The 142,249-nt window shown below is 36.9% G+C and overlaps 1 protein-coding gene and 1 long non-coding RNA gene across 2 annotated transcripts; one reads left to right on the forward strand and one right to left on the reverse strand.

Moving 5' to 3' along the window:
- The first annotated feature begins 17,726 nt into the window (after nucleotides 1-17,726).
- Nucleotides 17,727-95,569, forward strand: LOC138324151 (uncharacterized). Its single transcript, XM_069269236.1, has 6 exons — nucleotides 17,727-17,799; nucleotides 54,164-54,249; nucleotides 60,694-60,833; nucleotides 84,548-84,746; nucleotides 88,984-89,102; nucleotides 94,376-95,569. The coding sequence occupies exons 2-6, from the start codon at nucleotides 54,171-54,173 to the stop codon at nucleotides 94,598-94,600; spliced, it is 762 nt and encodes a 253-aa protein (XP_069125337.1). The 5' UTR covers nucleotides 17,727-17,799; nucleotides 54,164-54,170; the 3' UTR covers nucleotides 94,601-95,569.
- Nucleotides 95,570-99,265: 3,696 nt separating this feature from the next.
- Nucleotides 99,266-101,699, reverse strand: LOC138324152 (uncharacterized). The gene is made up of 4 exons (XR_011208630.1): nucleotides 101,206-101,699; nucleotides 100,440-100,519; nucleotides 99,774-99,894; nucleotides 99,266-99,475 (listed from the first exon to the last, which is right to left on the reverse strand). It is a non-coding gene; the product is annotated as an uncharacterized lncRNA (long non-coding RNA).
- Between the last annotated feature and the right edge of the window lie 40,550 nt (nucleotides 101,700-142,249).

Consider the following 142,249-nt stretch of genomic DNA (forward strand, 5'->3'; position numbering starts at 1 on the left):
CCGGGCGGATTATCGATAGTTTAACCTCCAATTTCACAAACACCGTTCTCTAGCGAAGATTCTCAAAATATCTCCTAAACGGTTAACCCCGAAACTCAACACAGGAGGCTCCCACTCTTTTCCAGCCTACCAACGGCTCTCAACACAAGAGTGAAGACTTTTACTTACTATCGAAACCCGTCTAAAAGCGAGACATGCCAAGTCCGACATTGCACAATTTCACAAGTATATCAAACTCAAAAATATCGACTGACAGCGAAAAATACACACACAGTAATGTTAATGCATTTCCATACTATACGATAACAGCAAATTAGGGAAAGGTTGGGCGACATATATATAAAAATTACATAGGTTTCAAAAACACAACCCTCACCTCTCAAGGCCCGGTAGAAAAACTGAAAGCCTCGGCGCAGTCCCGAGATCTCGTGCACAGCAAATTCCCGCCAAAGTCTCGGTTAATATAATTTCCGGAATATATAGCAACGAAGCGCACCGCAGCTTCGTTACAAAAACAAGTCACGTGCTTATACCTCATTCATGCCATTGGCCGAAATTAATATGGCATTGTATTATGGGTAACTAGTGATCACATGAGTGTGTGTTTACTTCCAAATAGGGTGATTTCTCTGACCACGGTTACACCTATTGAATTGGTCAATTCGCGTTATATCATTTATTTACAAAACGTGGAAATGGCAGTTTTATAGCTCATTTCAGTTCATTATTTATAGTAAAATAGTACATATGTGCAAGTCAAAATGATATGCATGCAATATAAATAACATTTTAGAGTCTAAATAATTTCAAATAAATCGTTTTTCCGAAGAAATGGCAAGCAATCTATCACCATATTTGGAAGTAAACACACTATCACGTGATCACTAGTTACCCATAATACAATTGTATATTCCGACCAATGGCATGAATGAGGCATATGCACGTGACGTTTTTTACTACGTTTTACTACAAAAAAATTGATGCAGATATATTCCGAGTTTGGAGCTAAAACCGCGTCCCGGGAGGATTTTTAGCCCAAAGGTTGAATCTGGCCATTAAGACCGTAACAAAAATTCCTTGTGCCTTTACATAAGTGTATCGAGGGATGTAAATATTTATGTATGTATATATATGGACAGGGCAAGCTAACAAGTAAAGCTGATTTCCCAATGTGAATTGTGTACCTGTACTGTGACCTTTATGGCTTTTAAATTACGTAACTGGTATTTTTCGTGATTCGCAAGAAAATAAAACATGAAAAAAAATCATTGTTATATAGTATAGTACGGTATGTACCACATTGACTTGGTACGAATGCTAATCCACAAAACACACACACAGCTTTTAAACGAATTTTCAACCCACGGTTATATATATTAATAAATGATTATGGCCAAGAGGATGGAAATTCGTTGTACAAAGCAGAGTCCTTTTGCACTCTAACTTCCATAGCTCGGACTAACAGCTACGTATACGTATACACAGACTACAGCTGCATGGCCGGGATGTGCAGGATCACAATTTTTAACTTTGAAATCAAATAAATAAAAACCCGAATTAACAAAATCAACGTCGATCTCTGCTGTATGGTGCCTTGGTGCATATACACAGTGCTTTATGAAAGGCTGGTCTTTGATTTCCACTTTCAAGACCAGATGTCGACATCTTTTAGTTTAGATGTCGACATCAATAACTGAAAAGTTGCCCGGTGTCACACCCGAGCATCAGCACGATTAATCGCCGAGTTACCGACTTTCTACATAATTATCTATTGAATCAATATGTGGGCATGTACATGTGGTAAGTCGACATCTTCCTATATGATGTCGACATAATGCCTTCATTATGTCGACATCATTAAGTCGTAAGTCGGCAACTCGATGGCAGAAATATGCCACCATATGATTGTATTACTGATAGCTTATTATAAAATTAAAAGTGTTTCAAAAGCACAATAGGGATGGTTTTTGCTGCAATTGAAACTTGTTTTTGACTTGTGAAATGCTTGTATATATGATATATATATTTAATGCGATCTATCCATAAAACATTGACTTTTGAAAACGTAATATATTCTAGATATGAAATGGAAACTAATGATATAAAATTAAATAGACATATACTCAATGAATATAAATTAATCTTTGTTACTTTTGCAGTGAAAAGGTCTTATATATGTATTTACTTAGACAAATATCTGTAGTTATATATACTGTACACTAAATTGTAGATGTCATTAGAAAAATAAAACTAAAAAAATATATAATTATGTATTATTTCTAAGTGAAGAATGTTTTCCTCCCCCGATCTCCAGCTGTAACACATCACCTTGTCTGTCTAGATCTGAATGTACATGGACACGATATGTCTACACACGTAGTGTACTCCGTGTCTACCTGTAGTCTAAATCTTGTGCACTCCGTGTCTACCTGTAGTCTAAACGTAGTGCACTCCGTGTCTATCTGTAGTCTAAACGTATCCGTGTGCACAAGGGTGTAACCTTTGTCTACTTTTAACTGTAATTTTCTCATAGACATAGATAATTAAATAAACTACTAATGTGTACATAAATATTTTAACAGTTTACACAGCTGTATAACGTTATACATTAAAACCAGAAACATATATACATAGAGATTGGCAACTCCGCCATTTTTACGATAGGCAGATGTACCTCTGCATGTGCTTAAGGGTTTTTAGATAAACTTTTAAATAGTTAGATACAGAAAAATAACTTTGATATGTTATAAAAGTTAAATAATTTTCAGATGGTTTGAATACAATTTTTGATAGAAAAAATATACTTTAACTTATACATTAATAAAATTAAATGCACTTCCGGTTTTGTAAGTCTGATTTTCGAAAAACCAGGTAAAATTGCTGATTTTCATGCTTTCAAAAATAATATTAAATAACATCAACCGGGAAAATTGGTCACATCAAACCATGATGTAATGTGTAAACTTTGTATTGATGTAAAAATATCATGTTTAAAAGAATACACTTAAAAGTAGTTGGCCAAGGGAAAATGCTTATAAACCTGAGGTCCCGCTGCCTGTCAACATAGACAAAGAAGGAGTTTCCAATCTCTATGTATATATGTTTCTGTTAAAACTAAACGTGTTTACACAGCTAATTCTTTTGAAGCATATGTAAAGGTTATATCACTTTATGGTGATTGCCTGGAAATTTTAAAGTGGACGGGGACCGAGTGGCATCAAACAGCTGAGCTGTCCCTCACTGGGACCGGGGCTGACTGGGACCGGCGCTGGTGGGGCCCGTAAAGATAGATAACTCGTCTATACTTAGAACAAACTATATGTGCTACAGTACTTAATGCGTCTAACATTCCCTCAAACGCGTTTTAGATTCGTTTGCGTTTCTTTCGTTTAGTTTCGTTTGCGTTTTGTTTCGTCGAGCGTTTTTCGTTTGCGTTTCGCGTTTTCGTTTCGTTTGCGTTTCGATTCGATTTCGTTTGCGTTCTTTTGCGTTTTGATTCGTTTTGGATTTCGTTCGTTTGCGTTTGCGTGCGTTTGCGTTCCAATTCGTTTACCGGATGTTATTCATTGATATTTGATTAGGAATGGTTGACTGCGCATGTGTTGGCTAAACTTAAAGTGGAGTCAAACGACGGTGTAGGCCGATAAATTTACGTGTTCTGGACAATGTACATGTAGAAAAACATACACAAATAAATTAAAAAAAAAATCCATTGTTCATGGGTGACTGCACTTGACCAGGTGTGATACAAGTTGACACAAAATCAAAATATGCCGCTGTCAAATAACAAATGGTATAAATGAAAGCAGGTAAATCGAGAGGGGGAGTGGGGATGGAGAGGGGTAGAGTGTTGTACATGTGTTGTCCGTGAATTATAAAGCAAATTTATATAAGACCTCCAAATGAGTCGGGTAAATGCTACAGGTGAGTGTCCACATTGATATCTATATAACGGCCGGTACGGGGACCTCCTCTGGAGTCATATATATATACATGTAAAATATAACTACCTAACCGCTAGACCTAGGGTTTATACTTGCAGTAGTCAAACGTACATGTTCACAATACCTACACTAAAATAAGAAGTTCTTCTGAAGTGTTTTCTTTTCTGAAACTGATAATTTCTATAAAACAGTACTAGTATGTGTGACAAATTCAGAGCAGACTTATAAATACTAGCATTGATTGAAGACTATTTATACACATGCATGTTTTATAATTATTTTTAAAATCTCGCTTTATAAGTTAAAAAAAAATGTATTAATGCTTGGATATATATACGTAATCACATACTTATTGGTAATATATTTATAACAATTGCATATTTTCTAAGACAAGATATATTTTTCATAATGATAAATCGTACTAAATCAAAATTGCGAACGTAAAATAGACATCGCTTTCAGAATCCGGATCACTATAAGCTACCGAAGTCCCGATCGACATTTATGATTGCATTCTGGTCTTCCGGTCACGCTTTCACTTCGTTTACGTTTTTCGTTTTTCGATTGCGTTTTTCGTTTTGCGTTTAGCGCTTGACGAAACGCGTTTTTCGTTTTACGCTATTCGTTTTTCGTTTGCGTTTTTCGTTTTTCGTTTGCGTTTTCGTTCGTTTTCGTTTAAGATTTCGTTTGCGTTTTGCGTTTCGCGTTCGTTTCGAGGGAATGTTAGACGCATTAAGTACTGTATATACATATATTATATCCATGTGCTAAAATATATCGAGGTAAACTTGATATTTAAAATAATAATTTAGTGTATATTGATATTATGTATTTTATATTTTGTAGCTTTATCTAAATGTTTCTGATAGTTGTTTCTATTCTCTTGCATTTTCATCCACGATCCCGCTGACTGATATACCAAGGTATGTTTTCAAATGAATTAGCAATTGACTCCATCCTTTTGTGTTCTTGTTGTTTTTAACGCTAAAGAGAAAAGGGAAAATGTTTTTTTTTAAACTGTGGCAAAACTGTTTTAAAATAAAGAAATCGTTTTAAACTTATGAAAATATTTAACACTTTAAAAAAAATGCTGACAAAGTCTCAGCTCTAACATTTCAATTTTTTTTATTTAATTCTGATATGGTATATCGCATTTGTAATGTTCAAGTACTCTAAAATAATATTTCTTTTTTCAAAGCTTGTGTCAATTCACTGTAAGGTTCACATAATATTGTATCACTTAAAATTGATATTTGGTTCATCGTTTTATTGCTACGTTTACAAGTATATATCCACTTCACTTTTTGTAAATGTAAAAATGTAAAATTGCTTATACATGTATATATATATAGAAAGTTCAAAAAATGTTCTTTGTACATATATCATATATTTCTTCAAGAAAATAACTTTCATGACAAAGGTATTTTTTTGTTTACGTTTCTGTTAAATTTTGTTCATTCTATGGAACTCTTCTATTTGGGGGAATAAAGAGGAATGTTTATTATCAATAATAAATATAAACATTTTCTTATATATTTATCCCATTACTGTGAATTCCATATAGAAGCTGATTATTTCAAACCCAAGTCTGTACATCTACGCGTACGGAGACTCTCCAACGTTTCTTGATTACGATTGTCTTTCAACTGAGGACTATTTTTTTCATTTTCCATGGCGCATTTTCTTTTAAAGATGCTTCACCGCTGACAAAAAGTATTTTTTTCTCTTTCAAAAACAGGAACAGACAAATTAGTATTCTTCTTCAGTTACAAAAGTTATTTCTTTACACCATTACCACCATTGAAAAGTTTGAGTTTCTCATTTTACTTCAAGACAAAAATATTGAAAAATAGTTAATTGCATCCCGAAAAAAAAATCGTGGTACTCTATCCCATATGGAATGAAGTACGGGTTGCGCATGCACCAATAGCAAAACAAATTATATTATATGATTTTTTTGGGGTGTAATTTAGACATACTGTATATAAATACGATTAAACACCAATTATTGTTCAAATGATGAGTATCATTTTTTCTCTGTCCGTGGTGGAGCATCTTTAAATAGCATGCATATGTTCAAATTATTAAACAAAAGTACTAAACTAAAGAAAATATGTCTTCAATACCAGATAATCTTAAAAAAATCGTATACAAACACAGACCCAACTCATATTAAACGCATGACATTTTTCCTAAATACCGAGATTTTTCCAAAAAAAAACCCACCCTGTATACAAAGACGGACCCAGTTGGCAACAATTTGAGTCATGAAATGTGATGCGATGCAATATTATAATATCTTCGGTATACACACAGAATTAATATCAAACGGATAACAAGATATTAAGATATCGCAATTTTCCCCAAAACGACCCGGATACGAAGACTGACCTAGTCGGGTACATTTTGAATCAGGATATGTGATGCGATACAGTATTGATAACATCCGCATTATTAATGCATATATACTTAATACCAAATATTTTATAGTGAAGAATTCATATTAAACACATAACATTATTTTTTTTTTAAATATCGCCATTTTCCCAATAAACCCTGTATACTAAAATGGACCCAGTGGGGGACATATTGAAGCAAGACGCGAGATGCGATGCATTATTGATTACATCTGCATTATGGATGCATATAAACTTATAACAAATATTTTAGGGTAAAGAATTTATAATATTTTCAAATACCGCAAAGTTTCCAAAATAAAAACCCGCCCATATAATTAAACGAAGCCAGTGAGGGACAACTTAAATCAGGAATGTGATGCGATGCAATATTATAATATCTACAATATACACACACATATACATATACAACATGTGTGTTAGAGTATAGAATTGATATAAAACGGAAAATAATATATGAGAATACCGCAATTATCCCATAAACGACCCCTATACTAAGACGGACCCAGTGGGGGACAACTTGAATAAGGAAATGTGATGCGATGCAATATTGATAATATTTACATTATACACACACATATACATATACAACATGTGTGTTAGAGTAAAGAATTGATATAAAACGGATAACAATATATTAAGATATCATAATTGTCCCAAAAAACGACCCGTATACTAAGACGGACCCAGTGGGGGACAACTTCAGTCAGGAAATGTGATGCGATACAATATTGATAACATCTGCATTATGAATGCATATCAAATTGATAACAAATATTTTACAGTGAAGAATTCATACTAATCACCTGACAATATTTTTAAATTCCGCGATTTTTCCAAAAAATACCCTGTATACTTAGACGGACCCAGTGGAGGACAAGTTGAATTAGGAAATGTGATGCGATGCATTATTATAATATCTACAATACACACACACTCATACATATACAACATGTGTGTTAGAGTAAAGAATTGATATAAAACGGAAAATATTATATAAGAAAACCGCAATTATCCCATAAACGACCCCTATACTAAGACGGACCCAGAGGGGGACAACTTAGAGGGGTACAACTTAAATCAGGAAATGTGAAGCTATGCATTATTATAATAGCTACAATATACACACACATATACATATACAACATGTGTGTTAGAGTAAAGAATTGATATAAAACGGATAACAATATATATTGAATACCGCAATTGTCCCCAACCTATACTAAGTCGGACCCTTAGTATACGGGTCGTTTATGGGATAACTTCAGTCAGGATATGTGATGCAATACAATATTGATAACAATATTAATTTAAACTTGTATATTTATTTGTTCTCATAATTTGAGATGCTGTTTTTTTTCTTCGGTTATCTATGGAAAACCATAGGGTTTAATGAATTAATCTGTGAAAGCCAATGAAAGGGTCAGACAAACGTGTATGATGATTTGTAAACTTTGATTACAAACATTTATGCACCAAGCAATTTCTTGTTTGCATGCTTTGTGCCGTTTAGATGATATCTTACTTGCAGAAGTCACCTTACAATAACACTAGAAATGTATGATAATTTGTAAATTAAAAACGGACTTTATAGTTTGGCCGTTAGTATACATTTCACTGCACTCTAGACGTAAATGTGATGATTTTGGCAATACAGTGTACTACCAAAATTCATTTTGTGCTCTTATTTGTACAAAAAATTAAAAGCTTTGTATTGTAAGCATTGTAATTCTCAAAATGTTGTTTACATTTAGTCGTGAATAACATATTAAAAGTTTTTCTTCATATAACTTAAATGATCTTCACTGCTGAGAAACCAAAACATTAATATGACTAACTTTTTCTCTAAAATAGAAATACAGATTTTTGGAAAAAGAAGTGTTTGAAAATGGAAGAAAAAATATATATTTGTTTCATTAAAAATATCTAGTTGGTATTAAAATCAAAGCCCGTTCCCACGAAATAAAACTATTAAGTAACCTTGCCAATATAGTTTATATACAATTACTTAAATAAAAGAAATTTTCAAATTTCAAGAGGTGATGGGACAAAGCGAGAAGGTAAGTGCTATATTCAAAGTAATGTTTTTAGTTAACTGTTTTATCTTTGAACAATCTCTAAATTAGCGATATATTTGTTTAGGGGGATAGATCATGTTACAGGAAGAACGAGGGGGAGTAGAAGGATCAGAAAACCATTTCAATTAATTAGTTTGATAAGAGCCGGTGTCAGTCGCTGTCATCTGACTGTAACTGGAGTGAGGTGGTATAGTGTGTCCAGTTAGTACGATGAATGGTTACTGTTTTATGATAAAAGAGAGAGTTCATTTGGAAGAAATGCGAGTTGATTTCACGGATGTTGACAATTAATTAAAAGGTAATGATTGAGACTAAACAGGGTCCGTTTAGGTAAGGTATGATAAAACAAGTACGATTGGATCTTGGTGGGAGCTGTGTCCTTTGTGTGACTATATAAAAACTTGTAAATAGAACTCCATGGATAACGTCATCCTTACATCAGGTAGAAATAAATGACAAAGTTGGGACTCTGTCAAAAATCCCCCCAATTAAGATGGCAGAAGCTAATGCTAAACAACTTTTCAAACCTTTCTACTTATTATTTTTTCATATAATCCTGTCTTCTCCATGTCACTCGAGTACGATGATTTCAGCTTTTGTGTTGCATAGGAGAAACAATTGATTAATTACATCTATAGATATGTTGTTAAGCTCGAGTTGAAAAGATTTCGGTGGCAGTAACATGATTGATTAGGAAAAAACAACTTTGTCTGTTACTATTTATAGACACTACACATACTCAAATTCAAATTCTTTATTTGCATTAAGTTTTCCAACTTATTTGCTTTTTACAAAGAATAATAATAATATCAAAATACAATTAGCATACATACAGTATAAGTGGAGAATGGACAAAACATTACATTAATGACTTTCTCAAAATAGTTGCATTGTAAATATATTTACTAAGTAGATTTAATTCTTTTATATTTGCAGTACTCAAAAGTTTGGTTAATTTAAATACAGATGGTTTTTCCCAATAATGTCTTCTTATAAATTTCTTTCTAATATCTTGGTAAATTGTACAAATAAGGATACATGTAATATGATATTCGTCCTTAATATCACGATAAGGGTCACAAAACTTACAAACACGCTCGCTTCTATCTAAATTTGAAAAACGTCCAGATTCAATACACAAGTTATGTGCAGATGACCTTATTTTTGTCAATACAATACGATTTTTGTTTGGGATATACTTTGTCAAATAAGTTTGTAAAACAACTTGATTACCAGAGGTGACGATATAAATAGCACTTAGAAGAGTTTTCTGATAAAGATGACAAATCTTGAAAAGCTATATCATTAATTCTTTGTTTGATTATTGGTAAAATATTTGAAGGACAACTTTATGCTGGTTCACCCAAACATTACCAAAACCATGAGTGTACAATATATCTTCTACCCAATTAAATACATTGTTCGATTTTCATACATGTATACACTCATCAGTGTATAAGCCCTATGAACGTAAAGTTTATATTTCGTCAACGATTTCAGTTTTTGTGATGCATGCAGGATACAAATGATTAAATATACGTCAAAAGATGATATGCTAAGCTCGAATCGAAAATATTCTGATAACATTACCTGGATTCAATAGCGAGTAATAAGGAAAACTTAAATTTGTGGTACTAGGCTATAAATAGACCCTATTAATTACGATAGCCGATAGCGGAATGTACAAAAAATGCAATCACTCTTTGTTTTTGGTACCTATGTTCAGTGTTGTTTCTGTAAGACAAAAATTGCTGTCAATAACTATTTTTGTCGAAAAAAATAAAGTTCTGTTTCAAGTACAAAAAAGCCATGAGTAACAATTTTTTGTACATTAAGGAAAAAAACTCGAGTTACATGTACATATAGGTCACTGTCAACAAGTGAATTTAAAAATAATTGCATTTGATAATCTAGTTATCAGTAGACGGTCGCGCGTCCGCAATATGTTTTCATTCAGTATTCAGATAATAACACGGATAGAAGGAAGCACGTTAACAAATAAGTTGTTAATTTTCTATGCTTCGGAAATCAGAAACAATTACTTTTATTCACAGTTTTGCATGCTAATAATCATAATTGATTTGAAGTAATTATGAAAAGGTTACTTTTTAAAAATCACTACTATCTTTTATATAAGAATCTTAGTTTAATAGCATTACTGTAAATATTATTATCTATTTGCTGTTTTGTTGATTGTTTTCATGTTACACGTCATTCTTTATGTAATCTTCAGTTTGGAGGAAAAAAGATAATAATAGTTTAATGGCATTACTGTAAATATTAGTTTATGATTTTTGTTCCATCCGTAATACTTAAATAAAGCATATTGCGGCTACGCGACCTCTGTATTCCTTTGCGGGGTGATTCACCTGCAATCATATTTAAACGTACTTGTTAGTAACATGACCTTGAAGGAACATAAATATATACATGTCACTTAAGTTAAGTATTTTAATGTACAAAAAAAAACCAACTGTTACTCATCGCTTTATTTGTACTTAAAATACAGTTTTCCTTATCGATACAAAAAAGGATTATTACAACACTTTTTGCCGAATTGAAACAACGCTGAATACAGGTACAAAAAAATAGTTATTGCATTTTGTGTACATTCCGCTATCGGTCATCGTAATTTATAGTCTATCGTGATATTAAGCGGTACATGTACAGGTGTTAGCTATGATGGGGTTCCCCATTAATTCGTGTACACCGCACTAGACCAACTCCTTCGTACCAGGACTATAAAGACATTTCCCTCTCAACAACGATTCAGCGAAAAAATTATTTTATATGCTTACAAACGTGCTTTTACATAATGATCAGTACTGCTTATACATGTTCTCATAGTTTTTAAGGTGTAAAGTAATGATAGAGTGTTTTTAAATAAGGGTTTTCTACTTTAATTACGTAAGTATCAAAAACTTGGTGTGCTAGATTTTATAATATTGTGAATCAAAGGTAGACATTTGTCACGCTGTTGATTATACAAGAAATTTAACCTAATATCTTCCAAATTACCTGTCTGATAAATATCACTGTTTTCAGAATAGAGAAAACCCGTGTTTATACACAATCAACCCAGTCTTTTAAATGGGCCATTTAAACTATAAATGTCTAAATTTCTTAAGCCTTCTACATATGGAAGTTTGCCAAAAAATAGAGTTAGTTATTGTTTTCAAAATAACAAAAAAAATAGTTGATTGAGGTTGATAAAAGATGTCAGTAAAATGAAACGTAATTTAATTACATATATCAAGTACAAAAATTAGGTGGTCAAGTAAACTGGCGAGAAAGATGTTCAAAACGTAATCAATTGATCAAAATATGTACCAATGACTTACTACATATATACATTTTGTAATACTGTAAAACAACTTTCTTTCGCGTGCAATGTACCTTCACAAATTACGCGATCCATGCACATTCGCGAATTGTTTTCTCCGCGAATTAGCATCTTCATAATTTATATTGATATAAATTTCCATTCTAATTTTAGATTCGCGAATATTCATCTTCGCGAACTTGTTTTGAAATGGAAATCGCAAAACTTAGTAGCCGTGAAAGAAAGTTGGTTTACAGTAATAATCCAAAATGAATGTCAAGCGTTACATGTCCCTTTATAGTTTTACTAATGGTAATTAGCAGGTGTTGTGATGAAATTTGTTCATAATGAATCCTGTAATCTACAAAATATTAATGATACATTAGATGGACTTTAGAACAAATGTAAAAGACGATCTGTGGACGCATTTAGTGGAAGGTCACTTTGGGATATCTGCAAATGTAGAATCCAACAACAACAATCTATTGTTCAATAGAAAGAGCAAAATAAAATTAAAACCTGATCAGTTATCATAAGTTCATGGACTCTTGTTGTCAACAAAACCAGAACAATTGGTTCCGGTTACTTAAATGTACAATTACAATACACATAACACGTAGGAAAAATATAAGCAACAAGTAAATGTTGATCGTATGTAATATAATTTGTTGTAGATAATGAGGATGAGAGGGTACGATGAATACCTCTCAGAATGGGGGAGGGGGGGGGGGGGGGCACAAAACTGAACGATTAGTGCCACAGGCATGGATGATTAATTACTTTACGGATTAAGTGCCCGGCGATTCTCCCGTAATACCAGCTGCCAACAGATGAGATATTCTGTATGCTTAACTATATATCACTTTATAAGTTGCATTGGGACTCTCACGAAATAATATTGTTGTCTCGTAAGTTGTTGTGTTGCTTGTATGTGAAACATGAAAAAATGTACATTTTATAAATAAACAAGCTCACAAATAAGCATGCCGTTATATTAACTAGTGTCTATAGCAGGTACAAAAACGCTTGATAGACCGAAATCGACTTATTTTTTTTTAATTAACAAAAACTCATATTTTGGTTATGTACGTTTTGTCTAATTTAAACATTGAACCATAGATGAAATATGGTATAACAATCGTCTATTCTTATGCTCATAATTCAAACCAATTATTGGCAAAATATAATACATCCGCAAATAAACATAGTTCGCTGTCATCAAGGCCCACTACCTTTCCGGAGGAAAATTTAAAGGTTACTTGAAAACATGAATAACATAAGAAAATACATATCGATGGCCTAAGATGAGGTAACATTATTAAACAAATGCAGGAATTCATGCGTTATATATAAAAACAGTCGAGATTTATTTCGCTGTTTTGCCGTCTGGCGTAGTGATAGTAAAAGATTTAGTTCAATTTAATACTTAGCGTATGCATTTCTGAATTAATTGAGTCATGTTGATCTACAAATGTAGTATAGTCATATAAAATATGTTTCTTTTATCTAAGCAAAATGCTACTAATTTGTTATTTGTTTTTGTTGAACTAAACATCAAAGAAGCTCTTAGGAAAGCATACTTTTCAATTTGATGTCCCTATCATCATGTGGATATCTCTAAAATAAGGAAGAACGTTATTGTGAAAAATTAAAACAGACCCATTCCCATTGAGAAGTAAGCGGATCGTTTTGAAAAGTGTTTAGAACATTAATGTTATTTAAACTTTAAAAAAAAGTGTTACTGCACATTCAGAAAATCGCATTCGATCAGATCACAGATCTTTTTTAAAATGTGTGATTTACCAAGTAATTTGTCTAGTTAGATTATTATTAAGTATACAGTGTGTCCCAAATAGCAAGCAGTTAAATTTGTTTATGTTTGTGATATCATTTTGATAATTGACTTTTGTATATTACCAATATGTTATCTACATGCTTACATTTTCAATGGTATTTGTCTTAAGATGTAAAGTTTGTATTAAAACTTTGTTTTAACCCCCCCCCCCCTTAAATGGGTATTTGCGTTAACCAATACTCTAACTAATACATAACAAATGATAGATGTTTGTAACAGATGTTTGCCTCATTATATGAATAAAATGAGATAATGCTGTAAAACCTCATTGCAGATTTTTCATTACAATTGATTATGTTTGCAGTTTATAGCTGAAAAATTGTATTTCGAAATAAACGACAACCATGCAATACATCGAGCAAAATTCTTATGCTTTATGTTTATTTAATCATGTATAGATATAGATGTTATCGTGTCGCTCAGACTCCGTTTCTTTAAAAAAATAATGAATCCATCAGCTTTCTCCACTAGATTAATGGATAAATGTATTAATATAAAAATAATAGAAGGGCAAGCTAAACTAAAATAAAAACCAGATATATTACAAATTTAATATAACATTTATATACCCGGTATATACCCGATTTCGGTCTATATTAAGCAAACTTCTTGACCACCTATACGGGATACATCAAAAACTTTATATGTTATAAAATAACATTTCGATGTTGACTGATCAACATTTCACGGGCGCAAACATCTGAAATATTGGACTTGTTTTACTATAAAATAGTTATAGGGAATACAACGTAATTGTTATACCTTAACTTGGTAGTCCCTATACCTATTCTATAGTAAAACGAATCAATTCAGATTGAAATGTTGACTGGTAAACATCAAAACATCTTAAAATTAAGTTTAACATATATACAAAACATGTTGACCTCAAACTGAGTGTTCAAAATCATCTGCTGGACATTATAAATGACTGCACAAATCAAAATACATGACAATTTACTTCCAAAGCCAAGTTTCCAAAGGAACATATATTTGGTGAATCAGGGAGATTCCCTCACTATCAATAGATCTAGAGGTTACTTGTAAAGCAGAATAATTATGTTCTGGCACAAATTGATCACTACTGATAATCTTTCTAGCAACATCTAAATATATCATAGCTTTCTGATTGGCCAATAATTTATTTGCATACCACTATGAAAAAAATCCTAGAATGGCGCAAAATTAATTATAAGCATTGATGTCACTATGTTTTAATTTAATCAGGTTATGAAAAATTGTTTGCAAAATTTTGTGAGATTTACACAGTTTTCAACCATTCTTGTTTTCATTCCCCGATAAAATTAAAAAAAAAACCACTAGTGACGGTCATATATAAATATTAGAGAATACTTAAAATTTATCGTAAAACAAAGACAACATGATCAATTTGTATAAAAATGGTTCAGTGGTACCGAGAAATCATCAAAAGGTCATACTTATTCTATTTTAAAAGTAATTTTGAAATAAAAAAAACATATCTTATTTAAAGTCATCAGATAGACAAAGCATGCACTTACTTGTAGAAACTTGAAGATGGACTTGGACATCTGAAGTAAATATAATTTGTAATCTATGTTTTTACTGATATTGGAAACGAATACCATTATTTGTTTTAATGCAGTAATGAAATGCTGAAACGTTTAAAAAAATACATTTACACCTACTTTTATAAAAACCATACTGTTATCAAAATGAAAGGCCTATTTACTATCACATATTGTAATGCACTGTTACGCCATGTGCCCTTTATACATATGTGACTATAATAAATGTATAGTGACCTCCTGATACAAACTTACATGTTTGATAGTAAAATAAAATCTGAAATCCGGTATTTATAAACTGGCCCCAATATGACATGTGCACAATCTTACAAAACTTAAACATATGCCCGTGACTTGAATAGATCGCAACTGACACGCTTTACAAAGACATATATCTAACGCCACTTTAAAATGAAAATACTCTTCTTTCTTAGCACAACCAAAGAGCAATTGTAACAACGGTTTCAAGAAAAAAAAATCTAAATCAGAATGATATAAACACTACCTCAGTTTTATTAGTATTAAAACAAGAAGCCAAGAGGGATGTATCGCTCACCTGGTTTGTAATGCCAAGTAATGTTCTGAATACAGGTTCATTGTTTCTTTTCTGAAGGAATTTTAATATTAACCTCTAAATCCCCTATTGGGCCCCACCCCTCCTGCCCCCAGGGGATCAGAGCCAAAATTTATACAAGTTCTGTTCCCCTTCCACCAAGGGTGTTTATGCCAAATTTGGTCACAATCCAAGCAAAACTCTAGGAAAAGTAGCGATTTATAGGATTTACCTCTATTTCCCCTATTGGGCCCACCCGTCCTGCCCCCGGGGGGCCAGAGCCAAAATTTATACAAGTTCTGTTCCCTTTCCAAAAAGGATGCTTGTGGCCAAATTTGGTTACATTCCATGCAGAACTCTATGACTAGTAGCGATTTATACAATTTGCCTCTATTTCCTCTATTGGGCCCACCTCTCCTGCCCCCGGGGTGTCAGAGCCAAATTTTATACAAGTTCTGTTCCCCTTTCCCCAAGGATGTTTGTGGCCAAATTTGGTTACAATCTATGCAGAACTCTATGGCTAGTAGCGATTTAAAGGATTTACCTCTATTTCCTCTATTGGGCCCACCTCTCCTGCCCCCGGGGGATCAGAGCCAAAATGTATACAAGTTCTGTTCCCTTTCCAAAAAGGATGCTTGTGGCCAAATTTGGTTACATTCCATGCAGAACTCTAGGACAAGTAGCAATTTATAGGATTTACCTCTATTTCCTCTATTGGGCCCACCTCTCCTGCCCCCGGGGGATCAGAGCCAAAATGTATACAAGTTCTGTTCCCCCTCCCCCTTAGGATGTTTGTGGCAAAAATTGGTTACAATCCATGTAGAACTCTATGACTAGTAGCGATTTAAAGGATTTACCTCTATTTCCCCTATTGGGCCCCGCCCCTCCTGCCCCCGGGGGATCAGAGCAAAAATTTGTACAAGTTCTGTTCCCCTTCCCCCAAGGATGGTTGTGGCCAAATTTGGTTACAATCCATGCAGAACTCTAGGACAAGTAGCGATTTATACAATTTGCCTCTATTTCCCCTATTGGGCCCCCCTCCTCCTGCCCCCGGAGGGTCAGAGCCAAAATCTATACAAGTTCTGTTCCCCCTGCCCCTTAGGATGTTTGTGGCAAAAATTGGTTACAATCCATGTAGAACTCTATGACTAGTAACGATTTAAAGGATTTACCTCTATTTCCCCTATTTGGCCCCGCCCCTTCTGCCCCCGGTGGATCAGAGCCAAAATTTATACAAGTTCTGTTCCCCTTCCACCCAGGGTGTTTATGGCCAAATTTAGTCACAATCCAAGCAAAACTCTAGGACAAGTAGCGATTTATAGGATTTACCTCTATTTCCCCTATTGGGCCCCACCCGTCCTGCCCCCGGGGGGCCAGAGCCAAAATTTATACAAGTTCTGTTCCCTTTCCAAAAAGGATGTTTGTGGCCAAATTTGGTTACATTCCATGCAGAACTCTATGACTAGTAGCGATTTATACAATTTGCCTCTATTTCCTCTATTGGTTCCCCCTCCTCCTGCCCCCGGAGGGTCAGAGCCAAAATTTATACAAGTTCTGTTCCCCCTCCCCTTAGGATGTTTGTGGCAAAAATTCATTACAATCCATCTAGAACTCTATGACTAGTAGCGATTTAAAGGATTTACCTCTATTTCCCCTATTGGGCCCCGCCCCTCCTGCCCCCGAGGGGCCAGAGCCAAAATTTATACAAGTTCTGTTCCCCCTCCCCCAAGGATGTTTGTGGCCAAATTTGGTTACAATCCATGTAGAACTCTATGACTAGTAGCGATTTAAAGGATTTACCTCTATTTCCCCTATTGGGCCCCGCCCCTCCTGCCCCCGGGGGGCCAGAGCCAAAATTTATACAAGTTCTGTTCCCCCTCCCCCAAGGATGTTTGTGGCCAAATTTGGTTACAATCCATGACTAGTAGCGGGGACCTGCAGATCAAAGGCGTCGTCTCCACCAATCACGGCTGCGGAAACTGTGAACACAGAAATCTATGACGTCACAATTTTTGTCTCCGTCTTGTGTGGTAAAACTCAACATCAGTTTGATTTCAACAACCGGGCACAGTGATCATATTGAAATGTAAGTTTTTCGTAAGTGAGTTTTTACCTCGGATCATTGTTCCGTAATTTGTACTCAATTTTTGATCTGTTTGCAAGTTTTATATGCTAATTTCTTTGAGAATTTCAGTGCAAACACGTCTTTACTTTAGACTCTTCGATTCAAATCTGATTTATAGGCCTATTTCTGATCATGATTTAGGCTAGGCCTGCCATATCTATATATATATAACCAAAATCAGCCGAAAAAGTTTGTAATGCAGTACTTATCTACATCTTGTACTGTAATATTAATCGAGCTAGTTGATGTTGCATGCCTTTGCAGGATGTACCATGCAAAGCTACAGTACACAGGTGATAGGTACTCCCATAACATGAGAGTCGACTGGTCAGCCGTTTTTTTATCGGCACGACGATTTACTCAAAACCACCCAAAACTACCCAAAACTTACCCAAAACTACCCAAAACTTACCAAAACTAACCCAAAATTATTCATAACTTACCCTTTATTATCCAAAACTACCAAAAACGTGTACGGAACTTTGCTGACAGTATGACATACTAACGTTAAGTTTGTAATAGGGGTTACCTCCCTTAAGCAGGAGATGTAAACCTTTGCCGTTTTCGTAATTCAGAACAGCCACTGCGACCGTTTCTTTATTTTCAATCCTAAAGGCCTATGTTACAGACAATGTGCAATCACTAGGTCCATCTTTAATTCATAAACTATCAAAACCGCGTAACCGGCCCAAGGCCTAGTGATCAATTTGTTAAAGAATGTCCTTTTAATATGTCACGAGAGTTATTAACATGGGTTTTGTTCTCTTGGTATAAAAACTACTACGACAACTATAAACAGTTGATATTTTATTTATACACAAAAACGGAGACAGATAACCCTGAAATAAAAAGAACAATACCTGACAATATATAGGGACACATAAATGAACAGACTACTATATCTTCTATATTTATACTGTAAGGTATAAAATATAAACAGGTATCTATTTAATATATTATAATATTAAATTGTATTTTAATTTCCGAGTTACATATATTTACAAATAACATTTAATTTACAGTCACTTGACTCTATGCATTGCCCTAACCTGACCGACCACGTGCGGTCCTTTTGTTATACATAATATAAAGCTTTATTGACAAGTTATTTAAAAATGTTTTAATTATATAAAGTATATTAATTATATTGCATAGTGAAGAATAAGTTAATTACTTTATTTCTAGTTATATATTAAATAAACATACCTTTCAGTACTGTGGCCGTAAAGCACACATGTACAGGCTTCTAGTTAAAGGCCGTGTATGTCCAGTGCCTATTTTCCACGTAATGTGCGGACACGCTTCCTCAAGGGTGGGCGTGCACGTGCAAGGACAGGGTCATGCAGGGTCAATGTGACACACTCAACCAATCCATTCACTCGCCTCTCATACGTCATCATAACAACTTACACACACAGATTTACTTGTACAGGATTTTACATGACACAGGGACATGTAAATTCAGACAGACACAGCTCTGGTAACTCTAGATAAAAAAACGCCTTAGCAAAAGTTGCTAAAACCTTTCTTTTATCTTTAGCAAAAAAGAAATATTTTTAGCAGAACACACCTAGTGCCCAACAAAGTCACTTATTTGTCTTTTTAACATTACGATATCTACAATAGTGCATAGGGCAAAATTTGCAATGCTTTAAATTGCTAAAAGTAAACTAAGAAAATAGTAAAAGAACATGATATTTTCATAATCTTCCACATATCCCTCCCTTTATTCCTCAAGGCCATAACCAGGCCATTATTTTTTCAGTGTAACACTTGGAATGACAAATGTTTAGGAACTTAAATTCCATCTTGAATCATATGGATTTGATAGCTCAGGTATTTAGAATGAAAAAAATATGAAACTACAAATTTATTCTCGTTCCTCAGCCAAAAAAATGGCTTAGTAAAAAATGCTAAAATGATTATTTTTATTTTAGCAATTAGTGTCTTCTATTAGCAAAATGCCCAAAATTCTATCCATAGAGTGAGCACAGACAGGGACATGTAAATTCAGACAATACACAACACATGTAGTTAAAACACCATATATAATACATATTATATATGTGGTGAATTTAAACACCGTGACATTCTCCCCTGCAAAGGAAAATGACTCCTGGCAATTAAATCAACTAATGTTAAACATCACAGTTAAAATATCCATAGGAAAATCAATGAGCAGTACAGTATCCAATATCCAAGTGATTGGGGCAATCCCTACATGCAAGGATTAAAGGATCACTGCTCACTGAACAGAATTTTTTTTTTACCAATATTAGAAATCAATATTTACAAAATTTATCACCTTGGCCAGTGTCCCAAGGTAATATCCTGCATCTATAGCTTAACTAGAATTTCTCCTCTGCCAAGTGAAACAAAACATTCCTGATGCAAATATAATCTAACATTTATTATAATTGAATGTAAATTGCAATTATGCTACAATTCTACTTAATAAATGGTAAATCATAAGGTAATACACATTAGTAGCTGTAGAGATTAAATATAATTTTCACAATCAGGAGTGGTCTTTGCTCACTTTGACATTCTCCCACTGCTCTAAATGTCTAAACGTAGACCTCAGACCCAGAATTTGATGGCACCAAGGTTTCCATGAGCCATTCTCCATACAACTTAGGAGGTTTACAGGCCCCTGGTACCCTGTTTCGGAGAATTCCCTGTACCAACAGTATTTGGTTGCGCTGGTTGTTGCGCGCCAGCAACAGTGCACCTGGGTTTCCTCGCAGGAATGACGTACCTGGGTGATTGACTTCCATCATCATCTGAGCTATCAGAGTCAGTAGTGGAGGAGGAACTCTCATCAAACTGTACCCTGGGATTCTGATTCTGAGTTGTCTCCCTTGGTTCATCAGCACCCTGTGTTCTAGGTAGCCACATGAAAGGGAGGAGCAGGTTCCTATGCACAGTTTTTGATGCTGTGAAACAGCAATCATAGGTACGCTAAGCAAGCCTGAGCACATCAAAACAACAATAATAATCCGCGATGAAAATTAAATGCTGTTTTGTTACTTTCACACCCTAATTGAAGGTATAAAATAATAAAACACACACATATAATAATTGTCACAACGATAATCGATGTATACAATTACGCAATCAGTGATGTTTTCCGATGTTTACTTAGAACTATTTCGTTTTGATCTTGGTTCAGATCTTGTGTATTCCCGAAAATCACACACAACGCCTTCTTAATTTATTCCTCCGCAGTAGATTTTCTTAGTTTATCTATCTAGGTGAATGGTACAAAATTGATGCTATAAATGATGATTAATTATGTTTGTTTTAATGATTTATACAAAAAATAAGATTTAAATGTGGTTGCAAAAGACTTTTGTTTGGTTGACGTTGCGAACTATATCTTTAAATTACTACGCTCTCTTCCATCTAGAGATGTGAAATCTCGAGTTGCCTCACTTTAAACGTCATTGCTATTAGGCCTTTCATTGCAGGAATTAATTATTTATAGCTACCTTTTAATTATTTAACTAAGATCAATTCAAACAAATACATATAGAAATTATACATGTGGTGTCAATTTCTAGTCAACATTAATTCCATTTGATGAAATTACTACGCTCTCTTCCATCTAGAGATGTGAAAGCTCGAGTTGCCTCCCTTTAAACCTCATTACTATATTACCGTAGTGAAAGTGCACTGCATAACACTTGCTGTTCTATTTGTTCAAGCCGTGTTTAAACAAAGATACACAACATATTTGCAACAATGTTCCATAACATCAAAGGATTGTTGTAAAAGGTAACCAAATTATGACTTTTTTTTTGACAAAAGTATCTGGCCATGATTTATAAGTCAAAAGTTGGCAAAGCAAAGTGATACACTTCTCACCGAGTCGGTACTTGCTGCTGGGCAGCTTGCTGGGGATTTCGGTGAGCTCCCTTGTACTACACCATCAGGGGACAACACATTTTGCTTTGGGGGGGGGGGGGAAATTAGCTTATCTCCCCTGATGGTTGAGAGTACCAGTGTCCATGGCATGGTTAGTTAATTAACCATGAATTACCAACACAACAAAGTTCCTGGTTCCATGTTTTCTTTATTATTGGTGACTGCCAAAAGTTCCGAAATATTAAATTACAATTATTAAAGCTCCATGTTCTCAGACTCTCCACTCCTGATTGTGACCTTCACTCTCTCTGTTCTTACCCCAACTCTCTACTGTTCTACTCTCTAACTTCTATATTAATCCTATTCTTCATTATAATTAAAACTTGTCCACTATCCTAAATCTCATTGGCTAATTCCTTAATTAGGCAATAAATGGGTGTGGCCTGACAATTTCAATATGGGCGGAGCTAAACAATCATCAATGACAATTAATACTATTTACCTTGGGGGTAATCAACTGGTCCTACAAGTTCTGACCCAACAGGTGTTGACAATAATACCATAATTAACTCTATTGAGTAACATGTGACATTTGGTCAATTATAGGATTTAAGTAAAGATTAAATGGCTAAGAATAAAAGGCTAACTCTGTTAGATAAGCCTACAATAAAAGTGTCCAAGCCTACAATAAAAGTGTCCATAAGACTTCCTACTACATCAAAAGAATCTTAAACTAGATTATTCCTAGTTTTGTACTGAACTACTTAATTACTTCTAAACTTTCTAAATACAACAAATTCATAACATTTTTACTTGTGAAACTCTCCCCTACTTCACCTAGATTTGTCCCAAATCTATAAAAAAATGTTAACAAAATGAAATGATATTATACAAGTATGTACTTTCAAAAAATGTAATATATTAAAAAAAAAATGAAATTATTTTGGAATAGAGCAAAATTTTGATATTGAACTGAATTGATTGGTCAGACCAACTCAAATCCAATATGTACACATCAAATGAAGAATGACCAGTCCAACATAAGATGAGCACAGACCAAATGAATAATTTGATGAATTTTTAAATTGATATGAAAAGCATATGAGAATAGCATCAAAAACTTTATTCTATTATTGAAAAAAAAATCTTAGCAATACCTAACATATGTTGGAATATCCTCTGTGTATTTCCTTTATAAAAAAAAAATAGCTTTTTACTTTGTATTTAACCATTTATATCTCTTACAGTGAAACTATTCAAAAGAAAATCATCAAACATTTATCTTAAAAATTATATCTATTTTATGTGATAGCCTAGTAATATAAATGTAGCACATCTGTCCTGCTAACACGTAAAGGACTGGTATTGTACATTTTATAAAAATTCACACATACCGGTATTTTCTCTTTCATTCCACACTATGTTTCAAATTAACAAGGAAAATGCTAAAGGTGTTATAAAATCATTTGACATATAACATCATAGGAAATATTAGAATGGGCTTCAAAGATTTTAGTATGTGTCTCTTATTTTACACCTTGGTGTCCAAGGAATCCTCAAAAGTCCAAACTGGAAGGAACACCAGCCAAATTTATTTCTTATTGTACAAAACTACAGTAGTATTGACCTTAGAAATATATTCCTCCTATCATCAAGACCGAGCCATTTAGTACTTTCAGTACTTTGATTAAGGCTTATTATAATATTTACAACAATCAATTTAGCCATTTCCTTTGAGAAAGAAAATTTTTACGTATATCATATAATCTCTTACTATTTACAATATTTATACAACCTTTTCAAATTCAAGTGTACAACATCGATATCTTGCCATATTGGCAATATATATGATATCAGCTTGGTAAACGTGTAGATATTACTACACTCAAAGTTAATTGCTATGAATGTATATACATTAATAAATACAACAAATTCATAACATTTTTACTTGAAAATGTTATGAATCACATGCAAGCAGCCATATGCATGTTAGTCTTTCTAACAAGGAAATCGCAATATTTCTGTTGTTATTAAATGGATATTAATTAACTCATTTTCTTTTCTTTTAAAGAGACATTGATGAAATTGATAATTTCAGTAATTAGTATGTGTACTAGTATATAGATTACTTACATGTATTAAACGAAAATGGCACTCAGATTTTTACCAGATTTATTGGTTTAATTAATCTACTTATTTCAGAAATAAAAAATTTTAATATATAAAATAGATTTCAGTTATTTCAGGAAAAAAAACTATTTAACTTGTGGTGGTTGAATCAACTTTGTCTAACTCAAAAATTCAACATTGTACATTATTTTATAAATACAATGTTCTACAACATGTTAACTAAATTTAATATAAATGATAAACCAATTCTTTTATTCCTTTTTTTGAGTCTTTCAGTCACAGCATCTATGAGTGGCCTTGGCACTTTGATAATAGGTCCCTGTCCCGACTCTTTCCGGATCTTGTATACGGGCATATCAGTATTTGGTATACTAAATTATAAGGATAATGTAGGGATCCTTAGCCCATTTATCAGCTAATTCTGTTTGCCTACGTTCCTCATCAGAACCCGGTCACCTACTTCTAGAGTAGCTTCTCTAACTCCCCTATCGTACCTATCTTTGTACCTCTTACCCTTCCTATCGCTTTCAGCTGAGGCAGCTCTGTAGGCAAAGTCTAACCGACGCTTAAGCTTTTGGGCATAATTCTGGCGACTCCCTAAAGTCTCAGAATCTGTATCGAGCCTAAAAATGCATCTACACTTGAGTCTTGGGTGCTAACCAAACATTAGGTAATGAGGGGAATATCCAGTGGTCTCATGTTTTGTAGCATTATATGCATGAACAAGAGGAGCCACGTAAGATTTCCAATTGGATTTTTGTTCTTCCTCCATTGTACCTAACATTTTTAGCAAAGTTTGGTTGAACCGTTCGACCATGCCATTGCCCATAGGATGGTAAGGGGTAGTTCTTGTTTTATCCACTCCAGCTATCTTGCAAAGTTCCTTGATAACTTTGCTTTCAAAATTCCTACCCTGGTCACTGTGGATTCGGGCAGGAAAGCTGTAGTGGACAATGAACTGCTCGTACAACACCCTGGCGGTGGTTCTCGCTAACTGGTTCCTGGTTGGAATTGCCTGGGCATAGCGGGTGAAATGGTCAGTGATAACCAGCACATTTTCGTAGCCCCCCTTTGACCTTTCCAAGGTCAAATAGTCAATGCAGAGTAGTTCCATTGGTCGAGAACTTTGGATATTAACCAACTGTGCTTTTGGGACAGTAGGGGTTTTTCTACGAATACACCTACCACAGCTTTCGACCCATCTATTTAACTCGGCATCAAAGCCAGGCCAAAAAAAACGACGCTTTGCCAACCAGTTTGTCCGGTCACGTCCCTGATGACCGACATCTTCATGCACTCCCCTGAGGACCTTCTCTCTATATGCCTTAGGAATGACTAGCTGCTGAATAGGGTCATTATCAATGGTGGTGTTTCTATACAACACACCATTACGCAGTTGAAACAGCCGCCACTCCTGCATATACTGCCGCACTTCATCAGGTTCGTGTCTCAGAACACTCTTATCAGGTCGAACCCCCTCCCTGACAAAATGTATAACCCTCCTGAGATGTCTATCTAAGGACTGTTGTTTTTCCCAATGGGTTATCCACACCAAAGAGTTTTATATTACCCAGATCTAGAGTGTCATTCTCTGTATCATTCTCTGGTTCTAGGGATGATGTGTTTGAGAGTACCACAGTTTCAGCTAATGGCAATTCCTCTCTCGTATATAGTCAAACAAGCACAGGAAACTGCTCTCACCACATCTGGGAAAACTTCCTCTAGCTGATATGGTCGCCTTGATAACCCATCAGCGTCCCCATTAAGACGGCCCGCTCTATAGACTAATTTAAAGTTATAGTTTGAGAGTGAGGCTAACCACCTATGGCTTGCTGCGTCAAGCTTTGCAGTGGTCGTCACATAGGTTAGAGGGTTGTTATCTGTACGTACCTCAAAAGTGCTGCCATACAGGTAATCATGGAACTTGTCAGTGAGGGCCCATTTGAGACAAAGAAATTCCAACTTATGAGCTGGGTAGTTCTTCTCGCTAGGACGTAATCCTCGACTAGCATACGCTATTACCCGTTCATGGCCCCCTTGATCTGGTACAGTACAGCACCTAAACCTTCTATTGAGGCATCCGTGTTAACAATGAAAGGCTTAGTAAAGTCCGCATATGCTAACACTGGTGAAGATGATAGAAGACCAACAATGGTATCAAAAGTCTTCTGTTGACTATCCCCCCATACCCAGGGAATCTTTTTCTTTGGCCCCTTAACATTTTTGTGGGTACAGTGTCCAACAAGGAGATCGTTTAAAGGTTTTATGACTTTAGCATAATCCTTTATGAACCTCCTGTAGTACCCTGTAAAACCTAGAAAAGAACGCAAGGTTTTGACATTGACTGGTTCTGGCCATGTTTTTAATGCTGAAAGTTTCTCTTGGTCAGTTTGAATTCCTTTCTCAGAAACTATGTGGCCCAGATAGCGCACATGAGTTTTAAAGAACTCGCACTTAGACCCTTTCAGCTTTAAGCCGTGTTTCTCAAGCTGTCAAACACACCTTCCAGTCTTTTGAGGTGTTCCTTGTTCCTCAAAGGTGTCTGAAAATATGAGAATATCATCTAAGAAAATTAAACATTCCTTAAGATGACTCTCACCCATACAGGCTTGCATTAATCTCTGAAATGTCGCAGGCGCATTAGTTAGACCAAACGTCATGCGGTTACATTCAAAGAAACCGAGTGGTCCGACAGAAAAAGCTGTCTTAGCCTTGTCCTCCTCTTTGATTTCGACCTGCCAGTAACCAGATCTCAAGTCCATTTTACTGAAGTATCGCAAACCAATAAGGGAGTCCATGGTTTCCTCCACCCTAGGTAGGGTGTAAGCATCCTCAATGGTTTTCCCATTGAGTTTACGCAAATCAATGCAAAATCTCAGGGACCCATCTTTCTTTCGAACGAGGACCACATTCGAACAGTAGGGACTGTGAGACTCTCTGATAGCGTCAGAGTCTAACATCTCTTTAAGATGTTGTCTCACTTCCTCATACATTCCTGGTGGAATACGACGATACGGTTCCTTAAATGGAACATCGTCTGAGAGTTTAATCTCGTGCTGCACCAGGTCTGTCTTCCCTAAATCCTTTGGGGATGTGGAGAAAATATGTTGCCACTTACCCAGTACCTGATATGCTCTCTCCAACTGCTCAGGAGTGAGATTATCCCTGTTAATAGAGACCCCCAGTTTGTCCCACCATTCCCCCTCAGTCTTAGAGGATTCAGTATCCTTACTAGAGGGTTCTGGGGACCACCTGTCCATTACTTTCACATCTGTGAGATTACAGAGAGGCGATTTTGGTGATATAGTAATCAACTCCGTAGACAGATTACAGATCCGGACTGATACTCGTTTAAGTCTTCCAGGTGCACATTCAAGTGACACTACCCTTGGACATACAACAAGGTTTCCAGATTGCAGAGAACTGCCCTGTTCTGTTACAGCCGTACTAAAATCAACATGCTTGCATATTAAGCCATGGACAGTCTTTACCTGGTTTGAACCTATGGACACTGGGTATGTATTGGCAGATTTCACCACCATGGGATTGTTAACACACAAACTATCAACAGCAGACTGCCAGGCATCTGGAAATGTAGAATCAGAGCCAGTCTGTTGTATATCCCTACACCTACGAATTATATTTGTGCCAACAATCACAGGAACTTGTCTGTTATAGTTGGTCATTGGTGTTACCAGAATAGGTACATAAGTTCACAATCAGACAGAAATGGAATAGTGATATCTGCCTCAATATATGCTAAATATGGTAACTTAGACCCACCTGCTCCAAATACCTTAAGATCAAAATCTTTGATATCCATCAGAACAGGCTTAGGATTCAGAGATTTGTAACATTTCTCTGAGACACAAGTGATCATAGAGCCACTATCAATGAGAGCAGAATAATTCCCCCCCCCTTCCCCTAGTACGATATGGTCAACATTAGAACCACCAACCATTCTATCATACAGAGTACTGACTGTAGTACTGTCTGTACTATTAGTGTTATTCGGGCTTGTCCTAACTACACCATCCCCCATCTGCCCTACAACAGGGGAGGTTACTCTTTTGGCTCAGACTTTACTGCTGGGCATTACCGTATTTTCCGGAGTATAAGCCGCTACTTTTTTCCCTGAAAATCGGTAGTGCGGCTTATACATCAGTGCGGCTTATCCGTGGACGAAAACCAAAATCTGACCATGTTTTTGCATGATTACGTCGTGATTCACATGTGAAAATCGTTAGTTTTACTCGCCAGTTTTGTTAAGTTATACATCGACCAAATCACTGTAAAAAGTGTTTAAAAGATAAAATATGCAATGAAATTATATTAGAGATGAAAATAATTACGTATCAGATGCATGTTCATTCGTAAAATTGGTTAATTCACGGCAAAACGGCCGACTGAAGCGTGGTTGTTTCCAGTCATAACACAATGCCGGTTTAGTGAAGTTATACATCGAAAAAATCACTGTAACAGTGTTTAAACGATATAATATGTGATGAAAATATAATAAAGATAAAAATAATAACGGTCCAGATACATGATCAATCGTAAAATTGTTTAATTCACGGAAAATCGGCCGACTGAAGCGTGGTTGTTTACAGTCACAACGAAATGGCGGACTGATTTCACTATCGATTTAGTGCAGGATTGTTACAAAGAATATAATAATTAAAACGTCAAAAATCATCAAATATCAATCAATAAGTTAAATATATTATTTAAATATTATGTGTGTGCAAGAAATGTCCGCGGACAGCAAGAAAACGATCTTCTGAATGACTGCTATTGCTAACTTGCACACATGTTACACTCAGTCAACAGGTGTATTTCTCGGAATCCTGTCGCTGTGATTTCAATGAAATATACAGCAATCAAGTTTATTCGTGTGTTTCACATGTTATATAGATCATTATAGCAATCACCTGGCCCGAAGGGCCGGTGAGCTTATGTCATGGCGCGGCGTCCGTCGTCTGTCCGTCCGTCCGTCCGTCCGTCCGTCCGTCCGTCCGTCCGTCCGTCCGTCCGTCGTCCGTCCGTCCGTCTGTCCGTCAACATTTCCTTTAAATCGCTACTAGTCATAGAGTTCTGCATGGATTGTAACCAAATTTGGCCACAAACATCCTTGGGGGAGGGGGAACAGAACTTGTATAAATTTTGGCTCTGTCCCCCCCGGGGCAGGAGGGGCGGGGCCCAATAGGGGAAATAGAGGTAAATCCTATAAATCGCTACTTGTCCTAGAGTTCTGCATGGATTGTAACCAAATTTGACCACAAACATCCTTGGGGGAGGGGAAACAGAACTTGTATAAATTTTGGCTCTGACCCCCCGGGGCAGGAGGGGCGGGGCCCAATAGGGGTAATAAAGGTAAATCCTTTAAATCGCTTCTCGTCATAGAGCTCTGAATGGAATGTAACCAAATTTGGCCACAAACATCCTTTGGGGAAGGGGAACAGAACTTGTTTAAATTTTGGCTCTGGTCCTCCGGGGGCAGGAGGAGCGGGGCCCAATAGGGGAAATAGAGGTAAATCCTTTAAATCGCTACTAGTCATAGAGTTCTGAATGGAATGTAACCAAATTTGGCCACAAACATCCTTGGGGGAGGGGGAACAGACCTTGTATAAATTTTGGCTCTGACCCCCCGGGGGCAGGAGGGGCGGGGCCCAATAGGGGAAATAGAGGTAAATCCTTTATATCTCTACTTGTCCTAGAGTTCTGCATGGATTGTAACCAAATTTGGCCACAAACATCCTTGGGGTAAGGGGAACAGAACTTGTATAAATTTTGGCTCTGGTCCCCTGGGGCCAGGAGGGGCGGGGCCCAATAGGGGAAATAGAGGTAAATCCTTTAAATCACTACTAGTCATAGAGTTCTGCATGGATTGTAACCAAATTTGGCCACAAACATCCTTGGGGTAAGGGGAACAGAACTTGTATAAATTTTGGCTCTGGTCCCCCGGGGGCAGGAGGGGCGGGGCCCAATAGGGGAAATAGAGGTAAATCCTTTAAATCGCTACTAGTCATAGAGTTCTGCATGGATTGTAACCAAATTTGGCCACAAACATCCTTGGGGGAAGGGGAACAGAACTTGTATAAATTTTGACTCTGGCCCCCCGAGGGCAGGACGGGTGGGGCCCAATAGGGGAAATAGAGGTAAATCCTATAAATCACTTCTTGTCCTAGAGTTTTGCTTGGATTGTGACCAAATTTGGCCATAAACATCCTTGGGGGAAGGGGAACAGAACTTGTATAAATTTTGGCTCTGAACCCCTGGGGGCGGGAGGGGTGGGGCCCAATAGGGGATTTAGAGGTTAATATTAAAATTCCTTCAGAAAAGAAACAATGAACCTGTATTCAGAACATTACTTGGCATTACAAACCAGGTGAGCGATACAGGCCCTCTGGGCCTCTTGTTTTTCATTATAGCAATGTTATAAGCATCAAATAGTCTATAAAACACCATTTTATCGATCTCTGTAGCGGCAAACACCACGAGGTCATAATCCGGAAGTTTACAAAAATAAGGCTTCGGTGAATTGCATCATGGGATACCTAGTTTACAAACAGTGGAAGAACACTCTAAACGAAGTCGATTGATACAGCAACTCTTTTCACAAAGATATATTTAATACATAAAATATATATATATAAAAAAAAGATATATAATCCATTCCTATGCATAACGTTAACAAAGAAAGTATTTTATCGGCGTACTGAAATATGAGCGAGAGTAAGCATGAACTCAAACTTGCACATGTGTTTCACATATGTCGGTCAACAGGGGAATTTCCCAGAATCCTGTCGCCATGATTTTAATGAAATAATCAGCAATCAAGTTTATAAACGTAAATCACATGTAATTTAGAACATTTTACCGAGTGTAAAACACCGCACAGTCATATTAAAATCATTTAATCGATCTCTGTAGCAGCAAACACCACGAAATAATATCCGGAAGTTTACAAAAATAAGGATTCGGTGAATTGCATCATGGGATGGCAAATCGACCGAGAACACTCTAAACGAAGTCAGTTTCAGGTTAATGATGCTAGCCTTGATAATATAGTAATCCTTTACACATCAATATAATAAATACGCGAAATATTTCAAAATAGAGATAAAATAAAATCATATCCATACTTAAGAAAGTATTTTAACCGGCATGCTGAAATATGAGAGAGAGTAAGCATGGATTCGTACGGCCGCCATGTTTGTTTACACACAAGTTGGCTTACGTAATGGCAGAATAAACAACGAACAGAAACATGACCAAGTCCATTATGCTAAAGATATTTACACCATAGTGAGTTTTTATTTGTAATATGCAGCATAAGTTTACAGACAGTTTTCGTGATTATAAACATCGATAAGCATTACCGTACTTCAATAGAGATCGATCGTATCAGAAACATGAAACACATATGGTTACGTGTTGGCCTAACTTTTGGGTGCGGCTTATATTACGGTGCGTCTTATACGTGTACAAAACCTGAAAAAAATCGTAAAAAAGGCCTCTGCGGCTTATACACAGGTGCGGTTTGTTGTCCGGAAAATATGGTACCTTTATTCTGTTTCTGGTACCCATCGCTGCGTCCAGCCTTCCCTTTATTTTGGTTTGCCCCAGACTTACCATTACCCTCAAGCTTCTTTTCGAGGACCTTGATTTTGCTCATGAAGGCACTTACCTGGTTAGTGAGCTTGTCAAGTTTCGTGTCACTCTCTGAAACTTGTACAGGGTTATGCTGAAACTTGTACAGGGTTTAGCCTTTTTAGACTTATCGGGTGCCATCAGAGCTGGGTTAAGCTCCAGGTCTACCGCTCTGACTTCCCTTAACAGCAAGTCATATGACTTAATGGAGTCATACTTGTGACGCGTCTGGCCTTTCAATTTGTCACAGCATAAGCCAGTCCAAAATTTGGATCGGAGCATGTCGTCTCTGGCTGCAGAGTTTACATGTCCACTGTTACAGTGCCGTTACAACAAGCGTACGTGTGACGGCCAGTCTAGTAGGTGGTTCTGTTGATCGGTAGCTAGTCAGGTTGCATGGTATCTAGTCAGTTTGCCAATGACATTCAATAAGCTGTGTAAGCACGGCTCTCATTGGCTGTCGCTTCAATGTAGGGGCGGAGCTAAACAGTCGGAAATATCTGTCGTCGATTACTAAGATCAGAAACGTTCATTGTATCGTATACATAAAATGATCGGCATCTTAAGCTTCATAATGTAAAAAGATACATTTTAATTACCTCATGTATAGACTCTGAATCAACGCTAATCAGTGAAGTACGTATGGAAAGACTGTTGTAGCAGAAAAGTCAGTCGAAAAAGAAATCACCTGACAAATTATAACTTAACCGTAAGGTGCGGGAAACCAAATCGGGTACAATGTACGACCGACCATCGTGTCTTGTCAAAATATATTCCGATAAAACACGTCTTTGACACATACCTGGTTGTCAGTAGGGATGCTATTCCAGCTGTAGGCGTAGATTTTTTAAAACTTTGTCACCAGTATTTAATCAGAGAGATGCATTTGAATTTGAAAAAAAAAATGCACTGTACATAACCCCCTTCCCTCACGCCACTGAGCCGATCACCTCACCTAAAATCGTCAATATTGACGGATGGTGATAAACCAAAGAAGAAGAAGAAGAATCTAGTGTTGACAAATTTCTCGGCTAAAATCAAACTACCGCCGCGCATGCGCCAACCTCCGAGAACATTACCTGTGAGGGTCGCGCAAATATGAATCAAATTAAATTATAAGTATTTAGGCAATGCATCCAAACTCGACGTCTACAACTAGAATAACATCCCCTACTAACATCCAGGTATGTATCAAAACCGTGTTTGATCGGAATATATTCTGATAAGACATTTACAGCCGTGCTACCCCAACTGAGAACGGCGCGTGTATATAAACCCCTACAGCTCTACTGCTGACTTGTATCGGTGTACTGAATGAGTGTACTGTAGCCGTGTTATTTATAGACTCGAGTACTGTCGCCAAATCCACAGGTAAATTGGTACTGGATGCTACTCTCGGGCTTCTCATCCAGCTTAATGAAACTGAATGGCTAGTTAGCTTAACCGATCTATCTACGATGTATTATCAACAATGTGTGTGTATCTGTGTGTAAAAACAAAACAAATATTCTTCAAATTGCATCAACATTCACTTGACTAGTATTTCTTTATTTTAGATATTTTAACAAATCTTCATATTTCTTGTAAAATTGCATATGAAACTCCTTATAGATCTAGCAATGCTCATTACGTAGGGAACCTCCATAACATGTCCTGGCTGCGGGCCTTGTGCAAAAAGTCAAAACACACATGGGATTTATAAGACAAGTCCTAAACTGTCATATATTTAGGATTTTCAATAAGTGGTTGGTAATAATATTACAGCAAAACTGACAAGCTACAAGGTTACTATAGATCTAAACCCAACACATTAACAAACACGATGAAAAGTTTGATCCATTGGAACGTTGGTAGATTAGATACATAACGTTACGCTACAGTATGAATACTCCCCGAAGTCCAGAGAAATGGCCAATAATTTATGAACAAAACATCCTCAAAACATTCGCTTAATAAGTGAAACAAAACAATAACGAATTTTTAATACAGTGATTGAATGTATACATTGTAAAAAATTAAATAGTACACAACGTGATCAAACACATTGTACAACAGAGTCGGGTATGAACATCAAAGACCCGCTGGCTCCGCCTACTTCTCAATGTTGTCGGCGATCTTGTCAGTCAGGGGGCAATCAGTCGGGCTGCCGATGCTTCACCCAATCAATGCCTTCGTTACATGCCACCTAAAATCTAATCTACTGCATTAGTTACCAGCCTACTAGATCAGCTACCAGCCAACGTGTCTATCGAGTGAATGAATGTAAATAGGAACACTTGTTGTAACAGCGCTGTAATGGCGAGCTGTAACAGTGCCTCGAGTCTGCACCCAAAAGCGGTGACAGACTCACCTTCTTTCTGTGTAGCAGAGTAAAACTGCTGTAACACAACTTCATTAGAAGCTACGTTACCAAAGAAGGTGTCTATCGAGTGAATGAATGTAAATAGGAACACTTGTTGTAACAGCGCTGTAATGGCGAGCTGTAACAGTGCCTCGAGTCTGCACCCAAAAGCGGTGACAGACTCACCTTCTTTCTGTGTAGCAGAGTAAAACTGCTGTAACACAACTTCATTAGAAGCTACGTTACCAAAGAAGGTGTCTAGTTTCATTAAAATCTCAGACAAAGTTGCCCTAGGACCTAATGGTATAAGTGTCTGACGAGCAATACCCCTGAGTGATTTCCTGATGGCTTGGAGAATCAACTCTTCTGACAGGGTGCTGTCGGATGCTAAACACCTTACCTCATACCGCCAACCATCATAGGTGGTTTCACCACGCTGAGGTGACTCATCTCCAGAGTATGTGGAGATTTTCGGAACTTGAGGTAAAAGGTGTGTATCCCTTCTTTGAGGTGGTGGAGTGAGTGGAACTCCATATCCTCCCCCCAGCCCTGAAAATGGAGAGTCACTAGGGTCATTACCCTTTGGAGGTAAAGGAGTACTAGTATTCACTCCCTCCCCACGTCCTACAAAATCAAATTTATAACCTGGGGCACCTACCATACCTTTGTCACTATTTGACTTTACCTGTGCAGGCAATACCGAGGCTGCAGGAGTCTTGACAGAACCAGGATCATTTTGGCTCAACATACTGTCATACTCCACCTTGGTAAACAGGACATTCCGTCATTTTGGCGCAAAAGGCTAGCCATGAGATCATAGTCTGCCTGATCCACGTTGGGCGCCAATGTCACGAGAGTTATTAATATGGGTTCTCTTGGTATAAAAACTACTACGACAATTATAAACAGTTGATAGTTTATTTATACACAAAAACGGAGACAGATAACCCTGAAATAAAAAGAACAATACATGACAATATATAGGGAAACATAAATGAACAGACTACTTTATCTTCTATATTTATACTGTAAGGTATAAAATATAAACAGGTATCTATTTAATATATTATAATATTAAATTGTATTTTAATTTCCGAGTTACATATATTTACAAATAACATTTAATTTACAGTCACTTGACTCTATGCATTGCCCTAACCTGACCGACCACGTGCGGTCCTTTGTTATATATAATATAAAGCTTTATGGACAAGTTATTTAAAGAAGTTTTAATTATATAAAGTATATTAATTATATTATATAGTGAAGAATAAGTTAATTACTTTATTTCTAGTTATATATTAAATAAACATACCTTTCAGTACTGTGGCCGTAAAGCACACATGTACAGGCTTCTAGTTATAGGTCGTGTATGTCCAGTGCCTATTTTCCACGTAATGTGCGGACACGCTTCCTCAAGGGTGGGCGTGCACGTGCAAGGACAGGGTCATGCAGGGTCAATGTGACACACTCAACCAATCCATTCACTCGCCTCTCATACGTCATCATAACAACTTACAAACACAGATTTATATATGTACAGGACATTACATGACACAGGGACATGTAAATTCAGACAGACACAGGGACATGTAAATTCAGACAATACACAGCACATGTAGTTAAAACACCATATATAATACATATTAAATATATATGGTGAATTTAAACACCGCGACAAATAAATATGCATATTTTTTTTGCGAACCTGTAGAACCTTAATTTTTATTCATAATTACTAAATCTATAACTGGTTCATTTCCATAAGGGCTCCCTTTGCATATGCTGAAATATATATCAGTACAATGTTATACATATGTTTCTGATATATGACAAAACAGTTATTTGTAAATCGTCTATTTTAAACGATATGATCAAATGTATGTATACATTACACACAACGTATGGAAATACATAGATCAACTGCTATTTTTTTTTCAATTACTACTGTACATCCAAACAATTCAAAAGTAAGTATAAAATTGATGTTTTCGTATGCCTGTCGGCAAGATCGTATTGTCAAATATATTGATCAAAGATAAGTACTGACAGTTACAGGTAGACAACCGTAATCCTTTAATTACACCCAGTTAATTGTAAGGCGCGTGCCGTTAACGCATCCTGTGACTACTCCAATTAATCCTTAATTGCCCATGGCCTTGGCCCGTTAATTACCTCAAGGGTGCCGTTTTAAAATCCTTTAATTGGAGTAACGCTTGTGTTCCGCGGGAGGTTGTTGATCCACTGAAGTTTAATTTTTTTATGGTTTCAATGACAATAACGGTTTTTATTTTCATAGACATTAAAAGGACAGAGTTTGAAACAATGATATTAATTATCACAGAAAGATGTTTATGCAGTAATTCAATCCATGTCCAGTGTACTATGTTGTTTCTTTAGCTTGACCAATCGGGAATTAATTCTTATCATTTAGCCAATGATTACCATCTGATACTAATCAAACAATGACGTATTGATTGTTAATAGCCAGTCAGATATAAATGGTTTTCAAATTGTTTGAACAAATAAGTATATTAATATTTGGTTTAGCTCATAATTAATCATAACTTCGAATTGACATTACAATTCCTGTTCGCAAGAAGGTACAATGGCCTTGTGGGGTCTGTAAAAAGGAAACACACGATACATTAAGTGTTCTTTGTGAGTTTTGTGACAAGTGGCTCCATGCTAAGTGCGAAAACTTGAACATTGATCAACACAAGGCTTTCACCGCATCATCTGAAGCCTATATATGTTGTTCCTGTCGGAGCGATGGTGATGGATCCGACTATTTATTTGGACTTACTCGATTGACAAAGGTATGTTAATGTTAACTTTAAATTCCGTTCCTATTTTTAATACAACGCGACTAGCGTTTGTATTAATGCTATCCGGTTTACTATTGATGTGTAGGACTGAGTAGGACTTGCCCTACAATGACATCTAGTGGTGACCTCTTGAACCATTTCATTCATAAACTTCCATTCATAAATTCTCTATTCATTGAATAATATTTCTTTGGACCAATCAGTAGCCATGGGAAGACTGCCTTCTGGTTGGTAGAACACACAGAGTGTGTATAGAATACACAGAGTGTTATATAATACACAGCCCATCTAGGTCAACTGTTGCCTGCTGGTGACTCCTCTGTCCAACTGACATAATCTCTGTTAATGATAATTCAAATTGGACTTACTATCTAAGGCTTGTAGACATAAGAGTTTTAAAGTAAACTAATCATATGCCCTTTTTGTGTGTACTTTAAAAATAATGTTTTTAAATGAATGTTAAACACAGATCTGAGGTAAAGGCAAAATAATTTATAAGGCTGCCCTCATATGTGCATGGTTTTACCAAAATAAGTGTATGTGCAACATAAGAAACAAGAGTATATTAAGGATAAAAACTCATTTTAATGAAGACTTTTGTTTTCTTTGTAATTTTCATGTATGAACTTTAATTAAGAAAAATGTCAAACAAAACATATGTATTTTCTGCGATCAGTTGAATGTTCTTGAAATAATTGATATTAAAGTCTTTATAATATGGTTTATATATTTTGATTTTGGAAATGCATTTGATTTCATACTATTTTTCTGTTTCTGCTGCGTTGTATTTGCAGTACTTTGAGTACTTTGATTAAAGATCGATAATGAAGTGTAGATGTTAATTATGAACAAAGCTAACTTGGAACGTAAAGTACGAATTAAGTATAAAAACTCAAGCAGTCTTTCATATAAATGTACAACCAGTTATGATTAGTTTTAATATTATGTTCGTATCTATTTTTTCTGCAATTTATTTTTTTTGCAAATATTGAATATCAATTGTATGACAATATATATAAGTATATATCATTTATACTAGCAGTGTGTGAGATAAAACTTGTCCATTCGCACTTTTACACCCCCGTTCGCTTTAATCACTTTGTCTGTCCATGTTAATGCATGGGTCTGGGAGGTGGATCCACAAGGAGGGTAGTAGTCAAACTGATGTTATTAATTATTAATATAAATCATGATATAAAATAGTAGTAAGTAATAGGGTATTAAATATAAATCAAAATAGTTACTACTATATATATCGATCATAATTTTGTAATTCAATTTTGTTGTATCCATATTGCCATAATCCATAATTATTTCATATTTATAAGTAAATACCGATAGTAAATATTAATTATTAATATAAATCATAATATAATTTAGTAGTAAGTGATAGCGTAATAAATATAAATCTTATATATAAAATAATATCTACTATATATTTCGATATATGATTAATTAATTTCATTGATTTAAAGGGACAATTCACTCACGCTAATTCTTTTACATAACCAAGAAGCAAAATATGGCATAAAAATTAATGTATTGTTCTACATTTCTTATGAAACATGTAACATAAGATATTGACAAATTCCACGTCATTGTTTAGTATTTTAATTGATACCGTTCTAATTACAAATCGTTGATCAATACGATTAAGCAGGTACAATGTGTACGCTGTACAAATATCCGAGCCAAAGTCACGCACGTTAAACAAATGAACTACATAACCACTGTGGAGGTGATAAAATGATTTTTTAGGCAAGACAATTTACCTAATAAGGTAAACACGCGTCTGTCAGAGCGATTTGAGCTGTTGTAGACAAAAGTAGCATTACTCTACGAGCAAGGGACTGGGTTCGGCATACAAGATATTCGACCACAATGTGTAATGGCGGACAGCGAATGAATTTGAACATTTAACACGCATTTCACCACCATGGGATTTTTTGACATATCACAGTAAAACCGACTGATCTAATTTCCTTTAGAGCTGGGGGTTTTCCGATATATATACAAATTTTAATGTTCTTGTAGAATGAATTGTCCCTTTAACGATTTTATTATTGAATAGTAATAGGGTAATAAACATAAATCTTATGTATAAAATAGTTACTACTACATATTTTGATATATGATTAATTAATTTCACGAACGATTTATATCTGAAAATAAATCTATAATTATCAACTCATTTTCGACTGTATTCCATATATAATAGATATCGTTCTTTTTTTTTCAGGCGGCAGAGATCGGCATCGACAAACTCAGAAATGTCGTGACTAGAGAGTTAATTTTTTGTTCCTCCAATCGACTATCCATGACTTCAAGCGATTTCGTTGAACACTACACTGTAGATGCTATTTCTGAAAAACTTTTATCAAAATACACCTTTGATTACTCTGTTCTGTGACGTTCTGTTATCTTTTTGACTGAGGTAGTCCTTCATTTGTAGCGTAGTTACTACTTTTTGAATATAACATGGGTAAAGTACATTAATGTTGATAAGTCCCACTATCTGGTGATTATGACGTTCATAATTTGATGTGAATATCATAACGTCATAATTAACAGAAGGTGCTACTGATCGACGGCAAGTTGTATCCTGGTCACGTATTGGTATCTCCAGTTAAAGGGAGGTAACCGCTATTACAAACTAGTACGTTCCGGTTTGTCGTTTCTTTGATTATCAACTACGTCATAAAATCTAAATATTCTAGAGTCAGCAAATGTTACTAACTTTATGAGAAGTTATATAAATATTTTGGGTAAGTTTTGGGTAGTTTTGGGGAAGTTTTGGGGTAGTTTTGGGTAAATCGTTACGCTCTTTTTTTATCAGACGTTATTTTGCTGACTGTTGACTCTCATTTCCGAAGGGTCATTTCTTTGATGCAGCTTCCGACGTCAGATGAAGGCGGAATGAAAAGTGCAATAATATCAATATTTATAGCTCAAACAGTGATAACATCGATGTGTACTTACAGTTAAGGTATTAATTATCCCATTTATAAAGGAAAACCATAACTTAAGGCCTCATAAAATAGTATTTTAGCGGATTAGATATGATGAATCCTTTCCGTAACATTTTGACCTAGTTTTAAATATGGCGGCTGGTTACTACAAAAAATGGAATGTGAATTCAAGGGGCAGAATGCAAGTAAAAGTAAAGGCAGATCAAGCGTTTTGGGGACTTTGCAATTCGTTTTTTTCTATTTATCGGGCGGATCGCTTTCATCATGAAGTTTTGTCTGGGTCATGAAAGTTTACGTTAGGAGATGTAAATATTAGTTTTAGATGGATTTTACGGCTGATTTTGTCAAAAAACTTGTTGATTTATGAAAAAGAGGTAGGTATTTGACATTGATGACGATTAAAATATGATTTAAACCTTTTTATATTGTCATAATACAAACTTTGAAAATGTTACCCTCAGCATCGGGTAAATGGCCTATCGGAAGTTAGAGGATAGACATGACGTAATGTTCCAAAAGTGTCTCGTCGTGCTATACCTCTAATATTGTTGGAGTAAGGTGGTAGGCTACCACCTGTGCTACAGTACTGTAACAGGAAAGGAGAAAATGTAGCGGCCAGACTGGGATTCGAACCCGGGACCCTCAGAACACTAGCTCTACCGACTGAGCTACCTGGTCACCGATGATCGACCCAGTCCAATCCCGCTACACTGCTCCCTCCTTTCTCGAAGTCTTTGCCCTCAAAGACATACAAGACCCTTCCAAACACCACCACCCTGGGTTATTTAGTTGGGTACCAATTCTGTAACAGGAGAGGAATGTAGCGGCCAGACCGGGATTCGAACCCAGGACCCTCAGAACACTAGCCGAGTGATCTACCGACTGAGCTACCTGGTCACTGATGATCGACCCAGTCCAATCCCGCTACAGTACAACAAGTGAAATGGGGTGGGATATTTTCTGTTTTGGGCAGAGACGCAATCATGCAACACCAGTTTACGGTTCTGTTCTTGATATGCATGGATAAAACCCCTAAAACAATAGAAAAAACAAGCTGTATAACAACTATGAAATATGGACATCACAATTCAATATCACATTACGATGAGTTTACATAGATTTTACCAAACTCCTTGACTATATTACAATGGAAAATTACAATGTATATAATAATTCTTATAGCGTTTGTCATAATGACATTACACATTCATTTTAAGATATAACATGGTCAATTGAAAACAATGCTAGCGCTTAATCAAATTATACAATTAAAACTTACTATATCAATGGTTTTCGTAGTGGTGGGAATCGGATAGAATTTCATTATCAATTAATCGGGATAATCGGATGGCCTCTTCCGATCGATTATCGATTATAATCGGATTTGTTTGATCTAATAATAAATGTACAACATATTTATATTTATATTTATTTATTTTTAGTTTCTTATTTATAAAAAGAAGCGTAAGGAAACAATGTGCTGTTTTGTTGTTTAAATCTAGAAATAAAAGACATGTTTAAATGTTTAAAGGTTTTTGTTTTTAGCTCACCTGGCCCGAAGGGCCGGTGAGCTCATGTCATGGCGCGGCGTCCGTCGTCCATCGTCCATCCGTGGTCCGTCCGTCCGTCCATCAGCATTTCCTTTAAATCGCCACTTGTCATAGAGTTCTGCATGGATTGTACCCAAATTTGGCCACAAACATCCATGGGAGAAGGGGAACAGAACTTGTATAAATTTTGGCTCTGACCCCTCCCCGGGGGTAGGAGGGGCGGGGCCCAATAGGGAGAATAGAGACAAATCCTATAAATCGCTACTTGTCCTAGAGTTCTGCATGGATTGAAACCATATTTGGCCACAAACATCCTTGTTGGTATAAGAACAGAGTTTGTATCAATTTCAGCTCTGATCCCCAAGGTAGGAGGTCGAGGGGCCGGGTCCAATAGGGGAAATATAGGTAAATCCTATAAATCGCTACTTGTCCTAGAGTTCTGCATGGATTGTAACCAAATTTGGCCACAAACATCCTTGGGGGAAGGGGAACAGAACTTGTGTAAATTTTGGCTCTGACCCCCAAGGGGCAGGAGGGGCGGGGCCCAGACGAGAATTTGAGGTAAATTCTATGAAACGCTACTTAACCTAGAGTTGTGCATGGATTGTAACCATACTTAGCCACAAGCATCCTTGGAGGAAGGGGAACAGAACTTTTATGAATTTTGGCTCTAACCCCACAGGGGCAGGAGGGGTGGGGCCCAATAGGGGAAATAAAGGTAAATCCTATAAATCTCTACTAGTCCTAGAGTTCTGCATGGATTGTAACTAAATTTTGCCACACACATCCTTGGAGGAAGGGGAACAGAACTTGTATACATTTTGGCTCTAACCCCCTTGGGACAGGAGGGGCGGGGCCCAATAGGGGAATTAGAGGTAAATCGTATAAATCGCTACCGTATTTTCTGGAGTATAAGCCGCGACTTTTTCCCCTGAAGATCGGGTGTGCGGCTTATACACCAGTGTGGAATTATCCGTGGACGAAAACCCAAATCTGACAATGTTTTTGCATTATTACGTCGTGATTTGTGAAAATCGTAAGTTTTACTCGCCAGTTTTGTTAAGTTATACATCAAACAAATCACTGTAAAAGTGTTTAAAACATAAAATTTGCAATGAAAATATATTAAAGATGAAAATGTTTACGTATCAGATGCATGTTCATTTGTAAAATTGTTTAGTTCAAGGAAAATCCGCCGACTGATTTGTTTACAATGTATTTGTTTACAATCACAATACGATTGCGGTTTAATAAAGTAATACATAGAAAAAAATCACTGTAAAATTGTTTAAACGATATAATATGTGATAAGAATATAATAAAGATAAAAAATTTAACGTACCAGTTACATGTTCAAATATTCAAATTCCTTCAGAAAAGAAACAATGAACCTTTATTCAGAACATTACTTGGCATTTCAAACCAGATGAGTGATACAGGCCCTCTGGGCCTCTTGTTTATATTTATGACCTGACACCAGTACATCAACTTGATTTGATTGTTAGGTCATTTGACCCGAAGTGTCAGGATGACCTATAGTCGTCATGTTTCGTCCGATGTCGTCCGCCATTATCTTTTCACATTTTGAACTTCTTCTCAAGTTCTACCAGTGTGATTTGGCTGAAAATTGCATGAAATGATCCTGACATGGTCCCGAAAAAGTTTTGTTATTTTTCAGGTCGATCCGAATTCCAAGATGGCGGACACAGCCCCCATCTTGAAAACACATTTTGAACTTCTTCTCAAGTTGTACTGGTACGATTTGGCTGAAACTTGCATGAAATGATCCTAACATGGGACCGACAAAGTGTTCTTATTTTTTGGGTCGATCCGAATTCCAAGACGGCCGCCACAGTCGCCATCATGAAAACACATTTTGAACTTCTTCTCAAGTTGTACCGGTACGATTTGGCTGAAACTTGCATGAAATGATCCTAACATGGTCCCGACAAAGTGTTCTTATTTTTCGGGTCGATCTGAAATCCAAGATGGCCGCCACAGCTGCCATTTTGAAAACACATTTTGAACTTCTTCTCAAGTTCTACCAGTGTGATTTGGCTGAAACTTGCCTGAAATGATCCTGATATGGTCCCGACAAAGTGTTCTTATTTTTCGGGTTGATCAGAAATCCAAGATGGCCACCACAGCCGCCATCTTGAAAACACATTTTGATTAGGGCTGTTACGAGTACCCGAGTACCCGGTTACGGGTCGGGTTGGGGATGTAACCGGGTCAAAAAATGTGTACCCGGGTACTTGTCAAAATAGGACAATTCGTTTGGATGTACGTAAACAAGTCTAGAACTTAAATTGAAAGTATTACAAAATCCAACTCATTTGTTTTTGTTTTCACTCACCAAGGATGACACCTTATCTTTTCAATACATTTTATTTCTCATGACCGTCTTTTGATGCGAGAACAATCTACTTGACGGACATGTGCACTTAAATAGGTCACACTATGGTCATATCGGATAACACAAGAGACCGTCCGAATGTAGTACTTCCTGTTGCGCATGTGCAAAAACATTTCCTCTGCTACAGACACGCTGGTTAGACTGACACTTTACGGCAGCTCATTAGCAATGATGAATGTCAAATAGAAATGAAGTAGACAATTAACGACTGAAGCTATCTTTACTGAACTCACATATGATTTCATCAAATCTCCGTCGATCAACCAATCTTTCCTAACAGCAAACACAACGTAACCCAATTTGTTACAAAAGCAGTAGATCTGTGTCGAGTATCCGGGTACGGGTCGGGTACTAAAATTCGGGTACCCGGGGACAAAATTTACTACCCGTAACAGCCCTAATTTTGATCTTCTTCTCGAGTTCTACCGGTACGATTTGGCTGAAATTTGCATGAAATGATCCTAACACGGTCCGGACAAAGTGTTGTTATTTTTCGGGTCAATCTGAAATCCAAGATGGCGGCAAAAGCCGCCATCTTAAAAACACATTTTGAACTTCTTCTCAAGTTCTACTGGTGTGATTAGGCTGAAACTTGCATCCTGACATGGTCCCGACAAAGTTTTGTTATTTTTCGAGTCGATCCGAAATCCAAGATGGCCGCTACAGATGCCATTTTGAAAACACATTTCGAACTTCTTCTCAAGTTCTACAGGTGCGATTTGGCTGAAACTTGCATGAAGTGATCCTGACATGGTCCCGAAAAAGTTTTGTTATTTTTAGCCCACCATCATCAGATGGTGGGCTATTCAAATCGCTTTTCGTCCGTGGTCCGTCGTCCGTCCTTCCGTCCGTCCGTCCTTCCGTCCGTCCGTCCTTCCGTCCTTCCGTCCGTTAACATTTCTTGTTACCGCTAATTCTCCGAAAGGGCTGAAGGGATCTTTCTCAAATTTCGTATGTAGGTTCCTCTAGGTCCCTAGTTGTGCATATTGCATTTTGGGACCGATCAGTGAACAAGATGGCCGCCAGGCCGCCATCTTGGATTTTGATAGTTAAAGTTTGTTACCGCTATTTCTCAGAAAGTACTCAAGGGATCTCTCTCAAATTTTATATGTAGGTTCCCCTAGGGCCCTAGTTGTGCATATTGCATTTTGGGACGGATCGGTCAACAAGATGGCCGCCAGGCCGCCATCTTGGATTTTGACAATTGAAGTTTGTTACCGCTATTTCTCAGAAAGTACTGAAGGGATCTCTCTCAAATTTTATATGTAGGTTCCCCTAGGGCCCTAGTTGTGCATATTGCATTTTGGGACGGATCGGTCAACAAGATGGCCACCAGGCCGCCATCTTGGATTTTGACAATTGAAGTTTGTTACCGCTATTTCTCAGAAAGTACTGAAGGGATCTCTTTCAAATTTCATTTGTAGGTTCCCCTAGGGCCCTAGTTGTGCATATTGCATTTTGGGACGGATCGGTCAACAAGATGGCCGCCAGGCAGCCATCTTGGATTTTGACAATTGAAGTTTGTTACCGCTATTTCTCAGAAAGTACTGAAGGGATCTTTCTCAAATTTTATATGTAGGTTCCCCTAGGGCCCTAGTTGTGCATATTGCATTTTGGGACGGATCGGTCAACAAGATGGCCGCCAGGCCGCCATCTTGGATTTTGATAGTTAAAGTTTGATACCGCTATTTCTCAGAAAGAACTGAAGGGATCTCTCTCAAATTTTGTATGTAGGTTCCTCTAGGTCCCTAGTTGTGCATATTGCATTTTGGGACCGATCAGTGAACAAGATGGCCGCCAGGCCGCCATCTTGGATTTTGATAGTTAAAGTTTGTTACCGCTATTTCTCAGAAAGTACTCAAGGGATCTCTCTCAAATTTTATATGTAGGTTCCCCTAGGGCCCTAGTTGTGCATATTGCATTTTGGGACGGATCGGTCAACAAGATGGCCGCCAGGCCGCCATCTTGGATTTTGACAATTGAAGTTTGTTACCGCTATTTCTCAGAAAGTACTGAAGGGATCTCTCTCAAATTTTATATGTAGGTTCCCCTAGGGCCCTAGTTGTGCATATTGCATTTTGGGACGGATCGGTCAACAAGATGGCCACCAGGCCGCCATCTTGGATCTTGATAGTTAAAGTTTGTTACCGCTATTTCTCAGAAAGTACTGAATCGATCTCTCTCAAATTTTATATGTATGTTCCCCTAGGACCTTAGTTGTGCATATTGCATCTTAGGACCGATCGGTCAACAAGATGGCCAACAGTTAGCCATGTTGGATTTTGATAGTTGAAGTTTGTTTCTGCTATTTCTAAAAAAGTAATGAGGTGATCTGTTTCATATTTCATATATGTTGTATGTTTGAAAAAGTTTGAAAAGCAGAGAAAAGATCCCTCTTTCCATTGTCAGACGTAGATCAAACTTTGGTGGGCGCCAAGATCCCTCTGGGATCTCTTGTTACTTCTTCTCAAGTTCTACAGGTGCGATTTGGCTGAAACTTGCATGAAGTGATCCTGACATGGTCCCGAAAAAGTTTTGTTATTTTTCGGGTCGATCCAAAATCCAACATGGCCTCCACGGCCGCCATCTTGAAAACACATTTCGAACTTCTTCTCAAGTTCTACAGATGCCATTAGGCTGAAACTTGCATGAAATGATCCTGACATGGTCCCGACAAAGTGTTGTTATTTTTCGGGTTGATCCAAAATAAAAGGTGGCCGCCACAGCCGCCATTTTTAAAACACATTGGCTGAAACTTGCATGAAATGATCCTGACATGGTCCCAACAAAGTGTTGTTATTTTTCGAGTAAATCGGAAATCCAAGATGGCCGCCACAACTAGCATCTTGAAAACACATTTCGAACTTCTTCTCAAGTTCTACTGGTGCGATTTGGCTGAAACTTGCATGAAATGATCCTAAAAAGGTCCGGACAGAGTGTTCTTATTTTTCGGGTTGATCCAAAATCAAAGATGGCCGCCACAGCCGCCATTTTTGAAAACACATTGGCTGAAACTTGCATGAAATGATCCTGACATGATCCCGACAAAGTGTTGTTATTTTTCAAGTAAATCCGAAATCCAAGATGGCCGCCACAACTGCCATCTTTAAAACACATTTCGAACTTCTTCTCAAGTTCTACTGGTGTGATTAGGCTGAAACTTGCATCCTGACATGGTCCCGACAAAGTTTTGTTATTTTTTGAGTCGATCCGAAATCCAAAATGGCCGCTACAGATGCCATTTTGAAAACACATTTCAAACTTCTTCTCAAGTTCTACAGGTGCGATTTGGCTGAAACTTGCATGAAGTGATCCTGACATGGTCCCGAAAAAGTTTTGTTATTTTTCGGGTCGATCCAAAATCCAAGATGGCCTCCACGGCCGCCATCTTGAAAACACATTTCGAACTTCTTCTCAAGTTCTACAGGTGCCATTAGGCTGAAACTTGCATGAAATGATCCTGACATGGTCCCGACAAAGTGTTGTTATTTTTCGGGTTGATCCAAAATAAAAGGTGGCCGCCAAAGCCGCCATTTTGAAAACACATTGGCTGAAACTTGCATGAAATGATCCTGACATGATCCCGACAAAGTGTTGTTATTTTTCAAGTAAATCCGAAATCCAAGATGGCCGCCACAACTGCCATCTTTAAAACACATTTCGAACTTCTTCTCAAGTTCTACTGGTGTGATTAGGCTGAAACTTGCATCCTGACATGGTCCCGACAAAGTTTTGTTATTTTTTGAGTCGATCCGAAATCCAAAATGGCCGCTACAGATGCCATTTTGAAAACACATTTCAAACTTCTTCTCAAGTTCTACAGGTGCGATTTGGCTGAAACTTGCATGAAGTGATCCTGACATGGTCCCAAAAAAGTTTTGTTATTTTTCGGGTCGATCCAAAATCCAAGATGGCCTCTACGGCCGCCATCTTGAAAACACATTTCGAACTTCTTCTCAAGTTCTACAGGTGCCATTAGGCTGAAACTTGCATGAAATGATCCTGACATGGTCCCGACAAAGTGTTGTTATTTTTCGGGTTGATCCAAAATAAAAGGTGGCCGCCACAGCCGCCATTTTTAAAACACATTGGCTGAAACTTGCATGAAATGATCCTGACATGGTCCCAACAAAGTGTTGTTATTTTTCGAGTAAATCGGAAATCCAAGATGGCCGCCACAACTAGCATCTTGAAAACACATTTCGAACTTCTTCTCAAGTTCTACTGGTGCGATTTGGCTGAAACTTGCATGAAATGATCCTGAAAAGGTCCGGACAGAGTGTTCTTATTTTTCGGGTTGATCCAAAATCAAAGATGGCCGCCACAGCCGCCATTTTTGAAAACACATTGGCTGAAACTTGCATGAAATGATCCTGACATGATCCCTACAAAGTGTTGTTATTTTTCAAGTAAATCCGAAATCCAAGATGGCCGCCACAAGGCAACACATTAGCTACAGTTGAATAATAAGCATCTGGGGTGCGTAACACAATCTGTACAATACGTCCTTGCTTAGGATAACTTTTAAAATACGTTTATTATCATTATCTGATAAGAGTGTTAACATTGAATAGTTTGATATTTGAGATTTTAATGCCATACAAGTGTTCTATTCCGACTACGATACAGTTGTTACAGCATATTAGGCCTACTTCTTTTCCGGCAGTTCCAGTATCTAAGTTAACAGTAATATAATGCTGTAGACAAGTCAGAAAATTTAAGACATAGGTTTAAAGTGTACACGGAAAGGAAAATAATATTTAGATATGTTATTCTCTTTGATCTCCTGACAAGAATGTTGAAAACCACATCAAAATCGGCTGCTTCAGTACCGAGATACCGCCCTCCGAAGTGCTCGATTTTTACCTGTATATCGACTGCTAATCAGGGAATCGGCCGCTCACGCTGATTTGGGGAATAACCGGATGAGACGCCGCGGGGACAACGGCAGTGAGGTGTTTGGTAGTGGGTTTATAGCACAAAGGTGGACATATATGTATTCCTGAAATGGGGGTTACAAAAATTTTACAAATATATATACAGTATACAGTTAAGATGACGTTATAATTATATATAAAATAGGAAATATTGCTCAATACGTAAGTAGATTACCGGAAACATGTTTTAAGTTATATATGTTTCTAGTATAAGCCAGGTGTACCTTGTGTACAAATTTTTAACTAGAAATCTTATCTCTGTTTTAACAGCTTACATTAACAAACCTCGAGAATATTCAATTTTCATTATGTGATCTAAAAACAGACAAATTCAAAAAATGATGGTCATATAATTAAATTATCCATTTGAATACGTTTCTGTATAAATAAAAATTCACTAGGCCTATGGATTTCAAGAATCAGCATGACGCATAGAAAATGTGTTAAATGTATTTCATAGTTCAATACACGTAAATAGACATAAATTTTGGGGGGGGGGGGGGGTAAAAAAACCGCTTGAGAGATTGAATTTATGAAATATAATTCATATATAGCTGTAACAAGTCTCTCTTCCTTTTAAAGCTACATGTACATGTATACCGACATGTGTTATTTTAACAATCTTCAACGGTACATTTTTTGGTCATATAGATTATCATTATTGGTATACAATAATGATCGATATTGACCAAAATTCACTAAGAATTGCATATCTGAAATCAAGCAACTATTAGAAATATCAAAATTCTGACATTGTGCATTATATTTGCATTGTTCTTTCTCGACATGCCATTTGTAAATAATTTTGTAGTTTCTGTTATTAAAATACATATACATGTAACCAGAAACATATTCTGAAATATATACATTTAGTGATTGATACACTTGTTGGCTCACCTGGTCCGAAGGACCGATGTGATCTTATTCATATGGGATACCGCAGCGTCCGTCGTCCGTCGTCCTTCGTCCGTCGTCCGTCAACAATCGACTTCTTCTAAATAACTGCTGGTCGGATTTCAACAAAATTTGACTGGTAGCATCCTTATGGGCTATTAACTGAAAATTGAACAAATGATGGGGCTAATCCCCCGGGGGCCTGAGGGGCGGGGCCAAAAGGGGTCAATTTGGCTATTTCCATATAAACGACTTCTTCTCTGAAACCAAGCATAGGATAGCACCCATAATGCAATGGTAGCATCCTTATTGGGTGGGGATTCAAAATTGTACAAATGATGGGGTTGACCCCTGGGGGCCTGAGGGGCGGGGTCAAAAGTGGTCAATTTGGCTATTTCCATAAAAACGACTTCTTCTCTGAAACCAAGCATGGGATAGCACCCATAATGCAATGGTAGCATCCTTATAGTGTGGGGATTCAATGTTGTACAAATGATTGGGCCGAACTCCCGGGGGCCTGAGGGGCGGGGTCAAAAGGGGCCAATTTGGCTATTTCCATATAAACGACTTCTTTTCTGAAACTAAGCATGGTATAGCACCCATAATGCAATGGTAGCATCCTTATAGGGTGGGGATTCAAAATTGTGCAAATGATAGGGCTGACCCCCATGGGGGCTTGAGGAGCGGGTCAAAAGGGGTCAATTTGGCTTTTTCCATATAAATAACTTCTTCTCTGCAACTAAGCGTGATATAGCACCCATAATGCAATGGTAGCATCCTTATAGGGTGGGGATTCCAAATTGTGCAAATTATGGGGCTGGTCCCCTGGGGGCCTGAGGGGCGGGGTCAAAAGGGGCCAATTTGGCTATTTTCATATAAACGACTTCTTCTCTGAAACTAAGCATGGTATAGCACCCATAATGCAATGGTAGCCTCCTTATAGTGTGGGGATTCAAAATTGTGCAAATGATAGGGCTGACCCCCCGGGGGCCTGAGGGGCGGGGTCAAAAGGGGTCAATTTGGCTATTTCCAGACAAATGACTTCTTCTCTGCAACTAAGCATGGTATATCACCCATAATGCAATGGTAGCATCCTTATAGGGTGGGGATTCCAAATTGTGCAAATGATAGGGCTGACCCCCGGGGGCCTGAGGGGCGGGGTCAAAAGTGGTCAATTTCCATACAAATGCCTTTTTCTCTGCAACTTAACATGGGAATACGCTCATAATGCAATGGTTACATCCTTATAGGGTTTGGATTCAAAATTTTGCAAATGATGGGTCTAACCCCCGGGGGCCTGAAGGGTGGGGTCAAAAGGGGTTAATTTAGCTATTTCCATATAAACGCTTTTTTCTTTGCAACTAAGAATGGAAGAGCACTTATAATGCAATGGTAGCCTCCTTATAGGGTTGGGATTTGAAATTGTAGGGCTGATCCCCGGGGCCTTAGACAGCAATAGATGCGAGGTCAAAAAGGTCAATAAGGCTACTTCTTTCATATAAATTACTTTGTCTCTGAACCTATGTATTGGATAGCATATTTGTATGGTATCAATAGCATCATTGTATGATTGTGATTCAAAATTAAACTTTGGGAGTCAATTTTGCTTATTTTTATTTCGGGCCAGGTGAGCTTATGTCATGGCGCGGCGTCCGTCGTTCGTTCGTCCGTCCGTCCGTCAACATTTCCTTTAAATCGCTACTAGTCATAGAGTTCTGCATGGATTGTAACCAAATTTTGCCAGAAACATCCTTGGGGGAAGGGGAACAGAACTTGTATAGATTTTGGCTCTGACCCCCTGGGGGCAGGAGGGGCGGGGCCAAATAGGGGAAATAGAGGTAAATCCTATAAATCGCTACTTGTCCTAGAGTTCTGCATGGATTGTAACCAAATTTGGCCACAAACATCCTTGGGGAAGGGGAACAGAACTTGTATAAGTTTTGGCTCTGACCCCCCAGGGGCAGGAGGGGCAGGGCCCAGTAGGGGAAATAGAGGTAAACCCTATAAATCGCTACTAGTCATAGAGTTCTGCATGGATTGTAACCAAATTTGGCCAGAAACATCCTTGGGGGAAGGGGAACAGAACTTGTATAAGTTTTGGCTCTGACCCCCCAGGGGCAGGAGGGGCGGGGCCCAGTAGGGGAAATAGAGGTAAATCCTTTAATCGCTACTAGTCATAGAGTTCTGCATGGATTGTAACCAAATTTAGCCAGAAACATCTTTGGTGTTAACAGAATTTGTATAAGTTTTGGCTCTGACCCCCCAGGGGCAGGAGGGGCGGGGCCCAGTAGGGGAAATAGAGGTAAATCCTTTAATCGCTACTAGTCATAGAGTTCTGCATGGATTGTAACCAAATTTAGCCAGAAACATCTTTGGTGTTAACAGAATTTGTATAACTTTTGGCTTTGACCCCCTGGAGCAGAAAGAGTGGGGCCCAATAGGGGAATTAGAGGTAAATATCCAAATTCCTTCAGAAAAGAAACAAACTTATATTCAGAACATTACTTGGCATTACAAACCAGGTGAGCGATACAGGCCCTCTGGGCCTCTTGTTCTAATTGTCAGAGTCTTGTGATAATTACTAAAAAAAAACCAGGTGAGCGATACAGGCCCTCTGGGCCTCTTGTTATATGTTATGTACGGACGGTATATTTTACTGTAAACCAAGGATTTATAAGTGTAAACAAATATGACATTATACAACAATTACATGATAGTCCATCGCTAACTTACCTGTGATCTTACTTTTGACACCTGACGAGAGCTATATATAATCAACAAAGTGTGACAGGTCACTAAACACCTTTCTTACGTAATCTGGTTAGCCCCCTCATTAGTCTCGGTTGACCACACGTTTTAGTTACTGCAATATATAGGTATAGAGATTTACGCAGCACGACATTGGCAATTCGGAAGTATTTTGTTTTTGATACTAGATATTCGGATTAGACATAGACATCTTCTGTTTCATTTTTTTCGTCTGACCTGTGCATGATTTATTTTTCAAATAAAGACACTAATGATTGATCTTGAGCAAAATATCAACAAGTCGTCGGATGTACTGTATTATATGAAAGCTGAATGTATTTCGTCAAAAAACGAATAGATCAATTTCAGTTATAACGCAGTTAAAAGATGAATTTACATATATACAAAAAAATCTGTTTAGAATCATACCTTAATTCGTATTGACAGGCCTAGGTTATATGAAAAAGTCAGAAATTTATAAAGCGAGTTTGACCAGTAAACATTCAACGACACGAGACGGGTTTTGGATAACATAATCAAGAATCCTTGGTATAATAATGTTGTATATATGGTTCCTACAATGTACCTGGATTATTGTGTACATTTTATTGTGTATAATTATGCAGTAATTGCGCAGAGATGTTCATTTATCTACGAGAGGTACATCAATATATGCATTGTATAAATCCCTATTTTCAAGCGTATTCAAAACTCATATCTGTGATTGTGGATAATATTAATTAGGTATCGGACATGAACAGAGGTATTTGTGTATTTTAAATCGATATTTACCAACAGATAGTTTATATTAAATGGCAGACACCGAAAATCGCCACTCTATCTTATGCGAGTAGAGTAGGGCCTCATGACGTCACAGGTCAGGGGTCCCGAATCGGGGTCAATGGCTTTGAGCTTCAGGTGTGTTCTAGAGAATAGTCGCATTATTTCCAATACCGTAACCGCTATGAAGCTCGCACTTTCTCCATTCTAAATTTTTTCCAATAACGCATTTATTAAGCCCTATATACCAAACCATTTCGTGTACACTTTAAAACAGATACTAACATCAAGATCATTACTTGTATTGCATATTATGTCTAAATCAGCAACACTTAAGCACCGACATTGACTGCATTGTCATCTGAATATTGTTGGTTCGGATAATTTTTGTTACAGCTGGAGATCACCTAAAGTTGTCTGCAGCACGATCTAGTTAATGTTACATGTGTTTCATCTCGGAAGTGTGGTATGGAAGCACAATGTGTTGCAAACAATACAGACTGTCGTACTTTGACAATACAGTATGTAGACCAACTCCTGTAGATTAAATGAGCATAATCTTCATGAAAAAAACCCCATTCCTACCATTCCAAATATTTTTGGCATCGTTTTGAGATTAGATAATATTTTATTTGTTTAAAAAATCACCGAAAGCCAACTAACAGAAATGGTAAAAAGTGAAATACCTTTAGCTTATGTACGTGTAGTCTGGTTTCCTAATTCATACGTTTAGTCTTTTTGGGTTACAGTTCAGATTTCGATTTCTCCATGAAAATGTTTCAACTATGGCCAAAAACTATTCCACACTGATGTCCGATTTGAGGTAATTACTGTACATACCGAACGTAATCTTACGATATGTAAATTACTTCAGTAATATTGCTAGGAGTCTTGTAATGTACGATACGTTTTGTTAAAAACATGTGTAATCGTTGTCGCATGTCGCTGTAGCTATAATGAAATACCTGTGTAGGCTTACACATGTGTGTATGACGTAACAGCGCCACCTGCCAGCACCGTCGAGATAACATCCCAAACACTGTGACCAAGTTATCGAGAGTGTAGCGACAGCCTGCCAGGCAATAGCCACAGAATGCTGATGTAGTGATCAACCGAAACCGTTCACACTATTATTGCGTTGACAGTAAAACATACAAACAATTGATAATTGTATGATTAATTATCAATCAAATCTTTATTTTCTCTTTACAGATTCAACATGACACACATGGCCACTACAGGTAAAGGCGCGACTAGGTCCCGATCTAGACCAGATCAACACCGTTATGTGGTTCCAGGTACTGATACAGTAGTATGTATTTATAATGTCACATGTACTGCAAAAACGTTCCCATTTCCTTATTCTTGCTTTTTCCAGCTTAATTTAATATAAATCCTGTATAATCCATATACATGACAGACAGCTATTTTGAATTTTGATAATCTGCGTTTAATATCAAATGATTCGATTGAATAGGAAAAGCAGGAAATACAGAGGTTTTATGTGCACTAGCTGACCAGTATGAAGTGAATACCAAGATTCCTCATGGATCAATTATTTCAATGAAACTCTTATTTTGTATTTCATTAGCTCACTTGGTCTGAAGGCCGATGAGCTAAGTCATGGCGCGTCGTCCGTCAGTCATCCTTCCGTCCGTCCGTCAACATTTCCTTTAAATCGCTACTGTCATAGAGTTCTGCATGGATTGTAACCAAATTTAGCCACTAACATCCTTGGGGAAGGGGAACAGAACTTGTATGAATTATGGCTCTGACTCCCCGGGGGCAGGAGGGGCGGGGCCCAGTAGGGGAATTAGAGGTAAATCCTATAAATTGCTACTTATCCTAGAGTTCTGCTTGGAATGTAACCAAATTTGGCCACAAACATCCTTGGGGGAATCAGAACAGAGTTTGTATAAATTTTGGCTCCGACCCCCCGGGGGCAGGAGGGGCGCGGCCCAATAGGGGAAATAGAGGTAAAATCTATAAATCGCTACTTGTCCTAGAGTTCTGCATGGATTGTAACCAAATTTGGCCACAAACATCCTCGGGGGAAGGGGAACAGAATTTGTATAAATTGTGGCTCTGACCCCTGGGGGCAAGAGGGACAGGCCCAAAAGGGGAATTTGAGATAAATCCTATAAATCGCTTCTTTCCTAGAGTTCTGCATGGATTGTGACCAAAGTTGGCCACAAACAATCTTGGGGGAAAGGGAACAGAACTTGTATAAGTCTTGGCTCTCACCCCCTGGGGGTAGGAGGGGTGGGGCCAATAAGGGAATTAGAGGTAAATATTCAAATTCCTTCAGAAAAGAAACATTCACAATAGTACTTGGCATTACAAACCAGGCGAGCGATACAGGCCCTCTTAGCCTCTTGTTTTATATTTGTATTCATTTCTCTCCTTTTATAATGAAAACTGGCTAATTTGAAGTACCGGTGGTGTTTTTCTTTTCACAGAGGACTGTATAAATATATATATCTATATTGACCAGTCTGATAGTAGACTTGTATATCTACAGCCAAGTGTAACATTTAGAAGCTATATATATATCTATATTGACCAGTCTGATAGTAGACTTGTATATCTACAGCCAAGTGTAACATTGAGAAGCTATATATATATCTACATTGACCAGTCTGATAGTAGTCTTGTATATCTACAGCCAAGTGTAACATTTAGAAGCTATAAATATATCTATATTGACCAGTCTGATAGTAGACTTGTATATCTACAGCCAAGTGTAACATTGAGAAGCTATATATATATATCTATATTGACCAGTCTGATAGTAGACTTGTATATCTACAGCCAAGTATAACATTGAGAAGCTTTATATATATATATATCTATATTGACCAGTCTGATAGTAGACTTGTATATCTACAGCCAAGTGTAACATTGAGAAGCTATATATATATCTATATTGACCAGTCTGATAGTAGACTTGTATATCTACAGCCAAGTGTAACATTGAGAAGCTGTATATTTATATCTATATTGACCAGTCTGATAGTAGACTTGTATATCTACAGCCAAGTGTAACATTGAGAAGCTATATATACCGGAATATATCTATATTGACCAGTCTGATATAAGACTGGTATATCTAAAGGCAAGTGTGACATTGAGAATCTATATATATATATATATATATATATATCTATATTGACCAGTCTGATAGTAGACTTGTATATCTACAGCCAAGCGTAACATTGAGAAACTATATATATATATCTACAGTTGGTAGTAGACTAAAGGTTACACATTGTGCACACGGGTGTGAACTACGAGTGGACACGGAGTGCACGAGGTTTAGACTACAGGTAGACACGGAGTGCACGAGGTTTAGACTACAGGTAGACACGGAGTGCACAAGATTTAGACTACAGGTAGACACGGAGTGCACTACGTGTGAACACGGTGTCCACTACAGGCGGACATTGTGTCCAGGTAAAATGTCCACTACATCCAGACCACAGACAGACTAGATGCTGTGCCACAGAGATATGAGCAAATATGTTTTTATTCTGCAGTCTATATGGACTTTGACAGATAGAAATATTTATTGCGATCAGAAACATAATATTTATTGCAACATAAAAGTTGCCGTTAATTACTGGAAATCGTTCGTACTGTAATATTTATTTGAATAGATAAATAGAAAGTAAAACGTATCAATATATATTGTCATATATTTTAATTTATAAATAAGGACGTTTATTAGAAGTTATAAAAGCAAATTAACTGCGTTGCAAATTAACTGCGTACGGTAAACCACGTTCTGGTTATGTCTCATCAATGGATAGTTCAAGTCCGCCTTTTCCCAGTAAAAACTATTTTTCTTAGCTAGTGATATGTAGTTTAAAAATGAAATTCTTTTTCGAACGCATAAAGTGATGAACCTTGCGTGGAGTAAGATTTTCAGTCTAAGCATATCGTCGCCAAAGAGATATTTTGATCGGCAAAATATTTTGATTAAAAAGAATATATTGATGGGCATAATAAAAGCAAGGACATATAAACATAAACAAATTAAATTCTTCATCAATTTTAACTATGTATGTATGGAATATAGTTTTCTAAACGGCAAGGTGCGCGAAATAGTTTTAATCCTGTCAAATGTATAATACGTATACATTTGCTTCAAGGAACCTAGCGCGTTGCAAAGCATTGGAAAAATGAGAAATCGTTCATAGACGTTAAAATCGGCATTAGAAATTACATTTTATTGTGTCAACCGATTGAGGAACCTGTAAACACTGGCTTAAGAAAGCAAAAATTTAGTATCGGGCATGTGGCTGCTCGTGGGCATCAACACTGTTCAAAGGACCGTCGCTAAAGTGTAGGTCAAATGCCTAATAACAAATCAAACAGACAGAGTCAAAAATAAATCCAACTTCTACCCATTTAAACTGTAGATTCATAGTTGTTGATTATATCAAGGACCTATATCCTTGATTAGATTCTGAATTTGTCACAATTATTTTAATTCTAGAAACTTTGATAATTTGACAATATTCTATTCTGATCTTCTTTTACAAACCGCGTGAGTTACGTGATAACAATGTGTGATCCATACATGTAGTATATTGTACACTTAAAATTTGCCTGCTCGAAAGGTAGACCCCTAGGCTAGGACTGCAGTTGCCATGGTCACTTGGACTTCATACTGTTCCATCAACCACACGGATATGATAATCTAAATTACCTAACATTGGTCAGCCTGGGGCCTTCTTTGGGCACCCTTCTATGTTCAGTCAAGTGTATCACAGACTAACAACACCTGTATACATGTAGTACCTTATCCCAACCCCAGGAGATCCATTTATAGCATGCTGTACTTAGGTGGCAGCCTCTCTACATACATACATTGTACTCATCACACAAATACGTACAGTTATACAACAACAATGCTAGTCAATAGGGATATGTGTTTTTAAACTGGTAGTGCATTTAAATTTATTTGATAATGAAGCTTTATATATTGAAATTAAAAATAATCTTAATACCAAGTGTATAATTAACTAAAACATTTATTTCAAGATTATTGGAATATCATACTTCATCCAATATCTTTTCATTAATTTATTTTTTTACACTGGCTTTTTACATATATCAGAAACCTGATTATCATGACTATGTATATAAAATACCATATAACAATGTTGAATAAGTACCTTATCTAAATTAATTTTGATTATAATATATACATGTATTATTGGCAAATTCAAGGTTGTGACAGACATGCTTGATTTACGCATTGTACAGCTCCCGTCAGCTCCACTTCACGGCTGCCTGTCATTACAATAATTGAGGTGTATTCAGCATCACTTACTAGATGTTTTGCCAGCTATACTAGTTTTTACCTCATACCAATCTCCCCCCCCCCCCCCCGGAAACGGGGTGTACATGTTTACCCAGGCTCTACAACAAGCTTGTACATGTATCTAATAAGAATGGTACTTATGTGTTTCAAACTCATGAACCTATATGATTTTTAAACGGTAAAGTATATTTGTTTAGTAAGTTGTCTTAACAAACTTCCATAGAAACAATTCTAAAATCACATACATGTATTATATAAAGATAATATAATCTTTTATTGCCCCCATTCTCATAGAGCCGTGCAAACACAGAAGGCAACGATTCTGCCCTCTGGCCATCTATCGATGGTCACCTTGAGGCACCTGTATAGCTGGATACTGTGGCTTACCTGTATGCTTGACAAGTTATAATTATTGGACCATGACGCAATATACGGTCAAGATAACTTGCGGGGTTGGGATCATAAACATATTGTGTGTACCGGTAATTAAGAATCAAAACAAGCTGAATTGGGTACTTGTAGGTAGACTAGCCACCAATTAGTGGAGGACGTCATATAGTTTGAAGTGGATTTAATTCTGCATGATCAAAGAATATGTAATTAAGCTATTTTTACGTACAATACTTTTATAACTTAAAATAGCAAGAAAAATATCATAAAAGTGTATATATTTTAATGAAAGACGATCTACAAGAGTATCGCTAGAAAACTGATTGATAGGCACCAAATCTTTTTATTTAAAAGCTATGTATTACCCGGTATATGATTGTATTACTGATAGCTTATTATAAAGAAAAAGTGTCTCAAAAGCACATTAGGACTGGTTTTTGCTGCAATTCAAAGTTGTTTTTGACTTGTGAAAATGCTTGTATTTACTATTTCATGTAAATGATGTATATATATATATTTAATGCAATTTACCCATAAAACATTGACTTTTGAAAACGTAATATAGACACTTTAAGATATGAAACGGAAATTACTGATATAAAATTAAATAGACATATACTTAATGAATATAAATTAATCTTTATTACTTTTTCAGTGAAAAGGTTTTATTCATGTATACTAAAAAAATATCGTATTATATAGTTATAAATACTGTACATTAAATTGTAGATGTTGTAATTTAAGAAAAATAAACACTTAAAAATTATAATTATGTATTATTTCAAATTGAAGAACTTATTCTTCCCCGATCCCTAACTGTATCACATCACCTTGTCTGTCTAGGTCTCAATGTACCTGGACACGATGTCCACGTGTAGTGGACACCGTGTTCACACGTAGTGCACTCCGTGTCTACCTGTAGTCTAAATCTTGTGCACTCCATGTCTACCTGTAGTCTAAACCTCGTGCACTCCGTGTCTACCTGTAGTGTAAACCTCGTGCACTCCGTGTCTACCTGTAGTCTAAACGTAGTGCACTCCGTGTGCACAAGGGTGTAACCTTTAGTCTACTACCAACTGTAGGATGCAACCAGTCTGATAGTAGACTTGTATATCTACAGCCAAGCGTAACATTGAGAAGCTATATATATATATATATATATATATATATATAAGAAATAAAAACAATAACGACTGACTAGTGAGCGCTTTCGCCCCATTCAAGGGAGCTCTTCAAACAGTCTGAAGAGCTCCCTTGAATGGGGCGAAAGCGCTCACTAGTCAGTCGTTATTGTTTTTATTTCTTATAGATTTCGTCCGTAAGGATTTTTCTTTAAATTTATCATATATTTAAGGATTAACTTGAATAGATTTTTTATGTTATGGAGATATAACACAAAAATCTGAGTGTACTCTAAATAAACCGCGAAGCGGTTTATGATGAGAGTACACTCAGATTTTTGTGTTATATCTCCATAACATAAAAAATCTATTCAAATTAATCCTTATAATTCAATTTACTAAAGATAATCTCTTCAACATTTAAAATTCATTTTGGGACTCTTTTGTCTATGAAATTATTACGCCGTCATCTCAGCCAATCAGAAGCGGCGTTACAAACGGCGACGCCATTTTTTCCTTTATGGGCTGATAAAGTAAATTTTTAAGCCAATGGAAATGCTCGTAACAAGCAACATTGAATTATATATATATATATATTGACCAGTCTGATAGTAGACTTGTATATCTGCAGCCAAACGTAACATTGATAAGCTATATATATATCTATATTGACCAGTCTGATAGTAGACTTGTATATCTACATGTACAGCCAAGTGTAACATTGAGAAGCTAGTATATAAAGCGCTGAACTAGTCAGTCGTTATTGTTTTTATTTCTTATATATATATATATATATTGACCAGTCTAATAGTAGACTTGTATATCTGCAGCCAAGTGTAACATTGATAAGCTATATATATACATATATTGACCAGTCTGATAGTAGACTTGTATATCTACAGCCAAGCGTAACATTGAGAAGCTGATTAAGGATCAGCAGGTGAAGGGCATGAGTGTGAGAATCCTCAACACCAACGATAATTCACAGGTTACAGTGGACTCACCACCACCGTCTCACAGACAACGCCATGTCACCTTCAAGGTAGGTCCAATTTACATCGCTGGCATGACAATTGTGAAGTCACAATGATAATGACCTCATAATGAATGCTTGAAGTTCATAGACTATATGAATGCAAACTACGCTTGGTAATGTTACATAGTGGGACTGCAGTGAAAATGTAAATATATTTTGATACACAAAGATAAACTATTTATATACACAATCATACGGTAGGCTATTCACATTTTGGTACTCAGGATGACCTATAGTCATCATAGGTCATCGTGCTTCGTTCGTCGTCGTGTGTAAACTCTTACATTTAAAACGCTACCCCTCCTTAATCCTTGAGTGGATTACTTCCATATTTGGTGTCTAACATCATTGTGGAAAGACAATCATATTTTATATAAATGAGCCTGGTCCAACCCCAAGGGGCTGAGGGATGGGGCCCCAAAAGGGCAAATTTTCGTAATTTTAGCTTTAAAATCCTACTCCTCCTTCATCCTTGGATGGAGGATTGCATCCATATTTGGTGTGAAACATCATTGGGGATGGACAATGATATTTTTTATAAACGAGCTTGGTCCGACCCCTAGGGGTTGAGGGGTGGGGCCCCAATAGGGCAAATTTTCTTAATTGGGTCACCTGAGACGAAGTCTCAAGTGACCTATTCTAATCGCCTTTTGTCTGTCGTCGTGCGTTGTCCGTCTTGCGTTGTGCAGTGTGCGTCGTATGTTCGTAAACAATTTACATTTTCGACTTCTTCTCCAAAACTGCTGAAGCAATTTCAATGAAATTTTGCACAAACTTTCTGAGGCATAAGGCCAATCAAAATTGTAAATTATATGGTCCCCACCCCCCAGGGGGCTGTTGGAGGGGCCAAAAGGGGTAAAATTTAGTAAAATTTCAAAAATCTTCTCTACTCACAGATGTGGTAGAATCAAATACACTCCATAGATAGAAAGGTCTTAAGGTCCTTTACAAAAATTGAGAATTATATGACCCTGGGGTCTCTAGTTTCCCCGTGGGGAGGAGGTTAAGTTCACTATAGTTTATATTGGGAAAACACATTTTTGAGCATTATTTGGTCATTTGTAATAGGAAATGAGTCAAATGTTGTCAGAATTATCAGTATGAGATGGTCATTTAATCCTATTAACAAATTTTTTATGACTGACCCCAGGGGCCTGAGGGGCGGGGTCAAAAGGGGTCAAATAGGCTAAAACTTCAAAAATCTTCTTCTGAAATTCTGGAAATGGTAAAATCAAGTACTTTTCATAAATAGAAAGGTCTTAAGGTCCTTTACAAAAATTGTAAATTATATGACCCTGGGGTCTCATGTTTCCCCTTGGGGAGGGGGTCAAGTTTACTATAGTTTATATTGGGAAAACACATTTATGAGCATTTTTTGCTCAATTTTCATTGGAAAAGATTCAAACTTGGTTAGAATTATTAGCCTGAGATAGCATTTTAACATCATATCCATATTGGTCCAGGCCGACCCCCTGGGGGCAGAGGGGTGGGGCCAAAAAAGGTCAAATAGGCTAAAACTTCAAAAATCTTCTAAAATTCTGGAAATAGTAAAATCAAATAACTATAGATGGAAAGGTCTTAAGGTGTTTTATAAAACTTGTGAATTATATGACCTTGGGGTCTCACGTTACCCCCTGGGGAGGGGTCAAGTTTACTTTAGTTTATATAGGAAAAACATATTTGTGAACATTATTTGCCCAATTTTCATAGGAAATTAGTCAAACTTTATTAGAATTATAAGCCTAAGATATAGCATTTTAACATCCATATCCATCCTCGATGACCCCCTGGGGGACCAGAGGGGCAGGACCAAACAGGGTCAAAATGATCAAAATATCAAAAAATACCTCTAAGTTCACAGGTTTGATGGAAGCAAATACTCTTCATAGTCTAAAAAATCAAAGGAGAAGGTACGTTAAGACTCAAATATGGCCCCAAAATTGATTCTCCAGTAAAGAACAACATATTTTACCATAGAACAGTTGAATACATTTGCTAAAAACATTACATCCCGAAAATATCCCGCATGTGCCAATTATGTTCACTATGACGTCATCAACATGCAGTTTCCCGCCATTTTTCACAAAAATCCTTGAAAAATCATACTTTTTGAGTGGTTTTCTCAAAAAATGAATGTGGCCGCCTTCTTGGAACAGATAGAGATTTTCACACGTTGTGTATCGTGTATTTACACATATCCATGCAAAATATAAAGTTGCTCCAAGGTGGCGGCTAAATCCATTTCAAGCCTTTTCTAACCTCAAGATGATGAATTTCTAGCAAAATTTGGTGAGAAGAGGAAAATTATCAATTTGATGACGTCATAGGTGGAGCACATCGTGTGCATTGTTATAAAAAGTTATGTTTTGATGAATGGAAAGTATGAGAGTATTTGTTGATGTGAAATTGATATGGATCCGAGTTAATATTTTTCAGCCTGAAAAATTAAGGCCAAATACTGGTCCTATCATATCTACTCCTTTATATATCACTGACCAACTTCAAGGTCCAGCACATAGTGTTTATATGTCTTTAATTTGTTTCATTATATATTCTAACTCAGGTGACCGTTAAGGCCCATGGGCCTCTTGTTTTAGTTTAAAATCCTACTCCTCCTTCATCCTTGGATGGATTTCATCCATAATTTGTGTGAAACATTGGGGAAGGAAAATCATATTTTATCTAAATGAGCCTGGTCTGACCCCTAGGTGCTGATGGGTGGGGCCCCAAACGGGCAAATTTTCTTAATTTTAGCTTTATAATCCTACTCCTCCTTCATCCTTGGATGGATTTCATCCATATTTAGTGTGAAACATCATTGGGGAAGGACAATCATTTTTAGCTCATCTGGCCCGTCCGTCAACATTTCCTTTAAATTGCTACTAGTCATTGAGTTCTGCATGGATTGTAACCAAATTTGGCCACAAACATTCTTCGGAGAAGGGGAACAGAACTTGTATAAATTTTGGCGCTGACCCCACGGGGGCAGGAGGGACGGGGCCCAATAGAGGAAATAGAGGTAAATCCTATAAATCGTTACTTGACCTAGAGTTGTACATGGATTGTAACCAAATTTGGCCACAAACATCATTTGGGGAAGGGAACTGAAATTGTATAAATTTTGGCTCTGACCCTCTGGGGGCAGGAGGGGCGGGGCCAAGACGGGAAATTGAGGTAAATCCTATGAATCGCTACTTGACCTAGAGTTGTGCATGGATTGTAACCATATTTAGCCACAAGCGTCCTTGGAGGAAGGGGAACAGAACTTTTACAAATTTTGGCTCTAACCCCACAGGGGCAGGAGGGGTGGGGCCCAATAGGGGAAATAGAGGTAAATCCTATAAATCGCTACTGTATTTTCCGGAGTATAAGCCGCGACTTTTTTCCCTGAAAATTGGGTTTGCGGCATATACACCAGTGCGTCTTATCCGTGGACGAAAACCCAAATCTGACAATGTTTTTGCATTATTACGTCGTGATTTGCCAGTTTTGTTAAGTTATACATCGAACAAATCTCTTTAAAAGTGTTTAAAACATAAAATTTGCAATGAAAATACATTAAAGATGAAAATGTTTACGTATCAGATGCATGTTCATTCGTAAAATTGTTTAGTTCAAGGAAAATCTGCCGACTGAAACGTATTTGTTTACAATCACAACACGATTGCAGTTTAATAAAGTAATACATCGAAAAAAATCACTCTAAAAGTGTTTAAACGATGTAATATGTGATAAGAATTATAACGTACCAGATACATGTTCAATCGTAAAATCGTTTTATTCATGGAAAATCGGCTGAATGAAGCGTGGTTGTTTACAGTCACAACACAATGACGGACTGATTTCGCTATCGATTTGCTGCAGGATTGTTACCAAGAAAATAATAACTAAAACGTCAAAAATCATCAAATATCAAACAATAAGTTAAATATATTATTTAGATATTATGTGTGTGCAAGAAATGTCCGCAGACAGCAAGAAAACGATCTTCTGAATGACTGCTAACTTGCACACGTGCAAAACGACATCGGTGATATCTGACTGCATTTTCCACGTTCATAGTGAAATAAAGGTATGTTAATATATTATTTCGTGTTTGAAGTTGTGTTTTCCATGTCGAAAATTTATTTAAAAATCTATTGGTATTAAATATGTACATATTTATCCATGTTTGACGGAATACGGGCGACTTTTGTAGTGACAATTGTACCTCTTTCAAGCGAGCCGTTGGTTCCCTTGTCCTTTTATGTAGTATATAGTACACATGTATACACAGCAGACTTTCTCACAACCTACGTTACAAGTCCCTGTGCATGAGATTACTAGCTAACAAACAGTGAAAGAACACTCTAAACGAAGTCGATTGATACAGTAACTCTTTACACAAAGACATATTTAATGCACAAAATAAATAAAAAAAGAAATATAATCCATTCCTATGCATAACAACACTGAAGAAAGTATTTTACAGGCATACTGAAATGTGAGCGAGAGTAAGCATGAACTTAAACTTGCACATGTGCTAGTTACAGATATGTCGGTCAACAGGGGAATTTCCCAGAATCCTATCGCCGTGTTTATTTAGCTCACCGTAGTCCGTCGTCCGTCGTCCGTCCGTCCGTCGTCCGTCCGTCCGTCAACAATCGACTTCTTCTCAATAACCGCTGGTCGGATTTCAACAAAATTTGACTGGTAGCATCCATATGGGCTACTAACTGAAAATTGTACAAATGATTGGGCTGACCCCCCAGGGGCCTGAGGGGTGGGCCAAAAGGGGTCAATTTGGCAATTTCCATTTAAACGACTTCTTCTCTGAAACTAAGCATGGGATAGCACCCAAAATGCAATGGTAGCATCCTTATGGGGTGGGGATTCAAAATTGTACAAATGATGGGGTTGACCCCCTGGGGGCCTGAGGGGCGGGGTCAAAAGGGGTCAATTTGGCTATTTCCATTTAAACGACTTCTTCTCTGAAACTAAGCATGGAATAGCATCCATAATGCAATGGTAGCATCTTTATAAGGTGGGGATTCAAAATTGTACAAATGATGGGGTTGACCCCCCCAGGGGCCTGAGGGGCGGGGGCCAAAAGGGGTCAATTTGGCTATTTGCATATAAACGACTTCTTCTCTGAAACCAAGCATGGGATAGCACCCATAATGCAATGGTAGCATCCTTATAGGGTGGGGATTCAAAATTGTACAAATGATGGGGCTGACCCCCTGGGGGCCTGAGGGGCGGGGTCAAAAGTGGTCAATTTGGCTATTTCCATATAAACGACTTCTTCTCTGAAACTTAGCAAGAGATAGCACTCATAATGCATTGGTAGTATCGTTATAGGGTGGGGATTCAAAATTGTACAAATGATGGGGCTGACCCCCGGGGGGCCTAAGGGGCGGGGTCAAAAGGGGGGGTGTCAAAAGGGGTCAATTTGGCTATTTCCATATAAACGACTTCTTTTCTGAAACCAAGCATGGGATAGCACCTATAATGCAATGGTAGCATCCTTATAGGGTGGGGATTCCAAATTGTGCTAATGATGGGGCTGACCCCCTGGGGGCCTGAGGGGCAGGGTCAAAAGGGGCCAATTTGGCTATTTCTATATAAACGACTTCTTCTCTGAAACTAAGCATGGTATAGCACCCATAATACAATGGTAGCATCCTTATAGTATGGGGATTCAAAATTGTGCAAATGATAGGGCTGACCCTCCGGGGGCCTGAGGGGCGGGGTCAAAAGGGGTCAATTTGGCTATTTCCATATAAATGACTTCTTCTCTGCAACTAAGCATGGTATAGCACCCATAATGCAATGGTAGCATCCTTATAGGGTGGGGATTCCAAATTGTGCAAATGATAGGGCTGACCCCTGGGGGCCTGAAGGGTGGGGTCAAAAGGGGTTAATTTAGCTATTTCCATTTAAACCACTTCTTCTCTGCAACTAAGAATGGAAGAGCACTTATAATGCAATGGTAGCATCCTTATAGGGTTGGGATTTGAAATTGTACAAATGATAGGGCTGACCGCCGGGGCCTTAGACGGCAATAGATGTGAGGTCAAAAAGGTCAATTAGGCTACTATTTTCATATAAATTACCAGGTACTTTGTCTCTGAACCTATGTATTGGATAGCATATTTGTATGGTATCAATAGCATCATTGTATGGTTGTGATTCAAAATTAAACTTTGGGAGTCAATTTTGCTTATTTTTCCAATTGTCAGAGTCTTGTGATAATTACTAACAAAAAACCAGGTGAGCGATACAGGCCCTCTGGGCCTCTTGTTTACAATTAACCCAGCAATTCACGCTAAAAATATGTATATAACCAGAAATATAGTTCCATAAAAACACACGATACAATATAAGACGTAACGCAATAAGTCGATGGATTTTATGAATAGTAAAGAAGTTGTAAAGTGAGTTTGGCCAAAAGACATAACGGCCGAGTATAAAATAATATATATCATTACTGGGTTTGCGCTGGTGTTCCATAAATGAGGTCCTCAGATTGAATGGGGTCCTTTTTATACATCTATGACCGGATCGATTCTTGGTGTTATGGTCTTCTTTTGATTGCATGGTGATTATATATTTTTGTACTGGGGAGGAAGACACTGAGTCTGTAAATCCAGTTCTAATAGTTTTATTCTTCTTTTTGTTGGTATATCATTATTACAGTTCAGGTGTTATCTCATACTTCAACTCCATACTCGTTTGTTTACTTCCTTCATCATCACCACTACCTGGGGAATTATATCTTACTATCCATTGTCTCTGTCACTCTGTCATTCTGACCTGATGTTCTGCTCTCTTCTCCCTGACCTGTTCTCACTGACCACCTTCTCCCCCTGTCAACATGTTCTCTCTGATCACCTTCTATCTCTGTCTATCTCTTTCCTATTCATATTATATCTGTCATTAATCTATCTATCTAAATTCTCAAATTCTATTGGTTAATTACATCTTTAGGAGGTGTGGCTACATTTCACTTCACAAGTCTTTTGATGACCCTACTGTCCTGTCTCTGGACCAAGATTACATGTACACTGAATTATTCTAAATGAACCTTGCATCCTCCATAGACACCTCACAGACACTTTCTCACACTCCTGACCCCTTTGAGTCCTAATGACCCTATGTGTGGTCCTGGTCATCTAAACTGCTTTAACGATTAACTATAGCCTATATCAATTCTAATTACTCTCTCCATAGTTTCCCAATCTTTCTTTTTCAACTGTCATATATGCCTTTTCTCCCTTAAGTTTGTTCCACAAACTGAACAAATGATGTCAAATAGATAAAACCAATAATAAGATGATAATTTGCACATTTTCAAAAGTTCTTTCTGTAGCAAGTGATTGTTTGTAATTCATTATGTGCATGAGTTCGGGTGGTACTGGAGTTGGTTGGTTGTCCATATGAGGAGCCAAGAGACGGAAGGAGTCCAGCTGCAAACGAGACAGATGGTCACTTAATACATTACACCTGCCAGGGATGTGGCGCGAAGTGAACAAGATATTAAGTCTCATTGTGATAACTACTAAACGCCGGACCAGCTTCATTAGTGTCTTATCCTTACTCGTTTGTTTATTTATGATATCTACCACAGCGTGATTATCGCAGTGAAAAACGACGCAACGGTTTATCAATTGAGGGCCCCATAGTTCTAGAGCAAGTATTACAGCAAAAAATTCTTTCACTGTGATATGAATTAATGCCAATCCTTTGGCCATTCCCCAAACATCCACGATGCATAAAAAACACCACCGAAACCTATATTACTTGCATCAGTATAAAACTCTAATTGCAGCGAAGTTTCCCAACTATCTGTCAAAACATAGATGTTCCATTAAAAGAATCTAAAAATACTTTCCATGCGGCTTAATCAGCCCAGCCCTAGCCTCTTTGTTTAGCCTTCGAAGATGATGTGGCTTTGTCAAACCACAGGTGAGATCAATTAACCGACAGAGAAATGGGCGGCCCGGTAGAACTACACGACACGCAAAATTAAGCAAACCGATCAGGGATTGAAGTTCCTTCAGAGTCACTTTGCGTCGCTTGGATAGAGAGTTAATGTTGTTCCGCATTTTTAATACTTTATCCTGTGGAAGCCGTGCAACCATAGCTACACCATCCAACTCTATATGCCAAGAAATGTCAAACATGTTGTAGGGTATTCAGTTTTACTATCTTTTATCGGAATCGTCGTCTCCGAACAGAAACCCAAAAATTCGGTCCTTGAGGCATTGTTCAGTATTTGGGGGACCTACAAACAGGAAATCGTCTAGTACATGCACTACACCCACTACTTGCAATTTATGTTCTAAAATCCAGTGAATGGCTGTGCTAAACGTTTCAAATAACCGACATGAAATATAACATCCCATTGGTAAAACGCGATTGTAAAAATATTTATCCTCAATTTTGAAACTCAAAAGTTCATAATCGTTAGGATGAATTGGTATTAATCTAAATGCTGATTCAATGTCTGTTTTCGCCAACAACGCCCCTCTACCATATTTTTTGATCAATTTTATTGCATCATCGATAGACTGGTATATGTGACAGTAGAATTTTCGTGAGATATTCCGTCATTTATAGAACCTCCTGCAGGGAATGATAAGTGGTGAATTACTCTAAATTCGTTGGGCTCCTTCTTGGGGACGAGGCCTAAAGGGGATACTTGTAAATCAGGAAAAGGCGGATATGAAAAGGGGGCCCATACACCTACAGGAGTATAATTCCTTACTTATCTTATTCTTCAAAACATCAATGTTTTCTAAGGCCGACCTTAGATTGTTACAAGTTCTAAAAGTCTGTGGCCCTTCAAATTGGAGATGAAATCCGTTAGTAAACCCATTTTTTAAAAATTGAAATTTTGATCGCGGGTAATCTTGCAGATGATCGAAAAATATCTTAGTGTTTATAGGGGTTGGCAGTTCATTTTTGTGTAGATTTACGCTGTTGATTGTTTCCGGCCCCGTTTGACGACTGTTTGTCGGCATTAGCATTTGAGGCGGAAGCGGTAGCGTTGTGACATTTTTTTGAATGGTGTTTCCGCCACAGGCCCCATATCCATGGAAAAAATTACACCTGTTTCCCTTAAAACACTTTCCGTGTTTCTCAAATGCCCGACACACAGCCCGTTTGTGTGTGTTGGGTTTTTGACCGAGAAAGGGCTGCTGGGTACATAGATTTTTTAAACCTATGGCCGTTGCCTCCATGTAGAGCTCAGTATGTGGCATATGCCAAGGAATATGTGGATGAAGTTGACGCCACATACGATAATTACTATCGTAAAACATTGCAGCTCCTATACCCGACCTCTTGTTCAATGTTTGAACGATATCAGCGTACTTCATTAATTCAGAAGCAGCGTTGGGGTAAGCCTGAACATAAATAGATACAAAAATGTGGAAGGCAGAAAGCCACTGCTCGATGGATTTTATCGATGCAGTTTTGGCTGCCTGGCATAACACAAGTTGTTGCCCTTGCATTTCAAACCGCATGGGCTCTTTCTCCTGGGAGTTGCGTTTAATTAAATGACCAAATTCAACAAATTCGTTTGCGAAAATTTTTGCCTTTGTTTTGGGGTCAACAAACATATCCAGAGGTCGGCTTAAGTTAACTGCATTAAACGAGCATGCATAATTAGGAGTCTCACCTGCTACATTTATATAAATATAAAATATTAGGAAATGCCATTGGTGTTGTTGGTCTCTGATCCGCTGAACCGGAAGCTGCTCCAGGTCCCAAACTGACGGTACCGGTCATACTCATTGTGGGCGCTGATTGTTGAGATCCACTTGTTACATTGTTTAAGGTCGCTGGGCCTGGTTCAATATTTGCTGGTGTGTTTGGCAACGTAGTTGGAGTATTGACTGGCGTGTGTTCATTTAATGAGGTATTAGCGGGGGATGGATTAATGGTAAATCCCGCATCTTGAATGTATGATAAAAATTGAGCCGCCAGTTCAGGAACCAATACGGGCGTTGTGCTAGGACATGGAAGTGGCGGCGCCACGTTGGGACTTTGTCGTCTAGTAACATTGCGTGAAGGATCTCTCGATACCAAGGTATTATTGACCGCAGCCCGCCTTCGGGATCGCCGTACTGGCCCAGTAGAGCCGGAATTATCTGAAACAGAATTAACAAGGAAGTAATCCAATTCAATTTGTCATTATGCCTAAGTATTCGGACTGTCCCATAATGATAACGTTGTATTCCGGAATTTGCCCGAAAAACCGTACGCCCGGCCATTTCTCCGGCATATGGGCGTTCTCCAAGTATTTAACTACAGCAATTATAATTATGTTACCGGGCATACCCCTGGCATCGGGCATACCCCCGATATCTGGGCATTCCCCCAGAAACTAACAACATAATTATAATGATGACTGAACTTATATTTCCAGGCATACCCCCGGCATCTGGGCATTCCCCCAGGAAAAACAATTATAATTATGTTACCGGGCATACCCCCGATATCTGGGCATTCCCCCAGAAACTAACAACATAATTATAATTATGACTTAACTTATATTTCCGGGCATACCCCCGGCATCTGGGCATTCCCCCAGGAAAAACAACAATTATAATTATGTCACCGGCGCGGGCATACCCCCGGCATCGGGCATACCCCCGGCATCGGGCATACCCCCGATATCTGGGCATTCCCCCAGAAACTAAAAACATAATTATAATGATGACTTTACTTATATTTCCAGGCTTCCCCCCGGCATCTGGGCATTCCCCCAGGAAAAACAACAATTATAATTATGTTACCGGGCATACCCCCGGCATCGGGCATACCCCCGATATCTGGCCATTCACCCAGAAACTAACAACATAATTATAATGATGACTGAACTTATATTTCCGGGCATACCCCCGGCATCTGGGCATTCCCCCAGGAAAAACAACAATTATAATTATGTCACCGGGCATACCCCCGATATCTGGGCATTCCCCCAGAAACTAAAAACATAATTATAACTATGACTTTACTTATATTTCCGGGCATACCCCCGGCATCTGGGCATTCCCCCAGGAAAAACAACAACAATTATAATTAGAGGTACCTTTTCATAGTTTTTTCAAAACGAGTGGTCTCCCTTCATACGCGACATCAGTGATGAAAACATGGGATCCTAAAGGCGTAGGCCCCTATAGGTTAATTTTAAATTAAAATCGTAATAAGCCGATTTGCAGGAACGTCACGGCTGGTTATCTTAACTGTAATAGCCATATTACCTGGAATGCAATATTGCATAACTGAAGGATCAATGCGCGAGATTAACTCAGATTAACTCAGTACTGACAGTAAGTAACGACGCATCCCTGTGTCATTCAAATGAACCCCATCTCGAGAAAGATGGGGGAAAATACCATCCTTTAAGCCTTTGTGACGCCAAAAATAGCATTGATCCATTGTTTTACATCGTAATCGCAAGTTCATATTAATATTAGCTACAGCGGCGTTGTAATCCTTCACACGGACGTTTTTGGTATTACGACGATAAAACAATTGCATTAATCCAACTTTTGGCACGGATAATCCTGATACGAGCCACTCAACAATTTATAATAAATTACCAGTCAGTGATTCCTTAACCTCCGTAAAGCGTGGGCAGTCTAAATCATTACCCCGATTTGTAACAAAACCAAATCAGGATTGATCTCCAGTAGCACGTCTGTCACATCGCGTGCATAAATGTCCGGAAACTTTCCCCCATTTTTTCCGATCAAAGAAACATTGATATTCCTCGGATTTTCGTTAAACCCAAGATTTGCCCACGGTCCTTCTAATGAGCGATCAAGATGTTTAACAAAACTGTGTCCAATAATCACAATTTTCGACATTTCAAGGAGGAACACCTATATCGTAATACTATTGTGAACAATTCAAACACATGTATTAAAAGAAATTTTACACACAATAGATTATTTACAACAGGCACTGGTTACAAATGAAAGACATTAATGTACAGACCTTGTTCCTCCGTTGTTGTCCCTGTGAGACTGACCCTGTGGTCAGCGTACGCTTTCTATATGCAACGTGCTAAAATTAGCCGTAGATTAATGTCTTTCTTAACCCAGTAACCTCTTCACCGCAGTCAGCATCAGCTACAGTAATGCTATTGAAATACGACTTGTAAACAAACAACTTAATTAACTTGACACTTAATATACACATTTACTAACCGTAAATAACGTCAAAGCAATGTAACTGTAACATTCATAAAATACATTAAACAAGTTTAATTTGCATGTTTACCACTTTTTTTCCACTCATCCATGTTTTAATTGTCTCTGTTGTCTTGACACTCTAGGATTTCCAAGATACACATTGCAGTTTCCTTGTGACTTCTCAAAACAGTCACAACACATACTTGTGAATAACCATGAATTATTGAGTCACTTCTATTCAATTGTCCATTTCGTTATCTCTGTGACTACTAGCATATTGCACATGCAGTATATGTAGGTTCCATATGACACAATTAAGCAAAGTAGACTTATAATGATAAAAACAAAGACTATGTCATAAGAAAATTTTTCCTTTGACTTCCTCCTAACATGGAGGCACATGTTTATCGTCTAATGATAAGGTGTCACATGCCAGCCAATTTCAAATATTGGTCTGCTTTCCCTCAAACTTCTTTTGTAGTTTCCTACATTACAAGTATTTTAGAAAGTTACAACTTCCTATACTCAAGACTTAACTTGCCCATGAGACAATAACTGTAGTAATTTATCTTTTCTCAACTTGGTTCATGCATGAACTCTTAATTTCTCTTTGCTTATTGTTATGTACGACACTAAATACATGTAGTTATGAGATAAGGGAGATAACTCCTATAGCTTTTTAGCTCACCTGGCCCGAAGGGCCGGTGAGCTTATGTCATGGCGCGGCGTCCGTCGTCCGTCCGTCCGTCCGTCCGTCCGTCCGTCGTCCGTCCGTCCGTCAACATTTCCTTTAAATCGCTACTAGCCATAGAGTTCTGCATGGATTGTAACCAAATTTGGCCACAAACATCCTTTGGGGAAGGGGAACAGAACTTGTATAAATTTTGGCTCTGGTCCCCTGGGGGCAGGAGGGGCGGGGCCCAATAGGGGTAATAGAGGTAAATCCTTTAAATCGCTACTAGTCATAGAGTTCTGAATGGAATGTAACCAAATTTGGCCACAAACATCCTTGGGGGAGGGGGAACAGACCTTGTATAAATTTTGGCTCTGACCCCCTGGGGGCAGGAGGGGCGGGGCCCAATAGGGGAAATAGAGGTAAATCCTTTAAATCGCTACTTGTCCTAGAGTTCTGCATGGATTGTAACCAAATTTGACCACAAACATCCTTGGGGGAGGGGGAACAGAACTTGTATAAATTTTGGCTCTGGTCCCCCAGGGGCAGGAGGGGCGGGGCCCAATAGGGGAAATAGAGGTAAATCCTTTAAATCGCTACTTGTCCTAGAGTTCTACCTGAATTGTAACCAAATTCGGCCACAAACATCCTTGGGGGAAGGGGAACAGAACTTGTATAAATTTTGACTCTGGTTCCCCTGGGGGCAGGAGGGGCGGGGCCCAATAGGGGAAATAGAGGTAAATCCTTTAAATCGCTACTAGTCATAGAGTTCTGAATGGAATGTAACCAAATTTGGCCACAAACATCCTTGGGGGAAGGGGAACAGAACTTGTATAAATTTTGGCTCTGGTCCCCCGGGGGCAGGAGGGGCGGGGCCCAATAGGGGAAATAGAGGTAAATCCTTTAAATCGCTACTAGTCATAGAGTTCTGAATGGAATGTAACTAAATTTGGCCACAAACATCCTTGGGGGAAGGGGAACAGAACTTGTATAAATTTTGGCTCTGATCCCCCAGGGGCAGGAGGGGCGGGGCCCAATAGGGGAAATAGAGGTAAATCCTTTAAATCGCTACTTGTCGTAGAGTTCTGAATGGAATGTAACTAAATTTGGCCACAAACATCCTTGGGGGAAGGGGAACAGAACTTGTATAAATTTTGGCTCTGACCCCCCGGGGGCAGGAGGGGCGGGGCCCAATAGGGGTAATAGAGGTAAATCCTTTAAATCGCTACTTGTCATAGAGTTCTGAATGGAATGTAACCAAATTTGGCCACAAATATCCTTGGCCTGACCCCGGGGCAGAGGGGCGGAAGGGAATAGGGAAATCTTTAAACATAGTTCTGAACAATTTGTAGGGAACAGAACTGTATAAATTTTGGCTCTGGTCCCCCGGGGGCAGGAGGGGCGGGGCCCAATAGGGGTAATAGAGGTAAATCCTTTAAATCGCTACTAGTCATAGAGTTCTGAATGGAATGTAACCAAATTTGGCCACAAACATCCTTGGGGGAGGGGGAACAGACCTTGTATAAATTTTGGCTCTGACCCCCTGGGGGCAGGAGGGGCGGGGCCCAATAGGGGAAATAGAGGTAAATCCTTTAAATCGCTACTTGTCATAGAGTTCTGCATGGATTGTAACCAAATTTGGCCACAAACATCCTTGGGGGAAGGGGAACAGAACTTGTATAAATTTTGGCTCTGGTCCCCCGGGGGCAGGAGGGGCGGGGCCCAATAGGGGTAATAGAGGTAAATCCTTTAAATCGCTACTAGTCATAGAGTTCTGAATGGAATGTAACCAAATTTGGCCACAAACATCCTTGGGGGAGGGGGAACAGACCTTGTATAAATTTTGGCTCTGACCCCCTGGGGGCAGGAGGGGCGGGGCCCAATAGGGGAAATAGAGGTAAATCTTTTAAATTGCTTCTAGTCATAGAGTTCTGCATGGATTGTAACCAAATTTGGCCACAAACATCCTTGGGGGAAGGGGAACAGAACTCGTATAAATTTTGACTCTGGCCCCCCGAGGGCAGGACGGGTGGGGCCCAATAGGGGAAATAGAGGTAAATCCTATAAATCACTTCTTGTCCTAGAGTTTTGTTTGGATTGTGACCAAATTTGGCCATAAACATCCTTGGAAGAAGGGGAACAGAACTTGTATAAATTTTGGCTCTGACCCCCTGGGGGCGGGAGGGGTGGGGCCCAATAGGGGATTTAGAGGTTAATATTAAAATTCCTTCAGAAAAGAAACAATGAACCTGTATTCAGAACATTACTTGGCATTACAAACCAGGTGAGCGATACAGGCCCTCTGGGCCTCTTGTTTTATCAATACATCCTATAAAGGTCATATCATTAATCTAGGTTATAGAACTTTCTAGAATATAATCATGTATAAACAAATATGTTTGTAAACATGTTGATTTTAAGTAGAGATCTAGAATGATCTATTTCCAGAAAGTTATGTGTGTTTATTTGTTTACTGCTTTTAGTTAGATATTTCTAGAAGTAGAAGGTTCTCCAATATTCTTGAATTAGGGTTTAGCTATATATACTCCAGCTGCCCAAGGCTAATCAGAACTGTAATAAGACCTGTAATTAGACATATCAAGAATTGTACAGCGCCATATTAGATTCTATTGGGAGAGCTATTGTGACTTTATCTGTGGATTATTACAACACTTTGTGTGGATTTACTCATATTGCCTGGAACTTTACAAATCATCTGTGGACATTCATTTTCCTCGTGGATTTTTGATTATTGTTAATTTGAAACCTGGAAGGATCAAGGATTATACCAGGACATTCGCATACAGATAAGTAACACTTTAAATCATCGTATTACTCTTGTACCACCACCAATTACTTTAGATATTGTAAACCATCTCTGTATAATATTGTATATATAATTAAATTGTGTTTTGAATTTAGCTGCTGGTTTCTCATTTCTGTTATTCTGGGTCATAACATTATAAAAAGCTTCCCATTGCACATCAGTATGCTTATGAGAAGTAGCTATCTACCTGACAACTACCAATACCTAACCTATCCTCTAGGTTACAGTATTCCTTGAGAAAAAGATTCATATCAAGTACAGTTTTTAATACTAAATGTACCGTTCAAGGGGCTCTCATTACCATAATCTTTCCTTTATGGACCATAAACTATATTCCTAGCACATATTTACATTTTCCAAGAAAAAAAAATAATAATACCAAAGTTCCTAATAGTGCGGCCTAATTTATTATCGACTAGACTAGAGAACATAAATAATCTACCAAAAAGATAAGTTTATAATACTCAATCAGAAAAGAAAAGGACTGAAGTCTTTAGAAGCTCTGTATTATTTACTGTACATAAATGTACAACCTACATTCCTTCTCTATTCACTTACTGCATTGCCTTTTAATTTGTGTATCACTCTATATAATCATTTACATGAGTCTTTCTTTTTCTTCTTTTGTGTTCTACCTTATTCACAAAACTTTTCTAGAACTGGATTTTGTTTTCTTTTACTATTTTTTTCCACTTTTCTTGCTTACTTTTTGTTTAACTTTCCTAGCGTTTTATTTTTATCTTGCAGCCTTTTTCCTCAATAATTGGTGGTATACTCTTATTCATGATTAGGGACTAATTACTTTTGCTTTTTGAAATGACTGATGGTTTTGACCTTATTTGATTCTATCCTTTAAATATTTTTTTTTCTCCACTACTTTTACAATTAATTATGTCCTAATATTTCGTAAATTACATTTCTATCACTTTGCCTATCTAGATTTTGGATTTCTATGTTACAGGTTTTCTAAACTGGCTTTAATGTGACCCTTCTATTACTGATAACACAAAGTTTCTGAACCTACATTTTCTCGCAAAATGCCTGTACTCACCACAAAGACGATCTGGTTCCATCTCATTGTATTATCCTGGGTCTTGTCATTTTTCACAATGTTCCCTTTTTAAACATACAATTCAATTTTGTACATTTCCCGTCTGCTTCATTTTGAGCTGCCAGTTCCTGTTGTAGAGCAACTTGATGGTCACAGCTAGCATCCTCCTTTTCGTGAGTTTGGGCACTTCATGTTTTGGCCATATTGTCCCATAATTCCTATTAATTTTTAGGTCATCTGACCGAAGGTCAGGATGACCTATTGTCATCGTGTTTCGTCCGTCGTCGTGCGCCGTGCGCCGTGCGTCGTGCGTAAGACTATTTATACAAAAGCCTACTCCTCCTTAACCCTTGAGCGGATTACATCCATATTTGGTGTGAAACATCATTGGGGAAGGACAATCATATTTTATATAAATGAGCCTGGTCCGACCCCTTGGGGCTGAGGGGTGGGGCCCCAAAAGGGCAAATTTTCTTAATTTCAGCTTTAAAATCCTACTCCTCCTTCATCCTTGGATGGATTTCATCCATATTTGGTGTAAAACATCATTGGGGATGGACAATCATATTTTATATAAATGAGCCTTGTCCGACCCCTAGGGGCTGAGGGGTGGGGCCCCAAAAGGGCAAATTTTCTTAATTTAAGCTTTAAAATCCTACTCCTCTTTCATCCTTGGATGGATTTCATCCATATTTGGTGTGAAACATCATTGGGGAAGGACAATCATATTTTATATAAATGAGCCTGGTCCGACCCCTAGGGGCTGAGGGATGGGGCCCAAAAGAGGAAATTTTCTTAATTTAAGCTTTAAAATCCTACTCCTCCTTCATCCTTGAATGGATTTCATCCATATTTGGTGTGAAACATCATTGGGGAAGGACAATCATATTTTATATAAATGAGCCTGGTCTGACCCCTTGGGGCTGAGGGGTGGGGCCCCAAAAGGGCAAATTTTCTTAATTTTAGCTTTAAAATCCTACTCCTCTTTCATCCTTGGATGGATTTCATCCATATTTGGTGTGAAACATCATTGGGGATGGACAATCATATATTATATAAATGAGCCTTGTCCGACCCCTAGGGGCTGAGGGGTGGGGCCCCAAAAGGGCAAATTTTCTTAATTTTAGCTTTAAAATCCTACTCCTCCTTCATCCTTGGATGGATTTCATCCATATTTGGTGTGAAACATCATTGGGGATGGACAATCATATTTTATATAAATGAGCCTTGTCCGACCCCTAGGGGCTGAGGGGTGGGGCCCCAAAAGGGCAAATTTTCTTAATTTAAGCTTTAAAATCCTACTCCTCTTTCATCCTTGAATGGATTTCATCTATATTTGGTGTAAAATATCATTGGGGAAGGAAAATCATATTATATATAAATGAGCCTGGTCCGAACCCTAGGGGCTGAGGGGTGGGGCCCCGAAAGGGCAAATTTTCGTAATTTTAGCTTTAAAATCCTACTTCTCCTTCATCCTTGGATGGATATCATCCATATTTGGTGTGAAACATCGTTGGGGAAGGACAATCATATTTTATATAAATGAGCCTGGTGACCCCTAGGGGCAGAGGGGCGGGGCTCCAAAAGAGGAAATTTTCTTAATTTAAGCTTTAAAATCCTACTCCTCCTTCATCCTTGGATGGATTTCATCCATATTTGGTGTGAAACATCATTGGGGAAGGACAATCATATTTTATATAAATGAGCCTGGTCCGACCCCTAGGGGCAGAGGGACGGGGCCTAAAAAGGGGAAATTTTCTTAATTTAAGCTTTAAAATCCTACTAGTCCTTCATCCTTGGATGGATTTCATCCATATTTGGTGTGAAACATCATTGGGGAAGGACAATCCTATTTTATATATATGAGTCTGGTCCGACCCCTAGGGGCTGAGGTGTGGGGCCCCAAAAGGGCAAATTTTCTTAAATTTAGCTGGCCCACTTCCTGTTTTCAGATTTCGGTCTCCAATCTCAAGGAAAATTGGTCTATAGGGGTTTTAATTGATTCTGAAGGGGAACTTTAGGTGAGGACAATCATATTTTATAAAGGACCGAGCTAAGACCCATGGGGATAGTATGGCGGATGTCCAAAATGGAAGCTTTGCTGAAATTTGGCTTTAAAATTCGTAAATGGGTTACAACCATATATGGATGAAGGGCTACCAAGTTTGTTCAACGAATGACATTTACCTATTTCAGAAACTTACATATTCAACTAAGGAGTTCCTTGTATTGTTTATATTAATCGTTAACCAATACTTTATACTGTGACTTTGTTGTTTTGTGCAATGAGTCAGATGACCGTTAAGGCCCATGGGCCTCTTGTTAACATCTAGCATCCGTTTGTTAGGGTCTTCTTTACCAACATGATGTCTAGTCCATTGACATTGTCACAATTTTGAATATTACTTTTTTCCTTAATATCTCTGCAGTCCTTTTAAGTTGTATTCAAATGTTTCTCCTGTCTTCATCTTTTGTCTCTGCTGTTTTTAAACTAAGGAAAGTTTGCTTCCTCCTTGGCAGTCAATATTTCAGATACTGACATGTTCATCTTCTATCCCCTTCTTAACTTTATGACATTTTCATATTTTTGTTAACTATGTCCTGGTGTTCATCTCTTCCTTAAATTTCTCCATCACTGGTCAAATGTTTGCTATAGTACTTTTGACCATACCCGGATTCTCACATCAAATATGACCGGATCGATTCTTGGTGTTATGGTTTTCTTTTGATTGCATGGTGATTATATATTTTTGTACTGTGGAGGAAGACACAGAGTCTGTAAATCCAGTTCTAATAGTTTTATTCTTCTTTTTGTTGGTATATCATTATTACAGTTCAGGTGTTATCTCATACTTCAACTCCATACTCGTTTGTATACATGTACTTCCTTCATCATCACCACTACCTGGGGAATTATATCTTACTATCCATTGTATCTGTCACTCTGTCATCTCCCCCTGTCAACATGTTCTCTCTCTGATCTCCTTCTATCTCTGTCTATCTCTTTCCTATTCATATTATATCTGTCATTAATCTATCTATCTAAATTCTCAAATTCTATTGGTTAATTACATCTTTAGGAGGTGTGGCTACATTTCACTTCACATGTCTTTTGATGACCCTACTGTCCTGTCTCTGGACCAAGATTACATGTACACTGAATTATTCTAAATGAACCTTGCATCCTCACACTATTGTCCATAGACACCTCACAGACACTTTCTCACACTCCTGACCCCTTTGAGTCCTAGGGGCCGCGGTGGCCGAGTGGTTAAGATGTCCCGACATATTACCACAAGCCCTCCACCTCTGGGATGCGGGTTCGAATCCCATGTGGGGCAGTTGCCAGGTACTGACCGCTGACCGGTGGTTTTTCTCCGGGTACTCCGGCTTTCCTCCACCAACAAACCTGGCACGTCCTTACATGACCCTGGCTGTTAATAGGACGTAAAACTAAAAACAAAACAAAAAAAAACTTTGAGTCCTAATGACCCTATGTGTGGTCCTGGTCATCTAAACTGCTTTAACAATTAACTATAGCCTATATCAATTCTAATTACTCTCTCTATAGTTTCCCAATCTTTCTTTTTCAACTGTCATACATCCTTGATATACAAAGTTCATTTGTTTTTTTATTTCAAGTTTTATACGATCTTTGATCAATCTAAATGATTCAACCTGCGGGCCGATTATAAACAATCAGGTAAAAAGTGGTTTTAAAAGCATTTAGCGTTTCATGTAGTTCGACAAAACACATCAAATTAATGAGAATAATTAAAACAGATGACATGGATGGTTTAGCTGTACTTTTTTTGGTAGATTTACAACTTTATCCTTGCGTGTTCAATCGATACAATCCATAAATATCTTCATGCGTGCTAAAATTCCTTCCACGGTAAAAAAAATTGTGAGTCCATATTCGTCATATCTTCTAGGTCCAAAATCTGCTGCATAAAGCCCTTGAATACATTATTGTTTTTGTCAAAACTGCATACTACTTTTAAAATCACTGCTCCGTTAAATCAGTATCATTTAGTACAGTAGTTGAGTGATGACATGCTGTGAGAACACGTGGACGACATTACATCTTTTGTTTATCTGTATACAATTAATTGAAAGAAGTCTACAAATAGTCAATTAAAGAAGTCGTATCAGCTGACTGCATGGCTATAATATTTAAAATTGTCTGAAAAATGAACATTATTCTTTATGAAAAATGTCACTGTGCCTCATGGGCTATGTCATGAATACCATTACCCAATCACATAACCAGGGTATCTTGATTGGTATTAATTGACTCCGCGCCTTGTCATCACTTCTCTTACTGAATCTTGACAGCTACCTGACTTCAGTAACAAGCGGCCCTTAAATAACCTTGGGGCCCAGTTGGGAGTCGTTTTTTCTGTGGGCTTAGTTGTCTATCTTCACAATTTTGAAGGGGGACTTCTAACACGACCATGAAGATTTGTCTCATACTGTTTTAGAGCTAATATTTCGCGATGACATAGTGACCTTGATGATGCAACATATCGATTTGATATGGTCCAAAGTTAGCTTGTGGAGTGATCGCATTTGTGTTAGGTACTTGAACACAACTAGAAGTGACTGGTTAGCTTGAAAAATTTGGACGTGAATATACTAACCTAAGAATACGGATGTAACATATAGTAACTAGTACTAAGGGTCTATATTTATACAGGAGGTTTTCGTAGAGACTTGGCTATAATAATATATTTTATATCTAAGTCTTTGGTTTTCGTTATTAAAATATCTTTGCGCTATGAAACTTGTGATGTCGATCACCTCACCTTGGTACTCGCCGATGAAACATGGCCAATCCGATACCTGTCGACAGAAATGAAGTTTTACGACAAATAATATAATGAACTTTTTTATTGGTTTCAAAACGAATATAAATCTTTGGCAGTAGCAATTTCATAATGTTTTCTTCAGCTCTGATCCTACGACATCTGAAACAAGAACTTAAAAGTAGACAAAAAAATCTAGAACACTTAATGGACTACAGAGGACTCCACATAATTGAATAACGGTTATTTGAATATTTCGGTTATTTGCATAAAATTCTGCGGTCTTTATTTTTTCCTTCTTTATCTTTGTTTTTCAACTTCGTGTATTTGAATAGACTTTTCCGTGACCTCCAGTTATTTGAATAAAATATTTGTGAAATTTTGTGAAATTCTAAAAATTAAATCGAATATTTTTCAATTTTGCAATATATTTTTAGCGAAATCATCATGGTGACAGATTATCGTTATCATATGGCTTGTTTTTTTATGCATGAATCTGCAAAGGTATTCGACGCTGTTAGGATTTACATCAGCAGCGGTAGATCATTACTTTAGTGTAATCACTGACTCAAACATCTAATTAAAGCATTTGCACTTTCAAATATGTTTATTTATTAACGTAACGTAATGTAACGTACCTTAGTTCGCGATCGGTTGGAGATACCATGCTTCCTTACAACAATCGCCATCCATGAGTAGTCACGTTAAACCAGAGTCTTGTTGACTACGACAGACATGTGCGTATCAAGCATGACGTTGAGCGAGACATAAAAGCATGCAAAGTCGGCGTGCAATGACTACCGCAAGTTTCGTATGTAGGATACAAAAGATACTTGCTACGTTGTTTCATTGCTACTTCAAAATTCAGTGAATGCATGGCTTCATCACCTGCCACCATTTTCGAATTCATACACATGTGTCAAAACAACACTGCTAGGCCTAGTTGATCGGCACTTTGAAGTTTAATCACGATCGTAAGTTCATTTTGCCAGGCAAATGTGCGTAAATTTGTTTATTATTTAGGTTTGAATTGCAGACACAAATTCAATCCTGTTTAGTTATTGCATTTGATATCGATCTTTTAGCTGTTTCTCAAAGATTCACATGGCGATCTAACGTAAACAAGAATCTAATATTGAAATATTTTTTGTTATTAAACAATTAAAATCGATTTACATCTTCGAAAATAATTACTTGTTGTTCGTTATCAAGTAAACAAAACGAAATCTATTTGCCTGTTCACATATAATGTACATATGTGTGGGGTCAAACGGAGGTGCAAAATGCCATCACCGCCTATTCGAATACTCCGGTTATTTGCATATTTTCTTCTGGAAAATGACTTATTCAAATAAGCGGAATCCTCTGTATTTACTGGAAATACTTTTCATACAAAAAAATGTTGAATAGATAGAAACAGAGACATAGATAATTTAATTATTACTATCTAAATCTCTGATAGAAATGAAGAAAAACCCACCAAACCACGACCACGGATTTATAATTGAAAAGGATTCGTCACTATCCCTTTGTAAACACTACTAAACACCACGGTCGATGTCTATAAACCGAGAATAAAAACCATTTTTTCTCAACAGATAATTAAACTATTATCAAGTCAAAAGAAATACCAAAGAAAATTTCACACTGTTTAGTACTTGCTTTAAAGAAGGAAGATTCGGAAGAAATTTTTAAATTTTTCATTAAAAATAGGACAGCTCATGAATTGACAGCATGCTTCAGAAAGTAAGACGGTATAACCCTCGCACCCACAAGCTACATCAAAGGCTGTGCCGCCGGATATCAAAGGAAAATCAGTCGTCGCCCAACGTCACAGTCAGTGCACAAAGACAAAAGCTCCTGCGCCTGACTTGCCCAAAACCCAGTGTGACTTACTTGTTTTAGCTTTAAAATCCTAGTCCTCCTTAACCCTTCAGTGGATTTCATGCATATTTTGTGTAAAACATCATAGAGGAAGGATTATCATATATTATATAAACGAGTTAGAGGGGCGGGGCTCAGAAGGAGGAACTTTAGTTGAGGACAATAATATTTTATAAAGGACCGAGGTAAGACCCATGGGGATAAAACGGCGGGGATCCAAAAATGGGAGCTTTGCTGAAATTTGGCTTTCAAATCTAATTCCTCCTTAATCCTTGAATATAATTGACAGGAGCCACTGGAGGTTGTTTTAATAATTGCTGAGCCTGAAGATAGTCTTTCCCATCTAGAGAAGCACCGACGTCCCTCAGGTGATTCTGGTATTGGATCTTTAAGCCATGAGATGTGTATTGAGGACAATATCAGGTTTTCTAGTGACATAGCCTGTTATTCAGCATCCGATAGAAAACTCCTCACCAAGGCACATGCAGGTAAGTTACTCAGAAACTCATAATACTTTAGGCCTCTTTTAATTGTCAAAAGTGTGAGAAATAAAGCAAAAAGTCAAAATCATGAAGTATTGATATCCATCAAGTTATAACATAAAATGTTTGATCCAGAGTTTTAAAGAGAAAAGCATAGTAATCTTGTGTGCTTATATTATAAAAGGATTATCTAATATTTTTGCTAATTGTATCAATTTGTATAAATGTCTAGAAATAGTTTTTGACATATTAGTTAGAATTAACAGATTTTTAGCTCACCTGGCCCAAAGGGCCGGTGAGCTTATGCCATGGCGCGGCGTCCGTCGTCCGTCGTCCGTCCGTCCGTCCGTCCGTCTGTCTGTCCGTCAACATTTCCTTTAAATCGCTACTAGTCATAGAGTTCTGCATGGATTGTGACCAAATTTGGCCACAAACATCCTTGGGGGAAGGGGAACAGAACTTGTATAAATTTTGGCTCTGACCCCCCAGGGGCAGGAGGGGCGGGGCCCAATAGGGGAAATAAAGGTAAATCCTATAAATCGCTACTAGTCATAGAGTTCTGCATGGATTGTAACCAAATTTGGCCACAAGCATCCTTGGGGGAAGGGGAACTGAACTTGTATAAATTTTGGCTCTGAGCCCCGGGGGCAGGGGGGCGGGGCCCAATAGGGGAAATAAAGGTAAATCCTATAAATCGCTACTTGTCCTAGAGTTCTGCATGGATTGTGACCAAATTTGGCCACAAACATCCTTAGGAGAAGGGGAACAGAACTTGTATAAATTTTGGCTCTGACCCCCTGGGGGCAGGAGGGGCGGGGCCCAATATAGGAAATAAAGGTAAATCATATAAATCGCTACTAGTCATAGAGTTCTTCATGGATTGTAACCAAATTTGGCCACAAACATTCTTTGGGGAAGGGGAACAGAACTTGTATAAAATTTGGCTCTGACCCCCCGGGGGCAGGAGGGGCGGGGCCCAATAGGGGAAATAAAGGTAAATCCTATAAATCGCTACTAGTCATAGAGTTCTGCATGGATTGTAACCAAATTTGGCCACAAGCATCCTTGGGGAAGGGAAACAGAACTTGTATAAATTTTGGCTCTGAGCCCCCGGGGGCAGGAGGGGCGGGGCCCAATAGGGGAAATAAAGGTAAATCCTATAAATCACTACTTGTCCTAGAGTTCTGCATGGATTGTAACCAAATTTGGCCACAAGCATCCTTGGGGGAAGGGGAACTGAACTTGTATAAATTTTGGCTCTGAGCCCCGGGGGCAGGGGGGCGGGGCCCAATAGGGGAAATAAAGGTAAATCCTATAAATCGCTACTTGTCATAGAGTTCTTCATGGATTGTAACCAAATTTGGCCACAAACATTCTTTGGGGAAGGGGAACAGAACTTGTATAAAATTTGGCTCTGACCCCCCGGAGGCAGGAGGGGCGGGGCCCAATAGGGGAAATAAAGGTAAATCCTATAAATCGCTACTAGTCATAGAGTTCTGCATGGATTGTAACCAAATTTGGCCACAAGCATCCTTGGGGAAGGGAAACAGAACTTGTATAAATTTTGGCTCTGAGCCCCCGGGGGCAGGAGGGGCGGGGCCCAATAGGGGAAATAAAGGTAAATCCTATAAATCACTACTTGTCCTAGAGTTCTGCATGGATTGTGACCAAATTTGGCCACAAACATCCTTAGGAGAAGATGAACAGAACTTTTATAAATTTTGACTCTGACCCCCCAGGGGCAGGAGGGGCGGGGCCCAATATGGGAAATAAAGGTAAATCCTATAAATCGCTACTTGTCCTAGAGTTCTGCATGGATTGTGACCAAATTTGGCCACAAACATCCTTTGGAGAAGGGGAACAGAACTTGTATAAATTTTGGCTCTGACCCCCCGGGGGCAGGAGGGGCGGGGCCCAATAGGGGAAATAAAGGTAAATCCTATAAATCGCTACTAGTCATAGAATTCTGCATGGATTGTAACCAAATTTAGCCACAAACATCCTTAGGAGAAGGGGAACAGAACTTGTATAAATTTTGGCTCTGACCCCCTGGGGGCAGGAGGGGCGGGGCCCAATATAGGAAATAAAGGTAAATCATATAAATCGCTACTAGTCATAGAGTTCTTCATTGATTGTAACCAAATTTGGCCACAAACATTCTTTGGGGAAGGGGAACAGAACTTGTATAAAATTTGGCTCTGACCCCCCAGGGGCAGGAGGGGCGGGGCCCAATAGGGGAAATAAAGGTAAATCCTATAAATCGCTACTTGTCCTAGAGTTCTGCATGGATTGTGACCAAATTTGGCCACAAACATCCTTGGGAGAAGGGGAACAGAACTTGTATAAATTTTGGCTCTGACCCCCTGGGGGCAGGAGGGGCGGGGCCCAATAGGGGAAATAAAGGTAAATCCTATAAATCGCTACTAGTCATAGAGTTCTGCATGGATTATAACCAAATTTGGCCACAAACATCCTTGGGGGAAGGGGAACAGAGCTTGTATAAATTTTGGCTCTGACCCCCAGGGGGCAGGAATGGTGGGGCCCAAGAGGGGAATTAGAGGTAAATATTCAAATTTCTTCAGAAAATAAACAATGAACCTGTATCCAGAATATTACTTTGCATTACAAACCAGGTGAGCGATACAGGCCCTCTGGGCCTCTTGTTTCAATATCATGGCAATTGCATGACTGATTAGAATAAGTAATGTTTTGTAATTTGAAACATGAAGCATATGTGTCTTTTCATTACCACATGTTAAACTCATCATAAATATTAAAATTAATGATTCCCTGTTAAAAAAAATAGACGTCATATGGGAAGGAATATAAAAGAGTTAGGTCCAATCATATTTTATAAAGGACCGAGGTAAGACCCATGGGGATAGAACAGCGGGGGTCCAAAATTGAGTACAAAAAGAGTTTTGCTGATATTTGGCTTTAAAATCTGACTCCTCTTTAATCCTTGAATGGGTTACAACCATATATAGATCAAGGGCTACCAAGTTTGTTCAACAAATGACATTTACATATTTCAGAAACTTATATATTCAACTCAGGAGTTCCTTGTATTGTTTAAATTAATTGTTAAACACTACTTTATACTGTGACTTTGTTGTTTTGTGCCATGAGTCAGAAGACCGTTAAAGCCCATGGGCCTCTTGTTTTATTTTCAAACTTAGCTTTAAAATTTGTTGTAAAACCTTTACAGTTCCTTTACATTCAAACTGTTTAAAATTTGTAATTCCTTTATTTTGACAATTTACATATATATACTTTGATGTTAAAATTCATTAATTCCTTGATGTTAAAATTCATCAATTCCTTGATGTTAAAATTCATTAATTCCTTGATGTTAAAAGTCATCAATTCCTTGATTTTAAAATTCATCAATTCCTTGATTTCAAAATTAATTATTTCCTTGATGTTAAAATTAATTAATTCCTTGATGATAAAATTCATTAATTCCTTGGTGTTAAAATTCATTAATTCCTTGATGTTAAAATTCATCAATTCCTTGATTTTAAAATTCATCAATTCCTTGATGTTAAAAGTCATCAATTCCTTGATGTTAAAATTCATTAATTCCTTGATGTTAAAATTCATCAATTCCTTAATGTTAAAATTCATTAATTCCTTGATGTTAAAAGTCATCAATTCCTTGATTTTAAAATTCATCAATTCCTTGATGTCAAAATTCATTAATTCCTTAATGTTAAAATTAATTAATTCCTTGATGATAAAATTCATTAATTCCTTGGTGTTAAAATTCATTAATTCCTTGATGTTAATATTCATCAATTCCTTAATGTTAAAATTCATTAATTCCTAGATGTTAAAATTCATCAATTCCTTGATTTTAAAATTCATCAATTCCTTGATGTCAAAATTCATTAATTCCTTAATGTTAAAATTAATTAATTCCTTGATGATAAAATTCATTAATTCCTTGGTGTTAAAATTCATTAATTCCTTGATGTTAAAATTCATTAATTCCTAGATGTTAAAATTCATCAATTCCTTGATGTGAAAATTCATTAATTCCTTGATGTTAAAATTCATTAATTCCTTGATGTTAAAATTCATCAATTCCTTGATATTAAAATTCATTAATTCCTTGATGTTAAAATTCATCAATTCCTTGATGTTGAAATTCATCAATTACTTGATGTTAAAATTCATCAATTCCTTGATGTTAAGATCCATCAATTCCTTGATGTTAAAATCCATCAATACATTGATACAGATATGTGTTCGCTGAGTGAGGAAGAGAGGAGGGATGTACTGATTACACTGCTTAGTCAGGTGTGGAGTAACGAGGGACTCGAAGAAAGAACTGCCTATACATGTTCCTGTCTCATCCAGGTATGCTCATGAAAATGTGGAAAGCGACATATTACCATTTAGAGCTGATTTCGTGTCATACATTCACATTTATTTTTACCTGGTTTTTTAGCTCACCTGGCCCAAAGGGCCGGTGAGCTTATGTCATGGCGCGGCGTCCGTCCCTCCGTCCGTCCGTCCGTCTGTCAACATTAAATTTAAATCGCTACTAGTCATAGAGTTCCGCATGGATTGTGACCAAATTTGGCCATGAACATCCTTGGGTGAAGGGGAACAGAACTTGTATAAATTTTGGGCTCTGACCCCACAGGGGCAGGAGGGGCGGGGCCCAATAGGGGTAATAGAGGTAAATCCTATAAATCGCTACTTGTCCTAGAGTTCTACATGGATTGTAACCAAATTTGACCATAAACATCCATGGGGGAAGGGGAACAGAACTTGTATAAATTTCGGCTCTGACCCCCCCGGGGGCAGGAGGGGCGGGGTCCAATAGGGGAAATAGAGGTAAATCCTATAAATCGCTACTTGTCCTAGAGTTCTGCACGGAATGTAATCAAATTTGGCCACAGACATCCTTGGGGGAAGGGGAACAGAACTTGAATGAATTTAGGCTCTGACCACCCCCTCCCCCCCGGGGCAGAAGGGGCGGGGCCCAATAAGGAAATAGAGGTAAATCCTATAAATCGCTACTTGTCCTAGAGTTCTGCATGGATTGTAACCAAATTTGGCCACAAACATCCTTGGGTGAAGGGGAACAGACCTTGTATGAATTTCCGCTCTGACCCCCCGGGGGCAGGAGGGGCGGGGCCCAATAGGGGAAATAGAGGTAAATCCTATAAATCGCTACTTGTCCTAGAGTTCTGCATGGATTGTAACCAAATTTGGCCACAAACATCCATGGGGGAAGGGGAACAGAACTTGTATAATTTTTGGCTCTGACCCCCCAGGGGTAGGAGGGGCAAGGTCCAATAGGGGAAATAGAGGTAAATCCTTTAAATCGCTACTTGTCCTAGAGTTCTGCATGGAATGTAACCAAAATCGGCTACAAACATCCTTGGGGGAAGGGGAACAGAACTTGTATAAATTTTGGCTCCCCCCCCCCCCCCCCCCCCCAGGGCAGGAGGGGTGGGGCCCAATATGGGAAATAGAGGTAAATCCTATAAATCGCTACTTGTCCTAGAGTTCTGCATGGATTGTAACCAAATTTAGCCAAAAACATCCATGGGGGAAGGGGAACAGAACTTGTATAATTTTTGGCTCTGACCCCTCAGGGGTAGGAGGGGCAAGGTCCAATAGGGGAAATAGAGGTAAATCCTATAAATCGCTACTTGTCCTAGAGTTCTGCATGGAATGTAACCAAAATCGGCTACAAACATCCTTGGGGGAAGGGGAACAGAACTTGTATAAATTTTGGCTCCGATCCCCCCCAGGGCAGGAGGGGTGGGGCCCAATATGGGAAATAGAGGTAAATCCTATAAATCGCTACTTGTCCTAGAGTTCTGCATGGATTGTAACCAAATTTAGCCAAAAACGTCCATGGGGGAAGGGGAACAGAACTTGTATAAATTTCGGCTCTGACCTTTCCGGGGCAGGAGGGGCGGGGCCCAATAGGGGAAATAGAGGTAAATCCTATAAATTGCTACTTGTCCTAGAGTTCTGGATGGATTGTAACCAAATTTGGCCACAAACATCCTTGGGAGAAGGGGAACAGAACTTGTATAAATTTTGGCTCTGACCCCCCAGGGGAAGGAGGGGCGGGGCCCAATAGGGGAAGTAGAGGTAAATCCTATAAATCGCTACTTGTCCTTAAGTTCTACATGGAATGTAATCAAATTTGGCCACAAACATTCTTGAGTGAAGGGGAACAGAACTTGTATAAATTTTGGCTCTGACCCCCTGGGGGCAGGAGGGGTGGGGCCCAATAGGGAATTTAGAGGTAAATATTCAAATTCCTTCAGAAAAGAAACAATGAACCTGTATTCAGAACATTACTAGGCATTACAAACCAGGTGAGCGATACAGGCCCTCTGGGCCTCTTGTTTTGTTTGTTTTTTGAGTTTTTAGCCATTGTTAAACTTTTAGCTACCCACATTGCAAGTATTCAAGTTGAAACATGATGCTAATAACTTAGTACTAATTTTAAAATTGACTTTAATCAAGACAATACTCCAAATTATAATTAGTAGCTAGTATTTGAATTGTCCATTTTGTGTGTATCTCTCACAACAGCTGTGCATGGTTTCTGAACCTTTGGAAGTTAGATGTCTGATTTCTGTTAAAATTGGTTTTCCTGGGTCTAAGGGTTGTTGAAAGTAAAGGAAAAAATCCAGAAAGGATCAGTTGCCATGGTAATGAATTTGACATAGCTAGATCTTCGTTTCATTGGGAAGTTGAAGGTGAAAGCTGATATATTGTGAGGAATGTGACATAAGGAAGGCAAAAGTTTTAGATTTAGTCAGTTTAATAGATAATGTTATTTTTATGGATAAATAAATGTCAACTTTTGTACAGGAACAAGTAAGTATAAAAAAAGTATTCCATTAAAATTTATATGTAAAATGTATACAGGATTTTAAGTGATGTTACCATGTTTTCTGGGCAAAGAAGTTATTCTAATAGTGTGGAAAAAATATTGTTAAATTTTTGAGGCTATTTTTCTGCCCCTTTGTCAAGACACAAAAAGAACAATTAGAATTATATATTAAGGACGATAACGAATGTTCACCAAGAAAATGAACACATAAACAATGAACAGCATATAAGAAGATAACATTAACCGTAACATGTTTTCACTTGAAAAAAAAAGTTATGTAACTATAATCTAAGGTCAGTAACTGGTAAGCTTGAAATAATAAAGTTATGTATTATACAGTACTATAATCTAAGGTCAGTAACCGGTAAGCTTGAAATAATAAAGTTATGTATTATACAGTACTATAATCTAAGGTCAGTAACCGGTAAGCTTGAAATAATAAAGTTATGTATTATACAGTACTATAATCTAAGGTCAGTAACTGGTAAGCTTGAAATAATAAAGTTATGTATTATACAGTACTATAATCTAAGGTTAGTAACTGGTAAGCTTGAAATAATAAAGTTATGTATTATACAGTACTAAAATTTAGGGTCAGTAACCGGTAATCATGAAATAATGAAGTTGTGTAATATACAGTACTATAATCTAAGGTTAGTAATTGGTAAGCTTGAAAAAATAAAGTTATGTATTATACAGTACTATTATCTAAGGTCAGTACTGGTAAGCCTGAAATAATAAAGTTATGTATCATACAGTACTATAATTTAAGGTCAGTAACCGGTAAGCTTGAAATAATAAAGTTATGTATTATACAACACTATAATCTTAGGTCATTTACCAGTAAGCTTGAATAATAAAGTAATGTATTAAACAGTACTATAATCTCAGATAAGTAACTGGAAAGCTTGAAATAATAAAGTTATGTATTATACACTACTATAATCTAAGGTCAGTTACTGGTAAGCTTGAAAAAATAAAGTTATGTATTATACAGTACTATAATCTAAGGTTAGTAACCGGTAAGTTTGAAATAATAAAGATATGTATCATACAGTACTATTATCTATGATTAGTAACTGGTAAGCTTGAAATAATAAAGTTATGTATCATACAGTACTATAATCTAAGGTAAGTAACCGGTAAGCTTGAAATAATAAAGTTATATATTATACAGTACTATAATCTAAGTTTAGTACTGGTAAGCTTGAAAAAATAAAGTTATGTATTATACAGTACTATTATCTAAGGTCAGTACTGGTAAGCCTGAAATAATAAAGTTATGTATCATACAGTACTATAATTTAGGGTCAGTAACCGGTCAGCTTGAAATAATAAAGTTATGTATTATACAGTACTATAATCTAAGGTCAGTTACCGATAAGCTTGAAATAATAAAGTAATGTATTAAACAGTACTATAATCTAAGATAAGTAACTGGAAAGCTTGAAATAATAAAGTTATGTATTATACAGTACTATAATCTAAGATAAGTAACTGGTAAGCTTGAAATAATAAAGTTATGTATTATACTATAATAGACTATAATCTAAGGTTAGTGACCGGTAAGCTTGAAATAATAAAGTTATGTATTATACAGTACTATAATCTAAGGTAAGTAACCGGTAAGCTTGAAATAATAAAGTTTATATATTATACAGTACTATAATCTAAGGTCAGTAACCGGTAAGCTTGAAATAATAAAGTAATGTATTATACAGTACTATAATTTAGGGTCAGTAACCGGTAATCATGAAATAATAAAGTTGTGTAATATACAGTACTATAATCTAAGGTTAGTAACCGGTAAGCTTGAATAAGTTGAAATGATAAAGTTATGTATTATACAGTACTATAATTTAGGGTCAGTAACCGGTAAGCTTGAAATAATAAAGTTATGTATTAAACAGTACTATTATCTAAGGTCAGTAACCGGTAAGCTTGAAATAATAAAGTTATGTATTATACAGTACTATAATTTAGGGTCAGTAACCGGTAAGCTTGAAATAATAACGTTTTATGTATTATACAGTACTATTATCAAAGGTCAGTTACTGGTAAGCTTGAAATAATAAAGTAATGTATTATACAGTACTATAATTAAGGGTCAGTAACCTGTAAGCTTGAAATAATAAAGTTATGTATTATACAGTACTATAATCTAAAGTCAGTAACTGGTAAGCTTGAAATAATAAAGTTATGTATTATACAGTACTATAATCTAAGGTCAGTTACCGGTAAGCATGAAATAATAAAGTTATGTATTATACAGTACTATAATCTAAGGTTAGTAACTGGTAAGCTTGAAATAATAAAGTTATGTATTATACAGTACTATTATCTAAGGTCAGTAACCGGTAAGCTTGAAATAATAAAGTTATGTATTATACAGTACTATAATCTAAGGTCAGTAACTGGTAAGCTTGAAATAATAACGTTATGTATTATACAGTATTATAATCTAACATTAGAAACCGGTAAGCTTGAAATAATAAAGTAATGTATTATACGGTACTATTATCTAAGGTCAGTAACCAGTAAGCTTGAAATAATAAAGTTATATATTATACAGTACTATAATCTAAGGTCAGGTACTGGTAAGCTTGAAATAATAAAGTTATGTATTATACAGTACTATAATCTAAGGTCAGTTACCGTTAAGCTTGAAATAATAAAGTTATGTATTATACAGTACTATAATCTAAGGTCAGTTACTGGTAAGCTTGAAATAATAAAGTAATGTATTGTACATGTTTTACAGAGAGAGGTCGATCACGAGAACTCATTCTGTAGAGAGGTAGAGACAGGTTGTTCCAGCCTCATTCAAGACTCAGGTTCACTGAAGGGCCAAGTTCACCAGTGGAACAAGTTCATCATCTTTCTACATCACCTTTCCTGTAACATAAAGTGCATGGAATTCCACAAACGTGTCCAGTGTCTTGTCTCCAGCGCTCTGGACATCACCTTAGCCCTGCTTCAACTGTAATCAACATCACTTTAGCCCTGTTTCAACTGTAATAAACATCACCATAGCTTTGCTTCAACTGTGATCAACATCACCTAAGCCCTGCTTCAACTGTGATCAACATCACCTAAGGCCTACTTAACTGTAATCAACATCACCTAAGCCCTACTTCAACTGTGATCAACATCACCTTAGGCCTGCTTAACTGTAATTTACATCACCTAAGCCCTGCTTCAACTGTGATCAACATCACCTTAGGCCTGCTTCAACTGTAATCAACATCACCTAAGCCCTGCTTCAACTGTGATCAACATCACCTAAGCCCTGCTTCAACTATGATCAACATCACCTCAGCCCTGCTTCAACTGTAATAAACATCACCTAAGCCCTGCTTCAACTGTGATCAACATCACCTTAGCCCTGCTTCAACTGTGATCAACATCACCTTAGCCCTGCTTCAACTGTAATAAACATCACCTAAGCCCTGCTTCAACTGTGATCAACATCACCTTAGGCCTGCTTCAACTGTAATCAACATCACCTAAGCCCTGCTTCAACTGTGATCAACATCACCTAAGCCCTGCTTCAACTATGATCAACATCACCTTAGGCCTACTTCAACTGTGATCAACATCACCTTAGCCCTGCTTCAACTGTAATCAACATCACCTTAGCCCTGCTTCAACTGTGATCAACATCACCTTTGCCCTGCTTCAACTGTGATCAACATCACCTTAGCTTTGCTTCAACTGTGATCAACATCACCTTAGCCCTGCTCCAACTGTATTAAACATCACCTTAGTTTTGCTTCAACTGTGATCAACATCACCTTGGCCCTTCAATAACTGTAATGATGTTCCTTCTTCAACTGTAATCAACATCATCTAAGCCCTACTTCAGCTGCGATCAACATCACCTTAGCCCTGCTTCAACTGTAATAAACATCACCTAAGCCCTGCTTCAACTGTGATCAACATCACCTTAGCCCTGCTTCAACTGTAATAAACATCACCTTAGTTTTGCTTCAACTGTGATCAACATCACCTTAGCCCTGCTTCAACTGTAATCAACATCACCTTAGCCCTGCTTCAACTGTAATAAACATCACCTAAGCCCTGCTTCAACTGTGATCAACATCACCTAAGCCCTGCTTCAACTGTGATCAACATCACCTTAGCCCTGCTCCAACTGTAATAAACATCACCTTAGCTTTGCTTCAACTGTTATCAACATCACCTTAGCCCTGCTTTAACTGTGATCATCATCACCTTAACCCCGCTTCAACTGTGAACAACATCACCTTAGCCCTGCTTCAACTGTGAACAACATCACCTTAGCCCCGCTTCAACTGTAATAAACATCACCTAAGCCCTGCTTCAACTGTGATCAACATCACCTAAGCCCTGCTTCAACTGTGATCAACATCACCTTAGCCCCGCTTCAACTGTGATCAATCAGGGTTTTTCCTGCCTATATATTTGGGGCCGAAATAAGGCCCCATTCCCAGTTGTATTTCTTGTTATTTTTTCCCAAATCTATGTCTAAATTTCCCAAATCAGTGAGTTGACACGTATTTTGTGCGACTAAACTAAAAAATTCAGGAAATCACAAGTCTGAACGCTGTATTTTAGTAACCATTTTTACGCTTGATTCTTAGAGAACCATAATTGTCTATTCTACCTTTTCCAAAATTTCCATAAACACTTTTCAAATTTTTCATTTCCTAATTTTATCGCACAAAATTTCCCAATTTTCACCAGGTGGCAATTTCCCAAAATACCCAGGAAAAACACTGTCAATAGCACCTTAGCCCTACTTGAAACTGTGATCAACTCTGACTACCAAAATTTCTTGAACAATTCAGTTTGTTTGTAAGCATGAACAATTCAGTTTAAACATTTAATGAACATTGAAGCAGATGATGTCTACACCCAGACCAGCATTTGACAGTCTATAAAGTGTGTACAGATCTTTGTTACATACTATAATACTGGACCAAGGCATTGCAGCGGTGCTATCTAAAGTTCTGTTGAGGACTGCCAGGATGTAAGTTAGGATGTTTGTACATGACAGTTTTCTGTAGTTATCATACATATGAAACTTATTGTCTGTTTATTTCTTTGGTGTAATACTCAGTATATAAATAGCTGATCATTTAAATGCCTGCTTCTATTGGATTTTAACAAATTTTGCCATCAAAACTGATGTATCTTAGATGTATGTTCATTGAATAAGAAATTTTGTGAGAGCCATCTACAAAAGGTTTTATCTTTGCTTGCTAAGTCTAGTTTAAAAAGAATGTTTATTCATTATTTTAGTAATGAATTTACGGTGAACCTCCGATTAATTCGAACTAACACCGGATAGTTCAAACACACAATTTTTTTCCGGAAAAACAGTATTAAATTTTTTAGCTACTGTTAGTTCGAACACTTACTTTTTAGGTCACCTGAGACGAAGTCTCAAGTGACCTTTTCGTCTCAAGTGACCTATGCTAATCACCTTTTGTCCGTCATCGTGCGTTGTCCATTGTATGTCCGTACATTTGTGACTTCTTTTCCTAAATTGCTGAAGCAATTTCAATGAAATTTTGCATAAACCTTCTAGGGCATAATTAAGGCCAATCAAACTTATGGGGTTCCCACACCCCAGGAGGCTGTGGGAGGGGCCAAAAGAGGTAAAATTGATTAAAATTTCAAAAATCTTCTTCTCCACTTCACAGATGTAGTGAAAAAACTCTTCATAGATAGAAAAGTCTTAAGGCCCATTATAAAAGTTGTGAATTATATGTCCCTGGGGAGGGAGATGAGTTTACTATAGTTTATATAGGGAAAACACATTTTTGAGCATTATTTGGTCATTTGTAAAAGGAAATTACTCAAATTGTCAGAATTATCAGTATAAGATGGCCATTGAATCCTCTGAACAAATTTTCTATGACTGACCTCCAGGGGCCTTAGGGGCAGGGTCAAAAGGGGTCAAATAGTCTAAAACTCCAAAAATTTCTGAAATTCTGGAAATTGTAGAATCAAATACTCTTCATAGATGGAAAGGTCTTAAGGTCCTTTACAAAAAAATGTGAATTATATGACCCTGGGGTCTCACATTTCCCACTGGGGAAGGGTCAATGTTACTATAGTTTATTTAGGGAAATTACATTTATGAGCATTTTTTGCTCAATTTTCATAGGAAATGTGTCAAACTTGTTTAGAAATATTAGCCTGAGATCACATTTTAATATCATATCCTTATTGGTCCTGGCTGACCCCCTGGGGGAAAAGCATCGGGGCCAAAAGGGGCAAAAAGGCTAAAACTTCAAAAAATTTCTTCTTCTTAAATTCTGGATATGGTAGAATCTAATACTGTTAAAAGATGGAAAGGTATTAAGGTGTTTGATGAAAATTGTGAATTATATGAGCCTGGGGTCTCACGTTTCCCCTTGGGGAGGGAGTCAAGTTTACTTTAGTTTATATATGAAAAACTCATTTATGAACATTATTTGATCAATACCCATACCGAAATAAAGTACAAAAAAAGTACACTAAAAAAAGGTCAAAAAAAGCATGCTTTTTTTGACTCAATTTGGAACCGAACTTACCTCCCGGTTCCAAAATGAGTCAAAAAAAGTACAAAAAGTACTAAAACAGGCTCATAAAAGCATGCTTTTAGTACACTCTATTGTTTTACACCATACAGAAAAAGTACAAAAAAAGTACTCTGTGGGGGGAAAAAAGTACAAAAAAAGCACACATGACCGTGGCATGTGTACTTTTTTTGTACTTTTTTTCATCCAGAAAAAGTACTATAAAAGTACAGTACTTTAATAGTACTTTTGAAGGTAGGCCAAAAAGTACTAAAATAGTACAAAAAGTACAAAAAAAGCACACTGTGTACTTTTTTTGACCTTTTTTTTCATATAGAAAAAGTACTAAAAAAGTACAGTACTTTTTTTGACCTTTTTTTCATCTAGAAAAAGTACTAAAAAAGTACAGTACTTTTTTTGACCTTTTTTATCCAGAAAAAGTACTAAAAAAGTACAGTACTTTTATAGTACTTTTATAGGTAGGCCAAAAAAGTACTAAAACAGTACAAAAAGTACAAAAAAAGTACTTTGTGGAAAAAAAAGTACAAAAAAAGCACACAGTGTACTTTTTTTGACCTTTTCTTTTGTCTAGAAAAAGTACAAAAAAAAGTACAGTACTTTTTTTAGTACTTTTCTATGTAGACCAAAAAGTACTAAAACAGTACAAAAAAAGTACAGTACTTTTTTAGTACTTTTTAACAAGCTCAAAACAAATTATAAACTGTATGAAAAATTTACTACTGATGTTGGTGGAAAAGTACCAAAATAATTAAGAATACAATATGAAAACCCAGGTGTACTCTTTCACTAATTTCAAATACTATGATAGAAATCTTATTTATTGATGGTTATAGGTGCCTCAGCTCACCTAGATGGACCTATTAGTATCTCTTATAACACAGAAAAAGTTTAGCAATGTTTTTCTTAAATGAAGATGCAATTCAAGGTTGTTTTTTTTTGTTCAAATAGACTTGTCTTAGTTAGTGCAGTGTTTTTTATGTGACACACAATCCAACCAAGATGGACCCACACATCAAGTTTAAAGATAGTACCTGGACATGGTAATGCACAGAAGAAACAAATAAATTAAGGGCCACACTCTGTTCAATATTTACAACACAGCATTGTATTCAGAGATAAAACATGTGTAAATTGTTGAACATTGGCATCAGGTTTTGTCACAATGTTGTCTACAATATAAATTTCAATATGTCAATGCAATGAAATCCTGTCCAAATCTTTTCCCCTTGATCACTGTCCAGTGCAAGTCCATTACATGCTGTTTTTCATTCCATTTTCCTGGCAGTGAAAGCCTGAAAAAAGACAAAGACTTGTGCTGGAACAATAATGTTTATGGATATATTAAAATGTCTTATTTTTTTGTTTGGCTCAAATAAATCTTTGCTTTAATTTTATACCATGCCATGTGTATGTATGTAACAACGTAAATTCCTCCATTTATTTTTCGAAGCACCCGCCTATATGAACGTACAATGAAGCCAGATACACTCCACACAGGATTACTGAGTTTTAGTGTCTAAAATGGCATCCATATTTTTACATAATTGCTAGTAATAGCAATCTGAAACCAGGATAGATTGAAATATTTACCTGCAAAAGTGGCTTGATGACAGCTGTGGATTTTCAGTCTCTTTGATGAGGTGCATTCATTTTCAGTCATCAGCTATTCATTTGTTTTTGTTGACTGTTTCTTCTTCATAATTACTGTATTCTGAAAAGAAAGAAAAAAAAAATAGGATGTGCAATATGGATACAGTGTGAATGCATATGGTACAATAGTATACTCATAAAAAGTTCACACATGGCTAGATTAATTAATCAAAAATAAATTTACAGAACTAAATTATTTTAGTGTTTTTATGTACGCATGGCGCAGCGCCGTGCCCTTTTTACCTGACGCCATGCCTCGATCTATAACCCAGCCCTGTTTGTCCCCAGTACAGTTTTTACTAAACTACCAAAATACCAGGCAGTCGCTTGATAATTATGTAAACAAAAGAGGTGTGACCACTCCCTGACCCCTGATCAACACCCCAGTGACCCTACTGCCATTCTGATAAATGACATTTTTCTCAGAGTGTTAATTCACTTAAATTGTAAGTCTCAATGAAATATTACTTTCACAAAAAAGGAAAGCAAAGGTTATGTTTAGATGGTAAAATAACTCTTTTTATAATGTTCATACATTGTGTATATCAGTCATCTTAAAATATTTAAATATTCACATGTTACCACCATCCTTTTATTAATATTTACCTGTTTAAATTAGGCATATTAATGTTATGTCTTTAACCAGTCTGCCCTCGATCATTATCACACACTGATCTGCAATTTGCCTGAAAGGAAAAATATGAGGTTATATATACATGACCTGATTGTATGGAAACACATGTATGAATGTGTATACACATTTAGATTTAATTGCAGGACTTAATTGACTGATGGACAGCAAAATGTAAATATGATAGGATTACATCATTGAAACATCATACCTTCTTGTCAAAAAAATGTCGTGAAAACAACGATATAATTGAATATGAGCATCCAAATCACACTCACATATTTAAGTTAATAATGTTATTTCATTACCCATGTTTTCAAGAAAACAAATATTATTTCCCAATCTAATTAATCACGATGAATAAAGTAAAGTTTAAAAAAAAAAAAACATAAAATAAATTATGTACCACAAAACGAAATTGTGGGCGATAATGAAGTGAAAATGATATGGAAAGTTCCATAGTTTTTTAATAAAACTTGTGTCCAGATACAATTTGTTGGATGTTGAATTGATTTATAACATTTAAACCCCCCTGCCGTGTAAATTTTCTTGTGATTTGAAATTGGAAATGATGTTGAAATTTACAACTGAACGGCAATGAAATAATTGCCAAGCCCATTCAAAAAGAAAGCACAGCTATGTAAACAAAAAATGATGTCTAACTTATTTCATAAACTGGGTGTTTTAATTGCATCCAAATGCTTTCAGAACGAAGTAAACAAGTAAGAGAAATGAACTTACCGTAACTCCATCCTCCATCGGTACTGTGTTCACCAGCTAGAGTTTGAGGAGATCGATGGTATTGTAACAATAAACAAAAAATAAATAACCTCGTGTCTCTGTGCAAACATCCTACCTTCTTTCGATGTTGGCCCAGCAGCCAGTTATATTTGTTTGTTTACATTCTGCAATCAGCTGACAGACGTAAACAAATATGGCCGCCAGCCAGCTGTTTCACATTCTGTGTTTCCCGCTCAAATAATCACGTGACAAACACATGTGGGGCCGCTTACGTCTTTCACAAAGGAATGCTGTACTATAATATTTCTAAACAAAATCTCTCAATTCCTCACGTTTTATTATTAACTTAGGACAAGGAATAAAAAACGCAAACAAATGAACTGGTGTGCTGATAAATCCACATTTAGTTGCTGTATTACAAACAGACACCTGTAGGCCTCTTACGTGATTCAAAAGAATGTTGTACGATCCTATCGTCTAAACCAAACCTCTTAATTCCTAAATTTTTGTTGAGAGTTTGTGATAATATATCAAAACAAACAGAAAATATACGAACTATTATATTAATAAATCCACCTTTTGACGCGAGGTGTAAACCAATTTATAATCACGACAACAGAGTATTTGTAATAAGAACCATTTCCGGCATGTCGTGAAAAGATCGAGATTTTTATATAAAAAAAAAAGATAAACAAAACCCTTGTTTTGGCATGGTTTGGAGGAACTTTTTAAAGTATCAATTTCATCGTTGTGATGCTGGAAAGATTATATAGTCACAAGCTATTTATCATCGTATAAGACCATGTGTTCTGACCAGAAACATCCAGGCCTACGTAAACATGAGCCGTGAGTGTTTTGTTGGTTAGCCTACTATGATGTCCGAGTCGGTGTAAACAAATGAGTTGATAAAATTCCATTGACAAATTCATCTATGATAGCTTGTATTTCCTTTTACATATAATCAGACCGATAGCATATTTACGTCAACAGTGTGTGCAACGGAGTATCCCCGGCATGTCTATTTGTTTTGGTTAGTTTGTTGAGATTTTATACTGAAACCATTTAATCATTATATGAGGATGGAAATACTTTCACAAACTATTTATTATCGTATGGGACCATGAGTCTGACCCAGGGGAGAGTTTTGTTAGGTCCGTGCAGAACGACTAATGTACATGTGTTGGCTTGTTTACCTGGTTGTAAATCGTTATTGTGTGTGAAACCACTGGTCAGAGACAGGCGATTTGTGTGTCAGTGTGCACGTGACTGTCGATAATTAAGACTCTAATTTTAATGCATCTTATGCTGATCACATAGGCATTGGTTTTATGTAACATATATGTACATGGGCCTAGTGTATACTACTACATTTTAACTCATTTAGAGAGAAAGGGAATTGGAAACACATTTCAATAATATTTTAAGGTGAACACTTATATAAACACATTTCAACAATATTTTAAGGTGAACACTTAAGTGATTAGAAATAATTTAAACATTTATGGTAAAGAAATGAAAATAAAAACTTAGCATTAAGAATGTAAAATTATTCAAAACATCATCTGCAACATTCACTTATTAAATAAACATCTTAATTACCGGTAGTTGAATTATATTTCTTTCTAATGTTCAGTTGTAAACAATTTTTAATTAAATATATAATTTTGTTAAAAAAAACTCCCCCTAAAAAAAATTGGAGTAGAAAAAAAAAATCAAAATAAAAGTACACTGAAATGGTGATGCCTTATGAAAAATTCTAAGTCCCAAAAAAGTACAAAAAAAGTACACAACATTTTTCATACTCTGTGAAAAATTCTAAGTCCAAAAAAAGTACAAAAAAAGTACTCTGAACATTTCCCATTCATCCTGTGAAAAATTCTAAGTCCAAAAAAAGTACAAAAAAAGTACTCTGAACATTTCTCATACCATGTGAATAATTCTAAGTCCAAGAAAAGTACAAAAAAAGTACTCTGCAAAATGACTAAGTCCCAGAAAAGTACAAAAAAAGTACTCTGCAAAATGACTAAGTCCCAGAAAAGTACAAAAAAAGTACTCTGCAGAATGTTTAAGTCCAGAAAAGTACAAAAAAAGTACTCTGCAAAATTTCAGAGTCCAAAAAAAGTACAAAAAAAGTACTCTGCAAAATTTCAGAGTCCAAAAAAAGTACAAAAAAAGTACTCTGCCCTGATGGTGTGTCCGGAAAAAGTACTAAAAGAGCATGCTTTTTTTGTACTTTTTAGAAAAAGTACTAAAATATGTCACTAAAAGCATCATAAAAGCATGCTTTATTTCGGTATGGGTGAATCAGCACATTTACAGTATAGTATTTCTGGTTTACTAGGTATAATCTGCACACATTTACCACGTATAGTGTTCCTGGGTTTCCTAGGTATAAATCAAGCACATTTCAGTTGTTTTCCTGGTTTACTAAGGTCTAATGTGCACCATTTCAGTTTTGGTTCTTCCTGGTTTACTAGGTATAATTCAGCAACATTTTTCAGCATAGGTTTTCCCTGGTTACTAGGTAATAATCAGCATATTTCAGCATAGGTTACTCTTGCTTTCTGGTCTGCACACATTTTCAGTTATACTGTGTATGTAGTATGTATGTTACCGGTAAACGTCAGTTCCACTCATTTATGTTTGTAGAGCAGGGCCTAGCTTATTCTGATTAACCAGGCATTTCTTTAAGCTTGAGAAATAACTTGATTTCACTAATTAATTATCAAGATTGAATATGAAGGTATATTATAAATTCAGATAGATTGATTTACTTTATTGTTATTAATTACATGAAAGTTATGAGATAGGGTATAATTACAGGTGCTGTAGAGAACCTGATTGCAATCCTAGGGTAAGGCTCTAATTGGCTTGACCCTGGTGCCATAATTACTTTAAGTCAAGAAACATTTGACAAAATACACCTAGATGTAATAAATGAGCTCTGTTTACTTTCCTTTATTAAGAATTTTCAATGATGAAATTTAAAGTCTCAAGAGTTTAGAACACATTGATGAATCTGTAGGTTGTTAAAAATTGAAAGAAGGCTTAATGAAGATTTATTTTCTGTATGTAGTATCAATTCCTCAACAGTATTACTGTCTGTATTTGTGTTATCATCGTTACTAACTAGTTTTTGTGTCCCATATTTTAAACAATGTATTGTCGTGAGTTAGCACACAGTAATATCAGCCTTACACACCTTTTAAATTTTACGGTTTGACATATCAATTATAGATGATAGGTTTGATTTAATCAAAGTTACCAATTACAGATGATAGGTATGATTTAATCAAAGTTACCAATTATAGATGATAGGTATTATTTAATCAAAGTTACCAATTATAGATGATAGGTATGATTTAATCAAAGTTACCAATAGTGATAGTCATGTGATTGTGGTGATTGTTACACCTGTTGTATCTCATTCAGTCATGTAATTGTGGTGATTGTTACACCTGTTGTATATCATTCAGTCATGTAATTGTGGTGATTGTTACACCTGTTGTATCTCATTCAGTCATGTGATTGTGGTGATTGTTACACCTGTTGTATCTCATTCAGTCATGTGATTGTCATGTGATTGTGGTGATTGTTACACCTGTTGTATCTCATTCAGTCATGTGATTGTGGTGATTGTTACACCTGTTGTATCTCATTCAGTCATGTGATAGTCATGTGATTGTGGTGATTGTTACACCTGTTGTATCTCATTCAGTCATGTGATTGTGGTGATTGTTACACCTGTTGTATCTCATTCAGTCATGTGATAGTCATGTGATTGTGGTGATTGTTACACCTGTTGTATCTCATTCAGTCATGTGATTGTGGTGATTGTTACACCTGTTGTATCTCATTCAGTCATGTGATTGTCATGTGATTGTGGTGATTGTTACACCTGTTGTATCTCATTCAGTCATGTAATTGTGGTGATTGTTACACCTGTTGTATCTCATTCAGTCATGTGATTGTGGTGATTGTTACACCTGTTGTATTTCACCCTACTCCCATCGTATATACTTTATCTAAATACTGTATATTTTGAATAGTATTTCTAGGATGGCTTTACTTACTGTTTTTTAACATCTTTATTGTTTGAAAGCATGAATTTTAGTTTTTTTTTTTACTTAGGGACACATGTATTATCTGTTCCTATTCTTTTTAGCCCACCATCATCAGATGGTGGGCTATTCAAATCGCTTTTTTTGTCCGTGGTCCGTCCGTCCTTCCGTCCGTCCTTCCGTCCGTCCGTCCGTTAACAATTCTTGTTATCGCTATTTCTCAGAAAGCACTGAAGGGATCTTTCTCAAATTTCATATGTAGGTTCCCCTAGGGCCCTAGTTGTGCATATTGCATTTTGGGACCAATCGGTTAACAAGATGGCCGCCAGGCAGCCATCTTGGATTTTGATACTTAAAGTTTGTTATCGCTATTTCTCAGAAAGTACTGAAGAGATCTTTCTCAAATTTCATATGTAGGTTCCCCTAGGGCCCTAGTTGTGCATATTGCATTTTGGGACCAATCGGTTAACAAGATGGCCGCCAGGCAGCCATCTTGGATTTTGATACTTAAAGTTTGTTATTGCTATTTCTCAGAAAGTACTGAAGGGATCTTTCTCAAATTTCATATGTAGGTTCCCCTAGGGCCCTAGTTGTGCATATTGCATTTTGGGACCAATCGGTTAACAAGATGGCCGCCAGGCAGCCATCTTGGATTTTAATACTTAAAGTTTGTTATCGCTATTTCTCAGAAAGTACTAAAGGGATCTTTCTCAAATTTCATATGTAGGTTCCCCTAGGGCCCTAGTTGTGCAAATTGCATTTTGGGACCAATCGGTTAACAAGATGGCCGCCAGGCAGCCATCTTGGATTTTAATACTTAAAGTTTGTTATCGCTATTTCTCAGAAAGTACTGAAGGGATCTTTCTCAAATTTCATATGTAGGTTCCCCTAGGGCCCTAGTTGTGCATAATGCGTTTTTGGATCGATCGGTCAACAAAATGGCCACCAGGCAGCCATCTTGGATTTTGATAGTTAAAGATTAATATCGCTATTTCTCACAAAGTACTGAAGGGATCTTTCTCATATTTCATATGTAGGTTTCCCTAGGGCTCTTGTTGTGCATAATGCGTTTTTGGATCGATCGGTCAACAAAATGGCCGCCAGGCTGCCATCTTGGAATTTTGATAAATAAAGTTTGTTATCGCTATTTCTCACAAAGTACTGAAGGGATCTTTCTCATATTTCATATGTAGGTTTCCCTAGGGCTCTTGTTGTGCATAATGCGTTTTTGGATCGATCGGTCAACAAAATGGCCGCCAGGCTGCCATCTTGGAATTTGATAGTTAAAGTTTGTTATCACTATTTCTCAGAAAGTATTGAATGAATCTGTCTCAAATTTCATATATAGGTTCCTCTATGGCCCTAGTTGTGCATATTTCGATTTGGGACCGATCGATTTACAAGATGGCCGCCAAGGAGCCATCTTGGATTTTGATAGTTGAAGTTTGTTACTGCTATTTCTCAGAAAGTACTGAAGCGACCTGTCTCAAATTTTATATGTAGTCTGTTTGCAAAAGTTTGAAAAGCAGAGAAAAGATCCCTCTTGTCAGACATAGATCATTCTTTGGTGGGCGCCAAGATCCCTCTGGGATCTCTTGTTTATAAACTTTTCATTTCACCAAAGAGTCTAAAACTATCTGATTTTTATATTTTTACAATTAACCAATAACCATAGTGGGCAAAAAACAATATGCCCTGGCAAGTTTGTTGGCATAATATGCTGTCTTAACTTAAGATATTCTGCAAGTAATATTACATAGAAGAAAAGGATAAAATAGTTCAAAATCATCAGTGATGGAAGTAATAAGTTGCATTGTATTTTTATGACAGAAATATGTAACTGGTCGTTGTAAATTGATAATATTGTTTCACTTTTCCTTTTAGTTTTAAATTGACATCAGAACATATGAACTGTGTTAGTAGATGTGCAAGCGTTGTTTGGGTGTATGGATGCGTTTTGTATGTTTTATGCTGGCTGTTATTTTATTAGAATTTAAATCTCTTGTCTGTGAATTAAAATCAACAACTCTATACTTGTATATGTGAAAGTTAAATTTGGTGGTAGTCTTCATGAATTTTTTGACTTATTAAAAACTACGCTCAGTTGTAAATTATCTTATTTTTGTTTTTTAACTTCATTACAATAGTGTGTGTCATTACAAGAATTGTAAACCTCTTCACTGATTAAACACACAAAGCATGCACATTTAAGCAATTAAGTCACTATTTTTAGCTCACCTTGCCTGAAGGGCCGGTGAGCTTACGTCATGGCGCGGCATCCGTCGTCCGTCATCCGTCTCTGTCTGTCAACATTTCCTTTAAATCGCTACTAGTCATAGAGTTCTGCATGGAATGTAACCAAATTTGGCCACAAACATCCTTGGGGGATGGGGGAACAGAACTTGTATAAATTTTGGCTCTGACCCCCTGGGGGCAGGAGGGGCGGGGCCCAATAGGGGAAATAGAGGTAAATCCTATTAATCGCTACTTGTCCTAGAGTTCTGCATGGATTGTAACCAAATTTGGCCACAAACATCCTTGGGGGAAGGGGAACAGAACTTGTATAAATTTTGGCTCTGATCCCCCAGGGGCAGGAGGGGCGGGGCCCCAATAGGGGAAATAGAGGTAAATCCTTTAAATCACTACTTGTCATAGAGTTCTGAATGGAATGTAACCAAATTTGGCCACAAACATCCTTTGGGGAAGGGGAACAGAACTTGTATAAATTTTGGCTCTGGTCCCCCGGGGGCAGGAGGGGCAGGGCCCAATAGAGGAAATAGAGGTAAATCCTTTAAATCGTTACTAGTCATAGAGTTCTGCATGGATTGTAACCAAATTTGGCCACAAACATCCTTGGGGGATGGGGGAACAGAACTTGTATAAATTTTTACTCTGACCCCTCGGGGGCAGGAGGGGCGGGGCCGAATAGGGGAAATGGAGGTAAATCCTTTAAATCGCTACTAGTCATAGAGTTCTACATGGATTGTAACCAAATTTGGCCACAAACATCCTTGGAAGAAGGGGAACAGAACTTGTATAAATTTTGGCTCTGGCCCCCAGGGGCAGGAGGGGCGGGGCCCAATAGGGGAAATAGAGGTTAATATTAAACTGTATAACTAATATTACTGTAACTGTATTCAGAACATCACTTAGCATTACAAATCAGGTGAGCGATACAGGCCCTCTGGTGACTTCAATGCTTAAATGTGCATGCTTTGTGTGTTTGTATTGAAATCAGTGAAGAGGTTTATAATTTCTTGATGAAATTAAAAAAAATAGTGACTTCAATGCTTATAATTAATATTCCAGGCTACTTTATAAAATGAAATACGTTTACATGTACGATTCCATTGATTTTTTCTAGATCGATACGCAACGTAAATGTTTATATTGTGACGTCACGATAACGTCGGGTTTCCGCGCCTTTCTCTGATTTTTTTTTTTCATCGTGGAATGAAAAAATGAATAGGCCAATCAGAAAGCCAGAAACAAAGAGAAAATTAATTATTATAATATGAGGCAAAATTTCCTATGGTGAACAAGAAACGTATATATACATATATGTTTCTGGATGAACCAATCAATGATTTATACGTCCTTGGATTTATAAACAAGAACATGTAGTATTTGAGTTACTTTTGTTCCATATTCTAAGTCATTTATTTGATCAATTTAAAAAAAAGACAAAGATTTAAATTGTGTCTTCCGCAAAAAGGTGCTGTATTTGAATACTTCAGATTTGAAAGTTGATGATTAAAATACCATAATGAGGATGTATTAATTTTGATAACTTTTCACTACTTTTCTCGGAATCTCAGTTTTTTAGCTCACCTGGCCCGAAGGGCCGGTGAGCTTATGTCATGGCGCGGCGTCCGTCGTCCGTCGTCCGTCGTCCGTCGTCCGTACCCGTCCGTCAACATTTCCTTTAAATCGCTACTAGTCATAGAGTTCTGCATGGATTGTAACCAAATTTGGCCACAAACATCCTTGGGGGAAGGGGAACAGAACTTGTATAAATTTTGGCTCTGACCCCCCCGGGGCAGGAGGGGCGCGGCCCAATAGGGAAAATAAAGGTAAATTCTATAAAACACTACTTGTCCTAGAGTTCTGCATGGATTGTAACCAAATTTGGCCAGAAACATCCTTGAGGGAAGGGGAACAGAACTTGTATAAATTTTGGCTCTGACCCCCCGGGGGCAGGAGGGGCGGGGCCCAATAGGGGAAATAGAGGTAAATCCTAAAAATCGCTACTTGTCCTAGAGTTCTGCATGGATTGTAACCAAATTTGGCCACACAAACATCCTCAGGGGAAGGGGAACAGAACTTGTATAAATTTTGGCTCTGACCCCCCGGGGGCAGGAGGGGCGGGGCCCAATAGGGGAAATAGAGGTAAATCCTATAAATCGCTACTTGTCCTAGAGTTCTGCATGGATTGTAACCAAATTTGGCCACAAACAGCCTTGGGGGAAGGGGAACAGAACTTGTATAAATTTTGGCTCTGACCCCCCGGGGGGCAGAAGGGGCGGGGCCCAATAGGGGAAATAAAGGTAAATCCTATAAATCGCTACTTGTCCCAGAGTTCTGCATGGATTGTAAACCAAATTTGGCCACAAACATCCTTGGGGGAAGGGGGAAAGAACTTGTATAAATTTTGGCTCTGACCCCCTGGGGGCAGGAGGGGCGGGGCCCAATAGGGGAAATAGAGGTAAATCCTATAAAAACGCTACTTGTCCTAGAGTTCTGCATGGATTGTAACCAAATTTGGCCACAAAACATCCTCGGGGAAGGGGAACAGAACTTGTATAAATTTTGGCTCTGACCCCCCGGGGGCAGGAGGGGCGGGGCCCAATAGGGGAAATAGAGGTAAATCCTATAAATCGCTACTTGTCCTAGAGTTCTGCATGGATTGTAACCAAATTTGGCCACAAACAGCCTTGGGGGAAGGGGAACAGAACTTGTATAAATTTTGGCTCTGACCCCCCCGGGGGCAGAAGAGGCGGGGCCCAATAGGGGAAATAAAGGTAAATCCTATAAATCGCTACTTGTCCCAGAGTTCTGCATGGATTGTAACAAAATTTGGCCACAAACATCCTTGGGGGAAGGGGGAAAGAACTTGTATAAATTTTGGCTCTGACCCCCTGGGGGCAGGAGGGGCGGGGCCCAATAGGGGAAATAGAGGTAAATCCTATAAATCGCTACTTGTCCTAGAGTTCTGCATGGATTGTAACCAAATTTGGCCACAAACATCCTTGGGGGAAGGGGAACAGAACTTGTATAAATTTTGGCTCTGACCCTTGGGGCAGGAGGGGCGGGGCCCAATAGGGGAAATAGAGGTAAATCCTATAAATCGCTACTTGTCCTAGAGTTCTGCATGGATTGTAACCAAATTTGGCCACAAATATCCTTGGGGGAAGGGGAACAGAACTTGTATTAATTTTGGCTTTGACCCCCCCCCCCCCCCCCTGTGGGCAGGAGGGGCGGGGCCCAATAGGAAAATAAGAGGTAAATATTCAAATTCCTTCAGAAAAGAAACAATGAACCTGTATTCAGAACATGACTTGACATTACAAACCAGGTGAGCGATACAGGCCCTCTGGGCCTCTTGTTTGGCATCCATTACTACTCGATTAGTGTTGAATTTCCTTTTTTCTCACATGATTTCTAATATAAAACCAGAGATGAGTCTGATTAACACAAGTCAATGGAGACGTGGGTATGGGCTAATCTACTGCTCTGCATGGTGTGACCTGAGAGTAAGGACGATAACTCTGGTGACTCTGACCTTTAGCGTTATAGTCTAACATTTCAATAGCAGTTATATCCCTTTTACAAGAAAATTTCAACAATTTTTTTCAAGAATTTTTTTTTCGAAGAATTCCGCATTAAATGTTTTGGGAAATAGGATTAGGAGCGCAGTGTTATATCCATCTCTAGAATGTCATAGCAAAAACTGAAGGCAATAGAAGACACATGTGGTTTGGTGTTTTGATGCTTTGAAGTTCGGCGTCGGTCTCTCTGAATGTACGTTGATTCATCACTGCCCTGTACAGGAGAATCACAGAACAATCTACACCCTACTAGACAAGACTTCGCGTGACGGAATTAGCCTCGTCACTAAGATCTAATTACGTCTGTCAATCGTCACATTTATACTTCAGGAGAGATTTGGCACTGGAGCGTGACAACCAAAAATAAAAGTGCGGATGTATTAATGGCGTCACGTAGGGACCAGACTCACGCGAAAGGGAATCCCCCGCTCCCTGGAGTAGGCGTAACGAACTGACGTTGTGCTGTCGGAGGGGATGAGATATACCTCACTGCGATAAAGAAGACGGTTCATGTTATAAAAGCAGCAGTAATTGTCATCGGTCAGGCTACTTCTTCATATTCATAGGCACCACATTTGTTTTTTTTATCGTTAGTGCATCACTGTGTAGCAGAGGTCCTTGTTTAGAAATACCACTTGTTTTTTTCGGTGTTGCATGCAAAGCAACGGGATTGATGAAGTCAAAATTACTCGCACAAACCACAAACGAATATGTTAGAATACACATGGGACTAATATGCTAAAGCTTTCTTTACAAAGTAGAAATATGAGAATTGTACGGAGCGTGAGAAATGTCATTGAAAAAAGTCGTAAGAAACATCGGTATTCTAAAAACAAAATTGAACAAGGAGCCGTAAAGCGTGGCATTATCCTCAGCGCCCCGGTGTTGGTATAAAAACCCAAATACAACAAGGTCAAAGTAACAATTACATAAGTATAACTTTAAATGTATGCGAGTATTGTAAAACTGAAAAAAAATAACAGCAGGTACCAACAAAAAAAAAAAACAAAAAAAACCACTGTAATTTTGTATTTTTGACCATGTTTCCATGGTAACAGAAAAAATTCCAAAAATTTGAAAGCCGCAACAGCCAAAAGTACAACTACAGCACTTGTCCGATATATACCGAAAGATGGAGCTGCGTTGAACGGTTTTGGAGTTATAGCCAGGAAAACACAAAGAAACAGTAATTTGGTATTTTTGACTAAGTTTCCATGGTAACAGAAAAAAAACACCTAACATGGAAGGTCCGCATTAACAAAAGGTCTAACTAGGGCACTTATATTTAGAAAATTTCCTGAAGCTGTGTTGGACGGTTTTGGAGTTATAGTCCGGAAACAAAAGGAAACAATAATTTGGTATTTTGGAATAAGTTTCCATGGTAACAGAAACTATTCCAAAAATAGAAGGTCCTCCATTGGCAAAAGGCACAAATTCGAGACTTGTCTAATATACATACAGAAACTTTCAAGGAGCTGCGTTGAACGATTTTGGTGTTATAGTCTGGAAACAAAGGGAAACAGTAATTTGATATTTTTGACTATGTTTCCGTGGTAACGAAAAAACTTCCAAAACGGAAAGTCCACAATAGCAACAGGCACAACTAGGACACTTGTCTGATAGATACAGAAAGTTTCAAGGAGCTGCGTTGAATGGTATTTGAGTTTAAAGCCAGGACAAAAAAAAAATGGACGGACGAACGAAGCCCAATTTAGTACTCCCCACAAACGGGTTTCGCAGGGGATAAAAAGGAGTTTAATTTGAAACAGGCGAAAATATGTGGAACTGTTGTTTACTAACACAGTAATGTTTCATTTTATAGCCCAAAGGAAAACCCTCTTGTTCTCAAGAAAGCAGCGAACCCTTTTAGATGGATGTTTGTTTGAAGACAACGTCGTTTAAACAGACATTTTAGTCCAAGCTGAGATTCACCAAGGAAAGAACCATAGTAATGATCAAAGTAGATTGTAGATGTAGACCATAGCTAAATTACTGGAGGAAACCCTGAACACTAAATTCAATGGTGATAGAATAGGGATGCAAGCTAGTTGCCATTGACTATTTGCAATTGAAAAATATTGTCCACGATGGTCAAATGTTAGGTGTCCGATAATCCCTCCAGATCCTTGAACCACGAGTTCGGTGTGGTGATGAGATCTTGGCAATGCGTACTCTTTCTTCGCATTCAAAGCTTTAACGCCATTTTATGACTGGCCGGTTTCTTCCCAAGTAGTGGTCCAGATATATTAGTTGGAATGGGGTTGAGTGATTGCGATTTGCCGTGTTCTGTAAAGATCCCTTGCTGTTATGTCTACATTAACTTCACTCAGCAAGGAGCCACCATACTTTATGAAGAAAAAAAATCTTAGATTGCAGACGTAGGTGTCAGAATGGATCTGGTTCAATACCGTCTTCAGTAATTACATGGGCGACAGACTTAACTTTCCTCTGAAAGTGTCTGCTGGCAGCGCAAGTCCTGCATCTGGAATTCAGAGTAGCACTTTTCTCAGATTGAAAAGGTAACATTTATACGACTTATTAAACACTATTACATTACACGATAAAATGGTTTTGTGGCGCTCACCAATCAGACTTTGCATCAGCCGCTGGTTACATTACAGAGATGTTTTCTAAACCAAACGGCATCTGGTTATAATCCCAGAAACACAATGAAAAGATGTTAACGGCGTCCGTTCCTTCTGTTCTTAAGCGATCTCCACCCGATGGTAGCAGATTTCATATCGATCATTGAAAAAAAAAAAAAAAAAAAAAAAAAAAGATGACACTTGGGTTGACTCAACCTTACCCCAATTCACTCAGCAGATTGGTACCAATCACGGGCATTTTCAAACTAAACATAATCTGACAGCATGTATTGGTAATATATATATTACTCAGAGAATATTACCAAGACATATATGATAAAATCTTTATTAAAACAAAAATGTGTGCGCCTGTGGTGCCAATAAGTAGTGATGCGTCAGCCAGGATGAGATAGTCTTATTCGTATATGCGGTATAAGTGTGGACTTGTATATACGGTAGATCCAATATCTAGCAACTCCTGGTATGTTAATCTTATTTCGGTAAGGTCACACACAAGGTCAGGTGGTTGTCTGACCTGCTTTCGATAGACTGTGGTGTTCAGGCCAAGCATTTCACCTGCACTCATGGTCATTGTCCGATTAAAGAAATCTTTTGCTGGTTGGTAAGTGTCCACTGCTGGTATGTCCTTCCCTCATATAAGGGTAATATGTTGGCACAATTCTCATCTATCGATGGAATTCTCGTACTATGACTAGGTTTGCTTCCCCTTATACTTGTTCTGTCGGGGGGAAATGGCTTCTTTTCTTGTTTAATTTGTTGTAAAGCGTTAGAATTATTCACATACAGATGATTTCGTTCTAAACTGATAATAACTATTTTTGCCACTGACATGATCAGGCTAGACTCGTCGAATTGTTATCATTGGGTTGCCAAAGTTTTCCATACATGTATATGTTCAGAGGCATCCTTAAGTCGTCGTATAAAACAGTTGTGTTTGTGTTGTACTTTTCATAATAGGATATCAATGAAGCATGTCGCCGAAGGCACCAAACAAGGCATCCCACCCTGTTATTTAATATACTGCGCTAAACAGCAGCAGAAACTGTTTTTATACTGACTCAACCAGGAGATAGAACGCAGAACCTTCCTCACAGGGTTGAATGGTCAACTGCAGGCCAAAAGTTAGGCGGTGTCAAGGGAGTCGGTAGGGAGAAGAAAGTCAGTTAGGAAGAAGAGAAAAGATAGATTCTAAAAGTCGCTTCTTACGGTCATGCAATAGGGTAGCAGGTACAATTCTAACGCCCTACCTGCAGGACCATTATTCCTTAGAGCAATCTCTGGGAACAGTAAATAAAAATTTAAATACAATACTAGGACATTTCATTCATGTGCAAATAAGAGCATGAGATTAGTATGAGCTTTGGCAGATTCAATGTCGCGTACATTATGATATAACTGTTTACTAATAAAACAAATTACATTTACAAAGCGTTACATGTTTTCAGCTTAGAAAAAATGTAAACCCATTGTAGTTATGTGTTTAAAAGTTCCAGACAAGTCCATTTAGTCGTCGAGTCCAACTAGGAACTGACCCATATCTAAACAAAGAGAAGAAAACATGTCAAAGTGACCACAACCCTGACCAATGAAACTTTACGTAGTACATACAAAACCACACCATAGAATACAAACGTGTGAAACCACATGAACCACAAGTAAAAAAACACACAACGGGATATTACACGAGAACAAGAAAAGTACACGACTACTTTCAGCAGGGTTACAAACCATGCAACAATTTAACTTCCGGTACATCTGGATACATTCCGAATCTACCGGAACCTGATTTTTTTTAACTTCCGGTACATCTGGATACATTCCCGAATCTACTGGAACCTGACTTTAACATACTGGAGGCAATATCATACGTTAACCTGCCAATTTCTTGTTAAAATATCGAAAAAGCACAAAGCAACCATCATTCATCCAGAAGGAGTAGCCTGGATGATGGCAGTGACAAATGATATGAAGTAGGCAATCAGAAAAATATATAAATAACATCTAATAACTGATATTGATTGTGCTGTATGTGGATTTATGTATGCTGTCCAAATGGCGACAAGGAGTACTAGTCATGGTGGTCAGTGATCTATCAGCGATCCATTGGGTCAGTGATGATTCTGTTTTATATTCCGTGACCTTTCTGTCCAGGAAATAAATCATTATTTTATCAATGTAAGATACCTACAGCGAATGGAACAGGACAACGGAAGGGAATTACATCATCATGTACCTACAACGAAGGAAAGACAAAATGAAGATTACGTCAAATTTGTGCCTACATTGAGAGAAAATGCTATACTAGAACCATGATTTAGCCTGCTATGATTTAGTCACCTTCAACCAAAATGGCATTGCAAATTTTCGAAATATGCGCTTCACAATTGCCATCTTATATTACCGATATCATTTTAATATTTTATTTTTAAAATTCGTATATATTTGACTTGGAGGGCAGCTTCCCGACCACGAAAAGGACAGAACATCCTATACAGTTATTACATTGCATACGTCAAAGTTTATTTCCATGTAGTGAACTATCAGGGTGGAAATGATTCAAACAGTGGACTTATTAATACTTGTTGGATTGCCATCTCCAGACAATTATTTCAGTGTCTATATTGGATCACCAATACAGTTGAACTTTTATTTTATTTTTACAATGTGCCATTGTTTTGTTTATTAGTTAATGTGTAAACCAAATACAATACTTACAATATAAGAAACAAGTACCAATCAATCTGACCCTTTGTTTTTGTATTCTACAAACTAAATCATTACCAACACTATTCTCACACATTATTTTTGTCCTATCATCACCAACATAGTATTGTAACACGCAAATGTATCTCCACACACTTACTCTAATTCACATTTACAGAAAGGCAAAGAAAACAAACGAAACAACCAGACAGGAAGCCATGATCATCATTATTCAGAAGATACAGAATTTATATCGGCAATTTATGTACACATTCATAAAAATGGGATATTTTAAGGTTAAAGATGCTCCACCGCTGACAAATGGTGTTTTTTTCACTATCAAAAACAGGAACAGACGATTTTGTATTTTTCTTCAGTTACAAAAGTTACTTACTTTACACCATTACCACCATTGAAAAGTTTGAGCTTCTTATTTTACTTCAAGTTAAAAATATGAAAAATAATTATATGCATCCCGAAAAAAATCCGTGGCACTGTATCCTATATGGAATGAAGTAATGATTGCGCATGCATCAAAGGCGAGCTAAATTATCTGATGTTATTTTTGTGCTAATTAGGCATATATGTACACGATTAAACGCCAATTATTGTTCAAATGATGAATATCATTTATTCTCTGTCGGCGGTGGAGCATCTTTAAAGATTCTGTATTTTTCCCACTTTTCAAACGTTTTAAAACTCTGAATTTGTGCCATATACTACATTGAATATTATAATAATCTTTCAAAGTATTACCAGAGCATTACGACTGAGAGACCTATGGAGGCATATCATTCTACAAATACTGATCAGTACTCTGTTTTATAACTATAAGAATTGCCAGCCTTGGAGGAAATGGAGTTAGAAGAATGAAGACCTATGGTAAATTTTGTTTCGGGAATGGAGAGATGTGCTTTAGAGAAAAAGTATTCGATGTTAGAATGTGCTGATTTATTCTAAACTGTAACCATTGTAACTTTGTGTTGTAAGCAGTTATAGCAGTATGGAATGGGTCTTTCTTGTAGATCAAAGTCTTGGTTCCAGTTTCACAATGTATCAAAATATCTAAAAAGAAAAAAATACTTTATTAGAACATCTTTTTTCCCTATATTGTTAATTGACACAATCGGTAACTGCAGTTTTGATTGATGATTTGACGACAGAAACTTTATCATCTGATACATCTGAAAACAGGAGAACTCCCCAATACCTGGAAGGAAAGTCAGATAACTGCGATCCACAAAAAAGGAGACAAGAAAAATCCAGGGAATTACAGGCCAGTAAGTTTGACAAGTGTTGTTTTTAAAAACTATGGAAAAAATTGTGAGGAAAAGAATAATGGATCATCTAGATAAGAATAACCTTCTTAGTAAACAGCAATATGGATTCATCAAGGGAAGATCAACCATTTTACAGTTAATTAAAGTTATTGATTAGTGGACAGAAGTTATCGACCAAAGAGGATCAATCCAAACCATTTATCTAGACTTCATGAAAGCCTTTGACACAGTCCCCACACCTACGGCTCATCGGCAAACTAAAATCATACGGATTATCACCTGAAAATCATCAAATGGGTAGAAAGTTTTTTTTAACTAACCGGAAACAGCAAGTCTTGGTAAACGGAGAACTGTCAAAATGGATGGAGGGTGACAAGTGGTATCCCCCAAGGAAGTGTTTTAGGACCGTTTCTGTTTGTAATCTATATTAATGACCTTCCAGAAACTATTAAATCAGCCACTTACATTCTGTCTATTATATAAAGCACTTGTCAGACCACATTTGGAACTTACAAACACAAATAAACGAGATAGAAAATGTACAAAGAAGAGCAACAAAACAAATACCGGGAATGAAAGATTTAACCTATGAAAACAGACTGAGGATCCTGAAGTTACCTACACTAAAACACAGAAGGCTTAGAGGAGACATGATCCAAGTATATAAACTGATACATGGAGGATATGATCGAGTCGTCGTAGAGGGATTTTTAATTCAAAATAACAACAAAAGAACAAGGGGCCACTCTTTGACATTGTTAAAACGGCGAAGTCGTCTAAATTTGAGAAAGTATTCATTCAAGGAGCGGATCATCAGTCACTGGAACTCTCTTCCCGAAGCCGTGGTTACGTCACCATCAATAAAAAACATTTGAATCTCGCTTGGATAAGCATTGGGGGCAGCCCGAATGCTACTTTAATCATGAGATAGACAATACTGAACTTATTAATAGTCGGGATGTATAGTATGATTAGCGATCTGGATATATAGGCATTATGCCTGCGTCCAGTATTATTATTATTATTATTATTAATACTTGGATTATGTAACCCTATAAGTTGGAATTCACTAGTGCATGAACTGGCATCCGCTTAATTTACCGTTATTAAATGATAATGAAGGAAATTTGTGTTTACATTTGATATGTATACAGCTATAGTTTTCAGAATAGATACCTCTAGAGCATTGATTTTTATTAGTCATCTTGATCAGTGCTTTCCATTTATTGACCAATCTGTAAATATCTCATTGACATCATGTAAAATGTCTTCATTATTATTAACAAAACTCTTAAAAATAATATGCTATTTAGCTTTTTATCGTTTGTAAAACAAATCCTGAATCCAATAAAGTTTCAAAGAGCACCTTGTAAGCATTCTGACGAATCATTTTCATTCCAATATATTATTTTTCTGTTCCATGAAATTAAAATAAATAATTTATTTAAAACTGAGGTTTGACAGAAAAGATGAATCACCATTAATCATTTACCATAAACAAATGGCTGAGCTGTGATATAAGCATAAATGTAGTTATCTGAATTCGTCCTCGAGGGCAAATATATTCCACCAACCAACCGTAATCACAAATTTAATTTTAGTGTCTTAATCATTGTCATTTCCATTCCAAGTTCAGTCTTGAGCCTCTAAATCTTAAAAGGAAAAAGTCTCAAATCAAATGATGACTTTGAAAGGACATGAGTCAGTGTTTTTTTGATTGTTTCAATACAAAGCAGATGCTATCCATTGAGCATATCGAAACAGGTCATAGGCACGCTGAAAAGTCGCTCTAGCAACCCTCTAGTATAAACTATTGACAATGTCGATCAAATAACCCATTAACAAGAAAAACTGTAGCCTTCAATAGCATCAACAGTTTATTGTTTCAAAAATATACTTATATATTTTGAAATTTCCATTTCCAGAGATATTAACATCTCTAATTCACTTTTCACAAAAAGCGTTCTGGTTTGGTATTCAAAGATCCAATGTAGGCTGATGACGATGAAACAGCCCAGCTGGATGAGAATATATTTACATGATGACTGTCGTTCTGCTGTCAGTGTAGTAGAATTTCGAAGTTTAGCGTATACTTTCGTTATCTTGTGGGCATGATATTGACTAGATGTGTATTGTCTGCTGCCACGTTACTTTGGTGATTCACGTCTATTTGAGTGTCATTATCGTGTTGGTATTTTTGTGAGTAGGTATGTAGGTTATATATATATCAGTGTAAATAGATATCATCTGTTTGACAGGAGTGTGTCAAAATGCAATTTGTCGATATTTGTTAGTTTTCAACTGACAACGTGAACAAGATGGTATATTGTAACATACACCCAGACGTTATCATTCTGTATATACTCCTGTGGTAAACCATTGTATCATATCTCGTAACATATTCGTGGTATCAAATCTTTGTAAATTGTAAGACAGATTATATGAAACCCAAGCACATTTTCAATGTGTCTGTGGACTGTTCTGATATGCATTAGGACATAATCTGTTTTTGTAAAGCTTGAATGGAAACCACAAGGATGACCCGAACGAGGAAGATTCACCATGCAGTTGTTGTGAAGATCATCATGAAAAGTTTTACCACTTGTCGAAATACATAGGAACCATACACTAAATAATAGAATCTGGTTCGAGGTTTTAATATAAAGAAAGATTTTTTTATAACTATAACAAAAGTAACCATAACAGTTGTTTGGTCTATAACTTTCGCTCTTATTCTCATAGTGGAAAACTGTTGAAGTGTTATACATATTTTTCTCCGTCTGTCTGAGTTTTCAACTTTGTAATTTTAATACTTTTTATAAAGTTGCAGCACTGGACGTATTTTAATTATAAAAGTAAAAACAAAAAATAGAATGTTTACACGTGAAAAAATAGGCTTGAAAGATGCCAAATCATTCCGAACTCTTCCAAACATCGTCGTAACAATCTCGAAGTAACACGAGAGTTGTGAAGCCAAGAGAAAATGTCAACAATTTTTCATAAACAAAAACATGTGGTCGACCTCAGCAGACTGAATATAAAGTAGATGTACAAAGAAACATATACCAGCATGATTTGCTCATATTAGCCAGAAGGAAAACGCAAAACAAACACATGTTGCGCATACGCTAGCTACCTGGCTCACCACGTGCAGGTCGTTCGAACGTCAGTCACATGATACGAATCGGAATCCGACAAAATCCGAAGTCACTGAACATGGCGATGATTGAAGGCGAATTGTTCAAAATAAGCAATATAATGATCCCTAGATTTCGGCTCCCTTATAGGGTAAGATATGGGTTTTGCTGAGCTAAATCATCAAGTTACATGTCAATGTTCAAATAACAAATGTTTTTTAAGTGACACATGCGTTACAATTAAAAATTAGCATGCTTAACTGCTTTTCAAATCGTAGTTCAGTACAAATGTTTTAGACGGGTCCTTTGCTTTGTAGACAAAACACATTCAAAACAAATTAAGAACTCGATAATTAAAGTTTGACAACCCTCCAGTGGTTTAGAAGGTAGTTGAAGGGACGAACTTTTGGGTCTGACAGATTTGTGGCGAAGTACGTTAATGGAGCTTAATGAGTCTAGTGTGTCAACTCTAGGTGTAAGGTAATAATATATGAACGATTGATAAGTATGTATTTGAAGGGTAATCCATGGCACAATCAACAACGTAATATCCCCGTTGTAACAAAGTCGGGCAAGAGGCAGTCCTTGGTGTCTATTGAACAGAACAAATGGTTTAGGACTAACCTGTGTTCCCATCTCCAATTTTTTTATAAACAATAGCTTGGGTTTTACTTCTGGTCTGATGAAATAAATTGAAAACAATTGAATCAGGAGTCGTTGGCATGCGTTAACAGGCTTGTTTTACAACCAGGCTAGTAACCTCATTACTTAAGTTTGAACGTCTTAAGGCCTAATTATCCTGGTAATACAAATCAGAAAATGTAAAGCATGTAAAAACATATGGAATATCTAGGGTGCCTTTAAGGATGGGAACTTTATTCCCGGGTATCAGAAATCACTCGTTTACCATGCGCAATATCGTGCCTGTAGCCTCGTTCTGACCTACAACGACGCCATATATGCCAAAGCGTATTCGCAAACTCATTAAAATTCAGACTCATTTCGCTTTATAGCTCTTTCATCCTCGTTTAAGGCCTCCATTTCCACTTGGTTGATAAGGAGATCTGGCAAGCGATACGGGAAATCTTTCTTCATCTTTATTCATATATAGATGCAATACAATTCATATGACAAGGGACTGTTCTGTAGAACCATCACACATTCCGCTGCTTACATGCCTCTCCTTAATTTGACTGGGGGATTTCATCACAGTAAACTATGAGTCAGTCTGATATATAATGCTATCTTTGTGTGTTTGCCTAGGGACATATATAGAGAAACGCCTGACAAACGACAGTAATACTGGGGGGAGTTTCGCCCCAATATTAATTTAGTTGAAAACAGCTTTATGTGCAATACAGGTTACAGGAAAATCATCTCGGTTTTAACACCGGTGAAGTAAAGCCTGTATATTGCATAGGTGTCAGAAGTATTGTTCTGTAGTCGTTTTACACATATCACACAGTGTACGAATTTAATTAATGAATGTTTTTATTTTCATCAAACTCTAAGTGATGCTTTTATTCAAATATCAATAATAGGACCATGACCGCCGATGAGTATAGCATTAACTACAATATTGTCTTAGTTTTCCGGTGCCAATGACGATAAAAGCCCAGCTATGGCTTTGAGGGGATGACAAATAGAACGCAAATTAATGAATGTTATAGAACTTGTAGTTTAATTAGAAGCTAGGGAGTATAACCTACAGTTTGAGAAGATTGGGATGTGAGACAAGATACTGATAACTTTATTTTTAATGAATGTTATAGAACTTATAGTTTAATTAAAACCTAGGGAGTATTACCTACAGTTTGAGAAGATTGGGGTGCGAGACCAACTTTATTTTTAATGAATGTTATAGAACTTATAGTTTAATTTATTGCCTACAGTTTGAGGAGGTTGGGGTGTGAGACCATATACTGATAGCTTTATTTTTAATGAATGTTATAGAACTTATAGTTTAATTTATTACCTACAGTTTGAGAAGATTGGGATGTGAGATCAGATACTGATAACTTTATTTTTAATGAATGTTATAGAACTTATAATTTAATTAAAAGCTAGGGAGTATTGCCAACAGTTTGAGAAGATTGGGATATCAGACCAGATACTGATAGCTGTTAAGGATGCAGGTTTGGGAAACAGTTTGTGATGTGGAAAATGCTAAGTACCAATGTATGTGAAACGGTTTGGAGTATAAATTAGTTTCGGGTATGCGATGTGTTTGGAGTATAAATTAGTTTCGGGTATGCGATGTGTTTGGAGTATAAATTAGTTTCGGGTATGCGATGTGTTTGGAGTATAAATTAGTTTCGGGTATGCGATGTGTTTGGAGTATACATTAGTTTCGGGTATGCGATGTGTTTGGAGTATAAATTAGTTTCGGGTATGCGATGTGTTTGTCGGGTATGCGATGTGTTGGGAGTATAAATTAGTTTCGGGTATGCGATGTGTCTGGAGTATAAATTAGTTTCGGGTATGCGATGTGTCTGGAGTATAAATTGTTTCGGGTATGCGATGTGTCTGGAGTATAAATTAGTTTCGGGTATGCGATGTGTCTGGAGTATAAATTAGTTTCGGGTATGCGATGTGTTTGGAGTATAAATTAGTTTCGGGTATGCGATGTGTCTGGAGTATAAATTAGTTTCGGGTATGCGATGTGTCTGGAGTTATAAATTAGTTTCGGGTATGCGATGTGTCTGGAGTATAAATTAGTTTCGGTATGCGATGTGTTTGGAGTATAAATTAGTTTCGGGTATGCGATGTGTTTGGAGTATAAATTAGTTTCGGGTATGCGATGTGTCTGGAGTATAAATTAGTTTCGGGTATGCGATGTGTGTTTGGATTATTATAAATTAGTTTCGGGTATGCGATGTGTTGGAGGGTAGATGGAAAGTTGGGATGATAATATTTATGTGAGCCAATGAAGATGTCACCAGGGAACTGTCTGAGAGCAAGATTAAGATCCTTGACCTTGTCTATATATCAGGTACACGGCGCGCGAGGTTCTGCCTCACCATGGTAAATCCACTCCGGCGGGTTCGGAATCGTCGTCTGTTATATAAAGAATGTAATCAAATAAAATCGTAAATTGTTTGCTTGAGCTTTCGAAAAGGATTACATTGCAATAAATATGAAAGGAGCTGTTAAGCTTTGTGCGTAGCTTGAGATGGACGACGCAGTAGGCTTCAGACGAAGCTCCGAACAGTCGTATAAGTATGGCGGTTACATTAGAACGTACTCCATAAATCAATTATACGAGACAGAGCTAAGTCCCAGACGGTCAGCAAAACAAAGCACCTTGCAGACAACGCTGGTACTTACAGACGGCCTCTGATCTCATTAAACCAACGTGACCAGAAACTAACCAGGGACAAAATAAAAGAAATGTCCTTCTCTGACAAAATACCTTAAACAGAAGTTTGATGTTCGCTATCTGAATGTGTGACCATGACGAAATATTTAACGGGTCAAAAGTGTTATAACTCTTATTTTGAATGCAATTCACGGTTAATACTCTAGATGAACGTTAGGAAAGCTGCCGAATAAACGTTGGTAACTTACAATCGTCAAGATGACAATTGGTTTCTATTTTGGTGAGATATTTGACCGTTATTTGTCTTTTGTAGCAATAGTTGTGTTGTAGAATGTTTTCGAGACGTTTGACTTTTACTTGTCATTGGTAGCAATAGGTTTTTGCCTTTTGATGTGGACTGATTTTGGAGACATTTTGTTTTTATTTGCTTGGTAGCAGTAGTTTTGATGTGGGAAGTTTTATAGTTAATATATCTCGTTTGGAAATATTCTATTTCCTTTTCTGGTATGGAGTCTTACAAATTTATATCCCGTAACACGATTAGATTCCAGCTTTAATAGTTTCATGAAGTTATATGTAGAAATATCCTTTTAGTAACGAAATGATCTTTTCTATCACTAAGTTCTTTTCCAAAACATTTTCAGTCGCGGCGAAACCCACAATGCAAGTTAGTACTGAATACCAGAGTTTCCATATACTTATTCGTGCAATATGGATGCATTTGTTACTTTCATACCTTAGCAATACATACTGTAGCTTGTGAAAAGACATTTATTGATACAGAAATTTCAGCAATTAAAACAGACAAAATACATTGTATATAATTGATGACGTCTTTTGTCTGTTTGGTTCATATGGTTATAGAACAGATATTGGGTGTGTAACACTGGTTATAAAGTTGGTGCCGTCGAGTGTAAAGATGACTTCATCAAAACATATGGTACTTTTTCACTGAACTAAAACAGAAATTTGAAACCGATGATAAAGATATATCCATGTTTTTTTATCATCAAGCTGAATCGTATTTGAGAATGTGGCTTGATTTGTTAGCTACGGAAGCGTATTAGGCTCACATAGGAAAATATTTCTCAGATAATTATTCGGCTGCCGCCAGATAGTTATTTGGCGGCCGCCAAATAAAAACATTTCGGTTGTCCTGAAAAATATTTTCTTCCTATATGAGCCTAATACGCTTCCGTAGTTAGCTTATGCAAGCTTTTACAAAGCAGATCTTGTAGAAAAAACTGGAGGGCGGGTTCCCTCTAATAGAGAATATGGTCTTGTAATTTTTTAGTTTACTAGATTTCCTGTGTGAGTAGTTAACCTTTTAGTTATCATTTATGATATACTTTGTTGTTTTAAAGGTAAAATTACCAGCTTACCATTAATGTATTATATAGAAGGTTTGATTTGATACAACTTAAAACTACCACCTAAATGGAAAACAAGATATAAATCTTTTAAAATTTGAACAGAAACAGAAATCCACTTAGTCCTACGCGGACTCCATGCGGATAGTTTTCATTTCTGTCCCCATCAATCATGGTTTTAATGGCAAAACACGTCATTGAATTGTAATATAAAGCTCGAACAATTCAAACTTGTTTCGGTTGAAAACATCAACAGAGAAGATTTATTCACCGTTGAAATAGAAGTAGCCAAAACAAACCATTTCTATGAAGAATGGTAGGAACATGATCAGAATGATTTGACGAACTACTCATCCTTGCGCAAGTAGCAGTGCTAAAATCAACAATCTGTTATGGATATCGGCAGACCATCTCAGAAAATAGCAATTTATTATAGACAAGATGAGATGAGTACAATAATATGGAGACTAGATGGTTTAGAGAAATGACATGGCCACTTTTTATCTTTAAGACTATTATTGTGGATGTACGAAATGTTATTGGAATAATTGATTTTCGGTGGTCCGACTTTGATCAGGGCCGGACTTGCGATTCCGTCATTGATCGGACTGTTATTAGACGTGTGTCTGTGATTGATGCTGTGCATCTATCCCGCGTTTGGACGTTAGCCGACAGATTACATGACCCCTACAAGCAATAACAAGACCCAAGTTAGTGGAATGCCCACTCATGTACCTACATAAAGTGTCCAAATTTGAGCGTCGTACCTTGTTCCGTTCGTGAGAAAAAGTGTTAAGAAGGTTTCGTGGAAATAATAAGAATAATAAGAAAAAACAGAACAATAACAATAGGGATGGAAATCCCTAATAACTAGATTTGATCGCGATCAAAACACGGGATTTCCACCTATGTAATGATATAAGTAATGTTAGCGAACACACGATTGCTTGAACGAACGGACGATTTTACTCAATATTAATCAGAAAGCGTTTCTTACGAAAGTAGTCTGGTCCAACTGAAAAACAGATTTAATTAATTCGACTTAAAGATCGTCTGTTCACTAGCATTACTTATATCATTACATAGGTGGAAATCCCGTGTTTTGATCGCGATCAAATCTAGTTTATTATGAAATTGTTAGCAATATGGACCAGGGAAAGGAACTTATATTTGACAGGGTATGGCATAAGGGTCTTTTATATAAACTCCAGATGTATGGAATAAATAGAAATTTACTTCTATGGTTCGACAATTACCTATCTGATAGATTACAAAGAGTGACCACAGAAGGCTACTATTCACAGTTCAAGGTTGTAAATGCTGAGGTACCCCAGGGATCATTACTCGGGCCTCTTCTTTTTCTCCTCTACATCAACGATATCACTGATAATCTTTCATCTAATATCAAACTTTTTGCAGATGGCACCTCCTTGTATGTAATTATAGATGAAAACCCAGCACAAGCAGCTAAAGCACTAACAATAACCTCTCTAACATTGGTGAATGGGCAAAAACATGGGACATCAACTTTAACCCTACCAAAACCAAACCAGTGCTAATTTCCAGAAAACATAACAAAAAAAGCCCCCCAATAAACTTCCAAAACAATCAAATCACTGACAAACAGAACACAAACACCTAGGGCTTACACTTAAGGACGATGCATCATGGAAACAACACATCCTTAACATATATGAAAAAGCATACAGTAGATTAATCATTCTTCGTTACATCAAAAATAAAGTAAATCATCAGTCATTTATTAAAATTTACACAGCATTTATTAGGCCAATTTTAGAATATGCAGATATAATATGGTATAATTGCACTCAACAATCAAAAAAACTTTTAGAATCTGTCCAATTAGAAGCAGCCAGAATTATTACAGGACTTAGGTCTGGAACATCTCACAATAAACTTTATACAGAACTTGTATGGGAAACACTATCAGTAAGAAGACACAAACAAAAACTAACAATGATGTACAAAATAATGCATGGCCTATCACCACAATACTTACAAGATATCCTAAATCCTTTCATTAACAACCATAACAATAATGACTATACTCTCAGACAAACAAGAATATTTAATCCACCAATTTGCAGAAATCATAATTATTTTGATAGTTTCATCCCTGTAATGTGTCGCACTATTAACACTTCTGATAACAATCTCTTTACCTCTCCTTCTCTTTCAGCCTTTAAACACCAACTTAATAAAGATGTCCCAGTTGTAATTGATTCAACTCAAATTTTTAAAACAGAAGGTGATAGAAGAGCTAGTATTATTCACTGTCAACTTAGAATTTGTTTAGTAATCTTAATTCCTACCTATATATTGACCATTTATCTGATGATACATCTTGTGTTTGTTCTTTTGAAAATGAAACTATATCCCACTACTTTCTCAAATGCCCTTTATATGATCAACATAGATTTTCCCTGTTCACATCCATTAGTAATTATGCAAATCATAACCATATTGATACCAATATTCTTCCCCAAGGATGTCCTGAGTGTGATGGAACTATAAACAGACAATTTCAATTAAACATCATGATGTTCACCTAAACAAATTATGCATTGTTCACTATATAACATTTGAATAATATTGAATATATTCTCTAATTATCGTCTGACAAAGATATATATTTGGAGTATTTTGTTGAGCATGGTTGTTTTGATACTGTTACTTTGTTTTGTTTCTATATACAGCATATACATATTCTATTAAAGTATTTATACGTGTATATTTTCAATTATTTTAAAGAAATTTAACAGTATTGAGAGCAATGACAAGTGTATATATATACACATGGACTGTTGGTCATTGTCTGTCAATATCTGAGTAACATGTGGTCTAATATAACATGTTCTTGTAATAAAATAACTGCTGTATTTATATTATGTGTGATGTGTGCATGGAGTATGCAAAAGAGTTATCTCCCTTTAATTGTTGTAATATTTTCATTTCAAAACTTAAATATACTGTGTATAATTGATGTAAGTTTAAACTATTACTTTTGCCACCATTGGAGAGAATTTATATAGGCTTTGCCTGTTGTTTTACCCATTTGACTTGAAACATCTTTGTCTATAAAATTTGTTGAAATGAAAAAGGGTGCTGTTTGGTCTGTTTTCTTAAATTCGAATGCTTTCTCTGAGAAGTACTTTGAATTAAAACATAATCAAATGGAGGAAGAATTCGTAAACTGTATGTGAAAGATGATCTGCGAGTTAACTACTCAAAAATAATTACGAGATTATCAAACACAGAGAGTAATTCTGGCACTGATTCGGTCTAATTTCAGGTAATTATAAATGTCATTTCCGAAAAAGTATAAGTTAGTCTCAAAGGTTAGTGTGTATAAATATATCATATTTTTTGTGACAACATTCGTAGTCGTGAGAAAGTATCGAAAATTTGACCTTGATCACATGCATACTGTGTTTTCCAAACAAACCTCCTCTAGCTTCGGCGATCGCTATTTTCGGAATTCATACAGTGGAATTCGACCACTGTTATTAGAGTAAGGTTATTCTCCCTTTCCTTTAAATAACACAAATAAATACCTAACTAACACTAATTAATACAGAACTACTAGCCGCTTACAGCCGGAATTGTGACTTAAAAGGGTACCAATCTATAGCTACGTCATCATTTATGGAAAGGAGCCATTTTGTATGGTATCGACTATGACTGGGACTGATTAAAACCTGACGATGACGTTGACCTATTCTAAAAGCGAAGGGGGATGGTAACCATCAGTAGGCTTCTATGTTTTCATGTCCACCAACCACAGGTTTACGACGCGCAAAAAAAAAAAAAAAATACTAAAAATACTGAAAGATTGTTTACTTAGCCCTGTATCCCATTTCCAGAAAATGGGGTAATTAATTTTAAAATGCTCTGAACACCACAAACATCATCCGATCTGAATATATTTTAGCTTACGTTGAAGACAATACCTTACTGGTCACTATGGTATATGATATGATGGGATTATGGGCGAATTTTATTTCATATCGAAAGTTGAATTACGAAGATTCGTGTAAAAATCGTTAGTCTGAAAAGTACACGCTACATCCCCAGGTCACGATTCCCTAATGAGCACAGACCGAATAAAATCGCCATCCATTCAACGAATGCATCCCTGCAGTGCAGATCCTCAATATAAACTCACTTACTTATAAAAATTACATATTGGTATCCCTTAGCGATCCCCACGCTCCATTTATTGTCATGCAGAACAGATGATCACCGATCTCGGCCATTTTTTGTCTGTCGTCTCCGATTTGATACAAGCTGATTGGTCCACTCGCTCCTAGGAGACACTGTTGTCTTTACTGGCCACCGTAAGAGCAGCTCGGTTTTCCTGAGCAGTAGGCCTACGTCACGGACCGCCTGAATCACCCAAGCAGACGACTGTGACTGCTTTCTCGCCAGGACAAAATAGGATTTACAGACGTACATGCATAAGCGGTAAGTGTTTTGAGATAAACTTCTATAACTTTCGCCGTTTTTGTAAAAGTTCATAACCGCAAAGATTCTTCTGTTGTTTAAATTTCGTGTTTTGTTAGCACATTTTCTTTTTACGACCATGGAAATCATGATGTTGAAACACAAATAAGAGAGTTATAAATGATAAAATAACAATAATAATTTCTTTATTTAAATTTTATGTCCATTTTAAAGATTTTTTTTACTAGAATTCTTTTAAAAGAACACATAAATATCGATGTAGGGTGTTTCCCAAGAGTTGAAGACCATTGTTCATTCTAAAGTGTGCATTGTGATGTTTCATTACCGTAAATATGTATCAACATATAAATATTGAAAACACCGACAGCACACCATAAGTCAACTTTGTCACGGATTTACTTATGGACACCGCCTTCAGCCTACAATAGGTAGCGATCTGATAAGCGAAGTATATGTAGTGGATGGAGTTTGACACTGTAGTTTCTCATCTCCACTGAATAAATAACGGACGTTATAACCGTCAAAGCGAGAGATTAAAAAACAGCTTAGCGGGTACTGATATTCAATGTTTGTTTTAATCATTCTAGGGACTATATCTCATCAAAATCGATTCAGCGATTATTTATATATATTTTGCAACAGGTATAATTATATATATATATTTACAGTCAGTGGTGAATTGATAGTATAAACCCCGTTGATTTCAACCAAAGGCTACTCAACTTTATTTCTCGATAAATTGAGTATGTCACGCGCAATTTGGAGCCGCGCGGATGAATTTATGATGGTCCAAATCAGAAACTTTTGGTGTTTTCAGTAACCGAACGTACGTTCGATGAACATGTACATGTATCAAAATAGGTTTGAACACATATACATGTACGTGTGTAAATACAAATGTAGAAAAGTTACATTGTTTATGTTACTACCGTACCTCTTTGAGCAATGCTTCCGTGCGTATGATAAATAAACAATGTTGTACAATGTACAGTTTTGCACATTCCGATGACGTCGCAATGTTTACATGTTGTGTGTCTGTGAGTCTGTGTTGTTCTCTACAACATGTAGCCTAGATCTACATTATATTCGTATTTTTAACATCTTTGGTTGTACGCGAATGGATAAGATATGTCAGAATACGTCAGTATTTGAGTTGGATAAGTGTAACCAAAACGACCTAGCACGACAATGCATTTTTGTTCACCTCGGCGGACAGACAAGTCCTGTACGTTATCTAACTTAGAATCTACTGTGAATCGGCGAGAGTAGGACTTACATACACAATGTACGTTTGGGTGTTTCGAAATATCAATGAAACGGAATCCTTCAATTGTAGCTTTACAATACTTGTAATAGATACCTCTAATATTTATTGAAGTGTTTAAAACAACAATATATAAATATAGCTAACATTTTGAGAGCGGTACAGTAAACGTTTACAGTAGTGGGCCTACCTGTGTTTGTACATGTTCCTCGAAACGACGTCCGATACATTTGAAAATCTCTAAAATCCGGAAAGAATGACATGGAACTATGTAAACATCCGTGTATTCAAGAAATTTCAAACGTGAACTGATTAAGTAGAACTCAAGTGATCACAAAATTGAAGAAACTCTCTGTTTGTCACACCTCCTTGACACAGGCGGTTTGAATCGGACGCCGCGTCACAACTACGTTAAATATCCTGCCACGTTATGAATTGTGTAAGCGTGTGTAATCATACGAAGCAAAATATTAAAACCAAACTGCTTTGCACCATGGTGTTTTTAACAACAGATAAATAAAACGATTTATAGTTCCATACCGGGAAAACCTCAGATATATGCTTCATCAGACGGAACTCATTTTATTGGTATGTTCATTGATAAATTGGCGGGAATTTCCGCCACTTCAAGTGGCTGTTCGAAATGCCTGTCGGAACCAAACGATATAATTCAATTTTAGTCTTATAAATGCCATAAACACTATTAAGGGTAAATTTTGAGCTATGAAAATAATAGTTAAGACTGTAAATATAAGGATTAAAGTCTCTTTCTGGTGGTTCTATCGAAGGATAAAGTTGAGTAGGGTATCGATATTTGTTTCATGGACCGCTTCGCGGTCCATTCCAAATATCGATACCCTACTCAACTTTATCCTTCGATAGAACCACCAGAAAGAGACTTTAATCCTTAAATATATATATTGATAACCACTTCATAATCGATCATAATCAACTATTAATCAACAATGCCAGCATTCGAACCGACCTAATTTCTGCAATTCTAACAAATTTGACGATTTTTTTTAATGATTCATAATTTATGATGAACACATTATATATGGAGATACAACCTAACAATGTATATGATTTTTTTTATTTAGAATGTCCACAATCATGTCTTTTATTCGGGGGCTACTGTATGGCTTGTTGCTGGTCATGACGGAATTGACTCTTTAGTTCGTAGTGATTATACTGTCGATTCCTAGCGATTTGCTGTATGTATCTCTTCGAACTTTTCATCGTATTAGATACATATACCAGTGTTGTATATATTATATTAAGACACATTTGATTAATGACACTATGCAATTTAAATTCAACTTCAATTTAAATCTTAATCACACGTATAACGAATACAAAATAACAACAAACGTATACACGGGAACATATCTAGAGTCTTTACGACGTTATTGATAATTAATAATGTAAGATATGTCTCAAGGCACTACATAATGTGTATTAAGCCATATGTTCATCATTTCAATTCTAGTTTGTATGTAATTCAAAGTTTCTACATGTACATGTTAAAAGCTTAGAACTGTGGATTAATTGCAATGCCAGGGTGGTGGGTATAGTAAGTACATTGTAAGATATATTTGATTATAAAGTCAGAAATTTAAAACAAAATGCTACATTTCATCACATATGTACATATAAAATAAATTAAAATGTCCAGCCTAAAAAGACTTACACGAGGTACTAATTTAAAAGGGTACATTAAATAAGACAATATGTTATTTCCAATATTAGCATGAGCATCAGTATTATTGTAAAATGGAACCGTTAGTAAAATCTGGTTATTAATAATCCAATATTATCATGAGATCAAGTTTTAGAGTTATACTGTCCACAAATTCATAAAATAATGCGTGGCTGCGCCTGAACAAATTTACAATAACTGAAGATAAAAGTCGACAGATATACGGCATCGTCGGTTCCCAAGTAATAAGCTTGCCCTGCATGTATACATGGTACTGTATGGCGTGTAGACAGGAAGTTATGGAGAGTTATACTGTCCACAAATTCATAAAATAATGCGTGGCTGCGCCTGAACAAATTTACAATAACTGAAGATAAAAGTCGACAGATATACGGCATCGTCGGTTCCCAAGTAATAAGCTTGCCCTGCATGTATACATGGTACTGTATGGCGTGTAGACAGGAAGTTATGGAGAGTTATACTGTCCACAAATTCATAAAATAATGCGTGGCTGCGCCTGAACAAATTTACAATAACTGAAGATAAAAGTCGACAGATATAAGGCATCGTCGGTTCCCAAGTAATTAGCTTGCCCTGCATGTATACATGGTACTGTATGGCGTGTAGACAGGAAGTTATGGAGAGTTATACTGTCCACAAATTCATAAAATAATGCGTGGCTGCGCCTGAACAAATTTACAATAACTGAAGATAAAAGTCGACAGATATACGGCATCGTCGGTTCCCAAGTAATAAGCTTGCCCTGCATGTATACATGGTACTGTATGGCGTGTAGACAGGAAGTTATGGAGAGTTATACTGTCCACAAATTCATAAAATAATGCGTGGCTGCGCCTGAACAAATTTACAATAACTGAAGATAAAAGTCGACAGATATAAGGCATCGTCGGTTCCCAAGTAATTAGCTTGCCCTGCATGTATACATGGTGTTAGAATTGTCTTTGCTGTCCCTGTTGCATAATCGTAAAAGACGACTGAATTAAGGATATTTTCTTTTTACTTATTCCTAGCTTTCCGTCTTCCTAATGTCTAAAACCATGGGTTACTTGATACGATATGCGTCATTTTCTCGAAGAAAATTCTTCGAAAATTCCGACCAATCAGAATAGAGCTTTCATTTCGTTTTGGGAGAAGAAACATAATCAAGGTGTACATGTACTTTAATGTTGACACTTTCTTAAGAATCGAAACTATTTTGTTACAAAAATATACCGCATTAATATAGAAGGTAAATCTAAATTGTTAGTTGTTTTTACTGTAACGTTTCAGTTTCCATTTTAATTGAAACACATTGATAAAAACGGACAAAAAATAATTATCTGTTTGCGTGCATCGAACACCCGATCATAGGAAAATCGCTTTATCCACTACACTACTTCTATTGATATCAAATAACTAAGTCAATGGATATGGTCTTGTTGGGAATTTCCTTTTCAAATTCCCTGGATTCTGATTGGTCAACATTCAGATATTGTCTGTTTTCAGTGAAAATTGCATTGATACCTTTGGGGGTTTTAGGGAAGACGAACCATGTATGTGTACATGAACACCACAGTTTTCATCATACGAGACTTTATGCTTTCCCTGGTGGCTTATTTCCTTTGGAATTATTTGAAAATCTTTTGTTTTTTCACTGCTCTTCCTACAGATGATTTTTTTTCAGTGCTCTTGTATACAGTGATCAATGATCTCATCAAAATCTTTACAACCCTCTAGGCAATAACTCCATTATCCTCGTTATCCATCAGTGTGAAAAAGTGTCTTAATTCACAGACAAAATACTTTATCCAACAATGCATACAGTCATATAAAACCAAAATCGCTATCAACATACAGTCTTCTCGCTACACGCCATACAGTACCGTGTCAAAGGGTGCTGTTTATAATCGATTTTTTAATTTGTTTTCTAAAATTCGAATGGTTTCTATGAGAATTACTTTGAATTAAAGCATAATCAAATGGAGGAAAAATCATAAAGTGAAAGATGACCTACGAGTTAATCATTCAAACAATTTGCGAGACTATCGGCCACAGACAGTACTATTAGCACTGATTCGATCTATTTTCAGGTAATTATATGTTTCATTTCAGAAGAAGTACAAGTTAGTTCCAAAGATTAATGTATATATATATATATGTTATATTTTGCGACAACCTTCGTAATCGTGGGAAAGTATCGAAAACTCGACCTTGATCATATGCATACTGTGTTTTCAAAACAAATCTCTCGCATCGGCGGTCGCAACATCCAGTATTTATATAGTGAAGTTCGCCTACTGTGTCATTGTTACTGAATGTGCGCCTTTACCAACTCACGCGTTCGTAAATTAAACGAGCATTTAATAAATTTCAATATCATTATGATTAATCAAGATTTGTACAAATAATTAGCTTTTATAATATATGATAATAATAATTAAAATACTATTCAAGGTATCACACAAGTTCGAATTGTTCTGAAATCAGAATGAATTTTTAAAAGTTCCAGCAAAATTAATATATCGTAAATAACTTACTTTTGGAGATAATCAACTTTTTCTGTCCCTGTTTTTCCGATACAAATATTCACTGTCGCCATACTTGGAAGATCTTTATCACTTAGGTGTTTATTCCCGTTGAAAACAAGCGTTCTGACGCCCTCGGAGGGTTTACGAATTTAAAGTCAACAAAAGAAGCGGAACAACTTCAATAAACAATTCATTTTCTGCACTATTGATAATACCAACGAAATTGAATGACAAAATGACAATCCATTGCAAAGATAAGTTCTGTCAAATAATGTTTCTTTTCACGAGTAGTTTCAGTTGTGGGGGACTCTTTAAAATTTCAAAACACTCGTGTCAAATTGTAACTTTTTTTATGTTTGTTTGTTGGTTTTTTTTTTTTTTGTTGTTGCTGTTATTTCATTTCATTTTTATATTCTTTTTTTTTTTTTTTTTTTTTTTCAATTTGTCAATTTGTCTTGAAAACAGAAAAGTTATTATTATTATTTTTTTTTTTTTTTCAATTTGATTTTGAAAAAGAAAAAAAACGTCGTCTGGTTCAATTGGATTACCTAACAGAAATATAACGACACTTTTTTTCAGATACCATGTTGTACTTCGCCAGACAAAAGATATTGCTTGGAGTCCTTCAGATATCGGTGTTGATTTTAACTGCATATTTGTTAATATGTGTTCACGTAGACACCAAGCTCTATGAAAAAGGGATGACATTTCTGCAGTTTCAGACTTCCGATACTACTCATTACGACAAGCTCTTGTTGAGCAATATATCATTTGTTAACCGGGTTAGAAAAGTTGATAAGAAAAGAGTGAATAAAACTTTGCTTTTTTGGTCGCCACAAGGATGGGTGAACGACTGGATCGACAAGAAATGGGAGACGTCAAAACTATTTGATAATTGTCGAGTTCCTGATTGTATAGTTACAAAGCAACGTAAATTCGTGGATGAAGCAGACGTGGTTATTTTTAGAGCAAGTGATATTAAAAGCTGTAGACAAAAGACGAAGCCAAAACAAATATGGATAATGTTTGAGCACGAAGCTCCAACATCATTTGGTAGAAACATAAAGAAGTCAAATAAAACTTGTCACCGGAGTATGTTTAACTGGACCATGTCGTATCGCCGTGACTCGGATTTCACGTTTGTACACGGAGGGTTCTCGAAAAGGTCATCTCCTTACAATAACCGTTCATTAGAAAATATCATCAAATCCAAGAAAAAAACTGCTGTTGCATTTATCAGTCACTGCCGTACCCAGTCTCGTAGACTAGAATACATAAGGAAGCTCCGTAAGTACGGTATCGACATTGATGTATACGGATTATGTGGGAACCTCCGATGTCGATCTGGAAAAGGTGTAGTTGGTTATTTCAAGGCAGTTTGGAATATGACACAATCTAAAACAGATAAAGACTGTTTTAAAGTGCTGGATAGCATGTATAAATTCTATTTATCGTTTGAGAATGCCTTATGCCATGACTACGCCACAGAAAAGTCACTTCACCTTGTATTTCGTCACGACATTGTACCAATTATTAGGGATGCTTCGAATCATACTTTGTTCCATCCCCCGAATTCTTACCTGGATACAAAACACTTTAAAAATATTGAATCTCTTGCAGATCGAATAAAGAATATCAGTAGCGATGTTAAAGAATACAAGAAATTTTACGACTGGAAGATATACTACTCTCCTAAAACAGTGAATGAAGTGTTACAGTCGAATTTATGTGATATTTTGTGAACGTGCACATAATGAACACAAGTACCACAGACTCTACAGGAATATCGAGGATTTTCTGATGTCACTCAAAAACAAAACAGATATTTGTTATAAACCAACTGATGTGTAAGGTTACGTTTTGATATATGGGATAATCCACTACTATCATTAACCCTATTCTGGTATTACTATTTTTTACCTTAGTCGAATATTTTTTGCGGTGATGGTATTTTCGCATTGCAGTGTTCGCGAAAATTTGATCCGAGAAACATTGATGAAATATTTCATTGATATATAGAGGATCTTACATGAATTTGAAAATATCAAATTATTTGACTCGTTTGATAAAGTTCATATCATATAGTCACGAGTGTAAAATTCATTCTATTTATCGCATATCTTTTATTAATAGAAATATAAGCAAAACTTTACGTTTCGTCTCTATATAAAATAGTAGAAATCAGGCTCGGATATCACGTTTCCGTCTACTGAAACAATAATTCAACGTCATATGTATATTATGACGTCAAAACTACATGTGACATCATAATAGTGTTATTACACATGTGTCTTACGATATTTATGACAGGGCTGGACGTGCCAGTAATGCGATAAATAGTCATACGGGGCGCCCAATGGGACACTTGAAATTTTGTACTGAAAATTCGAATTTTGTGTATACAAAAATGGTCATAACTAAAATTAACTTGGCCATAGAAAATATTTTATGAAATATAATTAATGCAATGAAAGATAATTTTGTAAAACAAAAAACGCTTATAGTGTGACAGAATTAATTTTTATGTACACAAAATTAATTTTGATCACAAAAAGATAAAGTCCCATTTGGCACCCCGTGTTATTTTACACTGCCTAATTATTATTATTTTCATTACTTGATATTGACTTTACAGTACACGTGCCTAATGCATATGACCCCTGCTCGATTCGTCAAGAGCGGGCGGCCGCCGGCGACCCGGCGAGGCGGCTCGATTCGATTCACTCGATTCGATTCACTCGATTCAATGAAAGTGCGCCGGTTGCGCGACCGGCGTACGCCGGATCAGCCGATTTTGTATCACCGGCTAATACCGGCGCAAGATGGCGGAATAAAGGTTAGATATTTGTATACGAAACTTTCTTTAAGCAAAACTCATTCCGTTCAGACATAAAATTCTCCAAACATTGTAATTTTCCTGTCGTATTCCTTAACGGACAGGAATTGAAACCTCTTTTGATACACACAGGTATGTAGATATACATTTATGAAGCGAATACATCGAGATGTGCAGTGATGTATAGACTTAGATATATATATATATAGCCCAGGTTTTGCTCTATAGATATGTTTCTCTATATAGTGTAATACGTACGGTGTCGCGGCATTTTATAGAGCCAAATGCCTATGCATGTACATTCTATTAGTCTGATTATAATAAAATTTGTAAATCTAATGTATATAAAAATTAAATGTTTTATTCCAAGTACATGAAATTTCAATGACTTCTCTTGGACTGTTTATCAATAACAATAAAAACATATTTTTAAGGTTTATTCTGAGGTTTTACACTTTCGAAAACAACACATTTTAAAGTTGTAATGAATCGTTTTCGTCAAACACATGTTATTCAGAGTGTAACATAAGAAAATAGATTTATATATACAGTATTATACCTACATGTACATTGTAAATACATAATTCAGAAAGAATGCTCAAAAGTGAATATGATTGTACGGGCATTGTTAATTCCTATGTCAAGACATGAGAAAAAGAATCCTACTGGTGACATGTAGTAAGAAATGAATGAATAAAATAGTTTACATAAAGTTACAACAATGCCACACCAAGGTATCAATTTAAACCCAGTTTATTAAGATAACTAATACTTTACTAATCGGTGCTTCAGCGATCTGTTGAATTTTAGTAAGAATAAACAATGATTGGCGTATGGCCCAATGCAAGGAGCGACAGTGCTTGGAGCGACAAAAATGCCCTGCCGATAACACGCGACTGTGCGATAAAACAATCATGTCGCTCTGTCGCATTAGCGAGAAAATAAGATTTGTCGCACCGACAGTGTACTTTTGTAACGTTGCAGTGTCACTCCGCGCATTATCTCACTATTGCTTCGCGTGTTGTCTTGTGATGTGTAATTAAATTCCAAGCTGTAATGCTAGAACATTATCTCATATTATATGTATGTAATTCTACAATATGAATTACAATGCACCATACATTACATCAAATGTGCATTACAACAGGAACGCGCGGAGCGATTTTGTGAACGACAATGCGACATAGCAGATATAGGCCACCATATGTATTTTCTGTTTCATATAAGAAACTTCAACAAAAGAGATTAATGTAGTATGATGCAATTTCTTATATATTTGTTCTTTTGGAATAAAACAGCTTACACGTGTATCATGCACGATGAAGAAAAATGAGAATGGAGGGGTTGTTCATTTTCCAAAAGGCGAAACAACAACATGACATTATCCAGTCACGGTATCCTATTGATTTTAAACTCTAATGATTTATGAATTTCTTAAAGTTCTTGGCCCGGAATTGAATAATACGAATATTCGAAAGCTATTTTTTTATTGGCAATATCGCTTTTTTCCAAATACACATTATATCATTAACTCTACCATTACTATCTGAAAAACAATCACTCATTTATTATGAAACAGAGACAACCACGCACATGCGTCGACTATTTAATCCATTTTAATTTGTCTAATGTAAAAGTTGTAAACGTACAAGTAGAAATATTTTTCTTACTCGTGCCTACGGTAATTTTAGCGTAATAAATGTTTACCATAACATAATATTAACCAAATTAGAATACCATGCTATCTATTTGATCAACTTAAATTCAGTCTTTGTATGTTTGATGCAAAAATCAAAATGTTACTAAAGCTCTGAAGAAATGTCCGTCATGATGGAATACGCCGGTTATGCTTGTTTTGCCAGATCGCCCAGTTTGTCGCCCGGTCACGTGACCGGCGTACGCCGGTAGCCGCTTTTCAGAACGAATCGAGCAGGGGTATGGTCTTCTTATCACTCTCGTTGTCTATAGTCTTATTGATATTAATTCTCAATAATTGTTCGAATAATATAAATCTATGTAATAAAACATGTTTATAACAAATATGCATACAACGAATTCGTACTCATAACGTAATTATTTTTATTCCTCGTCAATGTTCCTATAACATATCTCTAATATGTGTACAGCAAACAATGTTTATAACGAAATAATTTTGGTGGTCCGCAGAGGTTCGTTATATATCCGTAATTTACTGTAATTCAATAATGATTAGAAAGATAGACATTTTTTCATCACAAAAAAATATGACATTTAAGTGGTAGTCTCACATTCCCCACAAAAAAATCCCGTTGTTCAATAGTTGTTCTATGAAGATGTTGTTAGGCATTTTCTGTCAAGGTTTTGAAGAAATTGGACCTGCCATTTTTTCGAAATCAATATTCAAATTAGTTATTTTTGAGTAGTTTCTATATATGGAAAACCATCATTTGTGGTAAATCTACCACGTAAATAAAAATCTTAAACAAAAATGTTCTGTGTTATGTATTGTTTAATTGATGTGATATATATCAATGCTTTACTTCTAGACATGATTAAATTTTGGTGATGATTTTTGGTGTAAATTACCTAATGCATTCTCAAAGATAAATGCCATGTTGGCTTGCCAATTTAAAACTAATTTTCGAGACAGTGTTATGCTCGAAACGCGAAATTCGTTTTCTTGATTTTGTCGTCTTGGTCTTGTACAAAAAGAAAGTCAAAAATAAATGTGCTGCGAACGTCTAGAAGAATTTTGTCCTGTTTCCCTTAAAAGTTTTGACTTTACTTCAATGTTGCTGTCATGACGTCAAAACGTAATTCCTGCCCGGCATATCACCAAGGAAAATCCTTTCAGGTTTTTTACACTAGTGGAATATGCAAACCATTACCTGATATAATTGGATATCAGGCGGATTATGTGATAAATAATATGAATTAATACCGCCTACATGGATTGACTTTTGTTTAAAACAGCCGTTTATATATATTCTGTTGTGTATCAATTACCCTTGATTAATTATCAGGCAATATACAGTCATTTCTACGATCGCCGATTTTACACTTTGTAAGATGTGTAATTTGTCATGACAATTTTCCAATACACTTCGGGCAGTTTACTCTATTTACTTTCACAAAAATAAATGCTGGGGGAGAGGTATTCAGAGGGGGTGGCCGATATATATTGAGTGAGTATGTTATTATATAAGAATTGCTTACCTGGCGGTATGGCAGGATAGATTCATTTGAAACACCTGTCGTGTTTTCTTCCTGATACACAAGCTCATTATTTTTTTTTAACATTTTCAGTTCATAGAACATTAACTTTTGGCTCAATATTCAAAAAGATAAAAAAAAATCCAAATGTTTGTAAACGCACAGATTATGAACATCACATGCCTCACTGAACTTGAAATTACATATACTATATTAAGTTAATAAACGAATATTTTACGCATTACAGAAACTATATTTTTCAGCATATATTTTCTATAAAGGTGCAGTTTGAAAGAAAATAAGTGTAAAAGATTGGACATTAATTAGTTTTAAGACTGTATCAGTGCTGGTATGGGTATGCCAGCAGTAAGGGGTGGGTGCAGGTAAAAATGCGTTAGGTTAAACGACCCCCGCGAGATAATATCCTTGAGGTGTTGTCAGCTAATCTTAGTAGGAAATAAATGTCACAAACAGCATTTCATCTACCACACACGAGTACACCATTCCAGGCGTTGATTATAATATCGATCAATTACAGTGAGGTCAGCAGTTGTGGACATTGTATTTTCTTTTATAAGTGATAAATAGCCAAGAAAAAAAGTAGAACAATAATTGATAATTTTCAGTATTCAAGTAATATGAAGTATGCATTAAACAATAAAAACCTTTTATTCGCATAAATTACATCATGTATATTGCCAATATTTTAGTGATATTGTTAGTACTAGTTCAGATC

This window comes from Argopecten irradians, chromosome 5 (assembly GCF_041381155.1).
Source record: "Argopecten irradians isolate NY chromosome 5, Ai_NY, whole genome shotgun sequence".
Lineage (NCBI taxonomy): Eukaryota > Metazoa > Mollusca > Bivalvia > Pectinida > Pectinidae > Argopecten > Argopecten irradians.

What these genes read in the sequence shown, in the direction of transcription:
- LOC138324151 (XM_069269236.1), top strand. Translation starts at nt 54,171, where the DNA reads ATGACACACATGGCCACTACAGGTAAAGGCGCGACTAGGTCCCGATCT. An exon ending in AACGCCATGTCACCTTCAAG is followed by an intron (nt 60,834 to 84,547) that starts GTAGGTCCAATT and finishes TATAATTGACAG; the next exon opens with GAGCCACTGGAGGTTGTTTT. An exon ending in CATGTTCCTGTCTCATCCAG is followed by an intron (nt 89,103 to 94,375) that starts GTATGCTCATGA and finishes CATGTTTTACAG; the next exon opens with AGAGAGGTCGATCACGAGAA.